Genomic DNA, 103,522 nt, shown 5'->3' on the forward strand with positions numbered 1-103,522 from the left:
AATTGTGTAATTAGCCTACACAATAACAACAGAGGTATGATAAGGGGGAAGAGAGGTTAATGTGTTGGTTGCTGTGGGATCTGTGGGATCCATTTGGTTCCTGATGTTTGCTCTGCAAATTGAACAGACTAAAGAGCAGATTTATCATCTGGTTGACCTTCACTGCTTCGTCAACATTTTCCAGCACATTGAAATTAGTGTCTGTGAAAACTAGGCTTTTATTCCGTAAGGATACTATCTCGATTGCCATATTTTCCTCATGTTAAAAGTATGTTTTGAACTCATGTACAGCTACAGCTGAGAATTATTTTAAAAATTGATGCAATATGCTGATTATTTTCTGTTTTCATCGTATTAAGTGTCTCAGAGGAAAAAACGACACATTCACATTTCTTGTCTTGTCCAAATAAGAGTCCAAAGATACTCAATTTGCCATCATGTGAGACAAATATACAGATATGATTGTCAAAAAGATAGGTACGTTTGAATGCGGAGTTCTTGGATGCAAATATAACTGTATTTGATTTAAATCGTCATTTGAAATTTGTTTAGCTCCAGGGAATCAAGATGAGGTTGTTACATTAGTCACTGCACTTCGAGGATTTTTCCCCATGAGGAGGCATTTAAACTGAACATTATGTACTACAGAAATAGATGAAAAGGTTTTGTTTTTTTAAAAATTATTATTTTGCAGAAAGCAGCGATGCTTGTTAACCAGCTCCTGCAATCCAGAGGTTATACTACCCATCACATAACTGGCATTAGATCAGCTGGGGAAGCTCATATACAAGTATAATTTATTGCTTTTGGCTTAATTATGGAAAGTGAATCATATGAATCGTGCTTTCCATCCATCAAATACCTGCTAATGCTCCATTCATTCATTCATTCATTCATCCATCCACCCATCCATTCATTCATCCATCAATCCATCCACCCATCCATCCATTTATTCATTCATTCATTCATTTATTCATCTATCCATCCATCCATTCATTCATTCTTTCATCCATCCATCCATCCATCCATCTATCCATCCATCCATTAATTCATTCATCCATCCATCCATTCATTAATTCATTCATTCTTTCATCCATCCATCCATCATCCATCTATCCATCCATCCATCCATTAATTCATTCATTCATCCATCCATCCATCCATTCATTCATTCTTTCATCCATCCATCCATCCATCCATCTATCCATCCATCCATTAATTCATTCATCCATCCATCCATCCATTCATTCATTCATTCATTCATCCATCTATCCATCCATCCAGTAATTCATTCATCCATCCATCCATTCATTAATTCATTCATTCTTTCATCCATCCATCCATCCATCTATCCATCCATCCATCCATTAATTCATTCATTCATCCATCCATCCATCCATTCATTCATTCTTTCATCCATCCATCCATCCATCCATCTATCCATCCATCCATTAATTCATTCATCCATCCATCCATCCATTCATCCATCCATCCATCCATCCATCTATCCATCCATCCATTAATTCATTCATCCATCCATTCATCCATCCATTCATTCTTTCATCCATCCATCCATCCATCTATCCATCCATCCATTCATTCATTCATCCATCCATCCATCCATTCATTCATTCATTCATTCATCCATCCATCCATCCATCCATCTATCCATCCATCCATTAATTCATTCATCCATCCATCCATCCATTCATTCATTCGTTCGTCTGTGCCTGTTGTGTCCTCGGTCTACGTCAGCAGAGGGCGTCATCTGTGGAAGCGCTCCCTTGTTGGGAGTGTTTATCCTGACGGAGAAGCGGACACATCGTCAGTGAGTGTCAGGGCGAGGATCGGCGCGATGTGGCCCCTCGTACCGCTGCTGCTGCTGCTCGGTCTGCTGCGACCCTGCACCGCCGGAGCCGCGTTCACACAGGTAGGTTCACCTGTTGATGCCCGCACACACACACACACACACACAGACGGACAGACGGATGTGAGATGACATCACTGTGTTTTTCTATAAATGCTCCGCTCCACACATGCTCGGTTCAGCTTCATTAAATTCATCCATTAAGGAGAATGTGATTCAATAACCTAGTAGTTTTGAGATGTGACGAACCAAAAAAAAACAAAACAGTTTGAGCTGCAACTAACCCGTGAACAGGTTTTTTAATTTTTCCCCCAAATTTGACATAGGCTACAGGTTACAATGAGAGTAGATCAAAAGAAATATGTAAATATTATATATATATATATATATATATATATATATATATATATATATATATATATATATATATATATATATATATATTTATATATTTATATATTTATATATTTATATATTTATATATTTTTATATTTATATTTATATATGTGTACCGTTTTGGGTATCGACCTTACCGAGTTTTTGTTAGGAATCATCACTTGCTTTCATATAGCCATTAATACATGGCAGCACAATTTTGTGGCTAACATTTGTTTCACAGCAATGCATTGTTATTTTGTGGTGCTCCTTTTTTTTTTTTTTTACTATTTCTCAAAAGGAGTGTGTGAAATGTCACGTACAACACCACCCACAAGATAACATTTGTTTAAAGGGACAGAGGCCTAAGCCACGTAGTTCTATTTCTATAATGTAATGTTTCACAACAATCAGTCCTGGAAGAAAGGTATTTGGTCTGTTGCACACATCTCTGTCGAGAAAAGCATATTTTTATGAGCAAAAATACTACACCAGAGAAGTACTGGGTAAATGTTTTGAAGAGTTAAAATCAATATTACCTACTTTGATCTGTGTGTGTGTGTGTGTGTGTGTGTGTGTGTGTGTGTGTGTGTGTGTGTGTGTGTGTGTAAATATGTGTGTGTGTGTGTGTGTGTGTGCCTCCAGCGGTGTGACTCATCCACAGATGGCAACATTTACAGATACCAGGCAAAGACGCTGAACGGGAGCCGCACTGTGAACCTCAGTGAATACCGGGGCAAGAGCGTCCTGTTTGTCAATGTGGCCACATACTGAGGCTTCACCTTCCAGTATGTGGGTAAGAGTCGGCCCCTGATCCACGATCCAGCATTATTTCAAGAGAAAAAATGTTGCCTCGCCACATGAAGACATTCTAACGCCGCTTCTCTCTTCTTTGATCAGAACTGAATGCACTACATGAAGAGATGAAACACCTCGGACTCACTGTTCTCGGCTTCCCCAGCAACCAGTTTGGGAAACAGGAGCCCGGGAAAAAACACGAAATCCTGCCTGGTTTAAAGTGAGAAATTATTTTGAAATGTTTTTGCAAGTTGATCCTGGGTCAGCCCGATTGAAAACACTATAAAACAAAACAACAAGTTCAAGAAATAATGGCAGTATATATATAAATATGAATGTGCGTGTGTATATAAAATTGCTATCATTAAAAAAGAATCTTGTTCCACCATATCAATTATCTATCTTCTGCTGGAAGCCCACACAAGAGGAGAATGCCCAAATTGTCAGTCACAAGCTTCTCGCTACTAGCATATTACTGTGATGTAATATAAGAACATTCATAGGTGAATGTACAGAGGAATGTGCGATACTGGTTAATCCTTTGTCAATCAACAAAGCTTCATTTAATCAGGGAACATATCCTTTGGCAATATGATCAGTTTCTCTTAGCGGCCTTTCGCTCTCTCTCTCACAGACACACACAAACACAGAATTTATGTCTCAGGTTCCGTCACCTTCAACTTAAATTTAAATGAAGGCCTCTGCACAGCTTGTACCGAGTTCGGGACGGCTGCCAAGTCACAGAGTGCCCAGAGGCACGTCCACTGATAAGCTGCTCTCTCCCTGGATTCCAGGCATGTCAGACCAGGCAACGGATTTGTCCCAAACTTCCTGTTGTTTGAAAAGGGGGATGTGAATGGAAAAAACGAGCAAGAGGTCTTCACATTTCTCAAGGTAACTTATGGTCTGTGAGCAGTGAGTGTGTGATTTTAAAAGTGTTCATGTATGATACGTATGTCAAGGAGAGATGATTATAGTAGGTTTGAAAATAACAGTGTTGTAAAAATGGTGTTCTCCAGCTGTGCAAGGTGTTTTCTGCCATCATTTTCTCAGCATCCAGCACCGGAGGCAGAGTGCTGTTGTCGATTTTACAATGAGTGCATACATGGAAGAAACTACTGTGACCTTTGACCTTTTAAGTCCCACTGAATACTGCATAAACATGTTCACACCCTGAACCCACACAGCCAAACCCAGTGTGCATTATTTCCAGTTATTAAAAGCTATAGGTCTATTTCTGAGCCACTGGAAAATTCTCTGCACTGGATGAACAGTATATTTAATGAATATGGTTATTTTGGATTAATTGTAATTTTAAGTCAAATATTTGTCCATACAGCTCTATATACTGTAAGGTTGACTTGACTGTGCCCCGAGGCTTAATCGCTCTCACCAGTCTTGTGCTTCCTGCCTCACAGAATTCCTGCCCCCCGGCTGGAGGCGACTTCGGTGACACTGCCAACAGACTGTTCTGGGAGCCAAAGAAGATCAGCGACATCAAGTGGAACTTTGAGAAGTTTCTGGTGGGGCCGGACGGGAGGCCCGCGATGAGGTGGCACCCGAGCGTCAACGTTTCTGCGGTCCGAGCCGACATTAACAAATACCTCCAGCGCTACACCCAGGGATATTTTAATTAGATCTCCTTCGCTTGTAATGACAACGTATTGTATAAGTAGAGTAAAAATTAGAATGTAATACAGAGTAAGGTTAACAGATTCTGACGCATGAAGATGGCATGTTGAATGAAGAGGAGGCTTGAAAACAGGAAATCTGTGGTGCCTCTTCGGAGTCTGGGGCTCAGGCCAGCTCTTCAGTGCATTCAGGCTGCCCTGCGATCCCTCAGCATCATGTCATCTTCTCACGCCAGGACCTGTCAGCCATTACAGCCTGCATATCAATTACTTTGAATAAATCCTAGAGAACAACACACTGATGTGCAGAAGAATTCCTGTTTTACTGTGTGAGTGAGTGAGTGAGTGAGTGAGTGTGAGTGTGTGTGTGTGTGTGTGTGTGTGTGTGTGTGTGTGTGTGTGGATGTCATGGATAGGAGAACATGATGTCACAAATATGTGGCCCCTTGACATTTTTATCCTGCAATAAAAATGGGCGGAAAATATAGAACATGAGTACACAAGGTAAAATAATAATAGACACATAGAATAGATTTATTAAGCCAGTCAAATACAAAAAGTCTCACATGTGCTTTTGCCAACAGCAATAAAAAGGAGAGGGGGGGACTACAAACCAAGAAAATACAACTGCCAGTAATTTCAGTGTACTGCTAATGTCTCATGTCAGCGCTCACCCATCAGGACTTTGTTCCCTGTAACTTATATTCAAAAATAGCTTGTTTGTTAAAGTGGATCCCCCCCCCCCCCCAAATTCATCCGGATATATTTTGAAGCCCTTCATCTGCCTGCCTGAACTTACGGTCAGTAAAACAGCGGCTGGCTTTGAGATGAATTCTACCCTTTAAAATAGTAACACACGCCATATCTGTGCTATCAGAGCTCTCGACTCTCGACAGTGAGCGAAGCCAGACACCGTGGCAGAGGTTCTCCTCCTCCGAGGAGCAGCTGTACTGCTGTGACACCGGATCTACTTGCCCTCCAGGTGCTCACATTCCTGCGGTTTTTTGAGCAGAATTTGAACATTTCAGCTCTACAACTCGCTTGGTTGATATGAAATATCAGATAACATCAGGAATTTGAGGAAAAGGGCCATCTCTGCTGTCTACAAAGGTTTCAGTGCGTTAACCTGGCGTTGGGGCTAAACTGTGGGCAATAGTACAGTATGCAGCGAGATGAGTATGAATATCGGAATGAGCGATCAAATCAATTGTGGTAAAGTACAAGTGCTGTGTTTAATGAGATTAGGTCCATTGTCATGGGGAAAAAAAGGCTGTGTATGTATTGTGCATTGTGTATTGTGTCTGATACAAACATACAATGTCAATAGCTACAATATATTGGGATTACACTAACAACATAGAAAGAACAGCGTTACCAAAGACAATGATTCACACTTAAGTCAATGCAACTATCAAAACAGAGTTATAAATAAATTATCAATAGTCACAATCATGTTTTTTGGTATGATAAGTTTAAAATTAATTTCCCCCAATTTTTGTATTTCAACAACCACTTTCGAACAGTTACACATATGGGACGGTTCTAGAATAACGATGGTACTGAAGAAATCGCCATAAATCAATCAACATTCACGTTGTAAACTTCCATGTTCAATTTACCTATATAATCATTCGTTGTTGGAATAAGTATATGTCATCTTAGTCATATTGGGGAATGGCTTCCTGTAACCCTACAAGTAACAAGCTAAGTGTCGGGCTGTCACATGTTTGCAGAGAGACAATCACATAGGTATATTTTCTGGAGAGAAAAAACAAAACAATTGAATGGTAAGTATTCAAACCTATTTAACAAATGACTTCAGATCCTGGGAAAAAAATTAAAGAAAGCTCAAAATAATATTTCATTCAGAATAGCGAAGTGTTTCACAAATAGCCTTATAAAACGCAAGTATAAACAACATTACAATAGGATATCTACAGTTCAGTAGGAAAATTATAGATCAAATCACACATTGTCAACTCAAAAACCAACTGATTTCATGCTACTACCCAGACTCCATCAGGAGGGTACGGTGATGCTTTAGTGCTTTCCAGGGTCAATGTTCTGTCGCTCCCTTTTCCCGAATCCTGCTGCGGTGGTGGAGGCTGCTGCTGCTGCTGCCGCTGAGGCTGCTGCTGCTGCTGCGGCCGCTGCTGCTGCTGCAGACGGATCTACAGATGCACAAAGGGCAAAGACAGTTTCATGATTACAGTCACAAAGGAAATGTTGCTGTGCTGCACTTTGTGACTATATCTTGAGTGACCATTGTGTGGTGTCTGGTTTTAGTGGCAACTACTAAAAACACATACTGTAAATTGGACAAATCTTTTCATTGACTGACTAAGGATGTGTACCTTGATATCTAAACTGTTTTTTTAAGAGGAAAAAAAGAAAAGAAATGAATTAACAACAAATCACTTTTATAGACAATCTGGTTACTGAAATGTAAAATAAATAAAAGAAAAATGTAGAAGAAACAGCAATGTTTTGAACAAATCACTATTTCTGACATTTTGGGCAGTTTCAATAAATTCACTCAATCCTCCCATGCTCTGAAACTGGCAATTTCTCAGTGATGGTTCAGATGATGCTCATACAATTCAGATTAAATTCATCAAGGCCCCCGGCAACAATCAGCTGGCTAATGGTTACTTTTAATCATTAACCCCTGTTCATATAACTTAGTTTACTTTGTTTGTGGGCTCCAGCCTGCTGGCGTACATAACATTCCCGTGGTAAAAACAGTTGCAGATGAACAGTAACAAAAGGCTTGGCAGTTAAAACTGTATTTGTGTGTCTGTATGTGATGTTTTGACAGATTGCTTGTGTTTCTGCTTTTACGTGCAAAAGTCTTGAACTTTCCAGCATCGACTCTAGTGAAGCATAGCCAAAGTGTTGAACCTTTAGTTTTCTCTCTCCCATTGTTACTAAGAGTAAGTTCTGTGTGTGTGTGTGTGTGTGTGTGTGTGTGTGTGTGTGTGTGTGTGTGTGTGTGTGTGTGTGTGTGTGTGTGTGTGTGTGTGTGTGTGTGTGTGTGTGTGTGTGTGTGTGTGTGTGTGTTTGTGTGTGTGTGTGTGTGTGTGTGTGTGTGTGTGAGAGAAAGATTATGCTCTTGTTGCTGTACTGTACCTGCATTCTCTGGTGGTGGTCTTGAACTCTCTCCAACTGCTCTGGCCCCTCTGGGCTGTGGGAATGATGACTGCCAAGGAAAACCCTGACCAAAGACAGAAGCATCGCCAAAGTTCAAAACACAGCGTCCTCAAATCAATAAAGCCCTCATCTGTGCCACAACCTAATAATTGTATTGAGCGTAAACGTGGCTAGATTGAGCTGCAGTTAGACCAAATGACATCTGCTCGTTCCTCCAAGGGATAAGGGGAGTAGAGGTAAGAATAAAAAAAAAAGAGCCTTGTTTTTTCTCAGTGAACCAGAGTCACTCCAGAGACGGAGACAGAGGGACCTCAGAGGACCCTTACCGGGGCAACAGGCTGGAAGTCTCGTACAGGGGGCGGTGCTGCGGCGGCTGCGGCTGCGGCGCCGGCTGCATTGGGCATCCGGGGAGGGAAGTGTACGGGCCAGCCCTCAAGGCCCTGCGGTCCCACCTGCACAAAGGGACCACAGTAGGGAGGGCTCAGCACTGAGCCTGACGTGGGGTCTGAGGTACGTCTTTCCTGCTGCTGGCCCTACGAGGGATCACAAGTACACTAGTGATCCCCAATCAGCGCACGGCCACTATCCTCAGCGAGCCCCGTCACGGCATGGGCCACTGCCGACCTTCAACCCTGCTGCCTCTGCCTCCCACCGGGGGGTGAATGTGCCACCTGCTATTCCCGGATGAACTGACAAACACACTAGCTGGAGTGAGGCTTTTGTCCTGGAGTATTGATTTGTCCACTATAAACTGAGTACAGTCCACATCTACGTGACTGTATTCGGTCACAAGGGGGTGGTAGTCTGCAGGGTTTACCACAATTCACATCCTACTGCATGACGCACACACGTGAGGCGTAGGGAGCAACTTTCAGTGACCGCCTTGGCCCTTATTGAATGTACTAGAAAGCCAAATGGAACAGACATAGCACCTATCCACACCGACAGCACAGTTTCATTCACCATTTTCATTTGTCTGCAAATACTACCTGAGCCACAGCCAGTACCTGTTTGTGATGCATCTGCAGCCTCTCCAGCTTACATCTCTCTGTGCGTTCTCTCTGACACTCGTTCTGGGCCTGATGAAGCTGAACCAAAAACACACAATATTAAAAAAAATAATAATATTGATAATCAAATCAATCAAAACACATATTAGGGAGCAGTTAAGTTATACGCCACTTCATACCGTAGACACGCAGTTTACCTGATTGGTCAAATTAGTAATCTGACCCTGGAGTCTCTCAACTTGTCGTCTCAGATCCTCTTTTTCCTCATTCATTCGCTCGCGGTCACTCCTCTCTTTTCTGAAGTCTTCTTCAAAGATCTTCACCTGAAGAACAAAGCGTGATTAAAGAGTAGTCGCGGAAAACGTGGAACAATTGCAGCGTAACCGTGTATGACTTGCACTTCTAACCTGTTCTTTTAGTACAGCAATTTGAGTGAGCAGTTCCTGTTTCTTCAAGTTATTGGCTGCATCTGGAAAGTTACCCTGGCCAGGTGGTTGTTGAGAGGATGAGGTGGAGTGTAGGTTTAAGGCTTCCTCCAAAGCCTGACAGACAGACAGAAGTCATAAGTAAAAGAAAAAAGAAATGTCTCTGTCCGTCATTCCTTTTTTCTTCCATCTCTTCCACACACACCCTGTTGAGGCGTTGGATCTCCTTCTCCTGGTACTCTCTCTGTTTGCTGAGAGGCTGCAGCTGATCCTGCAGGTAGCGGATCTTCTGCTTCAGCTCAGTGGTCTCAGAGTTGAGACACTCCTTTTCCCCCTGAAACACACCCAAGACATTGAAAACACCTTTTTTATATGTTTTTTCTTTTGTTTCCTGACTTTAAATAGTTTTTTAAAAACTATTTCACCTATGCTTTGTGGACTTGTATTCTCACCTGTACATTTTCAATCTTGGACTTGGCCAGCAGCAGCTTCTTGTCGTAGTCGCGCTGCCTCTGCTCGCGCTCTGCCTCCAGCTCAAGCACAGTTTTCTGGGACTCAGCCAGGCGTTGTCTGAGGTCTGTAATCTAAGAAACAATTTAAACTAGTTAGTTCAGGACAGCATTTACCGAATCCTGAACACTGATCACAATCTTAAAAAGGTGCAATTCACATAAACATAAACCAAAGTTACAACTCTCTAGTGAACACAGAAACATCAGCTGCTGCATGTGTTAAGATGCACCCTTAGAAAAGTGTGTTATCGTATTATAAACCACGCCACAGCAACACGGACATATTTGCAAACACACAGAGTTCTGTTGTTGTGTTGAATACAAACCTAGTGACGCAAATGGATATATCTAGGGTTCTGTGGTCTGAACCCAAGGCTGCACGGTGTCCCCACCTCAACAAAGTGTGAATGTAGGTTTTCTCATGATTGTGGGTGTGCACATGCGTAGGTGTGTGAGTATGAGTGTGAGAGTGTGTACATTTGTGTCTCTGCTGCCCTCTGACTGCACCACAGCAGTAAGTCAGCGGGTACAAGAGAGGTGAGGGGAATTCTTACTGAAGTGTGACGGGCCTTGTGGTTAAGAATGCTCAGATAGCGAGCTATTGCAAAATTGCACCTTTTCCCCTGGACAAGCACACAGTGAAGAGAGACATATGCGCATGCACGCATAAAAAATCAGTCCTGTGTTCCTAAAGATATTTACAAATTACAAAATCTTTTCCATCTGTCAGTTCTGTCAACGCAAGCAGCGGAGTAAAATTATCATGAAAATTCCATTGACCACTGGTTTCGTAATGCTACGAAGATTCACTTTAAAGTCTGGCAGCATGATAATATTGTTATATATTTGGTATTTTCTGTGTAGTTTTCTGTAATATTCAAACAACATTACATTACTACAGACCTATTTTATTGTTGTTTGGGTAAGTTGTTAATACTGAAACTTGAAGAAAAAAAATGTTAGTGTTACTATAGATAATGGTAGCAATAGCAGTGACATTTGTATTTAAAGCACTATCTGGCCCTTAAGTTAACAGGACCCATGGTTACGAAAAAGTCAACATCCGCAGAGGCTGAGATGAATTCAGTGGGAGACACACATTCCATTTTGAACCCAGGAAAACGGATACAGTCTATTCTGGGCTCATACATTATTTATATTGAGCAAGGCAACAAGGCAGGGTAAAAGGACCCTGATCTGTGGAAGAAGAAGTGTATATCTTTAAAGATGTAACTAAAATAAAAATGAGACAAGAATACTTGGATTGGACTGAAGAGACACGACTTTACAAAATGGAACAAAGGTGTGAAACGTTTAAACAGTACCGTATCAGTGGAAATAAAAAAAAAGAAAAGTTTCTTTTTTAAAGAATTCGGAGAGTCGGGTATTCGTTCTACTTCAACAGCTCTATATCAGTCAAGGACACATCTGGGTCTTCCCACACCTTTCATAAAAGCTGTAAAGTCATTACTGTACCTTCTGTTCAAACTGTGACTTCATGGAGTTCCACTGAATGTCCCACTGCTTGTTCACCTCCAGTACCTGTAAGCAGCGCCAGAAAGTGAAACAAATGACACTCAACATGTAGGAAACTAAATACACAGAGACTTTCCCATATGGCAAAAGAGGATGAGCAGTAAGTACGAAAAAAGACTCACATCCTTTCTCTGCTTCTCCAAAAGCTTGATCTTCTTTTCATACACCTCGACATCACAAGGTTTAGTTGGAGTTTTCTCTGTAGCTTTTCCACTCTGGGGGCAACAACACAACAATCCTAAATCCAGAACATTCCTCCATTACACACCCAGTTGTTTTAAGTCAGAAACTCATCAAGAAAATCATTACTGAACACATTGTCATGTGTGTTGTTTATGGTCCCAGAAAGTGGAGAGTTGAATTTGGACACAGGTTATGTTCAGTATTGATACATTCTGAATAAACAGCTGATCAGCATTCCGGAGCAGTGGATTCTCCGGTTCAGGGTTCTGTGTACTGAGTCAAGCTTCACTGAACTTTGAATGAACAGGTGAACAGCCCTTTGTGCAGAGCTCTGTGGACTGAGTCCTGCATGTCTTCAGTCCACAGCAGGTCTTTATTTGCAACGGCTCAATTACTGTGGGTCACTTTGGCAATAACAACACGGCTCAGCTCTCTGCCTCCCCCATCCGTTTGTAATTTTTACGTTTGTAATTTGCACAACGTCAGGGAGCAGTGCGGAGCTGGGTGACAGACGGAGAGCTGCTGTGCTGAAGTTACGGGGCAAAACACACAGAGTAATGTAAAAAAACAACCCCAATATAACACATCAGCTATAGACAGGCTTCAAAACACTCGCTAGCATAGCAACATAAAAATGCTACATATAATCCACAAGGCAATGCTCTGCAAAATACAGTAACTAAGCTATCTATCTCCATTAAAAAATGAATGTCTGTTGGTTGTAATGAATGAACGTGCAGTTTTCTGTGGTCTTGAATTAGTCATATGAGTCATTACAGTATCCGCTTTTTCCAGAGCAGTTCTGAACTTTCAGGACAGTTGTTTGACCAGTTTGACCTCAGAAGCCTTACAATGGATGGGAAATTTTTAGTTGATGGATTTCCTTCGTAGTGACGGAAAACTTTTATCCCTGGGAATAAAATGTATAATTTGCCATTTGTAATTTAAACTACCTTCTGCGGTGTGGAAACCTCCATCTTAGGTCGTACAGCTGCGGATTCCTCCTTCACTGGCTCTTCTTTGGCCTCCGGAGCTTCGGTACCAGTTGGTGCAGCAGATGATGCTGCTGCTGCTGCTGCTGCTGCTGCTGCTGCTGCTGCTGCTGCTGCTCCTCCTCCTGTGACAAGCTCTTTGAGTTTCTGGTTCTCCTGTCTGAATCAGCAAGATAATGAAAACGATAGTACATGTGAACAATGACCCTTCCAAGACTTTGTTGAAGTTTTGGTACAGCTACAGGATGTACTGGGAAGAACCTACAATACCCGCTGAGTGCAATGACGCCAACAGAAAGAATTGGAGTAACCCCCCCTCCATCAAAAGTAAAAGCAGGATCATCAACATCCATGACAGAGTAAATAATGAAAGGCTGATTCATACTACATTCAAAAGATCAAGAGAAACATAATTCTGCCATAGTTTAAAAAATGACCAGAAGAATGAGAATGAGATATAAGAGTGTCTGTATTTTTTTTGTGACTTGTAGGGTAAACACAGATCTTAGAGCACCTTATTCTTTTTGATGTTACTATGGGAAAGTTTCTGCTCTAGGAGAAGCAAAACAAAACCCAGTCACATTACGAGAGAAGGCAAAACATTACCTCAGCTGTTCCAAGTCTCGATTCCTGATATGATGGTCCTCTTCCATTTTCTTTCGAAGCTCATTGTTCTCCTGTCTGAGCTGCTCACAGAGAGTCTAGAAATTTTTTTTATCATCAATTTAAGTTATTAAGTAAAATAATTATGACAATGTCTTTCTATATGCCCACACACATAGCTGAAAGCAACTGCTGATAACACAATGGCTAAATACTAATAATTTATGACATATATGTAATCATATTTATTACAAGTATCATTAGATTGCAAACAAAGACCCTTATCCTTCCTTCCCAGTCTTTTTCATCATGACAAAACTTTGTATTTACACAATATTATCTCAATGTATGATGGGAAAACGAAAAAACTAAAAAACACACACGAGCCAACTTGGAAAAATAGCTTAAATCTAAGGTTTTGATGGTGGACAGTGATTGTGTCACATACCTGTAGGAGGGAGGTCCTCTGTTCATTCTTTTGGACCTTGGAGGAAAGATGGTGAAACTCCACAGCCATGCGACCGAGGTGAGCCAACAGCTGGTTGGGGTTGGACTCCTCTGCGAATATGCTGAAGGAGCTCTCTAGTCTCTTCAGCTGGCTCGTTAGCTCGATGTTCTCCTGAGGCAGGGGGGGGATTACACCTGCCACCGACACGGCCTGGAGATACTCACACAGGTAAACAGTCAGTCGTTCCTCTTGCTCTAGCTGACTCAGAGGGCGAGCTAACGATTACACGTGTACTTCAACGAGCACAAGGCTAAAAGAGCAACACGCAGGAACAGTCATCCTGTTACTATTTCTGTGAAGGCAGCCGCTGATTTATCTTAAAAAAGTCAAAGCAGTTTGTCCTGTTGGATTTAAATTTACTCCTCAAACTGCAGACTATTGGTGACCTCAAACCGAGTGGTTGTGGTAAAAGTGTTACCAAACTATATGGAAACTGTGTCAAGTTAAAACTAAACTATTTCAAATTATGTGACAATCTAGTCAGTTAGTTTTGACCACACGTGTGCCTGAAATATTCTGGTATTGTGTCCTATTGAGACATCCTAGGGGATGTAGTGTGTGAATGAATCAGTTGTGTAATTCTATTCAATAATAATCCCGGACTTTCCCATGGCTGACTCAGGTTGGAGCTACCAGTATTGAGTTTGTCAGTGAGTCACTGCAACGAGGATATGTTGTCAGAGGAGTGCTTGAATTTATTCTAAATAAATTACACAATTACAAGCACTGATACTCAATATGCTTAATTGTTTTTGTCGTGTTTAAAAGATTCTCTGGAACTGCAAAAAATGTGAGGTATCTGGAAAATGATTTATCTTCTTTTGTGTCACAACAAGTCTGGTACATACTGTCAAGGCATCTGGATTCTTCTCCTCCATATTCACTGCGTCACACTCTGACACAGCCTCCTGTGAAAACCAAAAGTATGTTCTGACTGTAGCACCGTAGTACAAGCTGTGACAGTAATTGATTCAATAAACTTGTGAGAGTAAAGTAAACATCCAGTTGAGAGCTGCCAAACGTCCAGTACTAATATTTACGGTTGTTTCTGCCTGAAACAAAAGCTCTATCTAACACAGAACAATGCACTTACATTGGGCTTCTCGGGCTGCAAGGTCTTCCCTAAACAGTTGGTTTGCTCCTCCTCCTGCTCTGCGGTCGCGTGTACACAGGGTTTACCTACAATAAGTCACAACACTGCAAAGCTTAATCCAAGTTATAATAGAGTTGAACAGTATTGCCATGTGGTTACAACACTGTACCGATGAAAAATCCACACGTAAAAACTACCATCAAATTACTGTTAAGACTGTGGAACCTACTTTGCGTCTCAGTTTGACCTGGCCCTCCCGCACACAAACTGGCAGCGAAGCTGGAGGACTTGAGGGCTTCGTTATCTCTCACAAGTTCTTCCACTCGCTGCCGAAGCCTCGACGCCTCCGACTGAGACTCTTCCAGCAAATCACCTGCAAGTTCCAGAGAAATGATGACTCTGTCCAGCAGCACCTCACTTGAGTTTCACTCGATCTAACTTTTAACCGTCCTTTCTTTCCTCAGCAGCCAACAAATGGAGTGTGATAAAAGTTTAGTGAGATAATGCATGCAAGTAGCTCTGCCTTGGTGAGTCACAATAAGGAGGTATTAGGGCCATTCACATGACATGGCATTTTAAACAGGCTGCCAATGAAGATCATCAGGTTTCACTAGATTCCTCTTCATTTGCTGCACAAACACATTCCCTTCCGCATTTGTATACTTTACTGGAAATGTTTTTACGTGTAATCTGTCATTTCGTGTTATATGATCTCCTATTCATGATGCCCTTGTGTTTGTATCAAATCATAATTCATTCAATGGTGTTGTTAGGCTAAACACAATTTGACTTCATAGAATTTACAAACTACAAGATAGAAATGAGGAAAATATAATCCTCAGGTATTAGGGGGAAAAAATAAATAGATGTGTAACACCAAAGAACAACAGGCGTTAAAACCACCTGTCCGGAGCCTTTAGGTAACTATGCTGTTTTTAGGAACCCACCTAAGCTCTTAAGTCCCTTCATGCGCTCCCTCAGCATGCTGTTCTCCTCCAGTAGCTGCCGATAGCTGCTTCCCCCTCCGGCCTCCTCTCGGGCCCTGACCTCACTCCCACCTGGATCATAGATGCGGTACGGGCCTTTCCCTTCCATCGCCGTCACTCACTTCCTAGACATGGCCCTCTGAACTGTGGAGAAGAAGAAGAAGAGAGAGACACCAAACTGTTACGCTCAATTTGATCTTTCTGGGGTTTTTTAAGGGAACCGGAGGGCGGTCAGCGGAAGATTTGAAAACACGTGAAAAAAAAATACTAATGACGAGAAGCTGACCTGTAGAGTAATCACAAAAGTGCTGGTGGTCTCCAAACATGGAGGACTGAGGAACTACAATCCTTCGATGAAATTAAGAATACACTGCTCATAGTGGCGAAATGAAAGCACGAGGAACAGTACAAGAGTCACCAGCATCTATTATCAACAAAACAAAAAGTCCTAATTTACTCATTACCTTTTCCTTCTCATAACACTGAACTACAAAGCCCCTCGAACCACAACTGGTACGGGAGCATATTTACGGTACATCCCGATTGCAGATGAAATAAACGTCCTCCACGCAGACATCCCACTGGACGTGACACAGCCACTGTGTCTCGGCTCGACGTGTCGAACGGGACGAGTGGTGGACTGTTGTCGAAGCCACGTGAAGATAATGGACAATTCAAACGAAAAGAAAGAGACATCGCATAACAGTTGAGCGAGGGCGAGAGCCGGGGGGCATCACAACAGTGCTCCCCAGCCGCAGAGAGCCGGGTGGCAACAATGTGCTAACGTAGGTCGAGGCTCAAATGTGACAACTGCAACGCTCCTGTCCGAGAGGCGAGCAAACCAGGGGACAGAAGCAGGGGACGGAAAAGTGACCGCGAGGGGAACAATGCTCGGAGACGTCTGCGCATGGGGACGGGAGTCCCACACGGCGCGGTGGAGCTAACGATAGCTACCTCGATTGGCTGAAGAAGGCTAATATTAGTTTTCGCTGTTGTCATGCAAATCGCTAGCAACATCCTCGTTAGCAGTCGGCTAGCTAACGCTGGATGACAGTGCGGGGACAAGAAGCAGCCTGCTCCTCTTCCCCCCCCCCGCTAAAGACACTCGTACCGACGCAGTAAATCCGCCCTGGAGCGGAGTGGAAACGACAAAGCACAGAACAAAGAGGGCTCCTTCTCTGGCCGGGTACCTTTCAAGCTCGCAGTGGCCTCTCGTCTCGCAGACATCGATTGCGGAAGTGGTCCGCTGGTCTATACTGTAACCTGGGAAATTCCACCTCGCGACGTTTGATGTAAAACAGCGGCGCGAGTGGCGGCGGCGCGGGCCAATCAGGACGCGGCTCTCTGCCAAGCCGGAACCACTGGCTAGTGATGTAAACACTGGAGCGAAACGCTGCACATATTCACGACACACGGTACTGATTTATTTATTTCATTTTATTTACCAAAAAATCTCGCAAGCCTGCTCACACCGTGGACCTTCAGATGTGTGAATGAAGATCACCACACAGCATCAAGGGCTCATATGACGCTGGGCTGAGTAAAACAGACCAATCAAAAACAAATGTCTTAAATTGTAGAGATTTGAATTGAACAATGTATTTCTATCTCTTGAAACCCACCCGGCTCCCTTAGTTCAGGGACAAACCCGGCCATTTTCACTGAATTACTCCTTGCTTCATTGATAAATTTGTAGGAGGGACTGTTGGGGGTTTCTGTGATTGCATCACACATTTCCTCTGAACTGCAGGAGGGCAGTCAGGCCTAGTTCAAGTTACACTATAGGTTCACTGGAAATATTTTGTGTGAGTGCCGAGAGATATGACGTTCATATGGCGATAAGGGCTGCGACAAATTATTATTATCATTATTGATTGATCTGACATCCTTTTCGTGGTTAAGCAAATCTTTTGGTCTTTAAAATATCAGAAAATAGTGGAAGACCATCAGACTGACACATACAAACTACTTGCTTTGACCAACAAACAGTAAGATAACCTAAAGGTGTATCAGTTTAATGCCACAGAAGCCTAAGAAATCCAGTAAATTGTCCTATTTTAGAGGGATTAAACAGTGATTCAGATTAAAATGTATCTTCAAAAAAACCCGTGAGTGATTAAACAAGCAGTAAAATAGTTTCAAGATGAAATAAAATCTGAAAATCCAATATTTGTCGCACATTGTGGAGATTTGCTGTGTTAAAATATAGAAAATGTAAACAGAAGATAAATATGAATATAGCAATAATATAAAAAGTTAAACAGGATTGTACATAAAGAAAAAGCTCAAAAGTGAGTGGGAGCTGCTGCAACAGGCTGCCTTATAATATTATCAGGGTTTTTGTTGTATTACCCCCAAGTTAAACAAATATCTGAACCTGTGTGTTCCACTTAAAACAACTAGGCTTCCTCCAACTGTTTTATGAATCACAAATAAGCACTTAGTGTGCCTTAGATATACCTTGACTGATCCAAAATGTTTTTTTTGTCAGTTTGCATTCATGTTATCTAAACAAAATATCGATGAATATGTCAATGTTATTCCATCCTGTGTGATTTTATTTGTGGTTTTACAGACCTAACATTTCTTGGGTGTTAAAGTTGCTCCGTGTTTGTCAGAAAAAAACACCTTGTTTTTATTTTTGTTTATATACTTCAATCACAGATTAAAAAGTGTTTGTTGAAGAGTACCATGTCACATACAGCACAATAAAGATTACAATATGTTGGGTTAAATTGTCAGAACTTCATTGCAGGCCCGGACTGACCAAACGCGAATACATTTTAGAGCAACAGTGACATCTTGTGGGAATTAACTAACAGGTGATCTGTGACCATATTTCTTCCTCAGTGAATTACAATACAAGGATGATTCCTGAGTCAACTGAAAGAACTAAATGCCTTTGATATAATTCAGTGGTTGTGATCGTGCACCTACCACACAAGAGTACTTGGTAGTTCCAACTGAGTAGCCTTGGAGTTCTTATCAAAAAGCATGCTGTTAACACAGGAAACACCAGTTTACCCATTTTTTTAAACAATACACAACTTGATTCACAATAAACAAAACTACTATGTTTTTATTTATTTATTTATTATATTATGTATTTTTATTCTTGCATGGAGCAACTGTAATGACACCCAGTTTCCGAAGTAGACCATAGTATTTCTCATTGTACAGTCACCAATGTTATTTCCTGTAAGTGCACATTGAGGGTGTACTGTAACAGAACAAGCGTCTTAGTAATACCTTTAAAAAAGGATTTCACCATACTACTCATTTGTCTCTTAAACTTAGCGTCCGATTACTGAATGAATATTATACAGAAAGAGAATGAGTGAGAAAACACGTGAGAGTGGGTTGACTGCCTGTAATATGTGTACTGCCTGTGCTTTAACACCATTAAAGCTTATTTTAAAATCCTTTTTTATACATTGAAATAGATTCGAGTGACGGGTATCAGTCAAATAAAAACCACATACAACAACTGACGGTAATGGTTTTGACCTTGTAGTATTTGGATCAGCAGTGACCAAAACACTAGTGTCGTGTGAATCTGTTCCACAGAATCTGCCAGCACAAAAATCATAAAGCTTAGGATACAGGAAACATCACCTATCATTTAATCCTGCTGGGCAGCAAACTTTGGACTTTGTTCTCTCCTCCCATACTTCCCCCCCAAATAAGAAGAGTTTAAATCATTTGCCTCATGGCAGAAAGACAGGAGAGTGAGCAGACGACATGTGAGGGACAGTAATTGTCAGACTGAAGCACAGTGTTACCAGTGCGCACTTCACCCCGCCGAGACACAAGGACAGTCCAGTCTTGCGTCTCCCACTCGTAGCAGAAATCGGCAGCTGATAGTCATTAGCTCTGCGCTACTGAAATCGAATTGTCCTTTTGTAAGAAAACTACTGACTCCAGCTGTCCTCTCATATCCTTAAACCAGGGACATCCTTGCTGCAAAGTCTCTTTGGGGCATACGAAACATTTGGACAAGATGTGACTGGCACCACGTATCCTTCGGTTTTAACCCCAACAGGCTGTTTGTAGCATTTTCAAACAGCAAATCTAAAATCTAGACCTTTTTTTTTTAACCTGTGTGCTTGAACCTTGTTCTAAACATGGATTTGGACAGGTCTACAGAATGTGACCCTTTTATGCTATAAGGAATTACAAAATTAAACATAGCAATATATACTAAATTAACAATATACAAAAGACATAATATAATAAACAGTGATTTGCCTTTTAGTGCATTTCCTTAGGATTAAATGGTCTCCTGTTGCCAGTAAATACCACACAATCATAGAGTAAGTTGGTGTTTTTTTCTAGCAGATAGAGCAGAAATCAATATTTTTTACTGTGACATTTGCCTTCCAAGTTATTGTCCAAACGGCGAGCAACCCTCATTTCACTGACAAAATGAAACTGTTTTAAACCCCTTTCGATTCAAAGAAGCACAAATAATGGCATAAATAATGATAACACGTCGTCAATGCTCTTCTATGACTACATCTCAAATGTTAAAACAAATAAACAACAACTCACCCACACATTCAGCTTGTGTCGGAGAGAGGCACTTTTTAAGGAAACTGGTTGAATCGAGGGGGAGCAATTTCACTGTGAGACTCGGGGAATTCCCATAACCCAGTAAAATGGCCTGTACTGTTTGTTCAGTCTGAACAGAACCGGGTGTGTGTCCAAGTGTGTGGTGCCTTACCAAGTAAACAACACATGAAAATATAATTGATAACAATTCAATATTCAATTTGTATATTCTAATTTGTACATCAGCTTACTCTTCGTACATCACAGTGCTGCACACATCAGTGCGTGTCAACAAAATGGGCTGAAAAGGAGGCCACAAAAAAAAAGACATATGACCTCTAAAATATCTTGTGCATACAGTAGAGTACATGGCTTCTTTACATGATCAGATCATGCCACCGTGACTGTGAAAGAAGACGTCAAAGGCTGGAACAACACCCATGGTTCTCTCTGAGGACCTAACAGCTCTGGAATATGCAAGCTGCAGCCTCTTTAGTTCACGCTGTAAGAGGTGTTCTGAACAACGCCACAAAGTTCCCCCAGCTATCAAAAGGGAAATTCAAAGAAGTGCATGTTTTGACATCCACGGCGTTATTAACAATGTGCCATTGAAGTAATCTCTTAAATCTTTTATAATCATAAGCAAATGGTGCAATTTCAGGTTGGGTGTGCCAATAAAGCCAGTGTGACTGACTGCTGCAGACTCTATTTGTTGCCTTGGATTTTGGCGTACTGCAGGGGATTTCCTCGCCACATACGTCTCTTTTTTTCTCCTTTCCTCTTTTAACTCAAAGATGGCCTGACAACAGCTGCACTCACACATACTGTATGCAATGAGCTGAGACACTGACAAGAACACACAGCTGTGTTGTTGTACTTCTGCTGCATTAACAAGTGAAAAAGTCCAACTGAGACACATAGAAATAAGTCTAACATTAATACGTAAGAAATGAATGACTTTTTAAAAATTCTTTGCTCATTTAAATGTGAAGCTGTGTGTATGTGTGTTCAGTCAAGGCCGATTTTGGTTGAAAGGGCAAAACAACAGGGCTGATAATTACAGGGTGATTCTACATTAAACACGTGAGAGGAAAGACAAAACAGACGACACATTTTTAGATTTAGTTTATTTATCTGATACCTTAAAATCACAGTATTCATTAGATGGCCAACACTCTAAAGGCACTGCTTGTGTTCCAACTAGTCTCAAATAGGATGGACATGTGAAGCTCCTTTCTGTGCTAAAGTTACATGGGGCTGTGTAAAAAAGAAAGATAGCATCCGGACGGGCGGGACGATCAAACATGGGAGCAGGAAACTTGCAATGGGAGGCTGGGAGGTCATAGGCCACTTGGTTTGGCTGAGGAGTGGCAGCAGTTAGGAACAATAGGTGCTGACGCTTACCACCACAGTTTCACTGAGTGATCACTCTCCGTCTCATGGTTTGTCATCGAAGTCTGTGAACGAGGCTGCAGGGACGTGACGAGTTTAATCTTCCCCTCCACAGAGCATCAACAGCGTTTTACGGTAGTCTCCTGAAGTGTCACCCTGAACAGCGATGACAAAAGCGCACACCGTAGAAGTTTGAGTTCATGGAAAAAGACTGAGCTCATTGTGTTCATGTCCGCTGAGTACATTCGATCGTCAGAGTTTCAACTGGAAAGCAGGGTTTACTTCTCTCACATCACTCGCACAATAGCAAGCAGGACTCTCAAAACCTATTATAATCAATAAGTCACCCATCTTCGTAATCATCTTCACAAATATATTAAAAGTCTTCGTAAAGAGGGAATTACAATTATTTGAGAGTTAGATGACAAGATAGACACTCATGTCTGTATGGTAAATATGAATCTACACACGGCAGCTGGTTAGCTTAGCATAAAACACTAGAAAGAGGTGGACAGCTTGTCTGATGGTAACTCAAGGTGTATTTAAAGGTGTAAACTTTCTTTCTAAATGCGCCTGTTCACTCTGAGATGTCAGCGACACTAACATTTTGTACTGTATTAGAAATTGCCAGTTTATTTTTGGAATACTTTGTATTTGACAAATTGTTTGAAACAAAGTCTCCTCCGCAACTCAACCTGACAGTCCTAAAATTGGCTATTTAATTCAAGCACTGTCCTTTTGTACAGAATGTGCAAAATATTGTAATTTTTTCATTGAACACACACTTCAAATCATCTAATATATGGCAATTTTTGCTGCTGCATTATCTGATAATATTTCTGGTAAAGCCAATCGAGGGCACCCTACTTGTTTGTGTTGTATTTGTGTCACGTTGACTTAATTTGTAAATTATTATAGAACTGTTTCTGGTTACTTCCTGTCTCTACGGCTGTCAACCAATCACGCAGCGGATATAGAGAGGAAGTCAAAAGCATGCAAGGGAAATTCCTAAACAGCTGTGCAGTGGTCACAGACCCATAGTCCACCGCAGGAAGCTATAGATTATTGTCCCCTACCACAGCAGCAGAAGAAGGATGTGCAACACACACACAGTTACAGAGCACGACAAAGGCCACGAGAGAAAAAAAAAGTCCACAGAGACGAGCATGACATGAGAACACAGCAAGCCAGCCAGGAGTGTTAGTAGACAATGTCTGAGACTTACGATCATAGATTCTACCTGGATGAATTCATGGAGGGAGACGTCATGCGTCTCCTTGAACTCCTTGCGAATGTTGAAAAGGTCGATCTCGCTGCGGGACACCATGATGCGAATCAGGGCTCTGTCGTCTGTGCCCAGGCCCTGAGGGAGAGATCAATAGATACTTTGTTTTTTTCTTATTGGGTTACAGTAGCTGCGACCGTCTGAGAGAGAGTGGTACCAGTCATGGTAGAATAAGACACAAAACCTGTATATACGTATATTACATGCACCAACAAATATGACCTTATCACTTGCTGCTGGTATCAAAGGCCCTGGTGATGTATTACAGGCCTGCAGCTAGACATATACAATAGTGTAAACTTCTCATACTTTACAGCACTCGTGAATAAATACCTTCATGGCTTTGTACAAGCGGTCTGCGAAATAAGAGGGCTTGTTCTTGACACTGCGAACTGCAAGGCAAAGGGAAAGCGAGCAGAGACTGAGGTGGAGTCACAGAGTAGAGATTGTCTGCAGAAAAAAATCATGACGCACCAAGGAGGGAAAGTTTAATGTCAAAGTTGGTCATTACCTATTGCATAAAAGGCATTTTTCACATCCCCGGACATATCTTTTTTGATAGTTTGCTCAATGTCCTTATTGGTGTATCTGACAAACTCCTGCATTACTGCGGACAGAGAAGAGAATGATCAGTTATGTATAAATAAATATTAAAAAATTTCCATCGTTGTGATCCATCCGCCTTGCAGTTTACCTTTCCTGAGATGTGGGAAGCTCCTGGTGCACAGAATACTCATGAACTTCACCTCCATGTCATCAGAGTCGGCATTGCATGCTTCGGCCAGTTCCTGAAAAGGTCCAGGAGGAAGCGCTTGAACAAAACATTTAAATCCATTTGTCTATTTCACCTTTTTCAACGCGATAAAATGTCACAGTCTTGCACTAAATCACCTGAGCATCTGCATTGGCTCTTTCCAAATCTTCAGGACACTCCTCTCTTGCGCCCTGAACAGAGTAAAGGAGGTGATATGCAAAAGAATGTAATAATGCACAACTTTAATCTATTAAATATTAACAGCTACGGAAAAGGATAGAATCGTTTGTTATTCTTCTCCAATGAGTTATTGTGAAAGAAAGTGTCAGCTGAGGTTCTCATGAAACATTACCTGTACGAGAGAAACAAGGATGCGGCAGAAGAGGCCTGATGTGTCCGACTCAATGGCTTCCTCCAGAGACTTCTTATAGGCTATGAAGGAGAAAAAAGATGTGTTGCACATAGTAGTGTCAGAGAATTTAGTGACTAACACGTCTTCTTTAACGTCGTGTATGATGTACAATGTGCCGGACCCAAGTTATGACTCGCAGATTGTTGACTTGAGAGGTCTGGAGGCCTCTGCAAGAGGCAAGTTAATTCTTTCATCTTTTATCCACCACCGTGAACACTGATATGAAGTTCGGCCTTCTTTCATCAAAACTATGTGCAGAATTGTTTTTCTCTTTTCTTCATCAAGTAGTTTTCTAAAACAAGAAAGAGACTTTCAAGCCATCTTTGGGGTATAAACTCACCATCCTGATAGGCAGCGTTCATGGCAAGTATTTCCTCGTTGCTCCTGGTGACCAGGATCTCGATGAGAGCGTGTTCATCTGTCCCAGCCCCCTGTTAAAATTAGCTTTCAGAGTGAGTGTTGGCCACAAAAAGGCGGCAAGCAGTTTCACAACAGCAACAGCAAAAAAAAACCAACCACATAAACAAGCACCACCAGACTGCTGAGAGTGAAGCTTATGTCCTCATATATACACTGACAAAATCCATGTTTTGACTCTTTTTCCATTTGTATTTTAATGGCAGACCTTAGTTATACCGTGTTGCACACCTCATGCCCTTAAGTCAATGAGAAAGACTGATTTTCATTAACAGAAGATTGGTGTTGATTTGAATTCTGTATGTTTATTTGTATCTATGCCTTCCAATGAGCAAATTCCTCTCCACTCGATTTTTGTCTGTTAGCGGCAAAGGGTGAGGTTTCAACAAAGGGATATTCAGTCAGTGTTTGATGAGGTATAAATACATAAAATGCTAAGTTATTTGACTTCCAAACACGTTCTGTGTTAGGTGTCTTGTATCAGCTGCACCTCTATTGCTTTCTGCATCATTTTGGCATCAAACTCTGCCGGGGTCAGCATGAGCCCGATGATCAGCCTCTCTAAGTTCTTGGACAGTTCAGACTTCAGGTCCTTCATCAGATCCTGAGAATCAAAGATCAATCAGGAAACAATTTCAAGCAAAAAACGACAAAAAAGTTTTTTTAATCCAACAGATGTAAATGTGCAGCAAAAACTGAATAGGTGGCAGACATGTTCCAAGTTGCATCTTCATTCATGTTTGATTCATTTTCAATTATTCATCTCTCTCACCCTTCCCAGTAGGGATTTGAACGCCTGTCGGATCTCTTGCCTCTGGGCATTGCTTCTCTGTGCAACAATGTCAATGATCGCATCTTCATCTGTACCTGTGGCCGAGAAATAGGAAATAACAGTTGCAAAATGTGTTTTGAAAAATGTTAGTAGCAATCTAAATGTGTAATAGTTTCCGGGGGCTGCGTACCGAATCCCTTCATAGCTTTCCTCAGTGCTTGTGCATCAGCAGCAGGGTCAAAACTGGATGCAGGGCGGACTGTTGGCCTGAGCTGATATAGAGGAAATGACAAAATTAGAAGATTCCCTATTTACACATACACATAAACGTGAAGTGGCAAAGCGAAAAGGTTCCTGTTATCCTTGAACCAAATACACCACGTGTGAGCTTAAAGCCATTAACATGCAAAGGTCTGCAAAGCATGCAAAATGTAAATCTCCATGTAATGTTTAGTGTTGTTGAAAATCTACGAAGACGATCACAACCATAAAAACAGAATGCTAAGCTTTTTGATAATAGTCTCTTGACATTTGCGGGGGATTGTGACCTCCCGAGGTGAGAAGCCATGACACCAGCAACAATGGAAAGGTGGGTAGGCTGAAACAGAACGGAGTCACACAAAGCGTTAGTGAGACGACCTTTTGTCAACAAAAATGCTGAGACCTTTTTCACAATCGTCGGCTCCTCGGACGAGGCAAAGCGAACAAGCACGTTGTGACACAAAACTATTTGTATTTCAGTGAGCGGCATTGTGATCCTGTCCTCTGTTAGACAAAGCCTTCACTGTGCACTCATCGCAGAGTCATCAGCACAAGTTTTTTGGGAGTGCAGGATGCAGATCAACGGGGGCCGGCATGTAATTAAGATGCATGCCCCTGCCAAGCCAAAACATGCAATGACACATCAAAATCGAGAGCAAACGGGGGCCCAAACCTGGACTTTGGTCATGGCACTTAATTCCCACATCTTGTAGGCTATCTGAGCAGCTTCAGGGAAGAACTCTCCAGCTAAGCTGTAATGATCAGTTTGACACAGCACAGCAGATTTAGCAAAGCCAGAGACCACAAGCCTTATAAGGTAAGTGCATTTCTAGAAAGTGGAATCTATTATTTTTTTGGAAAAAGTTTGTTTTTGTAACTTTACTTGGAAGCAGTCTTTCAACTCTGCCAGACAGATCCATTCACCGCAAGCTTCTCCATTTTTTTAAGCAGTTATAATATTTCAGAAACATTAACTCCTGAGAGGTGATGCTCTAGCGCCCCCACCTGGCCGCTGCCGCAGTCTGCAATGTAACTTACTCGTCATCTCCTCCACACAGATTAAGCAGGGTCCTCTTGTAATCCCCAGATGTGTCATCCTGATAGGGTCAAACATCCCCAAAATGATGTAAGTGTCAAATCATATTTACCTCTACATAAGAACACATGAAAAGCTTTTTTTTCTAACCTTAATCATGTTATAAAGCGACTTCTCGTATATGAGGCGGAAACACTCTCGGATGTCCAACATGTCTATTTCAGAGCGACAAATCATGATCCTGATCAGGGTGTCGTCCGCTGTACCGAGACCCTGGAAATGAGGGAGAGGACAAGTGCAGTAGGGCAGGAGAATGTGGCAATGATTAGTAGTCCTCCCCAATTTGAATATACAAGTAAAAATCCATTCTAATGACTGTGTCATTACCTTCATTGACTTGTAAAGGCGCTTGGCAAAGAACATGGGGAGGCTCCTTATGCCCTGCACTGTGATATCAGGAGAGAGGCCATCATTACACCTGACATTTGCCAAAACCAGTAATGAAGTGAGGGCACTGCAAAAATGACAGTGTGCTTCATACCGACGGCGAGCATCAGCCGCTCAAAGTCTCCGGACAGCTCGTTCTTTATGCTGTCCTCGATGGACGTCTCTGCAATCTTCTCGTATGCGTCAAAAACTAAACAAACAGCAGACGGACGGCGAAGCAACATCACTTTGTGTTTGAATCTTAATGTTGCACTGAATGGATTGTTGTGCAGAAGCTGTTGCTTCCGTCTTCATTCTGCTTCAATTTACTTTTGCATGAAGTAAATAAAAGTTCCCATAGCTTGGAACAAACTGAATTCACAAAAAGGTGAGTAGCCTATACTGTAGAGAAAAGAAAAGGCTATCACACAGTTAGAGAAATTGCCTTTTTCCCTGTGATGATCATATTAAAACTTCCTCTCTGAAGAGCAGGCCTCCGTGTTGGAGGAGTGTTGGTGTGTTGAATTTGACTACAACTCATCACTCGACAATTACGCTCTTGCAACAACGTTTGAAGTGCCAGTTACAGTGTGGATGTCTCGGATGCCTCGCTGTTGTGGTCATTTTCCCCGAGGGCCGCACTCACCCATGTGGAGGTGGGTCATACTGCGGTTTCCCAGGATCATGATGAATTTGGCCTCGTCCGTCCCCCACTGCTCTTCTCCTGCTGCAAACAGGTCCTATGTACAGTAGAGGAGAGAGAACACAGGGTGACATAATGCTAAGAAAAACAATGTCCAAAGTCTATCATTGTATGCAGACCATGTTTTCCTTAATTAGTAACCTCATCTTACACTGCCAACAGGGAGTTTTTCGCAGGCATGACAATGTTGGTCACTAGGTCCACCTCTTTTGATTAACACATTTTCGATTAACTTGATTTTTCATAGAGAATTTCTCGTACATTAATACGAGGTCATCAACCTTTCAAAAACATTTCAAAGAGGAACATTACTATCATCTGACTCCATCGGATGATGTTTTATTACCAACAGTTTTCAGTACACTGAAACTAATTAATGGATGCGTTGAGTCAAAAAGCCATTAAATCTTTCTCTTTCTCACTTGCGCATCCTGCTCCACCAAGTCTGCGTCCACCACTCCTGACTCATCTCTGGTCCCCTGAAACCATAGCAACATCAGTCGGTGGTTAAATGTACTGTGGCTAAGACAGTAGCTGCGTGACTGCTGGACACTTCGCTGGTGATCACATCAACTCCTGAGTGAACTGACCTGAAGTAAAACAACCAGCATCTTCTTAAAGTGGCCCGAAGTGTCCATGATTATGTCCTCCTCCATGTCTCTGCCATAGGCTTAATCACAGACAGATATTAATGTGAAATGTCGACAGGTGCTTAACAAATGATTTATTCATTCAAAGCGGACTTCCTGTTAAACATGCCTTACCGTCCTTGTATGCCGCAACCATCTCATGTATCTGTCTGTTGTTTCTAGAGGCCAGAACTTCAATCAGGCACTTCTCATTTGTTCCTGCGCCCTTAAAACAGAGCGTGAACGTCAATACAATGTAGCCTCCGCTACATCTGGATGTGACTGAATAAGAGGTAAATGTCTTACTTTTATTGCATCGTGGATTTCTTTGGCATCGTGGTAGGCCGGAGCTCTCATCAGACAGACGATGAGACGCTCAAACTTGCCTGTCAGCTCGTATTTCAGATCATCAATCAGGTCCTAGAGAAACAACATTATGTTTCTGTCTAAAGGTGTAGGAAATAACAATGCGGCATTGCTATATAAAACAGAAAATGAAGATGAATAATGTGATGATGAGATGTATTACTGTACCTTTCCAAAGTTGCTCTTGTATGCTGCAATAACGTCCTGCCTCTGTGCATTGCTTCTTGAGGTGACCAGGTCCAAGATGGCCTCTTTGTCACTACCTGAGTGACACAAGGACACACGTTTTCAACAAACGGCATCTTAGTCACATGTCATAAACTCATCTCTGATTGTATTGTCGTCAATCAGGTGGGGCAAGTTGAGAGATGATAAGCTGGGCACTCACCAAAGCCTTTCATAGCATTGTAAAGGGCCTCAGCATCCGCGCTGGGATCAAAGTCTGCAGCATCGGTTATTGTGCCTCGGAACACCTGTAAGAGAAATAGTTCAAATGTTTTTTCCAGAGGTGAGACATTTCGAACTGAGATGGTTAGAGGACATAGTGTACAGTGGTGTTCAGGATGTTTGGAGCTCTGACAGAAACATGAACACAGAACTTTCCACGCTATAGGTATAGAAAGTTTCTAAAAGAAATGGTCACATTATTTCTCTATCTGAGCATCTGTGAATATTATAAATACCCCTGTGCACCTGAAACAGGATTTCTAAGGATGTTTAGATTTAAATTGTGGCCATGGGTCATATTAATGTGAACAGCAGCCAACTGGGCTGTGGTTCACTGAGGTGAGGCTACAAGCCACGACTCAGGGAAAGTCATAGCAACAGAATTTGTGGTAGAAAAAAAACCCCTATAAAGGTGCTGCCAGGAGAACAGGCCTGCTTTTTAAAGAAATAAAGTCTGTTTTTGACCAAAGTACCATATCAGCCTCTGCTTTAGTTTGTACTAAGTGCTTTTAAAGTGACAAACTATTTAGATAATCATATGTGCTAATTGTGACCATGGAACCAATGTGAGTGAATCTCTGGTATCAGTATTTGGCTCAAAGCCACACTGGGCCTCAGTGCCTGCAGGTTACGACAGAGTGTAAAGCATGATAGTGTTTGTTCCTTCAACAAATGTAGGGAATTTGCAGAGATGCTGCTCATCCCAGCCACGGCCAACTGCTTTCTTTCTTTTTCAGCAAATGACGTCGAGTGTCTAGCAGTGGGTGAGTGGAGGACTTTAAGTTAAAGTGGCAGTGGCAGGACGATTGGACAAGAGGTGTGGCCGGGTCTGCCATTACAGCAGCTGACTTCTTGCACCTGTCGCACCCCCAGCAGTGTGTGTGTGTGTGTGTGTGTGTGTGTGTGTGTGTGTGTGTTTGTGTGTGTGTGTGTGTCCAGTACGTGGGTTGGGGGGCGGGACAGCGGGTGCGTACGAGTGGCAGGGAGTCAGGTTTCCCTCAGAGCACCTCTCTTTGTATGGGTCTGACACACAATGTCTCAAATCCAATGAAATAAGTCAGTTTATACAGGAACATCCCTGGGCATGTCGAGAAACTTGTAAAGCATAGAGAAATGTATGGCTGACATTTATGATCATGGCTCTGCCTTCTCTCTGGCAAATAGGAAAAGTTGGCCTTCATATTGAGGCTCAAACGGCAGCTGCTGCCGTAGAGATTACCGCTGCATTGAGCCAGACAGCCAAAGTAGCCTCTCCACCCTGCGGAGGGGCCACTGCACACGCTCTGATCCTCTGCTTCACTACAAAGACCATCACTCTTCACGACAGCTGGAAGGCCTCGTCCGCATAGCAACAGCCCTACAAATACATTAGCCCAAGCAACAGACTTTTCAGCCCTAATGTGGATTTAATATTACGAGCCTAATTTCTACTCCTTCCTCCCGCACCGGGTGCTGTTTACGTTGTTTCTTCCGTTGCCAAGGCCACAAGTGTCCAGAGTACAATCAATGGCAAGTGCGTGTTTCACCTCAGGCAGGAGCCGAATGTCAGGGCTCTGACTTACAGCTTGGACAATAACGTTGGATGCCTGCCACAAGGTTTAAATAATTCCACAATGCCATTAACTTTGGAAAGATGCTGCCGGGCCGACACTCTACCCTGCTGCCTTTAGGATGGGGAAGGCTCAAATCATGACAGGTGGAAGGAAAATGGCCTCACTCTCTCCCACGCCTCATTCAACGGTACACAGAACCACCCACGTTCCACGTTCCAGACACGAGATCTGGTCTGCAGTACAATATAATCCACATCATACTTACATAATGCAAGATGAGGAAGGTCCAGTCCACTTACCATCTCTATATTTGGTCTTCTGTGTCAACACTGTGCAGGAATCAATAGTCCGGGGCCTGGAGAGAGAGAGAGAGAAACGCTGATGTAGGACCTGATAGCAACACTGCGAAACATCCATGGCCCAGTGAAGGTGTCATTCCCCTCCGATGTGTGGGGAAAGTGTGTCGCAAAGAGACACGGTACAACAGCAACACCATACACGCAGAACAGGGGGAGCATTTTCTATTCGACTTGACCTCATGTTCACCTATGATGGGATTTGCAATGCACCAACCGGCAGGAAAAGCTATATAGTCACGTTTTCCATTCGGGCACACTGAAACCTATAATGCAGTTAAGCATATGGAGGCACGGAAAGGACTTCAGCTATAACTGTCACATAGCCCTTCTCAGACGTTACAATGAAAATGAATCAAAATCCAGATGATATCAGTTTGAACCACAAATGTTGGACAGATTTAGACTTTGTTCATATTTTTCCTCAGAGAAGAAAAACGGGTTCAAACTCAATGCTGGGTTGAAACGTTGTACTGTTTGTTTAAGATGGAGAGAAGCTCTCTAAAAATAGCATGCTCACTTCGACTTCATGAGGGTCTGGGGGGGGACCAGGCCTCTCTCTCCCTACTGAGCCACACCCTTCTTCTTCTGTACCCCACATTTCTGAATAGACTTCACAGGCTTTATATCTAACTATATCAACTATATTTCTTCCCCCATCAACTTTAACAGTTTTAGATACACTGAACTATCTATTTTACACATTTACTCATTAGCTTTAAGTAAATCCAGGGGGGGGCTACCTCGCTGGCTGCTGCAACTCATTGGCACAGTGGCGTAAAGACGCATCAGCAAACTTCCCCGCTGTATCTCCAGCAGTCTGAGATCGGACCAGAGGAGAAAGCTTACCGTCTGTGTGCAGTGGGTGTCGGTGTTGGGTGAGGGTGGTCCTGCTGCCTCTGTCTGTCCCCGCTAACCCGGTCGGTCTCCTCCGGTCAGACTCAAGAGCGTCCGTCCCGCTACGTGTCCTCGGTGACGCAGCGACTGCAGCGCTCTCTCGCGGCGCTTCTCCAAAGAGAGCCTGTGTGTGTGTGTGTGTGTGTGTGTGTGTGTGTGTGTGTCTGTGTGTGTGTGTGTGTTACAGAAAACCGGGTGACATCCAGTCCTAACGGAAATGTAACGGACGGAGGCAGCGCGCTTGAATTACGCATCATTTTACGCAAACCTATCTGCAACTGCTGCTGTATGCCAAAAACGCAGACACCAGCAGTTTCCTCTCTGGCTTTATTCCCCCCCTACAGACATCTATTTGAAAACATCTACAGACGTGAAGAAGCAGCAACAGATAAAAGAGGTCATGTTACAGTTGGAGAAAAAAACACTATCACTTTAAGCTTTACTTGGATCTTAGTCACAACACAGACGCCAAATGTGATTTGAGCACCACTTCCGGCTGCTCTATTTCTGTCCTGTCAGGCTCCTATTCCAGTTAACGTGGGGGAGACGCCAGCATAGCTGGGGGTGAGGGGGGCAAGGGGTCCCAACATGTGAAAGAAGTGAACTATAGCATTCACAAATTCTGAGGCAACCTGACCCTTGCCCCCCCTGTAGCAGTTGTCCTCATACTACGCAGGTACGGCTCCACCTGCTGTTTTCTAACGCTGACATTCTGATAGTGTGTGAAGAGTAGTGGGAGGGAGGATCAGAGGTGACGTCGTGGAAGAAGGGGCTCCACTCTCACACTTCATCATAGCAGAGCCATGACTCATCGTGACTGGAAGCCACACTATCTTTGTGGTTACTATCAGTGTTTGCATGACATCACCAGACCTCCACTCACATCATGAATGGCCCTATTTCATTCATTCCTCTATTCGGGTCTTTCAAATGAATACGCTTGTTTGGCTTTCTTCTCCGCTTATTCTTGTGTCTTCATATCATACTATCCTAGACGACTTTAATTCCCCCCTCCACTGGTTTTCAGAGTGAGATGGGTGATTACAATTGTTGTATACTGACCTCTTGTGCTTCGAAAATGCATTGCAAACTGATCATGAGAAGCGGCCTGCTCACCCCCTCATATCATCAATATCCTGCACAACCTCCTTTCCAACAGTCCCACCCAGAGCAGTTTCCTCCATCTGTCTGCCCTCCAGATAATAATACAATGCCCGGCTTGATGGAGACAGCGATCGCTTCATCATTTGGCATGCCCAAGCCTAAATTAACAATACTGAGCTCAGGAAGAAAAAGTGACTTTTATTAATATGCTGAAAACATGGGCCTGGACCGTGTGTTTGGACCTGACAAACATCTAACTGAGGACTAGTAGTATCAGATCCTCCGTGACCACCTCAGTTTCCCACTTCAAGTGGCCAAACGGTATGTCAAGAGAAATCAAGGTCATTTTGAATGCTCCGGCTGTGAAGGCTGGAGATTATCAAGGGTTCGAGGATTTCGCAGCATCAATTGGGACTCTGGTGCATGTGGATGCCAACAACAATGGATGGCCGAGCCTCATCAGAGCCGAGGTGTGGGTCTCATGTTGACACATTACTCACCAAGCTACTTGCTAACGTCAGAGATGCGTTCGCTGAACACTGCGTTTAGCAAGGAGCACGAGTGGCAGTGCCAGGACATATGCTCCTCCAGATCTCTAGCCGAGTGGCTTGAGAGGAAAGTCCAGACCGCGCAGGTGTCTCTTGCGTGTGATGCGATGGGGAGAGATCTTTCACATTTTTTATCATATATTTAAACCAGTTTAAAATAAATTTATGGGATTGGATAAAGGATTTCACAGAATAGATATATGCAGATTTACCAAAACTCAAAAGTTTAAAAAATCCATAAAATCAATTTGTTTTTTTATGTGATTAAAACTGATGTATCACGCAAAATACAGGTTATATCCCCTAAAATCTACTTATTCATTCTACAACCTCACACATGTGAAAGTACAAAGTGAATAAAAACCCATGCAAACAAAACATGATAACAAATGAAGTGAGCACAAAAGCATTTTTGACATTCTGAATAGGATTTGCTGTTCACAGTTCTCACCCTGTGCCCTGCATGCAATAATGAGCACATTATGAGCCAAACTGGTCGGCAGTGAGAAAGGCTACTTTGTAAGTAATTCCATTGAGTGGGAGGGTCACACAGGCCAGTGTTGTATATATCGCAGTAAAACAAAATCATGTTTCTTTCATCCAAGTCAACAGCACGGATATTTTTTTGCTTCAGTGCGCTGTTTTCAACTCGCCAGTCACTCCTCGTGGGACCGAGGACAAGGTAAAGAACTATCTACTGCTTAAGATTACCCTCAGCAAGGCAGGCTCAAATCCATGTCCTAAGATGTTCTTTTCTTTTCTTACTTTTAATGTTTGACAACAATATTTTATCAGTAGCAGTGCTTCCAACATGCCTCTGTACAAGCAAAACAGATAACGCATCAATGCACGTTTATTGAGCTTCACTCTGACCCTCTGACCCTCCATAAAGCTGCACTGCACGTGCATAGTAGCTGGTTTGACGTTGAGTCGTTGGAGTCACCTGTGTCCTGACGGGTGTTGTGGTCACAAGAAGTTAAGTTGTCATTAAGTCTCCTGGGAAGAGAGGAAAGGACATGCATCGTTGTAAGTGGGAGAAAGATGATGTCTCAGGTCTCCTCCGCTGATAGGATAGGAAGCCCGAGCTTTAAGTCTGGTCAGAGGTACTTAGGCCCTCGACACAGGCTGCGTTCCCACTCACCTCCTGCCTGCTGAAGTAGATGCCAGTAGGGATTATGGGGGTCCGAAATCCCCTGATGGGAGATGAGAAGGCGAAAACTACCTCTCAAAGAGTAAGTGTGCAACCGGCTGCATGCATAAGCCATGAAAGCTTCTTTGTCCTCCACCGTTTCAGTAACTCACAGGGCCATCGGTGTGGCAGGGTCACACTTCCAGGTAAGAGATAGGGACATGGCAGACAAACGCCAACATAGCTACAGTGATAAGTTCACAGGCTTGTATATGTAAACACACAGTGTTGGAGAAGCACAAAGCTTCATTTCCCTTTTTGTACAACAAACTACATATAGATATGTCAGTTAATTTCCTTTGTGTCATTACTCTCACCCCCACGTCCTTTTATACAACACAGTATTTCTCTCATTAGTTTTTTTTAGCTGTGATTGATTTCAAAAAGCCCCAGGAGGAGGGCTTTTTCTGACATGATACTGCTCAAAAGAGGTAAGAACACCTGTTTTTTTAATTTATTACTGGGGTAAAATTCATAAAAAATGTTCAAGGAAGTAATTGTGTAATTAATTGAAGGTCGAGTAAAGTGCAACCCTCGAGCAGGGTGTTTTTCCCTATGTTGTGGGCGGTAGCGAAAAAACTCAAGGTATCAGCACTATCATATCAGAGGGGTGATAAAGAAGGACACGTATAAAAGAATAATGTGATTTATGCGAGTCACGTATGCTATTATTTTTCTCTTTTTAAGCCTGTGAGAGAGGGGATTGCACAGAGGAGGTGAGTGAAGCCCTTCTCCTTTTGTTTTTCATTTAAAATCATTATTACAGTAATAATAGCGCATGTCAGATGAGTTACATTTTTTATCATTTTTAACTTTAACCTAAATTAAGATTCCAAGTTTCCCTTTTGGCATTTGGGCAAACTAAAAAAATATTATATTTGAATTTGGATAATGTTTAAATTTGACGTTTCTACAAAGAGGAAATATTCTACCAAGAGGTTGACCTGACAATTATTCACTAATATGTTCACTGATTTGCCCGTCCTTCCCAACTCCTCTCCTCTCCCCCAGCTCTTCCTTTCACCCACTCCCACTCTCTCAATAACAGCAACCTGCTCTCCCACCTGTCTCTTGCTGTACACTGGGATTCCCACATCTTTCTAACCAGATCTAAAAAGCCCTGGAAGCATGCCGTGCGGCGTCGTGAAGTCCTTTCTGGGGAGCCTGTCTCGGAGGAAGCCCCTGGAGCCCGAGGGGGAGCAGTCCACATTTAACCGATGCCTGACCACCCTGGACCTAGTGGCCCTCGGTGTGGGCAGCACCCTGGGAGCCGGGGTCTACGTCCTGTCCGGAGAGGTGGCCAGAGACACTGCTGGACCCAGCATCATCATCTCGTTCTTCATCGCCGCTCTGGCCTCTATATTCGCCGGGCTGTGCTACGCAGAGTTTGGGTCCCGGGTTCCCAAAACAGGCTCAGCGTACCTTTACAGCTATGTTACAGTGGGAGAACTGCTGGCTTTTATCACTGGGTGGAATCTGTTACTATCCTACGTCATAGGTAAGTGTGATACACGAGAATTGTTCATCAATGACAACAAATTATTAAGTCTATTGTTGATTCAAGGGTCTTTTTTTTTGCCTTTTTATGTCAACTATGAACATAATTTACTATTGGTCTCAAAATTCATACCTGACTAAACCTTATGATTTCTATCGTGTGAAAAACACATATTTTCCTCTTGTCCAGCGTGTTTGGTTCGCTGGGAATCCATAAATGATCAACCATCAACAGACTCTTAAATGCCCCGTGACCTTTCACCAGCTGTACAAGCAGATTCTTAATGGATTTTCTTTGAACAGTGAAAGCTGAAGTTTAAAAGGTTGAAGTTTGAAAATGTAGCTCTCTTTAACTCATAATCCTGTTTTCTTTTTTTCACACATCTTGTTAAATTCATTGTTTGCATGTTAAAAATCCGCCACAAAAAAAGGGAGTGTAGTTTAAAATTACGTGAGTAATAAAGTGTGAAAGATGCATGAAAGGAAATATTACCATCAGTGTTTTCTGTTTATGACTGCAGTTACACAATGACTCAGGCTGATTACTTTATTGCATCTGTCTCTCACCATCTGCGCAGGGACATCAAGCGTTGCACTGGCATGGAGTGGCACATTTGATGACCTCATAGGGGGGGTCATATCAAAATACTTAGAAGAGAATGCAGCCATAGGCCTTCCTGGCCTGGCACCTTACCCAGATGTCTTTGCTGCAGTACTCATCCTGCTACTCTCAGGTAAAAAAGGAGGCACTGGTGTCTTCGTGGCCAGGACAGTATATACATAGAAAAAAATCATTCACCTCATTGGTTATTTCTTTCCGCGAAGGTGTGCTGGCCTTTGGAGTGAAAGAGTCGACGACCATCAACAAGATCTTCACAGCAATCAACATCCTGGTGCTGCTGTTCGTGACCATCTCTGGATTCATCAAGGGAGACCTCTCCAACTGGCAAATCAGCGAAGAGGCTCTGATAAACGCCACAGCAGAACTCAAGTACTATGAGAGCAATATAAGCCTGTCTGTGTTTGGTAGCATGCTGGCTCACATGAGTGCAGACGAATTGCCGTCCTGGGCGTTTCGCTGTACGTAACCACCAGGTAACACTGTCTCCCTCTGTGCAGGAACCTGAGCTCCACTGCCAATCTGACAAGTGTGTATGGAGTAGGCGGGTTTTTCCCTTATGGCATTTCTGGAACCTTGGCTGGAGCCGCAACGTGTTTCTATGCCTTTGTCGGATTTGACTGCATCGCCACAACAGGTGAGAGGGCAAGTCGCCTCCTTACCATTGTCAGGCGGTTGATACCGTCAGCAGGCTTTTAGCCAGTTCAGTGAGAGACAGTTTACCAGAAAAGTACGACAGAAAAGTTCCAATGAAAACACTAAAGTTCCATATGATTTTCATTTAATTTAAAGTGCGTATGTATGTAGTATGTTCAGCATTGTATCACAGAAATAACGTTGAAGTTCAAGTATTTTGTATGTTACAATGAATTCAATATTTTTTTCAAACTGCTGTGGTGGTCTCAAGATTAGTAGTACAGTCAAGTCAAGTTTACTGTTCCTATATTGCACATTTAAAACAACCATATTGAGCGCCGTAAAATAAAATAACAGAAAAAGGCAACAAAAACAAAAGAGAAAACTTAGAGATCACTTCCCAAAAGAATCCCATAGATGCACTTACACAATTACCAGAGGTTCCTGTGACAAACAGTTGAAGGAGGATTCACATGAAAAGAGTCACTAACCTCTTTGTATCCCTCTCCACAGGTGAGGAGGTGAAGAACCCTCAGAAGTCCGTCCCTGTGGGCATCGTGGCCTCACTGCTCATCTGTTTCCTGGCCTACTTTGCTGTGTCTGCTGCGCTCACCCTGATGATGCCCTACTACATGCTCAGTGAGAAAAGCCCACTACCAGTGGCATTTGAGTACGTCGGCTGGGGTCCTGCCAAGTACGCCGTGGCCGTGGGATCGCTTTGTGCCCTGTCCACCAGGTAAACTACTGCAGCTCACCCACTGCTTCGTGTCATTATGAGGCCTCAAGTTTAGCATTTTGACCAGCGTCATCTTGATTTTTTTGGGAACCAGAAGTAGCCATATTTGGAGGATTGGGGGGGGGGGTGGGCCTACACCTGCAACCATGCATCGATTGGACAGTACTAGCCGTCAATCACGCTATAGGCACGAATGTATACGATGCTTTGTCGTCTATTTTACTCTAAATGAGACCACCATTTAGAAAATGAACGTCATGCTGTATTGAAGACTTGAAACTAGAGATCGAGATCATAAACTAAAAGCACAATAACATTCAGATTAGCTATGTTTTCCTACAAACACAAAGTGACAGGTGAATATATATAAAAAGGAGTCAGTTCAGTGAAAGCTATTGTAAAGCATAAAGTTGATACTGATGGCCCTGCACTTTCAAAAATGAAATCTGTCATTAGGTTTCACTGTTTCCTCAGACTAGATTGATACAGATAGTTCCTCTGTTAAAGTCGTGCAACGAGCATTGTGCGTACTGCCATTATGACTGCCAGAAATATTTGTAAAACAAGATGAAACATGATCAGATATGTAGGATTTAAAAAAAGGCAACATGCATCAGTGTGTTCTTGTCTGTCCAGCCTGCTGGGTTCCATGTTCCCGATGCCCAGGGTGCTGTTTGCCATGGCGAGAGATGGCTTGCTCTTCCATCCCCTGGCCAAAGTCACTGCCAAAGGCAGTCCGGCTATAGCTACAATATCGTCCGGAATTGTGGCAGGTACAGGTGTTCCAACTGTTTATCAGTTTTCTGTGCACATGTGGCGAGGTTCATGAACTCAGTGTAACTCTGTATTTTCTGTTTCTTATCTTCAGCCATCATGGCTCTGCTGTTCGATTTGGAAGCCCTGGTGGAAATGATGTCCATCGGCACTCTGTTTGCTTACACTCTCGTGGCCATATGCATTCTAATACTGAGGTACATTCATTTGGTTATTTCTCCTGCAGTCTATACAGATCATGTTGCGCAAAACTGTTTTTTGGAATGTTTTTACCTTTACTTTACTTTTCAAACAAGGTACCAGCCCAGCCCTTCGGAAGAATCAGACCTGCAGATCATAGAATCGAACACCAGATTCGGCTTCCTGAAGCCACCACCATCGCCCAACTCATCGACGTCCCGAACAGTCACAATCATGACCGTCATCGCCGGTAAAACAAAGATTATAGAAGCACTTGTTGCTTCCTCTTGTACATTTTCCTGTCAGCTTCATGAAATCCTTCAGTCTTTCGGGGGCCACACACTCTCAGTCATCTTTTCTTTTTCTGAAGTTGCATGTGTGGCCGCACTGTGCATCATCCTCACTCAAGCCATAGATGCCGTGTTCCGTGCGGAACCGTGGAGCCTGGTGCTTATTTGCGCCCTCGCGGCCAGCGTGGTGATCATCACTTTCCTCATCTGGAGGCACCCACAAAATCCCACCAAGGCAACTTTTATGGTAAGCATTTCTGAACGTGGAGCTGAGAAGATCCCCTGTTTATTTTCTACTTCTACTTCCATCAACTAGAACTTGTTTTTTCCCCAGGTGCCACTGCTCCCTGCTCTGCCTGTAGTGAGTACACTCATCAACGTCTACCTGATGGTGCAGCTGGGCGGAGACACTTGGTTAAGATATGGTCTCTGGATGTTAGTGGGTAAGATCATGTCTCTGCTCGAAAGGTTCAGAGGGGTTTTAATGTGTAAGTCACTGAAGAGTAATGATGCCCCTCCTCTCTGCGCAGGGTTACTCATCTATTTTGGCTACGGGATCCGCAACAGTGTTCAGAAGAAGCGCCTCATGGGCAGGCGGACGGAGGTCGACACTGTCAGCGGTAAAGAAGTCAATTCCATCAAAACGGACGTCATTAAAGAAGAGAAATTCTGAGCTTGTTCGGGCCTGAGAGAGTCCGACTCAGATGTTACAGCGAGTATCTGCTTTAAGTGTGTGACCATGTGCTGGTGCTGATCTGTCGCTGCAGCGTCTCAGTCTGAGAGTGTCAGGGCGACAGGTGAACAGTGTTGTCCACACAACACAAGACATTCTTCACATCCATTCACAAGACAAGTCTTTACTGTCGACGGAGTTTGTAATTTATCAAAAATGTTGCTGTTGCCATCAATGAAACGCCGCCTGACATAGGTTTGGACCTTCAAGATATTCAAGGTGTTAAAAAATAGGGAATGTGGACATTTCATAAAACCACGTGTGTATGATTCATCACAGATCTAAGAGCTCACATTTAAATTATTATTATTTTTTTTACTACACTCAGTGTCAGAGCAATGTCTGCGGGCCTCAACATTCTCAATCCATTTTAAAAAAAGAAGGAAAAAAGAATTTCTTTACGCCAAAATAACACGTTTACACTTTTGATGTGAATTGTACATTTTAAAAAGAATATGTAAATTTCATACAATTGTAATAATGATTATAAATAACAGAATAGTTGTTGTTTCTATGTATAAATTGATGGTGTTGGACTGTAGACCATTTCGTGAAATGTGTTTTTTTTGTTTGAATATTCACTTTATTAATTGTGCATTGTGTAAGTGTAAATGTGAAAACTGAACATGTTTGCTAATGATTTGTTGTAAATGTTTTCCTTCATTTAAAAGTCCTGTTCCACTTGTAATCTTGGATAAAGTGCCATGCAGAGACGGCTCACTACCCAGAGTTCACTGAGAACAGAATGACCTTTCAGCGCAGCTTACCTGGGTCACGTTCAAAACTGAGGCTTAGCCACTGACTCAAAAGGAAAGGTCCACATTGTTCTCACTGGCTGCTGCATCTTACACTCAAACATCCACAACTCTTATTTCTTCCCCTGTGTAGAAACATGTAATTCAGTGGGGGGTGATTAGGACATGATGATGTGCCATTGGATGTGTGTGTTATTTATTGTCAAGTCATACTCTTTTAGCCTGAAGGCTTTGCAATGTGTACAGTAGATGATTATGTTTTAGAAAGAAGTTGGTTTAATCTGCTGACTTCTTCACCATCCAGCTCTGTGAAATCCACCTGTAGGCTATTTAATGTATCAAACACCATAACATTTGAGAAAATAAAGTGTTTTTTTGTTGTATTTATGTCTGATTGTGTGTATTCTATGTAGACTTAAGCCATAGAAGCGTGTGTTTCGTTTTTTTACCATTAGCAGGACAGGCAGCAGTAAGTGTATGTAGCACACAAAGTTTATTGGGCACCAAATGTCTTTAATAACCGGCCCACTGCCCCCGTCTGGGCGGTGTGGTGTGTTTCGGAGGCCAAGACTCATGCTGCTCGCACACTTCCAGCAGCTAAGCAAACAGGCTGTGCAATTCTGCACGGAGGGGCCTCTGTCTCTGGACCCTCATTGGTCCGGTGAGGCTTGAAAGCCTCCATTGAGCCAGTCAGGAGGAATTTGGGGGACTAATGCCACTCTCAGGAGGAGGAATTTTGTGTGATTCTGGTAAACAGCTGACCGCTCACTTTGCGAGCTCGGCCCTCCTCCTCTTCCCTCTCCTCTCTTTCCTTCCCTCCTTTTGGTTTGTGCCGTTTGTCTCCGCATTGAACTAACAATCCACACGCCGCTCTGATAATCCACCGGTCGACCATGCCTTTGGTGAACGTGTTTGGGTCGAAGGGGAGGCTGGTGCTGAGCGCTCTCCTTGTTTGTGCTGTAATCTTCGAGTTAGGTAAGTGACTTTATTCCCCATGCGGAGCAGTTATGTAAACATGTCTTCCTAGAAATACCAAGGAGGGGAGACTTCTGATATCTTACCGTATCTGCAAAATTTTGATGCATCACCTGCTCTCTACCTTGAGTAGCTTATTGTCAAAAGGATGCCCCAAAACAGAGGCCCACAGCGGGGAGGAAGACCAAGCCGAGCAAACCCAAACCGGAGAAGTCAACAAATGAAGGGTCCAAAGCTGGAACAGCCAAACCCAAGATCAAATCTACGGCTGCAGCCCACGCTCAGGCCTCCCTCACACAGGTATTGTTTTTCATCCAGTACACAAAACCTTTGACATGTTAAAGGAACATTTGTTAAACATAAAAAAAATAGAATGGATGTGTGAATAACTGCACAATTTACTATCTGACACATGAAGGTGCTGAACAGGGGGAAGTTTAAGAAAGTGGGAGAAACCATAAGCGTGCAGACAGGAGACACCCTGGAGCTGAGGTGCAGGGGCAAACCTGTGAAGTGGAGCGTCCCCTCATACCTGGAGGAGGACGACGATGGAAGGCTCAGGTAAGCTACCCGGTGGATGCATTTTTATTTTGCACGACACCCACTTTATTCATGAGGGGGCAGAAGGGATTGAATCTGTTCCCTAGAGAGAGATGTTCTTCATTGTATCTGCAGGACTGTCCAGCATGAGCGATACGGCGTTCTGACGTTAGTCAACAGCACTGGAGCAGACACAGGCGAGTACGCCTGTTACCCAATGTACTGCGAAGACACAGACTGCAGGAAGGAGTACGACAAAGCTGTAAAGGTCTTCGTCTTCTTTCCCGGTACAATGAATAAACTTTATTGATGCTTACACATGCACTTCTCAGAGCCGCAGACTTCACCAGTCTTTCTACATCCACATAGTATCTTATCGTCAATCTGTCGTATCTTTACGCTCTATCAACCAGACCCACAAGAACTTTTTGTTCCATCGGCTGACTACTATGAGGTGATTCAGCTGAGAACCAACTGGCCGACGGTCCTCCCCTGCCAGGTGACGTCACCTGGGGCCAAAGTAACCCTGCACCGCGAGTTTCCACCGGTGGAGGTGGCGGTGGACGGAACGGAGATCTCCTTCAATGTCAAGAAGGGCTTCACCATCCACCGACCCCGGCCTCATCACGCCGGAGCCTTGTACTGTGTAGCCAGTCTGGGCAACCTGAGGCAGAGCTCCACCAAGTACATGCTCATCTACGTCAACTGTGAGTCATCCATTTCCCAACTGTGCTTTTATTTGTTGCCCTTTACCTGCTGATACCTGTTCAAGGACATGGGAGTGTGCATATAAGACAGAGAGCAGGCAAAAGCAATCGACAGCCAAAAATAGATTTGTATTTGTATAGCACTTTTCATTAAAAAAGAAAGCAGTATAAAAGTAATAAAAAACCCATTACCGTTCCACCCACACAGAGGAAAACAATATTGAGCAAGCAGAGGGAATGCTATCGCTAATCTCATGAATCTGAAATAAGGAAAGACAGAAGGCAAGTGAATAAAGAAAGATAAAATGATGAAATAAATAAGAAAAACAAACAAAATGCTAGAAAAGACACTTTCAGGATTTCCAGAGGTATTTTTTTGGGTTGTACATTGTTTTTTAACATGTTATGGAACACTGAAACCAGTGCGGATTCTTGAAGGTATTGCAGTACTCCATAAATACCTCTGTGCATTTTTAAGATTGCCGGAAAAACACAGAGAATTCCACCCAGTTTTTATTATGTTGTCTAAAGTCACCGTCGATTTATCTCTTTAGAACTTCACTCACACGACTCGCCGATATTTCGCATTTGCCTTCAGACCCCATGGCTCCCCCTGCCCCAGTGATCCAGGCCTCGTCGGGTTCGGTGGTTGTCGGGGAGAACCTGCGTGTCGGCTGCACTGTGATGGGAGAACAGGACGTGGCGGTGGAGTTTACCTGGGAATACCCAGGACAGCAGGTCAGGCACTCACTGTGACAATTATCTTATCGCTTTGATAATTTATAATATTTTACAACTCAATATTCCTGCAGTGGGTTTATCTTATGTCAATATTGTTAATAAGTCATATAACAAAATCCCTAAAGATCAGTAATGGGCCATTTAGAATCATAAAAAAGTCACATACATTTCAGGTTTGAAAGACAAATCAAGTGAAGGATCTTTCATTACAGCTTACTTTGTGCTTTTAGCTGGTTCATTATTAATAAAGAGGCATCCAACCTATGGACTGCAGAGCATCCAGGCTTACCATATAAGGACTTGATAATATAAAAGCTGCTGACTGAATGACTTAATGGTAAACAGGTGACTTCCTGCTGTAAAGTATGTGTTTATTTCCTGAATGGGTGGCCCGCGGCTGCAGATCGGGAGGCCTCTGTACACGCAGGAGAGCGTCAGTCCAGTCGGCGGAGGAGCGGCTCGACAGCAGTCTCAGTCCGTCCTGCTGGTGGACGAAGTGAGGAGCGTGGACCAGGGGACGTACACCTGCACCGCCCAGAACCTGCAAGGGGCCAAATCGGTGTCCGCCACAGTAAAAGTGGTCCCCAAGGCAAAACCTAAGAAACCCTGACCCACCACGGCTGCAGGACAACACTGAGAGAGAGTTTGAGACAGAGGGAGGAACAGCAGATATAACGATTAAACATACTGCGACATTACAGAGATTTATTTTTTGTTTAGATGAATTGATGTGGTTCTCCAAGCTAGCAAAAATGCTATTATTAAAATCATTTTCGAGTATTAAATATTTTATATACACACGCTGTTGTCCGTATGTTTTGTTTATTTCTTATTGTGCATGTTCCTGCCAAAGAAGGCATTAAATAGTAAAAACTGATCATGATGATGATGATGATGATGATGATGATGAGCTATTTTTCCTCAAGTCATATTTTGTTCCACACATGAGTCAAAGCATCTGATATATCATCATGTAGTTGCATTATGTGATACAAGTCTCAATATTATCTTATATGGAGCTCGATGATATGAAATAACAACTTGTGATTGTTGTAATTTTACTCAATTCTTTACATTTCATAATTTCGTAATTTTGACATAACTCATTGTTAAATTTTGCAATGCCAAAAAAATAGGTTAAAGGGATGGATTAAACAAACCTCACTTGATGTTGGCTAACGACGGCAACATGTAAATTATGATCATGATGTTTTTTCAATATCGTGTATTAAGTCCTGTTAAATTAACCAGTCAGGAGACACCATGACAAACCTCTGATGGTAGGCCCTCATTGACACAACCACCTGACTGAATAAACATGTGACCATGGATTGTTGTGTTGCCATTAGTTTAGTCATTAGACGCCATATGAGCAACGTTTATGATCTGATATATTGAAGGTCTCATTACAATATTTTAACACAGGGTCCATCCACAAGCTGGGCCTGCTCCAGTTGATGGTGTTCCCTCACAAAGTTGAACATTTCCAAAAGTGAACTGCCCACCCAGGGGTGAGGGGGCCCACTTGACCCCTGCTGCTGACCCCAGCCCTGGTATTAAATCCGAAGTGGGCGTTTCTATCCGCTGCTTGTGAATTACTCTAGATGGCGCTGTCGCGCTTTACAAACGTGAACATCGTGTCAATCCAGTTACCGGGGGGGGTGAACCCGTTCTCCCCCTGCCTCGCATGTTTCCTCTCACTCTGCTGTCTCCGCCGTTCAAACCTCCGAGAGGGAAAACAGAGAGTCCCAGTCTGCGCTCCACGCCGCCAGTCGGGCCGATCTCCGTCTGCGTCCTGGGACATGTCCCGCGGAGTTTCATTATATAACCGGCGAGAGACACAGACAACTGCAGTTGAGCACCGGCGTTGACCAAGACATGTCCTTGATGCTGAATATGGTGAGTGCCAGTTCTTTTTTTCCCCTTCTGTAATGTGTTCGTGTTCCGCTCCCTCTGCTGCACATGCAGCGCTGCAGCCGGACTCGGAGTGTGTGTCGGGACGGGACGGGACGGGACGGGGCGGTGCGTGGTGTGTCCTGGACGATGGCGCGTTCAAAAAACTTTCTGCAGACTAGAACTGAGTGAAGTAAACTTGAGGATGAGCTCGACTGTGCAGATTAAAAAGCCTGTGAACTACTGACACGGTGTTTCTGTGTGTGTGTGTGTGTGTGTGTGTGTGACTGACTGACTGATGGACGAACAGTGATTTTTATGTGTGTGTGTGTGTGTGTGTGTGTGTGTGTGTTTGACTGATGGACGAACAGTGTTTTTGTGTGTGTGTGTGTGTGTGTTTGTGTGTGTGTGTGTGTGTGTGTGTGTGTGTGTGTGTGTGACTGATGGACGAACAGTGATTTTTATGTGTGTGTGTGTGTGTGTGTGTGACTGATGGACGAACAGTGATTTTTATCTGGCCATCTATCTGCCGTCACTGTGCAGCTATGGTGGTCCCCTGCTCACTTGCACTGCAGTGAATTGAAAAGTGTTTGGCCCGGCGCGGCTGTAAATGTTTGGGCTCGAGCTCACACTCCTCCACTCTCTCCTTTGATGCACAGGAGCTTGGGGACAAAAGCTGTGTCTGTGTGTGAGAGTGTGTGTGTGTGTGTGTGGGTGTGTGTGTGGGTGGAGGGTGAGAGTCTCAGGGACTGGCTGGCTGTTGTCGTGGAGACCAGAGGCCACAGGTGACCTCTGACCTGAGGACTCAGGGAGCGTTGCAAGAAGAGTTCCTTTCAGCGTGGCGGCTATGGGTGCGTGCTGACGCAGGCGAGGGAGCAGCTCGGACAACGGGGGGACAATAGATGTGCGAGCTGTTGTTGGAGACGGTGTGGTGACCATTCCTGTAATTTTAGGAAGGGATTATAGGAGAATTGAAAGACGCAGTGGTGGTGGTGGTGGCGGGGTGATGTACTGCTGTCTCTGCTGGTGTGAGTGCGTATGACTGAACACCGAGTGGCGATCACTTTGACAGCTTAAGTGTTGTTTAGGGTTGAAGTCATCACCAAAAAATGCATTTCTCCATCGCATCCAGCTCACCTCTCGATGACACAGAGGTGACTGATGTCGAAGCTGAGAGATCAGATTTTGCAAATGAGAACTCCAGCATCCACAAACCTACTTTCTCATTTACCTCAGCAGTGTTGATGTTATAGTGTCTGGAAATCCTGCATCCACACTCAGTGAGATGGAGACGAGTCTCATTTTCCTGCTAAAAAAAAAAAATCAATTATTTCATGATCATAAACTACAGGCATGGCTAGTTACCACTAGTGTTATCTCATAAAATGTGGTTGTTAGGTGACCCGACCCTTCAAGAGTTAATTAAAGTAAAGTGACACACGAGGTGCATCTTTTTTTAATGAAACTGTTTTTAATTACTGATTAGTTAATAATTAATCAAGTAAAAATACTTAATATAGTAGCAACATAAAATTCCTTGTGATCACTTGTAACATTTCATAGATTGATTATTAATACTTTAATATTTCAAGTTTGTATTTGTTGGTTTCCGGGGCCACTGATTTGTGATTTATCCTCTCAAAACTGTCAAAGGTGTTGCAATGTTTTCCGTTTGTCAATATTGCAAAGTCCGTTGTTTGGCTAAAAGCTTGTGGAGACATTCTCCGCTGCTCTGCAGAATGAGCCTGACAGGTGATGTCTTCTTTCAGCTGTTTGACTTCCCAGGGGGCTGACACTCCCCTATGTGTGTGTGTGTGTGTGTGTGTGTGTGTGTGTGTGTGCGTGCGCGCGTACATGCGTCTCCTTAAAGCACAAGCAGCTGATGAAACACTGATTCTGCTGACCATCCGATGTCTGCTGACCATTTGCTCAGTGTTGCCTAATTAAACGGATGCACGAAGTACAGTGGGTCTGAATGGACGTTGCACCTCCGTGCTCCCACTGTGTGTTTGTTCTCATTTAAAATGCTCACAAAAAGGTTCAGGAGTCCAATAAATCAAACATCCCCGTCACCACTTCAATCCGCCGCGCACACCGTATACTGTCGGCCTTTTTCTCTCGTCTGGCAGCATGTGAGTGGATGGCAGGTCAGTCATGCATACTACAGTCTGGCAGATGGTGCAGAGGGGAGAGAGTGTGGTCATAATGGCTCTGTGTTGGGCCACAGTTTCCCCCTCAGGCCGTCCAGCTAATCAAACACTAATCAGCCCTTCTTCCACTCAGTGGGTTTGCTCTTTCTCCTCTCCTGAACTCTGCTTCTTTCTTTCCCTCAGATGTTCCTCCCCCTCTCTCCCCCTTTTTTTCCACACCGTTTTTGTTCCTAATCTTGGTTTTCATCCTTCTTCTCCTGCCCGCACTCATCTCTTAGACTCTTCATGGACGAGGCCACGCCTGGTCACCGTTGAGGAGAAAGTGACGTGCTCTTACACTTTGTGCTTTTAAATCCTCAGTCATCCCTCAGCCTTGTGGCTGGTCTGATCCGCTGTCTGGGCCCGACTGTCGCTGCGATTAAAGTCTGGCCGGGTTCGGAAAATCACTGCGGGCCCCGGCCAAGCGCGCAGGGTTGTCTGCCTTAATTCTGCCACTGTGGGATAGATGAGGCTGTTTATATTCCACAGCTCAAAGCCATCACAGACGTGTGCACGAATGTCGCTGGAATCCAAACCAAGTGTTCATCTCTGATAGTATCTGCCAGGTCACATATTTCTTATGTAATTCTGCACCAGACGTTCAGCTGCATAACGCCACGGACTAACCAGTCCACATTAACGCGTGGTTAACCTCACCGTTTGACAGCAGCTCACACTGAATGAGCCTCGGTACAACATCACTTTACTTCACCCAGTTTCATCTGGGTTACGTTGTCGGGCTTACAAGCTTGAACTAAGTTATTTTTTTCCAAGTGCCCGGACAGAGAACACACCCCAGTTAATCATTATCGCCCAAGTGACAGGTGTTTCCTTATAGATCAAGATTGATCTTTGAAAAGTATGTTGACATAGTAAAAAAATAACCACTTTGTGTGTTGAAGCTAGTAATATACGTATATTTTAGAAAAAATAATCTTTAACTCATCAATATTTCTATGCATCAAAGAGAACTGAGATGAGTGGGGCATTGTTTTCCATCTCAGCAGGCCCTGTCAGCTCTCTGGAATGTCTTTGCATCTTTCCACTCATCGCTTGGTTGGGGGTTTTTTTCAGCCCACAACTTTTATTGTTTTGGTTCAGTTTCACTGTTCTCATGAACCTTTTTCAAACCCTCTGTATAAGTCGGGTCAAGGCAGGAAAAACCCCGGAATGCATTCCAATGTTTTATACTGACATTGTACACCGTGTGCAGGTTCCTAAGCCTGGATGGCATTTTGTTTCCTGGAATATTTGGCAACAAACTGGAATGTCATCCAATCCTCGGAGGTCGGAGCTCTCTCCCTTTTAAGTTCACCTGCAACACAGGTCACACATGTTGTCAGCCGCGGTCATTAAATTAACTTAGCCACTTAGCCATCTGCCAGAAAACAGAACAATTTCAATAAAATAAATCATGTCATTGATCATTTATAACAGTTGAAGTGTGAGTATTTGGCATAAAGAAGAGCTAGCTTTGTGCTCACACACATATTTCCATCCGATTCCAGATTAACCAGATCTGGTCGATATAATAGTTAATCATGGTTAAGTCTATCACTGCCCAGTATTTCCACCGATTGCACGGTTGTCCGACCTGCCCACCGACTGCGGAACAATGGTTCTATCCTCATGAGACGGGCGGGACCCCCTGACCTTCAGAGGGGTAAGGTCCGAGAGTGTCGGAGGCTGGACAGACCCCATACGGGGCCCTTTGTCTCTAAATGTCACAAACCCGGGGCCAGACGGAAATAGTCGATCTTTGCCATTAACTGCGGCAGAATCTCACCCTGGGACTATTGTCTCGTTAGTCCTGTGAGTCAGCCGCGGCGTGTTCACCTCTGCTCTGCCTTATCGTTTCAGAATGTTTATTGTATCAACACAATATGTCGGCTTATCTGCACATGAGGAGCTCTGGCAATCTCTTGCCCTCTGTAGATATCAGCAGCAGTGGATGCCCTTTGTGTTGTGTTTGTGTTTGTGTTGTGTGTGTGAGTGTGTGTGTGTGTGTGTGTGTGTGTGTGTGTGTGTGTGTGGTGTTGGGATGAATTATGTGTGTGCAAAGTACTCAGCCCTTCTCTCTTTTATTTAGTCTGAAGAGTTGTAGCGTAATAGAACAAAAGGCCTCGAGTGGAAGCTCTCCTCTGCGACCGTCGAGGCAGCTCCGGTTCTGTTCTCTCCCGACAGCATTTCAGTTCGCTGTCACATCCTGCTCTCTTATGTGAAGTCATTACAGTGACTTTAAAGGTTAGAGTCAGTTACCGTGACCTGCTCATGTCTCTCTTTGGTCACACAGGAGGTAAAGTGAAGCAATGGTTCAGACTCACTGGCACTGTAATTCTCATCTTTATACATATACATACATATATATGTATATGTTCAAACTCTATATTTACCTTACATACACAAGGGTGGTATCATGTCATGCTGTCTAGGGCTGCAACTAACGATTATTTTCATTACAGATTAATGTATTGATTATTTTCTGGATTAATCGATTAGTCGTTTGGTCCATAAAAATGTCGATCTTGTTTCCCAAAACCCTAAAGATGATGTTTTGTTTTGTCCACACACAAAATATAAATTAGTTTACTGTCATAGAGGAGCAAAGAAACCGGAACAAATATTCACATTTAAGAAGAAAATCTACTTGAACCGATTCATCGATTATCAAAATAGTTAATTTAGTATTCGATTACTAATCGATGAACTGTTGCATCTCTAATGCTGCCCAGAACAACTCATTAAAAAACTGACAGACACACCGAGCTAAGGTAGCCGTGTGACCCGGGATAATCTTATTTCTCTGGGTCCAGACAGCCAGCGTTGCTCCCGTGGCGGATTCCTGCAATGTTATTGTCCAAAAAGAGCTTAGGCAGAGGAAATGAGTCTAGACCAGGTCACACAGGTACAGTATCTGTAGGCAGGCCCCGACTCGTCCCTCTCTGTTGTTCCTGCCTCCATCTGCTGTCATTTCCCCGTCAATTCACACACACACACACACACACACACACACACACACACACACACACACACACACACACACACAAGTGCAGCACCATCAAAACTCCTGCAGGTTGCCAGAGCTTTCTCGTTGGAGCCGGGAAACGTACAGCTGAGAATCTGTGGAATCTGGGACTGGACGTGCCCCTGGGCCGCGGAGGTAATGACAGGGGCACAGCAGCACCTGCTCAGGTGTCAGACTGGCCGTCCCAGCTTCGACGGGGTTGTCCCCGCTTTTCTCTTTTTTTTTCCCAGCCGACTTTCTTCAAATTGCACTCAGCGAGCCAAAGGGCTCCGTAAGACATCCCATTCTTGCTCTGGAATGTCTTTCATAGCTCGCCAATCTCTGCGCAGTGCATCTCTGGCTGGCAAGGTGCTTTATAGGCTGAGATTCTTATGTGCCCACCTATTGGTACCAGCTTTCACGAAGTCCAGATACCTCCTCCGCTGCCCTCGGACAGAAGAAAGGAGTCGCTCTCTTCTGGTTAAGGAGCAGAGAACAATGTCCTCTCTTTTCTCCTTCCTCCGATGCGTTTGAATTATGTAACTTGATACGATGCCCGGCCTGTCCAGAAACCCAGCCTCTGGAAGGGAGACTTACACTCAGGCTATTGTTCAGATGCTCTACACTGAGACAACCCCTGCGTGCTCTCATTTTCCACTCCTGCCTCATTTACACTCTCTTCATTTTATCCCCCATCCCTCATCCTTCTTTCTCTGTGTACCTGCGGCCTGTTAGTCAACAAAGGCTGGTCCACACATTATGGTCCCATTATCCGTGGGCAAACAGGACACATTGAGCTGTTGGTGTTTGTCTGGTGAGGCCGGCTCTCCTGCGTCAGTCAATGCAGGGTTTGGGTTGACCGCCTCAAAGCTGGTTGACATGCGGGGCTTTTGTTCCTGGAACCGGGGGAACAAGTCCGACCACGCTGGCCCCCTGGGAGATCTCAAAGTGCACAAAAAGATGCACAGGTGAGGAGGGGAGGAAGAGGAAAAACATGAGGGTGTAGTGAGTGAACAGGAAAGTACCAGGCTCTCTGGGGAGTGACTATAAAGAACAACTCCCAGTTTCCTTTATCAAACAAACAGGAAAAGTCCCAGCGGTGCTGCTGTGTCTGAAAGAAATCGACTCGCTCTCATCTTAAAATCAGCCTGGTCCTCAATTTAGACCAGTGCAGGGTCATCTTGTCATGACCTCTGGCCGGATCTGTGGCCAGGCAGCTCCCCCCCATCCACACACCTCCCTACTGCCATCAGCGACTGAGAAACAGTCCCGTGACGTGATAATCAGCAGCGCCAGTAGGAGAAAGCAAGAGAGAGAGAGAAACGGAGCGGGCATGGGATCAGGTCCAGAGGAGTGAAGTTGCAGGTGGGCAAACAGACAGGTAAACAAATTGATGGGGGGGGGTTTTCCTACTTGCAGCATATTGAAACGTATCCTTAGATTCTGTGAAAACGTGTCTTTGCATCTCTCTTGATCATGTCCACTGTTCACTGTGTGATACTGGGCTTCATGTGTATATTTCATACATTCCTGAGATTGGCTTCTGGGAACGTTTGACCTATTTACATGGCAGCATGGCTCACCGTGGTCCAGGAGTCATACTGCGATTTTAAGGAAGCTCTGTCACAGAACAGCTTGAGCTGCAGAGAGAAGAGGAGAAGCGGCGCGATTTGTTAATTACTCTGCCCTCCAGGCGCGTTTGTTTGCAGAGGAGCTGAATGGGAATTAGCCAACTTTTTAACCAAATCTTCTCGCCGGGACGGATGACGCCACGCTGAGCGGCGGGCCTGAGCCTCCCCATTCACTTCCAACAACAGAACAAATATGCTGATTACCCATTGACTGTGTCAAAATGGAGCCACGTTGTGCTAATGGAATTTACTGACTGGCGGAGTGGTGTATCATGTTTTCCTTCATAAACCCTCTTTCCATTGTATGTGTTTCTTTTCTGTTGTTTCTTTTTTTAATGACCTGATCTGATGGTCTATTTGTGTTCCTGGAATCCCCTCTGAGGCCTGCTCACGTTTTCTCTGTTGCAGCCGAGTAACAAGGCTTTCCTTCAGCTGACTTTGTTCTTCCACTGTTGCCGACGTCTTCGGAGAATTTGCAGTATCCAGTTTCTCTGTGCGGCTGGAGGTCGTGTGAAGTACCCTCCCCGTGTGTTTTCATGTTTCACTTCCGCTTCGTGTTGCGGTGTGTTGTCACTGTAAACTGCGCGCGGCAATGTTGCGACCCAGAGTTGGCTGAGCAAGGCGATTCTCAGAAGGTTCCCAGTGCGCGCTGCCTCTCGGCACCGACAAACAACAAACAATCGACCTTATTTACAGGGAAACTCCACAGGACAAAAAAAAGTGCTGACCGTCTGTCTCTGCATCAGCGCGCGTCAGCATTCGTGTTAACCGCCTGACGAGCCGGCTGCCCAGCTTTTCCTCTGGTGTTGCAGAGCAAGAGCGGATCCGAGAAAAAACCTTTGCTGGGAGGTGATCAGCGAAGCCTTGCAGTGGTGCATTTTTAGGCCTAAACTTGAAAGTGGGTCAGGTCCGGGTCGACGTGGGAACCACTCGACTTCTATCGCTGTGATCACAGAACAGTGACTCCTACATGAACCGCTCCAGGAAACAAAGGAGCCTCTGAGAGAAAGAGAAAAAGAGAGCGACCCCCCCCCCGGCTGTAATTCATTTAATAAGAAGCCAATTCCCCTATGCTTCAGTCTTCATCAGCTTAACGTTACACGGCATGGCTCTCCTGCTCTGATTAGACGGTGAAATGATCGGTTATTAAATGTCTGATAGGACCAACATAGTTCTCATGGGAACTAAGGTGCTTTGGATAATAGACATGACCCACAACGCCTGAGGACCTGCAGCGGACCAGGGCCGTCCACTTCAGCCGTGTCAGTGTGGTCTATGGGTTATGTTATAGCACATTAATAATTAACCGGTGAGAAATGTAAGGAATGTGAGTTTGTTTCCTCACATCGCTCTCTCCCTTTACATTCCTCCCCCTGAGCGTCTGCTCTGCGGTGAACATGGCTCTGCTGATAGCAGCAGTTGGCAAACACTGCACAGACTCTCTGCTTGCTAACAAGGTGAACAGAAACCAAATAGGGTACTTGAACTTGATTAGGGATTAGGTGAAATAAATAGCATGTCCTCCTGTTGTTTGCTTCTAAATTCCAATCAAGTTACGCTATGGGAAATGTTTTTTGGCATGATGCTGTTTTTCCAGTCGTTGACTTCCTGGGTGACTAGAAATGTGTGTGTGTGTGTGTGTGTGTGTGTGTTTATCTTGTGGGATGTCTCAGTCACTGCAGATGGAATCAAGTGAATACATGATCTGGGAGTCTGGAGGAATAACAACACCATCACTGTAATAATCTCAAAAGAAGTTAACGTGTTGGTTTTTAATTCTCTCATCATGAAAAGGACTGCACATATATGAACACCTAAACTCAGTGCCAATACCTGGCTAGGTGTATTGGAATAAGAGACGGTGCCATGCCTCTAAGATTGCTCAATATTGCGCCGGCAGTGTAAAGATGCATCATCCCTACTAGTTTGCAAGGTAGTATGCGAATACTGGTCCTCAGACTTTGTCCGTTGTATTTTGAGGCTATGCAGACATCCATATATATTGACAACATCACTCTGGTCCCAGAAGACCCTCAGCCTTACTTAAGACTCATCTACTAAATCTTATTAAAAGTTCCTATTTCCTTCAGTTCAACCCAAACTCCTGTCTTTTGTTAGTTTGCAGCAGATGCATAGTGGGAGACAGATCCTAGATACATCTAAAATTAGAACAACAATTTTAGTGAAGGAAAGGCTTTTGTATATTCTTCATTTTAGGGGGGGGAAAAAAATCGTTTTTTATTGTATTGACCAGATATCGATGTTCGATGTATTTGCTTGGCGTCTTGTTTTTACCCTCTCAGCGTGGTTGGTAGATTAGTAGTGTGCATGTCTGTGTGTGTTCATGTGAGTGTGTGTGCGCGTGTGTGTGTGTGTGTGTGTGCATGTGTGTGGGATAAGTGAAGGGCAAGTGGATGTCACTTAAAACAACACTGAGGTCATCTAATTATCCTTATGCCAACACTAATCTCTTTATCACACACACAAACACACACACACACACACACACACACACACAGAGGTTGAACTTGTACACACATGGAGGCATCCAAATAGACGTTCATCTAAACACAGTTAGGGATTATGCAGTCAAGCCTTTTTCACGCCACAAATCAAAGACTCGTTGATACTTAAACAAAACAGACTCATTTTACTGTTTGAAGAGAACGGGAACAGGGCTGCGGTTGAATGAATTCGCCCCTAGATAAATACATTTTAAAGAAACAAGGGAACACACTTTGGTGTCGTCTTCTCACACCGAAGCATCCTTATGTAACAGCAATCAGGTCCCGATCAATAAGGTTCAGTGAGGCAACCAGTCACCCCAGATAACCCCAGCAGGGCTACTGTAGTTGGAGCCGGTTATTGAATTCTCTGTAGAAATACAATACTGTGAAGTCAGCAGAAAAAGGCCATGGCACGCGGACATCAATGGGCCAACAGATGCAAAGTGAGGAACCCCACCACAGCTGGTCCGCCCCAGAGGAAGTCTTCACAGCTGATTTAGTGGAGTGAGTCCGGGGCAAAGCCAGTTGTCGTGGTCGGGAACGTGAGACTAATAAAGTAGTGCTCATAGATGTCCGAGCTGCTGTAACTTCAGCTCCTCTGAGGTAGACGTTTGTGTTTGTTTTGTTTTTTCAGTTTGTTGAAAGTTTCAAGGTTTTCTCTTCTGGGTCAGTAATAATGGAGGCTGCTTTGGAAATTATTAATGAGAGATAGAAATTGTAGTGGAAATTGTATTTGTGTGAGTGTGTGTGTGTGTGTGTGTGTGTGTGTGTGTGTGTGTTTACAGTCCCGTGCTTAGTGTCTCTTTTTTGTTCCATCTCACAGCAAATTGGGCAAAAGGCATAAGATGGCATACGATGATGAATAAGCCTCGCCCACATGCACCAATCATCATGTCACTTCAGATTTTTAGAAATCAGACACAAAAGACACAAAAGGGCTCTACTCCTTCGAGGTTAGAGCCCCAACTAAGCTGTCAAAAGATAACGAGATGGATGACACATGCGCGGCAGCATTTTGTATTTTGTGGCAATCATCATTACTGTCCGAAGCAGGAAACGACCGTAAAAAATCCCAATTAGAACAAAAAACATTTGAGCTAAACCTGGTAGTATTAATAAGTAGACTGGTTGTGTTACTGACTGATCTAGAGGAGACAAACTGTATGTCATTTTTGAATCCTGTCAAGTCCTGGAGTTCCACCTTCTGCCATTTCCATCACTGGGGATGGATACCAGCGCAATGCTGTTCTCTTCATAGTTTTAGTTGCGCAATGGGCAATGCACTTCCTTTGTGCTGTAAGTCGAGTCTCCACACAACATGGAGAAAGCATATAGGGGACCAATATAATGACAACTTTAAGCCAAAAAGTTGTCTGTTTCCACTTTAAATAATTTATTTATTAAATGGATGGAAACGTTTTAACAAAACACACAGAAACACTTCACTTCAACTGAAAAATTCAAAAGACCCAAATTTGGAGAGACGTAGTTTTCACATTTTCCATATGTGCCACATCAGTTCTCACTTGTCAGGACTCAGAATAAAATGTCTGCATGTTCTCAATAGTGCCCTGTATCTGCGGCTATGACCAAATAAGCCCTTTGACCCCTATAAAGGCCGAAGTGTTCGTCGTCAATGGAGACAGTGTGAGGCTGAAAACTGAGCCTTCAGCTTTAGCACCGCCACATCCAAATCGCCTGTGAATTATGAGCCTTGTCTCAGGGAGAGGGCTGCTCGTCACCGTGAGTGTTCGTGCAAAGAAAGTTGACCTTTCGTTCGAACTTCTCTCCGCCCTGCCGTTCGGAGAAGTCCGACCAAACTTCCATGTCGGCGCGCGTCGATTCGTCGTCCTGTCAGATTTCAAAAGTGCGCGATGCATGACACAGAAAAGTGCCTTCAGATGAAAGAGAAGAAGGAACGTTTCATGGCCGTGCTTTCCGACATCCCGGCTCCCCTGAGTGGCCTCAGGGCGGAGAGGAACGAGCTCTGTCTGCCCGATTGTCTCCCGTCCATAAGGAATAACCTGCTGACAATTAGAGGCTGCTGCCGAGCACTCCTCCGCTGCCGTGCCCCACAGCCAGAGACACTCTCACACTCATCTCACACAGCCAATCAGAGAGCGAGGCGCGTTTGCTTCACATATGGGCTCCTTTCCAAAGTCGGCCCTCCGGCACAGCTCATCCTGCCACTGCTGACAGACCGTTGAAACGCCGTCATGTCGGACAAGTCACTCTTTGTCTTACACGACTGTCAATTTGCGCTCTCTGCAAGTTGAACCAGTTCATTATCTGTATTAACTTTAAAATGTCTTAAGTGGCACCTTCGTCCCTGGGGGGGGGGGTGTTTTTAAGTCTTTTATTTAGCCAACTTGCTTGAGTGAGAAGAAGTCATTGTTGCGGTTTCTGTTTGGCCACAGTGATCACGGGGCCGGTAAACAGTACCAACAGAATCTCTGGCGGTGCCACCAACCATCACAGTGTGCCGTCATGGCCTTGTTTGTTGATAGAAGCTGTCCTATAAGGAAGGCTGTCAGGCTGTCAGTGTGGGAGGTAAATATAAAAAACTATAGGCCTCTGTAGAATAGATTAAGTAAGGCTCGTGGCTGATTCGGTAATCGCTCCGTAGTGTTTTCACACAACTAACAGCTGTGAGAAAACCAGCGGGGCACGGCTTTGACGGGGCTTACATAATGGAACTGAGTGTGCGCTGTGTGGGAGTTTCAGATGTGACCTGCGAAGTTACCCCACGAACGTAAACACCCTGTGATCGCGGAGCAGGGGAAGAGAGAGCGGCGAGGGAAGAGGGCAGAGGATCCGGCGCCGCGAGCCGCGCGCGTACCTTTTTTCCGGGGGCCGCGCCGAGTGACACACCGGTGGGAGTGAGCCTCCGTGGGAGTGAGCGCTCGCTGCATGGAAAAAAAACGAGCGAGCCAGCCCGAGCTTGCGCTCTGCGAAAGCATCTTTGGAATTTGGCCTCCTCGTCCTTCTCCCCCTGTGTCCCGGTCCCGGTGCTGACCTGGCCTGTGTGTCTCCGAGGGCTTGAGATGGTCCCTCTTCACGCTCAGGCATTTCAGTGAAGGCTTTGTTTCCCCCACAGGGGACCTCATTACAATGCTTTTGGAGAGAGCGTCCTTGAAACCCCTTCACTCGAAGGCTGCGATGCTTTGTCTTCTTTGTGATTGTTAGTAGTGCGGTATGTGTATGGTTTTCTAGCCGAGTTAGGATATCATCCTGCGAAGACTCATATCAGAGGTTTACTGAAAGCCTTTTAGAGCAGACTCACACCTCTCAGCAACGTGTTCACGTCTTTCCTCTCCAGTATGCACTCCTGCAGACCACCGGTACCAGGGTTTTATATCATGACCTATCCTTTGTTGTGACAAAAGAAGTTGTACTTTTTATTGTATCGTTACCATATTTCCCTCAGACAGAGAGAGAATAGAATTATTTCATATCAACAGCACTCAACATGAACTGTGGAAGCCTCTTCTGGAATCTACAACCAGGTCCATTTGCTCCAGATTCATCCCCCTTTTGGATAACTACGACCTGGACGAATGAGAATCGCCACACACTTTACATCTTCTTCATTTTCCAATCTCCACATATATTATAGTGTCCCACGAGGTAATTAGTCTGAAAGCGCTGACTAAATATATTCAATACATCTGTGAAAAGATCTAATTCACAGATTCATTACAGACGGATGTGGATTTTTTGGGGGCGGCCGATGACGATCCCGATATAAGGGTTCAAGTATTTTTTACGATACCGATATATTGGCCGATATATAGCCCCGCTTTACATGTGAACTTCTGTAAAGCGATTGGAATTGTCCTCTTGGAAGGCGTACCAAACTGCGACTGCTAAAGAAAAACTGTTTTTGGAATCATTATGCTATTACTAGTCAGGGCATTCCACAACTGAGCAGCAAGCCTGTGGGGAAAAGTAGACAGTAAAGGGGGGTCCAGCAGCATGCGCCCCGAAAAAACTGGCTGCAAAGGCCATTACATTCTAAAACGTTCAAATTTAATTTACAATGTGAAAGGAAACGTGGATACATCTCCAGGTGCGGTATGTTAATAACCCAGCAGATGAATGTGCAGGTGTATTAGAGGGTTGAGTTCCATGTTTTCATCTGTACCTTTGCAGTGGAGCACTTTGATACCCTGATCAAACATTTGAACGTTTTCATCAAAGTTAGCAGGTTTTGAAAATGCTCACTGCTTTGTGAGGAGCATAAATCAAGAGCAGAGCAGTTTTCAATTAGTCTGTAGCTGTTCCAGGCTGCGAGGACGCATGGCTTTGATCCATGTGTATGTGGTGTGTGTGTGTGTGTGTGTGTGTGCACGCGCGTGTGATTTAAGGAGGTGTGTTGCGTTTCAGGGCCCCTTGGCGAGTCGGGGCTGGTGCTGTAAATCTCGCTGTGTCTCCTGGTTTACTCAGGCCCATAAACTAGGAGGCAATTATGGAAAACAACTGGATGCAAGATTTCTTCAGTCCTGCAAGATTTGTGGTTGCAGCCTTAAAGGATTTTTGCCCTCCCATCTACCCAAAATGAATTACTTTGCCCCACGCGCCCTCACCCCAATCCCAGCTTTCCGTCAAACAGTGGATTGACCTCTCATGACTCTGGCAGATAACAAGACAAAAAAAACGGAGGAAAATAGCGGACATAGACATTCTGTGTCAGACCTTGGCTTGTGGCCATTAGGTTTGGCTCACTCATGATTTATTCATATGGTATCAGACATGTACACACTCAACATGACCTGCACTGACTCATATCCGTCATGTCTCACCCTAACCCAGGACACATTAACACATTAAGACTTGCTGGTGGGACGGCACCAGAGCCGATGCACTTGATCAAAGTGCTTTATATTTGATTATGTTCATCATCTTTGATTACCAGGTTTCTTTCTCCAGCCTGACTTCAACCTGTATTTTATTGGCTTGTTAGGGATCCGGATGCTTTGGTGGAAAGTTTTACATTTGGGGGAAATAGTACCTCATGAATATAAACATGAACAGCTTGGGCTGCTTTGATCTGGGCCTGCCTGAGAGCCCCGAGTGGAGTGGGCTGGAGCCGGCGTTGCACAGCTCTCTCTGCCAATTTTAACCATTTGCATAATTGTTATAACTGTCGAGGCCAGCGGTGCAAAGCTCTTGATGAATGTGGATTGTATTAGAAGCAAGAGGAGATGTCACCGCAGGAGTCAGTTCTCTTACATGGGATATTTGTGTGTGACAGCGAGAGAGAGAGACATTGCCTTCAGGAAGTGTGTGTCTCGTGAGTGTGCGCTGACGGGCAGGCCCGCAGGGTGGCCCCGTTGAATGATGAGGTTTGATCCCTCATGGAGCCATGTACTGTATCTGCCAAAGCATTCTTAAGCAACCTACTGGGTTTTCGCATGTTTCTGCCCACAAATCATGTACATTTTCTTTTCCAAATCTTTTCTTTTACCCGAAACTTGCGTGGAATATATGTCGTCAATCCACCCCAATTACATTTTATTTATTTACTTTTCCATTGAGTTGTTCATTGTTGTTTCATAGTGACGTGCCAGCATCCTGCTGGTGCACTTAAGTTCTCCCGGACAGCAGTCATTCTAATGCAAGTTAGAGTCCAAAACACATAATCATTCTCAGCAATCCAGATCACTTTAGCTTGACCCTTGTTACAACATACCCGTACAGTGAAGTGGTTTTTAATAGCCATATCTCAGATGTCTGATGTCTGATGTCTTTGAATGCACCAAGGAGGAAAATGCTTTACTAATAAAAATAGCTCAACTTTGACGCTGAAATGTTCCCTGCGAGGAGGTAAATAGACAGCATTTTGTCTTAAACGTGCCATTGAGATGTTAAAAGTGATTGCACAGTGTAATGGTGATGGAAAAACTTTTATTGGACCCCTATAAGCCTTTCTTTCACCGTGTAATTCATTTGACATCTTTCAAATGACGATTCGGGCAGAAAGGAACTACGTCACCAATTTTTACAGTTGTAAACCGGAAGTAGGAGCTTCAACGTACAGACTTTGTCTTCTCCTCTGTTATCTCCAAAGTGGTGTTGATAACTTCCTCAGGAGCCCTGAGGAAGAGTACTTGTGTCCTTTGCGACGTCTCGCTACTTCAGCGTCTTCTTCGACAGTGACCAAACAATTATACCACCTGAAACCAAAAAATCTGGTTTATTTTCATAATATAATGAAACCAATGTACAAACCAATAGTCGTCTACATCAATCATTAATGAGATATCTTGGTATGGTGGTGGCTTTCAAAATTGGTTGTTAATGGGCTAAAACGAGGCCAGCGCCTGGTGCGGCCCTTCAAAGCCTTTTAACTTAGCCCGGCTGAGCACAATAGGTGAGTTTGCCTCCCGCGGGTCCTGTTTATAGTCTGAGAGGTTGCAGCGAGTTTGTGTGTTTTATGGTCTCGAGAATGTTTTATGGCCAACCGGGGGTGTTTATGCACGGGAAGAGCGAGGGTCATAGGGGTGAAATCAATAGCGATGCTTGATGAGGTTGTCTGAGTAGAAGGAAGAGAGAAGGGGATATGTGGGTGATTTGGCGGTGTGGAGGTTTGCAGAGAGACAATTTCGCTGCGTGGAGCTGAACAGGCTCAAACTAAAGCTGACAAAACAGTAGTGCCTCTTAGGTAGGTGTTGGGGTAACTTGGCAACCGGTTTAGTTTTGTGTTGCTTTGCTCCATAGGATGTTTCCTGCTGCGGCTGAAGCTCGATGTAACAGCCATCATATCCGATGTACAGGTGTACTGTAACACAAATTGTCCATAATGTGTATTGTGTACCGGAGCACTTCTGTGTGTGTTTTTCTTCTTCTTTTAAGGAAGCCCAGCTGTAGTAACATAGTTGGATCAGCGTTATGTAACAGAATTATGATGTCACATATGCTGAAAAGGACTATGTAACCCTCACATGTGATCCTGGGGTCCTTTGATTTGACATGGGGATAAGCAGCGATGACATTCCAAGAGGCAAAACTGATTCAGTCGCAGGTGCATTATGAAATAAATAGTCTGTAAATGCATCAACTGCTCTCCTATAACCAGGTCTGCATACAAAAGTTTCAGTCTGTGTGTGTGTTTATTTTGTGGTGAGTTGCTATGCTGTGGTGGGAGTTGTTGTAGCTGTGCTTGGAGACAGCTGTCTGTGCAGAGAAGCACAGCTGATGAAACGTCTGTCAGCCCACACTGTGTCCCTCCCTCCAGAGATCAACATCCACAGGGTAGTCAAAGGGGCAAGAGGTGGAGTTCGTTTCAGTGAAGGAGGAAACACACGCAGATCCTCAGGTGTTGCCCGAATAGCAGCATGGCTTCATGGATGGCACACTAAAATAAGTTCTTTAAACACACCGCTACGTCCATGGTCCCAAGATGATGGAGTGACTTTGACTGACTTTGGTAATCCCCAGACTTTTCATCTAAAATCAAAATGCTTTTATTCATTTTTTTAACCATTCTCTGACATTTTTTAGATACAACTAATATATTAAGTCCAATTAATAATGAAGCACACTTGTTGATGCCCCAAAAAGGTCACACACAGAGGGGATGTAGCTCAGTGGTAAAGCGCATGCTTCGCATGTATGAGGTCCTGGGTTCAATCCCCATCATCTCCACTCCTTTTAAACAGTGTCATTGGGATTGTTTATCTAATGATTCATTATCATAGTTCTGCTACACATGAATGGTTGGTGAACATGGTTCCCCATGGTGTATTTTGCTTTGGTTAAACGCTTATTCCATGAATTATTGAATTTAACTAATTTACCGGCATAACCTTCCTCAACTCATTTTCTACTTTCCTTTTTTTCCTGCAGAGCACCTTACAGCCCCACAGAGCCCTGTAACCAATGGCAGCTTCAGTCCAGACTCTTCCTCTGACCCGTGGCCCCAACAAAAGCTTCCGTAACCCCTTCCCAGCCCCGCCCCTCGCGTCCCGTTGCGGCATGGGAAGCGTGGGCAGTCTGGTGGAGAGGCCAGATGTGTCTCCGACTAAAGGCAGCCGCGCTGTCCCCCAGGTGAGACCCAAACAGACCAATGGCCTCCTGAAGAAAGGCTTCACCCAGAGGGAGCTACTCAACTACCTAAACATCAGCAGGTCAGTGCTGTTCATAGGTGCTTTTGTACAACATTTCACAGACTGCGATTGTAAAAGAAAGGGAAGTCTGTAAGGTAGTGCAAAATGTGAAAGGAGGCGACCTCTGTTGACCCTCTGCTCTCCCAAACAGAAAAGAGCCTAAAGCGAACCCGGGCAGTGACGGCAAGAAGGACATTATCTCCGGCCTCAGTGGCCGCGAGGAGGACAGCATCCACGCCAAGGTCTACCACAAAGACGGCACCGAAGTAGATCTGACAAAGAACTCACTGCCGAGTGGTGGCAAGTATGAAAAGGTGAATATTTGTTGTTTAAAATATTATTATATATGACTTTTTACTAATTACGGCATCTCTGTCACTTGAGATGGTTTTACACTATGACTCCTGTAGCTCTCAACCGTGTGTATCTATGTTCTATATAGCTCAGTTTTATTTGATTCCATTTGATATTATTCTTATTTGATTTGGTTTGATTCTATTCTTCTTCAAACCTGTACTCACTCTGTCTTTGGGATGCTGTAATACCCACATCACCCAAATTGAGGATCATTAAAGGATTATCTTATTTTATCTCATCTTATCTAAGATATTATATTATATCAATGTTGTTGTTTTTTTGAAAGAATCATTTGCATCTCTTCCATTGTCAAGGTCTTGAATTAGTTTGGAAGCTATTCTGTAGTTTTTTAAGCAACAAGCGACAACATTACATTTACATTTATCCAAAGCGTCTTACAATCATCGAGGCAGGAAACATTAAGCACACACACTGGGATGATCTGGACTTTTTAACCCCTAAGTCAGCGGTGTAACCCACTAAGCCAAACCAGCTGCGCTAGAAACAAGTCTGTGTATTACATTAACACCAAACATCTATTAGTACAAGATGTACAAGTTTCATCAATGTATTAAATATTACATATACTTTAAGTGAGGGTACTTTGAAGTGTCCTTTACCGCATCTGAGTTTCATTCACAGATCCGGATGACTGACTTCCCATTGTGTTCTTTTTATAAATGATATACAGGCAGCGACTGGCTGTGTGAAAAATTGATCAGCATCACATTCATACATCTCTGGTGGCGCGATGCAACAACCACCCCCATAGTTTTACCTGCATAAATCAACCCTAAATATATGGCAGCTCAGCAGCTCAGATTGAGAATCTGCCACTTGCTGTGTTCTGAATTTATTGCTGCAATCAAATCACACATGTTTAGTTTTTTTTTTTTAGCTTGAATTGATCAACGCTCAGAGCATAGAGGGTGGGACATATTGATTTAATCGGAACATTGTGATTGATGTTACATAGCTCAGCCTCCTTTTGCTTTGAGTGGGATATGTCTCGCCCCCCTTCACCACCACTTTCTAATACTTGGTCTGCTCTCGCTTCTCCTTCTCCAGGCTCGTTTCAGATCGTCCGCCTTCAAGCCCGTCACCCCCAAAAATTTCAGCTCCATGCAAAACCTCTACCCGTCTTCCAAGTCAGAGGATGTGGAATATGGCCTCTCCAACGGGCTGCACAGAGCTTACGCCCATGTTCCTAAAGCTGTCTCCACCTCCTCCTCTTCTTCCTCACCCTCCCGCCCTGGACCGACATCCAGTGGAAACAAGGTATCTTCACATATGGTCATAAATTTAGCCCCTTGTTATCGATGCCCAGTTATTTCCACAGCTGCCACAGGTATTTTAGACTTAAGTCAAACTTGGTGGAAAGTTGAGCTATGGGCCAGGGACTTTGTACATCAACTACTCGTGATTCGGGATGTTATTTGTCACTAAAATCAATATATTCTCCACTGAGTTTGTGTGAAAGTGATGAATAACTGTATAAATACGAATGTGTAGGCCGTCTCTTGTGTGCGTGGGACGAGCCACGAGGATGATAACCTGTCAGATTCGGGCCATAACTCCATGAGCAGCCTGCCGCCGTACCGGCCTCCCTTCCGCCCACACCTGGCTCACATCAGGTCTGCTGCAGCATTCTCTTCTTTGCAATGCTTTATATTCAAATGAGGTGTCCCTACAATTGATTTTTCTCTTATACGTGATGACTGTGTGGGAAGTGATGATCGAGATTTTAATGGCTTTCGTGGTTTATTTTTTTACTCCAGTGCGTCTATGGGCCACATCAACACCATCGGCTCCCTGGACCGCACCTCTCTGGGCCCGAAGGCTATCGGGTGCGAGGGTGTGGCTATAGGAGAGGTGGCGTGTCGGAGCATGGCAACCCTGAGCCGCCTGGCTACATATGGAGGGGAGGCTCCACCTCCTTATGAATGGACACTCTCTCTGTCTGTGGAGGAAGTGGTGAGTGCCGGGGGAAATGGCCGAGCGAGTCAGTGCGATTTACAGATCGCTGAGTCATTCATCCTGTGGTGCTTTGCAGGTGCGGGATCTGGAGGAGCGTCTGGTGGAGAAAGAGCATGAGCTCAAGCAGATGAAAAGAAACCTGGACGAGAGCGAGGGCGCCATTGCTCAGGTGAATCTCATTGTATTTTGTCTGTTCTTCACCATCAATCTTGCTATCCATCTGCCTCTCTTTTGAAGTCTGACGCCCATCTGCTCGCCTCATGCAGGTGTTTGAAGGGAAGCAGCGTCTGTGGGAGAAGGAGGTGGAGGAGCTGAAGCACTTGTACGCTGCAAAGCTGCGTCAGGTCTCCCAGCATGCCCAGCGCTCCCAGCGCAGCCTGCAGCTGCAGTTGTTCAAGGCCCAGCAGGAGAAGAACCGACTGCAAGAGGAGCTCGACGGCCTGAAAACGGAAAGGAGCCAGGATGCTGGAGCCGTAGCAAATCGAACCAGCCCAACCCTGGAGGAGACGCAGTGGGAGGTGCGAGATAGCTGAACTCCTTCCTTGTTTGTCCTGTTGAAGTGATCCCAGTACAACAGGGCCTCGTAAAGTCAGTAAAAACTGACGTTTCTCCTGCCCCCGTCCCTCCGTCTCCCCCTATTCTGTCTCTCAGGTTTGCCAAAAGTCAGGGGAGATCTCCCTGCTGAAGCAGCAGCTGAGGGACTCCCAGGCGGAGGTGACCCAGAAGCTGAGCGAACTCTTCCAGCTGAAGACACAGCTCAGGGAGAGCCGCATGGAGCTGCGCAGCAGGGAGGGCCAGATAGATGCGCTGAAGCTCGTCCTGCAGGGGACGCAGCGGCGCAGATGCTCCTCTCAGAACGCACGCGAAGATGGAAAAGGGGCTGACGAGACTACTTCAGGTAGTTTTATGCGCCTGTCTCTGACTTGTGTGTATGAATCTGGCGCTGTCAGTTCATGCTGGGGAGAGTTTAAGTTGAAACGCCAATTCAAGTCTCACAGGACTTTCTGACTGACTGATCGACAGTAAATCAGACATAGTTCTTTAAAATCTTGTTACTAAGTCATTCCAAAATACTTAAACCTGCACACGCCAAAGTAGTAAGCATGAAAATGTAAAACAAAAAAAAGGGAAGATATTTATATAGATGTCTGTCTAATGACTGGGTTTCTTATCAACACAGCAGGAGCCTGTCTGGGTTTACATGCTTGCTCCTAAAATCAGGTTATTTGAGTAACCTGGTCAGGAGCAGAGTTCAGTGTGTGTGTGTGTGTGTGTGTGTGTGTGTGTGTGTGTGTGTGTGTGTGTGTGTGTGTGTGTGTGTGTGTGTGTGTACATGTGCGTGTGTTTTGAAAGCAGCCCAGAGTCTTTCATTATATTTCCCCTATGGCACTGCCGGGCTGTAGTTGAAGCCATGTGAACCTCTGTGTTGCAGGGGGGTGCGGGGGGCCCACGGAGGAGCGTCTGCGGGCGGAACTCCTGCTGGAGCGACGCCAGAGCGAGGCCCAGGCCATGGCTTTCGAGGACGAGAGGCACACATGGCAGACGGAGAAGGAAAAGGTCATCCGCTACCAGAAGGAGCTGCAGGCCAGCTACTTAGAGATGTACCACCGCAATGAAGCGCTGGAGAGGGAACTGCACCAGCTGAGGGCAGGCAGAGAGCAGGGGGCCGGAGGAGGAGGAGGAGGAGGAGGAGGAGGAGGAGGAGGAGCAGGAGGAGGAGGGAGCAGAAGTGGGACATTGGAAAGAGAAGTGCCAGAGCTGAGGGGCGAGAGAATCGGGGAAAACCCAGAGGACAGACCTTCCTCCGGTTTGCCGTGGATAGAGAGGATTGAATCATCCGAAATTTGAATGTGATTTGAATTTGTTTGCAATGCAAACTGCTTTCTCCCCGAAGTCCGGCATCTATGGAAGACCAGGTCTGCCAGGATGAGAAAGGAAAAGACGAATAAGTGAAATAAGTACAAGTTTTGATTAAGACAAAATTATCCTTGTACACTTGGTGAAAAATTGGCATTGAAATTGAAATTATGATGTTGTAAGTCAAAATCTATACTTCCTGAGACAAAAGTATGAAAATTTTAAAAGAGAATAAAATGTAACATTATTTATAGTCATAATTATAAATAATCATAAAGTAATGTGTCTAAAGTTGGACTCATAGCCAAAATTATGAGTGAATAAAAATAATGAGAGGAAATATTTGACCTCAAACAGAAATATTTCAGTCAACATTTTGACTTACTATGTCAGCATTTGAGTAATTATCACTTCTTCTTTTTTAAATCTTTACTTATCTTTTAATGCAGATAGTCAAATTTAGAGTATTTTTTTGTAAACTGTCCATCTGTTCTTCTTCTTCTCTTGGTGGGAATGGGCTTCCATGGACGCTGCCAGTCTCTGCCCGTGCACCCTTGTTTATTGTTGAATGCCGTTATCCTGCAAAGACGGGACCCATGAGCTTGTACAGAAACACAGAAAAACTGTCTGTGCCTCGTCTCCACTTGGCTGTAGAGTCGTGTCGGGTGTTTATGTACAATACAGACAAACTCCAGCCAAGCAACTAAGACTGTCCTGCTTCAGACTTCTGTCCGATCACAACGCTGTAAATGAACAAAATTGATATGCTGATTGTGAGAGCTTTGCGTTCATGTGGCTGTTACTTTTCGGTCTGGACTGCTGTGTGGTCTGTGGCGGTTGTCAAAGGGAAGCGCAGGAACATCTCAGCACCTGTGTGCGAGCTGCCGGCTCGGTGGATTCAGTATGGAGGATAAAAACTACCTGGTGCCAAGGTACTGATGCTAATTCTTTGCCATCGAGAAAACGTTACTGTTCTGAAGAAACTGGAAATGTGCTACTTTTTTTCCTCTCTCATTTCTCCTGTCAGGTGATGCCAATATATTTTGTACATAACTGTAACTCTCCATTTGACTGGACTTCTTTCATTGTAATCCCAAGCACACTGTTGTCTTAAACGGGCATTCTTCCGTATCTTTTGACTGCAATGAAAACCGTCAACAGATGGCCTGACGTGACCGCCCTGCTTCGCCAAAACCAACAACATTAAATGCATGACATAGGTGGAGTTGTTCTATTGCATTGTTTATTATTAAATATATGAACGTTCAAAAGCCAGCTCTCAATTGACCTCTCAATGTACTGTGACTCTTGTCCGTTTACTGGAATCAAAACTGTGCAGTAGAAAAATATGTATATATATGTATGTTTGTTTTGGATAATAAACATTTATGAAGTGGTGTGAGGGCAGTGGAAGTTGGGTGCTTGCCCCAGTGGCACTTGGTGTAAATCAAGGCTGCAGAATGTTTTACATTCGGCTTTTCTGTCTGAATGGAACTGATAGAAATCACTTGTCAGAATGTGAGAGGCGTAACTGATGGCGTTCACCCTCTGAGTCGCCTGTCTGCTCCGAAGGGGCTTAAATCTCCACGCAGCGTGCCAATAAAACCCAAGGACAGGGGCTTTATGGCGGAATGGACAACAGAGCGACGGAGGCTTTGGGGACTAATGTGGCTTTTAGAGGTTTAGCCTCGGATCCTTATCTCGGCCTCTCCCTAAGGCCCTCCCTGCTCTGCCCCGGCCGGCCCTTACATACCATCTCCTGCAGTACAGACAGCAGAGGGGTGGAAGGTCAGCCGAGACGGAAACATAGGAGGATCCCCTGTTTGCTCAGGAAAATAAGCACCTCTATGGCAAACATTAGATGTACAAACCACAGCTCAGAGTCCAGCATAACTTTGTGGACAGCTTGGGTTTAGATTGTCTTAATAAAGGTGTTAAATGTGTTGTTTATGCATAAGTGAGAACATAAATATAAAATTGTGTGAAAAGTGAGAAACAGCACAAGCAATTTTTTTTCTTTTTTTAAGGGACTGTTTATCTGAATAGTTATGAGCTGCTGCTGACTCACAAAGCCTTTTACCTTGGCATTTAAAACATTATATAAACTGGAGCTTAATATAACTGCACAGCTCAGGAGAGGTTGAGTGACTTACTGTAGTGGGATGAGAAGAGATTCTTTCCAGACACGTTACCGCTCCGGAGGAGGATTGCAGCGCTTGAACGCCATCAGCCAGGGTGCTTTGTTTCTCTGATGAAGTGACATTTTTAAATACTAACTTATGAATAATAATTTTTTAAAAATGGAACTCAGTCAAATTAAAACCTCTAACTTGAGATTTAATAGACTTCAAGGCAGGTTAGTTTAAGTATTAACAATGTGGCACTAGCGCCACCAAGTGGTGATAAAGAGGGGAAAAAAGGGCAGGCTGAGCAGCTGTAGTCTGAGTTATGGTCGGAGCAGTCCACCACCAAATGTCAGTACAAGCCTCCAAAACTGACTTGGAGTATAAATTTTTTTTATTTTCCATTTTCAGATGCAAGTATATGAAACAGGTTAGAGGGTAGATATTTACAATAAAGGCTGCATAACACACATAAGAGCAGGAAATGCAAACATTCAACAAAACGGACACAACAGAAGTACGGAGCGCTAGCGGTCTATCCGGAGGACCACTCAAAGAGAAGCGATGAATGATTGTCAACCAAAGAAAGAACATTTTTAACAAAAATTAAAAAACAGGAGGAAATTCTGTGAAATTTGACACAAAAACATGTACTTTAACCCATTTTAACTGAAACTTTAAAGAGACACGTTCGTCTTGAACCTCGACTTAAAAAAACAAGCGTTGTGTTGCAATAGCTGTGCTGGTGCAGTGCTGAACAAATTAGCCTCACGAGCCTGTGAGGTGACATCACCATCTTCAACTTGCACTAAGCATACTGTATTGTACATCCAAGTGCCTCGCCCGTGACACGTTTCCCCCTACAGTGTACGCTTCACACGTCACCAGTTGAATAATATATACAAAGCCCATTAACCTCCGAACCCTCAGCCCCACTAGTGAACGCCTGTGAACTCAAACTCCTTATTCTCTTTGATAGCAACTTTGAGATGTGGTATGAATTGTTTACAACGAGCCCTGAGGAAATGTTTTTTTTTTTTTATGTTTCTGTTCTGACTCCCATCTCAAATAAAATATAAAAAAAGGACAAACCTAAGCAGCGGAGGCGTTTTTTTAAGTAGATATTAAACAGCAGCCACAAAGATCCGAGGACGGCCCCCCACCCACCACCACGAGTAAAGCTGAATCACAAGCCTACAGTCACTGCAAGTCAGACCATACAGCTACCGTCACACCACTTCACATCTCCAAACAGCATAGCGTGCAAGCTTAGGGAGCCCAACGCGGGGCCGAGCGAGGCGATGGGCAACAGACGTGGCGCGAGCCGTTAGTTCTGAAAGTTACACAGCAGAGTTGATTATGCATGTTGCTCTTCAGTTTTAATTTACTATTTTACATGAGCTGTCCTGGCGGGTTGCAATGAAAAATAGAAACAAAAGCACATTTCACAGTAGTATATATATTTTTTTGTTTCCTTTTTGTGTCATTGTTTGTTAAATACATACATAGAACAAGACAAATGGCTTCTATAATGAGAGAAATTTTGCTGGTGCAGTCAGTCACAGAAAAAAAGAAAAGAAAAAAGCTGTTCCACCATTGACGAGTTAGTTAATTGTTCTACTGATCAAATGGATACATCAGCCAGCAGTGACTTTCAAGCTAGGTGAGGCCTTTATTACATTATAAAGGAGTAGTTGGTCACAATCAAGAGATGGATTCAAGATGGACCTCCGCAGTTCCCCCTCGCCAGCAAATAATAAACCTACTACAAAGTTTGTTGCTGTGGGTTTTCTGACGTTTATTACCACCCTGAAGTCAAAATCGGCTCATCTATGCCATTTACCCACACGCCGCCATCCTTAATCATTTCACCGCTTCTATCAAAACAAGAAAAAGAAGAATGGAAGAAAAAAAGAAGCAGTCATCCAACTCAATCAAACAAACACTATTAAAGTATTACATATTTAAAAAGATAAGCCTATAACTCTGCAGGCATTCGCAAATGAGTTTCAATGAATTATCCTTTTTCAGAGGTGCTTCTTCGTGAAGAGGTTCTCATTACTGACGAGACTCCTCACTCTACTACAGGTCGTAGTCGTCCGCTGGACTCGGGTGTACTACGCAAACTCAGAGGGTCCGTGGTGGATTTCGGGGGGTGGCCAAGGCCGTCCAGTGGAGCACTGGGATAAAACCTTAATGCTTACAATAACAGGCCGAAAGGCCAGGGACAGAGCAAATGGTCCTGGAAATGTGACAAGCTCCAGGGAACTTCATCCTCACTCGTGAGTGCGAGTGTGCGGTATCAAAAGTAGATCTGCTTGGCATGTGACGGATTCTGCTCCATGGGGCAGTACGGGCATTTCAACCTGAGGACGAGGAGATTGGGAACAGGATGATTAGAATATACTTTACATCCCTGTTGTTCCTTTCATTAAGTATATTCAGTTTTAAGATATTTTTTTTATGTTCTAGAGAATATTGTGCAATGTCTTTCTTGTTGGTGCAGTCCAAGAGATTTTAACATCCATATTTTGGCAGTTAATCCTAATAATTAATAATTTACAAACATAATAACTCCTAGATGCAATTTTAGCGCAATAACTAACACCCAAATCTGGAATATTGTTAGTTTCCTTTATTTAAATTTGGTTAACTAGGTGAGGATGTTTCACCATTAATGAACATACGGGAACCAAAAGATTCAATCCACAACAATATAAAAAGGGTCATTAAAACCTCAAATATGAATCTAACTGCACTTCAGACTTACTTTCCAGCGTTAGTCAGTTTGTTGAGGGCGTCTCTGGAGATGACGTGGCCACAGATGAGCTTCATGGGAGGGTTGCTCTCCGAGGTCTGCTGTCGGAGAATCGGACAGGCGAACACGGAGTGGTACCAGCACTTCTTCCCCAGGTCAATTTCAATCTAGACGAACAGACGGGATTGAGTGAATGAAAAAAATAAAAAAAGAAAGTAAACAGTTTTTGGAAGTTTAAAAAAAGAGACTCACAGGCAGCTCATCTTTGTGTGTCCAGACTCCGCTGCACTGTCTCTGCTCGATCACCTGCTTGATGTTCATCAGCACTGGCAAAGCCATACAGCCTGATGCAAAACTGCAGAGAAGGGTAGGGGTAAGGTAAAGATATTAATGGAGATCAGGGATGAGCTCATGTGTGTTGTTTGTTGTTTTTTTGTTCTAACCTAACACTAAGCGGAGACTCTACGGAGAGGCCCAGTAAAGCGCAGGCATCTCTGGTGAAGATGTTACAGATCTCTGCCCACTGGTTCGTCTCCAGCAGACTGCGGTATGGAGAGTTATCGATGCCGTGACGCAGATACACCAGACTGCCCATCAGGATCTGGATATCTGAAAAGTACGAGGGTGGGAAATAAGAAAAACACAATATTCCATGAGTGATGTGTTTGAGCCAGGAATGTCACGGTGATTGTGTCTCTGTTTGGTGCCGGTACCTCTCTGGTGCTGAGAGGCGAAGGGTTGAAAGTGTCTGGCATACTGCAGGGCCTCCAACTGGTTGCCGATTCCACCGCTGAGCAGGCTGATGAAGTACAAGCGGTGCAACTTGAACTCTAAAGTGCTGTTCAGGTCCAGAAGACGCTGTCGATTCGTCACGGCCCACCTGGGGGGGAGGCACAGACGTGAACAAGTGCAAGTGTCAACTTTAATGATAGTTATTTGTTATAATCATCATCATCATCATCATCATTATTATTATACATTAAAGATATCAACTCAAGAAAGTTCTCCATTACTTGAGTAGACACTCGGACAGGAACTGTCATTGTATTTTTGCAACAATACAACCCTTATTTTTCTTGTATGGCTTTTTTTTTTTTTAAGTTTTTCTGTTATGAGAAAGTTTCTTTTACTTTTCTAAAACAGTACATTTTAAGTTAAAACAGCTCTTTCCTATGTGAGCCAGCGTACGAATAACAGTGACATCAGCTAATTTTGTTTTTTCGAAGTTGGTGAATGAGTAAACACAGATGGACACGGATGGGAAAAAAAAAAACTTACTCAAGTGCCGGCCTGAGGTCCTGCATCCTCAGCGCTTCAAGGATCCTGTTTAGCTCCAGGAATGGCTGCTTCATACTCATATCTATAACTACACCAGATTCCTGGAAAATAGACACAAATATTTCAACAAAGAGTTATTCCAATAATTATCTTCACGAGGATTACAATAGATTTAAGGTTAGATTAATGATATTTATGCAGAGGGTTGTCACACAAATTTACACCACGAGAACATTAGATTGATGGTTTGAGTAATTTACTTGACACAGATCTTCTGCGACGCTGAGCATCCCTTGTCTGTACAGGTGCTCCACGATGGTCTCACTCAGGTACTTCTGTCTCTCTGGGGTGTCCCACACCGTCTCTGCCACCACGGCACTGATTTCTGCATCAAAATTCTGTAGACAACCACACCGGAGATGATCCTTTGTGTATGGCAAATGTTGAATGTTCAAATTCAATTTCAAAGTTGCTGCCTGTCCTTACTCTGTCAATGGCTTTGCCAACTTTTGAGACGCTGCCGTGGATGTCCTTATGTCGGGAGGCGAGCATCTGCACTGTTTCTTTGATATTCTTACAACACTGGGCCATCGTCTGAGACAAGACCGATAAGTCTGCATCTTGTACTCCTGCAAGAGAGATTCAAAGGATAAGTTTTCACTGTGCACGACTACAATAGCATGTGTCTGATGAGTTATGATGAACAAGGCAAAATCGATTTTAATCGATTTTTGAACAAAGAAATTGAAAAATGCTTACTATTCCTTGAAAATAAGATTGCCTTAACTAATATTGTATCCTAATAGGGCCCAGTCACTGTATGCGTTTTTCTTACCAAAAGCAACTAGCTGTCCTCGTATCTCGCAGACACTGCGCAGAAGCTCGTCTAGCCGCTCCTCGGACTGGTGGCCGTACATCACGAAGCGATGGAGCACTTTCTCCAGCTCCCGCTCCACACATGCACACTGTTCCATGATTCAGGCTGGAACGCTCTCACACACACACAACACTGACACCTGGATTTAAGAGAGAAAAATGTTGTTTGAGGAGTTTAACAGGATTTCTGGTATTTTTCCAACATTTGAGAGTTTGACAACAATATATCTGCTGATACTCCTTATTTAAGGGGGGCTGCATTTTTTTGTTTTTCATCAGACATCTTTTATGAGGATTCAGAATGTTGGGCACAATTTGAAGGTGATGTCTTCCAATCACTTGTTTTGTCTGGTGAGCATCGCAAAGGCATATATATATATATATATGCCATACATATATGTGTGTGTGTGTGTATATATATATATATATATATATATATATATATATATATATGTATATATATATACACACACACTCATATATGTATACAAGATAATGAAAAGCAATCGTCTTCACATTTTAGCAGCTTTAAAACGATTATTTAGCTTGGGAGGGAGGGAACTGACTGAAAACAGTTAAACATAGTGTTTTTCAAAATACATATATAATCATCTTTGACAGGCATTCTAAAAAATGATGACCAACATATGTTAATCAAGATACACTCAACTACCCCAAACATATCGTTGGATTTAGATCTGACCAGCAATCCCCTCTCACAAATCAGACAGGGGACAGACGTGTCCGTATCAGCTGATTGGCCCAGCTTGTGTTTTGTTCTGCAGATGTCTGCAGGACAAAAGGAAATCTTCCACATTCGGACTGTAGAGCGATCAAAAGGACGGAAGTGTGGGAACCCTCTCCCTGTGTTCCAGTGAACCGATAAGACACTGACGGTCTCCTGACCACAAGCCCTGGGGTGCACCGATGCGCCACAGACCTTCGACAGTGGGTGGACAGCTGTTTGCTTTTTTTCCCAAATGGAGAAAAGGAAACAGACGAACCACCCAGTACTGCCCACGGTGCAAAGTTTGGCCCGATGTGGCTCAACTGAGGAGCAGCGAGGCCTCGCCGCGATGAGGAGCAGGCACACGGTGTCCTCTGCGGCCTGGTGTTTACGGACGACAGTCGCCCGCTAGCGTCGCTCGCACACACACACAAGTCTCATGTAACCAGAAGGGGACGATCGAAAATGTGGACCGACGACTTTGTCTCGACAGCTGGTCTGCGTCCCGCTGTTATTGTTACTTGCTCATGTTATGTTTTAAACATTAAGTGGTTTTGGGCCACAGCTTCGCCGTAAACTCATCGTCTGTGCGCTGAACACACACACACACACACACACACACAAACACACACACAAAAAAAAAAAATGTCAACCCACCGTAGCAGAGGTAACAAACATCAACGCGCCCCGCATCGGCGTTTCAACCACCAGACACCGCGTCTGGTAATTCTGTTATTCACTACTGATGAGACACGCGAAGCGCCGCCGGCTGCTGGCCATGTATTTAGATTCGACGCGGTTAACTGTTGGCGTTAAGCTGTCGCGGAGCTAACATAAACAAACGCTATCCCAGTCGCTGGCTAGCCACAAAAGCTCGCCATTGCTAGCAGCTAGCTAGCTAGTCGGCGTAGCCAGCCGCTCGCTGACACGGTCCAGATAATTCCAGGAGGGGATGACAACCCGCTTATTTCGTATGACTCCGACACTTCAAGCATCTAGAACCGTTTAACCGAATTTCAACATTATGGTCAAATACACAACACTCACCTATCGTGCTAATTAGTTAGCAAACATTAGCGTTAGCCACTTGCCTGTTATGGCAACACTTCACCAGCAGTCGTAATGCGGAACTTCCGGTGTCGCATTCTGGTTTAAGTGGACATTTTCACAATAAAAGTATTTTTTTTTTCTGTGACAGCCTTTTAGTGTGGCGTATTGTCACTTGAACCAGATTTATCTCTCGCACAATGGAGCATTGAAGCTATAACAATCCATCCCTTGCAGGTTGGCACCAGTGTGTAAACACCATTTCAAAATGGTCAAATTGGAGACATTTGTTTTATATGTAAGACCGACATCTGGGTAGTTTCTCCTGCAGCACATGCTGAATAACTACTTTACTACTACTACTACTACTACTACTATTTACTACTACTACTCAAGTTTTAATCTGCAAAGTGGCTTGCAAGTTGCTGCAGTAAAACCTTTGAAGTGGAAAACTTTGCAGAGTGCACTATTTCCACTGTTAATATTCCATGTAAATTCCTTAAATGTATTATTCTTATTCTCTATATTTTTTGCAATTCGTATATTTTACATTTATTTGTGTAGATATTGTATATATTTTTAAAGTGTGCTGTGTGAAATGTGCTGCTGTTACACCGGAATTTCCCAGCTTGGGATAAATAAAGTATCTATCTATCTATCTAATAAGTTTATTAGTTCCTTCTGAAATGTAGTGAAGCATACAAAAAGAAATATTCTCACGAAGTACAAGTATCTCACAATTTTCCACCTCTAATAAGAAACACATTTCTATATAGACAAAATTCTAGATGTTGCTTGCATAGAACTTGATGATGCAGAACATCACAACATAAAAAAGCAACTAGGTCAGCCCTTGCAGAAATAGCACTTTGTTCACTGATCTTCACACATTAGGAAGGGCTGTGCAATACACCATTTACTCAACATGTGGATACTGAACATCAGCTTCCCTGCCAATCCCCTTGATTTAGAAGGTTTATATGTTGGCCCACTAATAGATGCCCATGCAGTGTATTGTTTTGTGCAGCTTGTCGGTGCATGTTGCATTGCTAAGGGTGGGAGTGGGTGAGGTCTTTGGACTTGAGCAGGCTGGTGTGACTAATCTATCAGTGATGTAGACTAAAGCTCCCCATTGCTGAGGTGCTCATCATTCTTTCCCCGTGATGTCCTCCTCCAGTCTGACATGCTGCCATAACCGCAGAGGCTCAAATTTATCAGCACCTCTGTACATTTTATTTTGCACTCTCTCATAGCTAGTACACATATAAATCACCTATGTATGCGTTCCATGCTCTCCAACCATTCGAAACAGTGTTCTTCTTGAAGGTCATTGTTTTACTCTATATTTCCCAAGTGATATCAGTGTGTATTTACAAATCCATCTTCTCTGTGGAACCTGATAGGAGTTCAGAGGGATGATGATCCATACTTGTCATGCTTTTGGAGCCCTCAGTGAAATCTGAAATCACTAGATATCTAAAGTGAATGTAGAGTATATAAACACTTATTAGTTTGTACAGAATGAATGGTGGGGACAGAAAGCTATAGCTGTTGCTTAGGTCTGCAAGTAGACCCATATAGCACTAACTGCACCAAGGTCAGACACTTGATTCCCATTTTGGATAGTAACACTAAAAATGAGAAGAGTAGAAGAGTAAGACAGATTACATATGCATCATGACATACAGGGAATAGCTTGTTGATTTTCCTTAGCAGTCTCTCATCTTGAAACAGATGTACTATACCCACAGTCACAACCTTATGCAACACTCAGTCAGGGCTGCCATCAAAGATTTTCCATCGGCTTGTCCTGAATGACTTAATGACTGAGAATGAAAGCTAATCTCACGATTAATGTAGAGACAGAGGCCTGTCTATACTCACAACCATCAAACGTGTCCAGGCAGTCTCAGTGTAGCTCAGAGAGTAGCTTATAGTACTCTTATAGTAAAATATATCATAAATGACATGATCCCATTTGTTTTGACAGTTTTGATTGTACACTTGTCAAGTGTTGTCTTGTGACAGCCAAGCTTCAGTGTGAATTGAAAAAGGAACTCTTTCATTGGCTACAGTTTTCCTGGAAAATAAGATATTCAGACTTGAACAGGACAAACGTGATTGGAGACATGTGAGAGCGTTATTCAAGAGTTGCTACCCTTACATGCAGCGCACAGGAGTTTTGCATGTGAGCTGTAAGTCGGTTGGTCTGTTAACCTTTGACCTCTTGTACCTCAGCTACAACATAGTATTCACAAACACACACACACATATACACAAATATACATACATGTGTACATTAACTACCTTCTTGATGTTAAATATAACCTCTTTGTAGCAGCCAAGTGGACAATGTGTGGCCGTACTTTGAGTTTGGTATTTCCCCTTTCTTTCCCCACCAGTGTGCCCAGGCAAACAGCTAAAGCTATGGCTATCTGGCTCTGATAGTATGGGTCTATATATAGAGGAGCCCTGTGACTGAGCTGGCTTTAAGTGTCAAATTCCATCCACACTCATCCGTCCTGGCTGGATCAGCACCTGCTGCTAACTATAAACCCTCCCACCCCCTGTGCCGCACCCCAGGCTAACTCACACTGGAAAGCCAATGTCCAACCAAACCCCAGTCTGGAGAAAAAAAAGATCCAGGTTAGACTCAGTAAGTGCTTATCCTGAGGCCTGCTCAGAAGGGAGGGGCAGAAATACAGATGGGAGCATTGGAGGATGTAATGTGTCTGAGCGAGATGCCCCTGTTTGCTTTTTGTATTCAAGTCTGATGCATGGCAGTGTGGCACTGCCAGACTGAGCTGTGTGGAGCTGCTCAGTCCTGGACTCGGCATATGGACTGATGTTCTGTAAGCTTTGAGTGTGCTGAAGATTTTGAGAGGCAGTTCACTGGATGACGGACAGATATTGCAACACAGAGCAACTCAATGCACTTGGGAAAGCCTCATCATTGGCCAAAGGTACAGTACCCGTCATTCTGTCTCTCTCTACTTGTACACTGAGCAGACTTTCTCTTCTAGTAAGTCCCACACCAAGGCAACGTGGAGAGCTTAGATAAATGGGTATGTATTGGCCAGAGCAAATGCAAATATTGAATATTGTCAGTTTTCGTACTTTATATCTAAGATGAATAAATCTCAGCACTTATAATAAAGTTAAACATGATGAGGAATCTTGTGAGCTTTTAAGCACATGGAGATACACAAAACATCAGGCAACTAAATTATTTGCCAACTTAGCGTGAATAAGTGTATATTATCTGATATTGATTTCAAGTTGCTTGCTGCTTTTTAAGTTATAGTGACATAATGAGTTATATTTATATACTGAACCCCATTGGAGGTTGAAAATATTCTCAGAATATCTGAGGGTTAAAAATTAATTTGCTGTTGGTATGCAAAAAAACAAAAACAATTGTCTAAAGCTTTGCCATTCATATATTTGATGACTGTCAAATGTTACTTTTGGTTTAAATGAATGAGATAGACACCCTCCAGGTGACCATATCTTATTTCCAGTCCAGGAACAGAGCCCAGAGCAGACCAGAAGTGTGTGGACTGGACTGGCCACAGTGAGAATTTGGTGCTTGTGGACTAGCTATGGACAGCTGGACTCTCCAAGGGGACAGCTACTCCTTCCTGCGCAGTGCACCCCGCACCTTTTCCCTGTGCCATCGTGACGGCACCCCCAACCACGTGGAAATCTTTGACATCATCAACGTCCCTACTCAGCGCAGTGTCATCTCCGAGACCACTTGCCTGTGTGACATTTTTGGAGACGACTGTGAGTCGCCCTCCCTCTCAAGCAGCCCTGCTGTGGGGGCCTTTGTCCATTCCCAGAGGGAGGTGGACGGGACAGCTGCTGCATCACCTCTGGTGGATGATCTCAACGACTCCTCAGGCTCTTATCACACTGCACCGGGCTCCAGTGAAGGAGAGGAGGGCTTTGAAGATTCAAGAGAAAGGCTTCACAGCCCCCCGCTGCAGAACCCATCTTCAGAGAGGTGGCAGTCAGAGGGCGAGGGACTGAGTTCAGGAAATCCAGACATTTTTGAGGACAGTAGCCCAAATTTAGAAAGAAAAAGCAAATCACCAGTCCCTCAGCTTAGTACAGCTAGCCCGCTATCTGAAGTCATCAATACTAGTGATAGGACCTCCTCTCCTGGACATAATAGTTCCTACACCATCAGTCCAAAGGGAAGCGCATCACCCTTGACTTCTTCCGCAGTTGAAATAAGAAGTTCACCATCATCACCTAGACCAAGACAGGCTCTTTCGGAAGCTGAATCAGGGAGAAATACTCCTATTTTGAAAGACGAACATAACAGCCCCTCAGATCAATTGTTAAATTCAAGTCCCTACTCTGAGCCCAGAAACTGTGTCAGCTCATCCTCCTCTGAATCAGTGAACATCCAATCATCACCTGACTTCAGGGTAGTACAAAACTCGCCTGAGCAAAGGAGCAGCTACTTTAACCAACACAGCAGTCCCTCCCCTGAGCCCAGACACAAAGATATTTCTCTAGATTTTACAAAATCAGCCTTTGAGTCTAGAGACACTCTTTCATCTCCTCTACCTTCCTCCAGTAGTACAGAGTCATCTTCCCATTCAAGAGAAACATTGGTCACGCCTGAGCTGAAGAAAAGGCCCTATTCCCCTGATACACAAGCATCATCTCCTTTTCATGAGCTAAGAGGGAGGATTTCCTTGCCAGATCTTTTCAGTAGAGACTTCACACCTGATTTAGAAGAGCCTCCCTGCTCACCTGAGTGGATTTCAAATCCTTCTACTGAAGGAAGATTGACCGCAACTACCCCTGAGAACCAAAACACATGGTTATCAGTTGAAGCAGGCAGTGCTGATTCTACACCTGCCCCATCCTTCACACCTCCCTCACCAGTCATTTCAACAGCAACATCTCCTGAGCTTGCTGAGAGTGTCTCACCTGAATTAGGAGGCACAACTCCCTCACCTGGCTTGCTCAGGGCTGCCTCTCCGGCTAATATAGTTGCAAGAACTCCCTCTCCTGGTCTCTCACCTCAAATCAGACGGATTTCAACACCTTCTGAAAACCGAATCCAGGTCTTGTCACCTGTGGTAAGTTATAGTTTATCTCCATCACCCACAGCTAGGAGCAACTGCTCTCCCACAGAGATTCATACAGCTCCATCACCTGAAATCAGGATTACAGCATCCTCACCTGAGCTTCATACTTACTCTGCCTCATCAAGAAGCCCTACTTCATCCCCTCATATCACAGGGATTTCTTATACCATTGTTCAGCCTGAGGACCGGGACACTCCCCCATTTCCTGAGCTCTCTCTTCACTCCACCCCTGAGCCCGATAGGACACTTGTGTCCCCTGAAGCAAGGAGCCTTACCCAAAGCAGAGACAGTACACATAGCAGTAGAGCAGAGTCCACTGGTACACCCCGAGACTCGCCTCATATATCAGGGTTCACAAGCCGTGCACTGCAGCCTGAAATAACTTTGTCACCTCAACCCAGGTATCAAACACCTTCACCCCAGCCACAGTATCAGACTCCCTCCCCTGAGCCAAGATATCAAACCCCTTCACCTCAAAAGCATCAAAGTCCCTCACCTCAGCGCCTTACAAGTAGAGATCTGTCACCCGTATCCCCATCTCCTGAGCAGAATTCCACCCTCTACACAAAGTACAACCCTCAGTATATACATACTCCTCCTCTGAGAAATACACCCGAAGTTGAGAGAGATTCCTCTTCAGTTGATATTACAGAAACACAGAGCCCCACACTTTTGGCAAAAGACAACGTGTCACCTTCATTTGAATTAGACCGGGCAGACAAGTCAGTTCTTGCAGAAATCAAAAGCACTTCCCCAGTGGTTGCAGTACGTTCACCTGTAGTTACTTCTCCTTTCTTAGCACAGGAAAAGTTAGCGAGTTCACCTGAACAACAAAGCATAGAGAAAGAAGAACAGCCAAAGGAAGCGAACTTTCAGGTTAACTCAAGTTTAGCCTCCTTCTCTAAGGAAAAACAGGACTTTGGCCAAAATAAAATTCAGAAAGAAGACAGTTGTAAAAATCCCCCCATTGAAATCAATTCTCTTTCCCCCAAGGTTCTAGTCTCTGAGGACAGGAGTCCAACCATTTCACCTGTCCACAGGGCTACATCCGTCTCACCTGTGCAAAGACTGGGAAAACCACAGCCTCAGTTCACTTCTTACCCTCTAACTTCTGAAAGCAGCAGCTCTTTAAAATCAGCTTGTACACCTGAGCCCTCAAGAAGACATCTGTCAACCAAAGTTAGAAGTGAAAACAGTGACAGCTTCACCGAGAACATGGCCCACCATGCAAACAGAAGGCGGACTCCCTCTCCACCACTCACCAGGTTTACACCTGTTCACATCATAGCCCCTGAGAAACCATACAGACAGTGGCAGAACAGAAGCCGTAGCCCCTCTAAGGTTGTAGCACCCTCATCAAGTAGTTATTTAAATAAAGCAGTGACAAACAGGGAAAGCCCCAATGTCGCCTCTGTTGACAATAATAGCCAGGCCCACTGTGTCAGACGAGTAGGGCAATTGGAGATGGATAGGGAAATGCAGCTGGAGGAGAGAGAGCTTGTTAGTGAGAGGAAAAGGCATAGTGAGATGGAGAGAGAGAGAAAGGGGGAGGAGCGGGTTCCTGAGAAGGGGGAGGGTTGGCAGGGGGACGCCAGTTACAGAGGGGAACAGGTTGAGCTGTCATTCAATGCCAGGAATAGAAAAGGGCCTGCGAGTCGCGGTGCAGCTCCCACAAGCAGAGAGACCCGTCAGGGACTGCCAACAGTGCATTCCTATTCAGAGAGCTCGCTTGCCACCAGACAGCTACAGCAACAACAGAGTCTCCTGAGACTTGCTTCCCAACAGGACACCAGGGGTGGTGGTCCTGGCAGACGGCTTCGACCTCCTGCACACCACAACAAGAACAGTGCTCTTGGACGCGTGGCTGCAAGCAGGCCCTGCCGAAGTTCCAGCTCCAGCATGGGAAGTGAGCTTGATGAGGCAGATGATGAGGTGAAGTGGTTTACAGACTTGGCTTTCCGCAGCCTGTCAAGCCCTGAGGTTGATTACCTCGACATGTACAACTCCAGCCACCGTTCCTCTACCAACATTTCTCAACCATCTACGCAGGAGAGCCCCGGTGGGGTGAATCCCGCCTGGCAGGCTTATGCTGACTTCAGGGGTTCTGCTCCAAAGCTGGACAATGATGATCTGTCCTTCCAGCAACCATCAGCCTACTACTCAGAAGGACTAGATCCATCAAAGCGCTATGAAATGGGCAGCTTTGAGTGTGTAGATGTGGCTGTGGAAAGAGAGGACGCCAGGAAGGTGAGAAGAGGAGTTCCAAAGAGACAGATTCAGCTGAAGAGGAGGAATAATGTTGATGGGAAACAGGATGAGAGTAGTGAAAATAGTAGTCCTGGGGTACCAGTGTTGGAGGAAAGCCCCTCTCTAGAGAGTCACATTAGAGAGACATTCATGAGACAACACAGTACACCAGCAGCAACACAGGATTACTACCCGTCTGAGTGCAGCCCTGAGCCCAATCAAAAAAATGAAAGAAAATGCAGACTCCAGAAATCTGCCTCCCTGGATGAAACATGCTCTAAAAACAAGATTGCCACTTGTCTCATTAAGAGTGTGTTGTCCAAGAAGATGCAAAGTGTTGATAAACAACCTGATGAGCAGACAGAAGATGTGAGCCCTGCTTTTGATGAAAACACCCAACCAACAGAGAGTGCAGTGACGACACTGAAAGTATCTCCAAAACCTGACACACATAATCTGAGTTCCACTCCATCAGATTATGTTATTTCATCTGAGGGTCTTCCTATGAGAGGAGAAACAAGCGCACAATATGAAGTCAAATCACCAAAAAGCTTTGGAGTGAGATCCAGTAACAGGCCAAGTTCATCCAGCAGCAGCAGAAGTGTAAGTTTCTCTCAGACTGACAGTGAAGATATTGAGTCTCAGACCACGAATGCCACCTTTATAAGATCTGAAATGAGATCAGAATTGAAAGTGCCATTTGATAGTAAACAGTCCAGAACTGGAGTACGACGAGCAGATGGCATTAAAATCTGGTACGAAGGGGATGCTGGTGACTCAGCAAATGCCGCTGCCGGGAACACAGGAGCCCTTCCTGCCACTGGAACCAGCAGCAGGCAGGCCAGGATGACAAACAGAGACCAGGAATGTGAAAACACAGAGGATCATAAACAACTGCAACGGGGTGACATGGATGCCTGCTTGTCAAAACCACAGGAGATTACACTCAAAGCCGTGGAGAAAAAGAAAGCCTCTCTAAATGTCTGTCTCACACCTGAGGCAGAAAACAAGCCTGAGGTGCTTTCGCCAGATATATCTTTCAGGGAAAAGGAGGAAAGGGTTGAACCCAGTCTGGATGAAAAAACGGAGGAAGCTGAACGAAATGGCAATAATAAATCTAAAAACCCCATTCACAAAGTAAGAGATGTGAGGCAGCTTGTAAAAAACACATATAATCTGTCTTTCAAGGCACCTAGTGCTGTGATGCCCTCAGATGTAAATTACCTAAAGATGGTAAGTTTTAATGAGGAAAGGAGGGAAGAAGTAAAAGAGGATAGGGGGATAGAGGTCATAGCAGGGAAGGAGCAGGAAGCAAGCCAAGAAATGAGGACGGAAATGAGGAGGGAGGAAAGGGGAGAGGAGTACAGGGCGGAGAGGGAAGAGCAACAGAAAGAGAAGGTAAACGATTCAAAGCTGCTGACTTTTCCTCCATCTCTTCAAAGCAAATGCAAGCCTCTGCCTCGTCCACAGCCAATGCATATAGAGTACAAGGCTGTTTGCTGGAAAGAAGACAAAAATAAAATGTCACGCAGCAAGAAAGAAAACTCAGGTGAGAAACCCCAGGCTTCTCCAGAACTTGTTACGGAGGTAAGCAGAGAATCACAAAAGTCCTCTAACACAAACACACAGAATAACACAACAGCAGACACAGCTATTGTTGACCCATGTCAACATGATCTAAAAAAGGCAGTGGAGACACAAGAGACTGTGACAGAAATGCATAAAATGGCAGAAAAAGTGAGCAGACATGTTGCTGTTGCCACAGACAGAAAGCCTCCAATGCTCGGAAACCTCCCCAAATTGCCCAGTAAGGAAAGAGAGGTGTCCACTGCTGTAGTGTTGATAAGGGATGGATCCAGCAAAACCAAGACATCTGCATCTCCAGCCCAGGAAGATATCCCCACCCCAATCCAAGTCCCAGCTTCTTCACCATCACCTGGGGCCGCTACCCCTGGCAGTATCCCTGGCAGCAGTGGCCATTCAGTTTCCATGTTATTGAAGGAGAAAGGCTACCAAGCTGATATTGGACCAGTGGTGGGCAATGGTCTGAATGGAGCTGGAGGGAAAGAGCCTCCCTGTAAGCATGTGAACTGCTTGGAGATTCCCCTTCACACCACTATGCCTTCAGATGGTGGGCAAATCGAGTCTCATAGAGAGAGGACATTCTCGTCATCATCCACCATGTCTGGCCCCTCATCAGTATCTGAAAGCACGGATATGCTTACAAAGACCACAGAAGCCGAAGGAGTTCACATTGAACCTACAATAAAAGACAGAGAAAAACAAATAAGCGTTTCTCCACTAAGGAATACACAGGAGCAAACACCACCTCTCGCTAAACAGAAGGATCTAGGAGATTTTGAAAAAGTGAAAAGACAAGATCCAACTTTCCCCCCAAGGTCCCCTGCAATAAGGAGATTCAGACCACAGCCAATTGAGGTTAAGTCACTGTCTAAAGACACACAGAAACAAGAGATGCCAGCAAACTCCACAGGAAACAATAGACCTCAAACCATTGAAGTTAAATCTATCGCTAAAAATTCCCAAAAGCCAGTTGTGCCTCCCAAACCAAGCTGCAAATTTAAACCTGCAGATTTGGAAGCAATGCCAACTGAAGCACAGAGGCCGTCAGTTACAACAACTGCAAAGTCACAAGGTGAGGAGAGGCATCAAACAATTGTGGTTTCCTCGCCGACTATTTATAGAAAGATCTCCAATGAGTCCACATCAACATCAAACTATACAAGAAAACTAGCTGTGTCTGCAGTGTCCAGCCTCAAACCTCCACCTAGCAAAACAACAGCAACCACAATCTCCAATCTATCAAGCCAGTCAACAGCTCCACCAGAGACTGAGGCATATAATGACAGAGGACAACAGCAACAACCAACTGCCTCGCCCCAAAGCTCCAGATACACACATAGACCTACAACCTTAGCTCCAGCATTAGCCACCCACCCTGGTTCAACCTCAGCGCCAGGTCCAATCTCTGACCCAATAGCAAGCCAGGTCCCTGGACCTACCTCAGCTGGAGCCAGCCAGCCCAGCCAGCCAGCTGTTACAGATCCAGACAGCCAACCAGTGCTTCCGAGGATGGCATGCCCGCGTGAACAAGCCATGCCAGTGACTTCAAACAACATAAAACAACCCGCTTCTGTTCCCACAAGACATGTGCCAGGATACGCACACCAACCATACCGCAGGTCACTGTCCAGTGAGCGTGCCCACAGGACAGACGACCTGCGTTTTTATGCATCAGATGACCCTCCAAGCTATGATGAAAGAGAGAGCTTCAGTCCCCTTGTGCTCCCAGATCTGACCCACAGGAGGTCAAATCGCTATGAGCCCTCCTCCCGCCCTCCTCCCTGCTCCTGCACAGCTAGCTGCTCATCCCACCCTGGTCTCACACCTCCTCACCATCACCGCAGCCCCCAAAACCTCACCCCTCCTGCCCCTTCACACTCTCCAGGCCAAGTGCTACCTTACCCAGCTGCTCAGCCCCATTTTCGTCCACACCAGTGCAGACCTGACCCTCAACCAATGAGCTACCAACCAAGCTCTCCCAAATCAAGTCCTCTTGGTCCAAGCCAGCCACCAGCCCTGTACCAATCTCTCCATCAGCCTCCTCCCTGCCCTCCTCACCCTTCACTCATGCAGGCCTGCACTGCTGACCGGCCATTGCAGCCACCCCAGCATATTGACACTCGACGACCCCCTGTTCACAGATCTCCCCAACAGCAGCCACTAGGCTTGGCTGGAGCTCCTTACAGCGATCCTAGCCACAATCACTCTCCTGGCCTTCCTCCTATGGATCCCCAGTACTTGTGTGGCACTCAAAGCCTGGGGCCTTCCTATGGGTCTGAATATGGGGGTGACAGCTCCAGTTTGTACTCAGAGAGCAGTTATGGACAAGCACCGCGCAGAGTACTCCTAGATCCTGAGACTGGAAAGTATTTTTATATAGAGGTGCCTGTACAGCCACTGAGGAAAATGTTGTTTGACCCAGAGACTGGCCAATATGTGGAAGTTCTCATTCCACAGCAGGCAATGTCACATTCAGGTCTGTATCCTCCATCAGCAGCTCCTTACCCATCTCTCCACAACCCCAACATGTACGCCACTGCTCCCCAGTACATGCCCTATGCTCCTCCTCCCCCAGCCCACACCCAGGCTCAGCCCCAGCCACCTCGCTATCCTGAGGCATCTGCTGAAGCAACAATGCACCCAAGCGGGCCTGGGGTCAGCTACAGGAATCACTCTGGTCAGGGTTCCAAGCCAGAGTCCCATAACCATCCACCACTGGACCAGAGCTACCTGGAGAGTATGTATTATGTCCCTACAGGGATGAATGCAAGCCCCAATCCCACCCCACCAGACTATTACCACAAGCATCCCCCCAACCTACCCCCAACAGGGGGGAAAAGGTCCTGAAATAGAAGATAGAGGCCGTCTTCCTGGAGCCTGTTGGGTTTTAAATACACAGTATATATAAAGGGGGTGTCTAATGTTAGCCTGTTTTCACATTTCAAATGAAGACAGTGATTCTTTGGTTGTTGTTTATTTGCTGCTGCTTGTTATGAGCTAGGCTGCTTTAACAGAAAAAATGGTTTTGAAAACATAACAGAGAAAGCCTTTTCCAAGACATTTCTTGAGTTGAATGCCTAATTTCAAAATGATCTAGAATTTTTTTGTCATTTTTGATTCAGGGTAAGAACACTATACTTCACCAGTAATGCACAGCCACTATTAATCAATAGGTTTACTAATTTACTGATGTGTGTACTTAAATAACAAATATCCGTTAAAATAACGTAATATTTATTTTATTATTGTTTTTCTCTAATATTGGATGAGTGAGTTTGTGAAAACGATTTCTGCAACAACAATGCCAATAAAATGTGTCACATACTCCTTTTTCTTGCCTTAATTAATTTTTGTAGTTTTCTATGTCAGCATTTATTTACTGGCCAGATCATGTACGTAAGTATAATGTAGGTGTTGAATGAAATGTTATCACTGTGGTTGTGTTGTATTAAAATATGTATTGGTGGACTTGGTAGCATCTATTGAGATTGCATTTTGCATTTGCAAATTCTAAACCAAACAGTGAACGATCTGGAATGGACACATTTTGGAGGTGAGTACAAAGACAAATTTTATCAGTAATTTCCTTCTACTTTACAGTGTCAAGTGTCACGGTTCATCATCTTAGTGATGGCCTCAATGCACCAAATTAACAAAAAGAGGTGCAATGTGGGTAGTGGTAAACCAAGTATTAGTTATAACAGTCCATTAAACATGGCTTCTGACTGAAACAAGAGACTTTGGTGATGCATGTAAGAATGATTAATTATCAATTATCTCTGGATATTATAATTGTTTTGACCAGTTGCAGCTTTGAAACTGGCACTTTATTTAGCTACATCCATCAGCTCTTCATCTCTCTACCTTTAGAGGGCACTGAAAGTCCTAAAACTGTGCAACAGCTATTAGCTCTAATTTATATAAAATAAAATAAAACATATTTTGTTGATGGGGGGTTGCGGGGTAATATTGATTTGGAGTCACATGACGGGAACGTAAATGACAATAAATGATTAACTTGCCATGACTTTGGTTAGACAGAGACAGCACTATTATTCAGAATAAAGAAATGTACCTGAAATACATTGGCTAGTGTCATTTGTAGCAGCACATTGTCCCGCCATGACCACTGGAGGGTGCCACAGACCACTACAACAGTCCCACCCTGAGGGCATCTGCTAACCTTTTCGTGACAAGACCCAGTAAAACACACAATGATGGTTTCCTAATCAGAACCTGACCCAGTAAATAGAAACCAGAACCTAATTTTTCTGTCCAGAGAAGCAACATTGACCTCCCCTTTTCTTTGATGTGGCTAGTCGTAAAATTAATTAGAGGTCTGACCAGTAACTGCAAGGGCCTCGAGTGTGTGTGTGCTTGTTTGTCCATGTGTGTTTGTGGATGTATGTGTGTTTGTGTGCCTTACTGAACAAATCACTGTTTCATCTGTAAGAGGGAATTCAAATGCTTACAGTAACACAAGAGCGCATTCATTCACATCTGAAGTGTGTTGTGTTTCTTTGCAGGTCACTCCACACCACTTCTATATTACCTGTGCGCTTTAAAGCAAACTCCTACACCCACGCCTCTTTATCAGTAATGTCTAATACTGAACGTGATGCTGGGATGTCCCACTCTTTTCATTCATGAAAGAGACTGGTCTCAATGAATGTCACAAGTTAGAATTCAGATTAAATTTGATCTCATGTTCAAAATGACTGTTTTGTGTTTTGGTTCACTCAAAATAAACTTTGACCCAAATCATCTCTTGACAACTCCCTTAATTTTAAAATAGTCAATGGAATGCAAAGCTTAAGTTTACTGCCATGACCCTGTATTGTCACAACCTGGCTAATGATTCGAGACGCACCTTAGGAACATACAGTAATCTGTATAAACTTCCTGGTACGCCTACTGCAAAATTACTTCCAGACACACGCGCGTGCGCGCACACACACACACACACACCTTGGGCCTGTCCCAAGATGCAGCTTTACTGAGGTATATCTAACCTTTCTGAATATAACCCAACTTGTATACTTAAATCTGACGTAAAAAGACCAGTTCTGTGGTGTGGTTTGAGATAATCCAGCAAAAGAGCCCTGTGAAAAAAAATCCCATCCCATTGTGACTTTATTGTTCAGTGTGCCAATGGTGACATGGAAAACCATGTCAGACAGTGAGAGAGTCAAACTCCAACAGCCTCTGTTTGCAGAGAGTTTGCTTGACAAGATATTCAATTCATCAATGTAGCTTCTTCTTAATAATCATCTAAAAGTAATCGCCTTCGTCCACACACATCCTCCCCATCTTGTGTGACTGTTGTGAAATCAAATCGTACGCACACACAAAACAGATACCATGACATCAGAGAGCTCTGGTCCTTTCCAGTGCGTCTGTTATTGTTATGCTTCTGTGACCACTTTTCGAACCCACAATGTAACACACAAACACACACACACACACGCGCACACACACACACACACACACACACGCACGCACGCACGCACGCACGCACGCACGCACACACACTGTAGCAGTAGGAGTCCCATCATCCCTGCCACACCCAGGAGTGAGTGGGTGAGTTTGGACCCACTGGACGGCCGATTGGTCAGTGGAAATGTTCCCTCTACATTGTCTTTCTGGTATCTGGAATGAACAGAAGAGTGGGTGGCATGGGCAAGGCGGCTTGATAACAAGCAGAGTTTTTAGTGATGATAAGGGATCAAATGTGCAGCGTGCTTCCTGACATGTTCCACGAGCACCCTCTGCTTGTGATCAGATGTCAATAGTTTACAAACGTAAAATTCTAACTTCTGACAGTGACCGCATCGCCGACTCAGAGAGAAAGAGGGGGAACATTTGTGTCAGTCACGTCTGTCCTCGACTGTCTTGTGTGTGTGTGTGTGTGTGTGTGTGTGTGTGTATGTGTAATGTATCGACGAAAGGGAGGAAACCGTGATCATGAGCTGAATGTGTGGTCCCTGTCAGACACTGATATTAGTAACCTCTGTCTGGCTGGAAATCATCCAATTCATCCTGGACTTATTGTCGCGTGAGAGTCCCATCTTACGGGACAAGGATACATTGATAAGTCCACCTTTCATGTTTGTGAAAATGAAGTAGTGTGTCACAAGGTTATGAGAATATATCATATCCTGAGAAAAGTTTCCCCTGATCTCACAATGTTTGATCATTTCATTTTAAAAACTATTGGGAACGAGAAAAGTTAGAATTACACTGGTGAAAGGTCAGACAGAATGAATACGAATTATGCACCATAACATTTTTCATCAGCCATCGATTATGTTTAACCCCTGAGATTGATGCTGTGATCCCCTGGAGGAGACTTGACGTCCAGGTTGGGAACCATCGCTACAACACATACTCTATACAACCAAATGATCACTCATCCGTGCAACTGAGTTATGAGCGCAACGCTTTTCTTCCTGTGATGTCTTCCTGCATCACCAGTTTTCCCTCACTTCTACAGGCGTTTTGTGAAACCTTTATTACCTGATGCTGCCAAGCCAAGTTTGTCTTGACTCCCAGGACAAACCTTGGTTACATTGATTATGACGACCCATAAAAACGTGAATCTTCTCCCCTTGTCATAGAATGAGTGAAGAAGACTCACTTCATCTCAACTGTTGCATTGCCTGTGATGCTTCAGCTTCATGCCCATAAAAGGCTTCCTTCCAGGAGGAAGTGGGCGGGGTTTCGGGGCAGCGTGACTGTGCATGCGTGTACGAGCGTGTGCTGATTGAGACAGCCGCTGAGTGAAGCAACATGAGATAAGAGAAAGGGCTGTGTGAACACCTGAACGCTTTCCTTCTGGCATTCACCTCGTTGCCCTTAGCAACCGCAGGGCATAATAATGACTCTGTGTTGCCTGTCCTCCAATTGCGTGCGTGCACCTGTGTGTCACCCAGGCCTCTGTCTATCCACCAGGTGGTGTTCCTACCTGTCACATTTCACGTCATCTCCTGTGATTGCTTTGAAACTCCTGTAAAAATGTTTATCAGCGAGAAACGATCGAGGTGTATACCTGGCTCACCTGCACACCTGTAACCACAACATTTGTTTGTAGTTATTGATTTTGGCTTAATCACACAGAGAAGATCTACGCTCAGATTACTGTTATATGACCTGCGAATATGGGGCATTATTATGAGCTAAAATGAAGAGAGATGTTTTCATTTAAAGTGGAAATCATTAGTCTAGACTTGTCTAGTCCCTTTAGCGGCCCCAGGACCCCTCATGTCTAGGAAGGAAATTGTTACTTATATGAGTCTATCCATGTCTCAAGCACACACACACACACACACACACACACACACACACACACACACACACACACACACACACCATACACATAAACACACTCGCATTATCCAGTGTTGAGGATGAAGTGGCCAAGAGATGATGTCATGGCCTGATCACTTTACCCGTCCACCTCCTCCTCCCATGACCTGGATTGCAGATCAATGAGGAATGGAGGGAATGAGAGGAGAGAGTAACTGAGTGCCATGTGCGGCTGGTGAAAGAGAGAGAAAGAGCGGCATCTATCCCGAATCACTGAGAGCTGATGACATGTCTAAATTCTTATTGATATCGTGCCATGTCACATAGTCACCACTCTGCTCCTCCTCGAAGCTGTACACATTGAGTTGGACAGTGATGTAAGCCAGCTGCAGAGAGCTCTGGCAAATTTTTACTATGTGGGGGAATCTCCTGGGAAGCAGCCTTTGGTCCCGTTAAGTGATCAGGTTTGTTACGGACTGGTGTGTGTGTGTGTGTGTGCGGTGTGTGTGTGTGTGTGTGTGCGTGTGTGTGTGTGTGTGTGTGTGTGTGGGGGTCACTGGATTCCTCCAGCGTGAGGTAAAAGTAATGAGTCATGCAAAGGGTGACCACACAGACTGTGGACATGTAATAATACAACTCTTAGACATTATGGCAAAAGCCATTAACAGTAATGCATCAGTCTGCCAGTTTCCCTCCCCTCACTTCAGAATCTACATCATCATATATCAATGCAGCCATACCACAGGTCAACACCAGGTCGATGCGTGCCAGCAGCGTGGATCGTTGTATGCTTGCACTTTGTCCCGATCATTGAGTTTATTATACACAAATGGGACAAGGACAACAAACACATAACTGAAGAAGTCGGCGTTCATTTCTGATCATGATCCCATAGATGGGCAAAATGGATTGTTTTAGCGTCTTGCAGACATTTTGGGAAGAATGAACCCTTTGAATTTGTTGGCATCTTACTGAGAGTGTTGCCCTGCTACCGCTTAATGATGATGGGACTAAGGACTGTTACAGTGGGAGGCGTCTGGCTCTTTAGTTGCTAAATGCTCCACTATGTTTACCAGCTAATCCCTAACTATGTCTGCCAAGTCATTTGGTGTCGGGCAGGTAGTGTAAGGTTGGTTTACTGGAGTATTTTTGGTGATTGCGTCTGCCAGGCAGTGGCTGGGAGTCAGACTGAACCAAAACAGTTTTGCATAAAGGCGAAACGATGACCTGAAAATCCATCTGATTCATTACCATCCATGACAGCAGCTTTAAGAGAGGAGAAATTCTATTTGTGTTGAAATGTGTGATATATCATTACCTTTATCCCCCCCCCACACACACACACATCAACCAAGACACGGTTTTCTACATTGCATTTTAAAGTGACTACCCCGCATAAATTACGGGGGTGAGCCCTTTAGATTAGATCTAATAACCTGTCTGATCCCGGTGGTCACATTAACTGTCATTAACAAGACAAGACAAGCTGGAAGAGACACAAACAAACCATATGAGTAGGAAACTTGACTTAATAGTTTTGTTGACTGGATAATTTGTCATGCAGGCCTTTGCCCCTGGATTGTTTGTGCTATGTACCAGATAGGTGTTACTGCATGTGTGATTTTCCAAGTGTTGTTCTTTTTTTTCCATCCCTGGGCCAGGCTTCATACCACACATTAGTCAAGTGTTAAGACAAAAAAACAGTTTGTTAATGTTTTTACTGACAAGAAATCACCCACAATTGCATCCGAATGGGATTTAAAGTAATATCCCCCAGAAATGGGAGAAGGCAGAATGGCAAACGTCTCATATCAGGGTTTGTAGTCAGACTCCTCAGTTTGTTATTGTGTTGATGGGTGGAGGTCCAAGGTGATAACAGATACATGTGCTCTCTGTCATACCTTCCCTTCAGAAGAAGCACTGTCAAGGCTTCGCAGTTTTTGATACGACAGAGACGGGATAACCAGTGCCAGCCAAGGAAAAATAAACACCAGCAGCAGTCCAAAAGGTCTGTTTTGGAAAATGTCATGCAGGCTGGTATGAACTAGGTGTGGGACAAAATACAGCATGGTGTCTCGTTTATGGACAATAGACCTTTATCACAGAAGACATGTTGCCCTGTAACAGTGGAAAAAAGTGTGACTAATAACATTATGATTGGCTGAATAAGCTCATTTGTGACTTACTGGGACACTTGGACACAACAGAGCAACCATTGAAAAATACATGTGTTGTCTATTTGTGGAGGTTGTATTTTTGCTAGAGAATCTCCTATATATGTTCCAGACATACATGCGCTGAATATGTTTTTCACTTCTCAATCTTGGCAGCAGTAAATGAAACTTGTGTTTTGACCCGGCAGGAAGAATGCAAACTGTGCGCTCGGTTTATCTCCAAGTGCAGAACGTCTCCATCTTCATTTCACAGCTTTGAAAGGCTGCTGCTTCTGATGAACATTGCACCCGAGAGAGCGTCAAAGCCACACCGAAACATTAGGTGGCAGTAATGTGCATTTTGAACATTTGGAGAAGTTACCCTACGGAGTTTGTGACCACACTGGTGACACTGTGGGTCAATGCTTTTAAAAGTGGATCCCTCATTTCGTACCACGTGTGCATACAAGCGTGCACGTGCATACGTGGGAGATTGTGTTGACACTATACATATTCTTCCTGCCAGTTTCGTTCTATTCCGCTGATCGACAGCTGACGGTGGTTACACACAAAGAAAAGGCAAGTGAATGCTGAAGTAAACATGTCGGATTTAAGATATATATTTTTTTGTTGAATCCCAAGGATCCATGCAGTGGCTTCTGGGGTTGCGTTCAAACAGGGAAAACTTTAGCATGCAAAATGTGTGCCATGCTTTAAGAAGAGACAGAATTACTCTGGCTTACTCGGACACATGGTGCGATTGCAGCCAGGTGAGGTGCATGCAGCGATGAATCAGTTGTCAAAGACAACCTGATATGAGTTAAGTAAAATGTTTGAACGTCAACACGCTCTCATGCGTCTGTCTTCTTAGGTGGTACGTCACGACAGCAGCAGAAGGGAAGAACCCGAGACATGTTTGGGTGATCGCAGCGCTGCGAGTCAGCAGGGTGGAAGCAGGCGGAGAAGGCCTTCCATTGTTGTGGAGAGAATGGAAACTCTCACACAGTCAGATTCCATCCTACCAGTGCGGTCATGGAGGCAGCACTCTGATAAGCTTCCTCTGAAACCAATTTCAAAGAGTCTGTTGTCCTTTTTCTGTCAGATCAACCCCGCCGCCGCCACCCCCCCACCCCCCCATGGAAAACCTATTTTCAGACAACAGCTCACAGGTTCGATGGAAGTGAATGTTTACACTGATGGCTGTCGGACTTGATAAGGCATCTGCGTTGACAGGTCACCTGAGGTAAGTGCCATTGTTCCTCGGCCTGTGCCTGCTGCACGAGGCAGGTGCGGTTCTTGAACGCTGCGTCGCACAGTCACACCTGAATGAACTCTCAAGTGCCGCTCTAACATCACAGCCGCTCTACTTGCGTCACTTGCTGTGGTCACCGCTGGCCCGCTGTCTCCGTTTCTCCACCCACAGCATCCATTCGGCAGTATCAGTGCATGTGAATCAGAATCAGAGTTTGGATGGAAACCATGGCGATGACTTGTTACCACAGCAGTGACTCTCCGCCACAGCCGCCACAGCACCGGGCAAAGTTTCTGTAGACAGTGGCAGAACCGCAGTGTTTTCCTCCACTGCTCCCTTAAAACGGTATCACTCTGTAGTTCCTAAGCGGTTTGGTTCTGCAAACGCTTTACACCGTGGTCTTTGCTACACTACAACAACTCCTTTTCTAAGTTCAATTTATGCTACGGGCTGTGTCTAAACAACAGTCGAGAATTGAATCTGGAAGTATTTATTTTGGACACATATTTAGCCTATGACCACCAGCCCGGGATCATGCCAACCATGCTAACTAGCTGGGGCAGGGCTATATTTACAAAGGGCTGGGCATCCATCATCGCAGGGCAAAATCACAGACGGCCAGAGAGCAAGGAAGGGAAAGTGTGGCCCATCAGTCAGCACAGTGCAATCTCTGGGCTCGCCTTTTTCAAACGCCACACGCTTTCACCACAACAGTGCCGCAGGTCGTGCTGTAGCTGCTACTGGGCCTATGGCACGGCGTTGAACATACGCGTCCTGACACTTTGCCACCTAATTTGCGCATGTACATACCTGTATATGCACACACTGCATGTGTTTTAGCATACATGCAGTGTCTGCATGCATCACCAGAAAGCCCAGCCTCTTAGGTGTCCAGTGACAGAAGAAAGGGCGAGGAATTTCTTTTTACAAAAGAAGCTGGTGTTGACACCTGGGCTTTCTGCCCTGGCACAGCACACCTGAATGACATCACTCAGACACATAAACAAAATAACACATCAACTGTCAAATGCAAGCGGGATAGACTGTCTGATACTGCAAATAGACGGTCAGACGGATGAGCGGGCACGCGGCCTGCAATGACAGATAGTGTTAAAGCAGACAGACAGATGGACAAGGTCAGAGACTGGCTGACACACAGACATGCTGTGTCACTGCAAGAGACAGAGCAGGACTGGGACTCGCTTTTCTGGCATTATGTCGTTGTTTTTGACCTGTACTGTGGCACAAGACTAGACTTTTGAACCCCTCTGTATGTGGGGATACATTACTATATCATACCTTGCCGAAAACATGCTCTCTCAGATTATTATTTGAATTCAATTTGCAACAAGTATAGAGCGTGAAACTCGGACAAGGAAAATATAAGTGCCCAGTAATTAAAAACCCACGACACTAAAGTCACAAAGAATATGAAGAAACGGTAAAGAAGTATCAAGACAAAACAGAGGACAGCTGTTCAACACGTGTAGTTTTTTGTGCCTATAGTTTTCCTTATCCAAGTTTATCTGTGGGAGATGCCCAGTGCGACCACAGTTTTCTGCTGCCGACCACCGAACCGTCCCCGCGGGCCCGTAGGGGCTTGAGGACTGTTCTTACCAACAATAACCATTGTTGAGGTAGATGACAGTGCTTGTCATCATCCCACACAGATTTTCCCAGGCTCTTGTTGGGGTTTCAATCATGTTCGATACAAACTTGTTTGCTTCATGTCAATGATTGAATCCAACTTCTGTTCTGAGCAACCCCTGCCCTGTATGAGGACGTGCATGCGTGTTTGCTCAGGATTGTATAGATTGCACCAAAATGCTGCAGGAAAGAGTCCAAAAACTGGTTCTCTTATCCCAATGCCGAACTCAAAAAGTGATCTATACTCTCTACTCTCCCTTTATAGCCTTGTTGTGCCTATACTCTTATTACTTACTGTCTAATTGGAAAAGCTTTTGCGAAATAAAATTACAAGTCATAAGATGCTAAAAACATACAACACCACTGTCATGTGACAGTAAAAATGAGTTTGTCCAAGAACTTACTTTATGTAATAATTCAATAGCTAATTAAAATATTTGACATTTGTTTTTTGTTGGTTGTACCAGGGTGATGCCTAAAATATGCAACCCCCAACGACCTGCAGCCTGGGATCTCATGGGTTGTGATCTTCGATGTGGGGTCCAAGACGTTGGCACTTTGAAATGGAGAAGAATCCTTCCATAAAGGGACATTTGCCTGTGAGCTCAGAAACACTGAAACCCAATAAGCCCCTCAAATCCCCCCAACTTAGTTCGCCTGGTGTATTAATAACGCACATACACACTCCTAACTTATTAACAAAAACTCCAAATTAAGTTTCTTTTCAGACAAGTGATGAGTAAATAATGTTTCACACAAATTACTGGATGGTGAAAATAAATTTAAAAAAGACCTTTTCACCCTCTCCATGCTGCAGACACACTTCGAAAAAGACGCTTCGGATGCAGAGCGTTGGGTTCGTGTCAATGTTGGGGTCAAGTCTGGGCTGTGTGTGTGTGTGTGTGTGTGTGTGACCAGTTTAATGACATCATGTTAACTTGTAAATTAACACCCTTGGCTACCCACTGTCCCCTGACCATGTGAATCCACAAGCCTCCTGGATGGTGAGGTCATGAAGGTCTGTAGATCCTTGTCATAAAGAGGGGGGGGAGCAGCAGCTAAATACAGAGTTAGGGTGGGGGGAATGCTGGCTATGCAGACTCAGTATACTCTATATTAAGTATGGTTCCCCCAACTTCATCTTTTTACCCAATGCACCCACTCACAGCACCTACTCTGCGGGCAACTATGCGTAAGCTGCTGCTGAGCCTGCACTGCGTGTTGTGTATTTTTATTAGATGTACAGAGAATGTGACATTAAAGGCCAAGATTGGCTCGACAATAAACTTAGGCCACAGCTGCTCCAGCTGGTGATTGCTGTTTTACGGCCTCTGGGCTATGAACGGGGTCGACAGTCACAGCGGCTCAGATAGAGCAGTGCTATAAATCCTGCGTGTGTTGACATCTGTAATCTGTGCGCGTTTGTTTGGAAGTGGTGGGGGGGGGGGGGGGGGGGGGGGGGGGGGAATGGACCACAAGAGGTGAAAAGTAAAAGTGTATTTATATGGAGCAAAGTGTTACATTAAAAAACAACAACAACATTTTTTATTGCTTTTATTCCTCTTGTGTTGTTTGGAAAAGTACTCCAGTCGTGTTTTGGAAAAGTACCGCAGACAGGCTCCTGGAAGAAGGGGAAGCCCGCATTCTTGAGTCGTGAGAGGGGCGATCACTCAGTGTGATGTCATGACAGGTTCACAGGTTGTGTGCATGTACATGTCCAGACAGAGCACCGATGTCAACACCTCACCACACACCTTCGCCGGGCGGGAACATTTTATTTCCCCTGCATCCGTTGTCTCAAGGAACATGACAGCAGTAGATGTGAAGATGAATTGAATAAGATCATTGTGAGGGCGGAGGTGTCTCAGGAGAACACCTCCAGCCGCACCAGGCGAGTGACTAGCATTCTCAGCGGCACAATATTAGAAGGCTTCCGTCACACCGCTCGTCTTTGGGTACGGTCGAAATTGTCAAATCGGAGCGGAAGTTTCCTAAATCTTAACAGGCCCGCAAGTATTTGATCGGCAGCCATGATAGGAGCTGTTCGGATTCTCTAAACGCTATCAGGAAAGGTGCTCCAATGCTTCCTATCCTTTCTCCTCCAGGGTTAGGGTTAGGGTTTAGAAATAGACGCCCCACAATTCATTGTGGCAGGGATATTTAACATGACGCGATTCAATCCCAAGTAGAGGTAGAAGAAGTAGAAGAGTATGACTATGACCCCAAAGGGGCGCAGGTCATCATGTAAATTACCGTTACATGCGAAGCATTTACATCTGATGTCCCACAGTGGTAAAACACACTGAAGAATGATGGATGGAGCCACTGCGTTTTTTGTAGTCCCATCTTCGGAAATTTGTAGTTTGACCACGGTATGACGCACGTCAATACCATCCGCCGTCTCATGATGACGTACTTTAATGAAAGTCGAGTCGGATTCTCTGAGCAGTGCTGTCGGCTTTTCCTATGTCCTATCAGTTCTCCATTACACCATTCCTTGACCTCACAACGTTTTCCACGGAGGTCAAGGAATTATATATAGGAGTGTCTTTCTTTTCCTTGGAAGCTTCTTCACAGGCTTTTTAACCTGGGGACAGATTAGACAATTGAAGTCTGGGTGTGCTAATCACTCCCCTGGTGCACCAGGATGTGCTCTCCTGAGCCACCCCCGCCCTCACAATCATCTACTACATTACTACTGGATTGTTGCTGTACGTCAGGGACAATTTGAACCAAGGACTGTATATATAAAGATGGACAGCATGACAGTGTCACATCCAGTTCCCGCTTGTAGTTCATGTTTTGTTTGTTTTCCTGGTTTCCTGTTTTATTTTAAACTCCCTGTTTCCCTGTCTGGTGTCTTGTTTTTCCTGTGTCTCCTGCCACTGTGACTGTCTGCACCTGTGTGTCTCACCTGTGTTCTGTTTGCCCCGCCCTCCTTGTGAGTGTTTAGTCTCTGTGCTTCCCTTTGTCAGGGTTGGATCGTCTGCTGTTTTCCTGGTCATCTTCCCCGGTATGTTCCTGTTGTTTTTCCCCAGTCGTTTCCTGATCTTGTTTCTGTTCCCGCTCTCGTGGGATTGACCCCTAAAAAAATGTCCCAAAACATCTGGATCGCCTCCCCTGGTGGCTGGCTGCAGTATAAATCACAAACTCTGCCTCCTCCATGTTAGCAGACGGGACTTGGGCCAAACTAAAAAGTCAAAGTTAGCATTAAATACGTTTTTTTCCCCAAATAATGGTTTTCCTGACATCTTATGTACTTAGGTAATTTGATGCTTTAAAAACGGTGTGATATGTCAAGATTGACAGCTGAGAGAGGCTCGCGATTGGTCGAGCACCTGTACAGGCAGGTTCTCGATACCGCGGCTCCGCACCTCCGTCTCTACTGTGCAGACTCTGGCTCCAAATGATATCACCAGCACAAAACGGCAAACACTCATATCTGGGATATTTTGTCTTCAAGTTCAGTGGGAGGAAGTGGAGATTCGTCACCCATCTTTATATACAGTCTGTGATTTTGACCACATTAGTTTCTTCGCCATATTCGCTGTGTGGCTGAATGGCAGCGCTATCCACCACTCCAGTTCCAGAATGAAATATCTCTGCAACTACTGGCCGGATGGCAGTGAAATTTTGTACAGACATTCATGGTCCCCAAAAGATACACTCTACTGATTCTGAAGATCCCTTCACTTTTCCTGTATCACCACAATGACGTTGGCTTTGAGTTGAATATTTTGACAGCCATTAGATGGATCTGGTTCAGATGTTCATGTTCCCTTCAGGGTGGATAGTAATAATTTTGGTAATATCTTCATTTTGCTGCTTGCGACATCATTAGGTTAAACCTTTAATGTGTCAAATACTATGGGTTTTCAGGATATGATTTCCAGATACTTGTTTTTATGTATATTTTCAAATTGCACATGAAAAAAAACCTTAGTATAAATATTTGGTAATATAATTTTGGTTCCGCATGCTGAACTACAGTGATGCTATATTTTCAACCTGCTACGGATCATAATGTTCTCATTGCAATCATATTAGCTTGTTGGGATTAGCATTTTGCTCAGACACAACACAGATCAGCCTCACAGAGCTGACAGATTAGGTGTAGTCGCTCTGGTTGGAGAGCTGATGGTCGGTAGAGAGCTGCTGCAGGTGTTGTCAAATATGTCAAATTAGCTGTGATGGATGTCAACTTGAAATTAAATAGGGCACAGTGATACGTTCCTTGTATATTATTCAAATCAATACATTGTTCCAATATCTAAAATGTCAGACTCAACCAGTTCCCACTCAGGTCTGGGGTGACAAATGCAAGTCATCAGACTGTCTGTCTGCTAGGATTGGTTTTATTTCCAGTAACATTCATGTCAAACAGAATACGTCTGTCTCCCACATATCCACTGCATATTTCACATAATCCATGAGGCGCAGCTGAGACTGTCGGCGTACTCCCTCCTTGCAGGATGTGAGTGTGGTCCATGGTAGAAAAATAAACAGGGCTTTACATCATGGGAGGCGTCGCTCAGTCAAGGAAACCCCGGCAGACAGACTTGTCTTACTCATGACAAATGGTTTTTCTCTCCCTTTTTTTTTCGTCCGAATCAACACAATTCTGCTCCATGCTGGTTTGTGAAAGAGTGAAAGAAACCACACTGTCTAGAAAAGAAGAGTCTGCGGACCCTGGGAAGCTTGCTTTCCTTGGCAAAATGCACCATTTAATTTCTGGGCTTGTAAAGAACACTATTTATCCCAGGGATTCCCCCTCTCCTACTACGTACAGTACACATACGGACACACACACACACACACACACATACACACACACACACACACACACACGCACACAGTAACTGTCTGGCCTGTGTGCAGAGACATTTAGTCTTTCAAAAGCAGCATTGTGTGAAGGTCAGGAGCGTCTGTGGAATGGAGATCTATCGTTGTGACATTTTCCATTCTGTGAGAAAGGCTGGACCGCCAGCTCCTGTTACATAGGCACCAGAGTAGAGCTGGATAAAAAAAAGTGTGCGTGTGTGTGTGTGTGTGTGTGTGTGTGTGTGTGATAGACCAGTTAATTTGTGATTGCCTAGCTGATTTGTGGATGCTTGGTTCAAGTTGGGGTTAGGTCAGCTGCTGGTTATCCTGCTCCAACACCTGCATCATCAAATCACAGGAAGCAATTTGCCATTTCATCATAATACTAGACAGGTTTATAAGGACTTAAAGCACTTGGAATTTATTTTCATAGTGGATGTATAATCGCTTTAGGCAACTTCAAAACTATATACAAACTTACTATAGAATAACATAATTTCTAAAGAAGAACTTTTCCACTTCCAGCGTCAACTGACACTCCCTGTGTGTGTGTGTGTGTGTGTGTGTGTGTGTGTGTGTGTGTATGTGTGTGCGTGTGTGTGTGTGTGTGTGTATGTGTGTGCGTATGTGTGTGTGTGTGTGTGTGTGTGTGTGTGTGTGTCAGAGAGCATGGGTAGACAGTGACTCCTGAGATACTGATCTTATTGTGACTTTCGGCCTTTCAGACACAAGAGATCAGTGAGAGGAGTGAAGAACTCACAGGTAGATCAGTGATTTCACATTGTCCATAAACACAAACTGCTTGTTACCCTCTCACCTTTCAGGCACAGAAACTATGCTGTGAGCTAATCCTGATGATGCCATCAGTTCTGTCACTGTAGACAACACAATATCAGATTGTGGCAAAGTCCAGCAGGACCGCTGCCAACACTCACTGTTACATAGGGCAGCGTTTGAGATGCGTGAGTGGATCTATTTCATAATGAGTTGACTTTGAGCACACATTTAAAAAAAAATAAAAATATATCGCAATATCCAGGAAAATAGCACCTGACCTATCTGCATCTCCAATGATTCTATTCAGGATGAGGAGGAACATTTGTGGTTTGGGTAACTTTTAACC

The 103,522-nt window shown here is 44.3% G+C and overlaps 8 protein-coding genes and 1 non-coding gene across 24 annotated transcripts; 6 read left to right on the top strand and 3 right to left on the bottom strand.

The window, feature by feature from the left end:
* The first annotated feature begins 1,776 nt into the window (after nt 1–1,776).
* Nucleotides 1,777–4,967, top strand: gpx3 (glutathione peroxidase 3). The gene is made up of 5 exons (XM_035650791.2): nt 1,777–1,930; nt 2,888–3,038; nt 3,143–3,260; nt 3,835–3,934; nt 4,459–4,967. Exons 1-5 carry the CDS (start codon nt 1,856–1,858, stop codon nt 4,675–4,677), a joined length of 663 nt encoding a protein of 220 aa, XP_035506684.2. The 5' UTR covers nt 1,777–1,855; the 3' UTR covers nt 4,678–4,967.
* Nucleotides 4,968–5,176: 209 nt separating this feature from the next.
* Nucleotides 5,177–20,350, bottom strand: tnip1 (TNFAIP3 interacting protein 1). 7 transcript variants are annotated; one of them, XM_035649236.2, is made up of 18 exons: nt 20,221–20,350; nt 15,631–15,813; nt 14,913–15,056; nt 14,684–14,769; nt 14,439–14,498; nt 13,531–13,749; nt 13,086–13,180; nt 12,441–12,639; nt 11,427–11,519; nt 11,245–11,310; nt 9,709–9,840; nt 9,462–9,590; nt 9,239–9,373; nt 9,029–9,154; nt 8,829–8,909; nt 8,148–8,354; nt 7,801–7,885; nt 5,177–6,842 (listed from the first exon to the last, which is right to left on the bottom strand). In XM_035649236.2, the coding sequence occupies exons 2-18, from the start codon at nt 15,776–15,778 to the stop codon at nt 6,712–6,714; spliced, it is 2,136 nt and encodes a 711-aa protein (XP_035505129.2). In that variant the 5' UTR covers nt 15,779–15,813; nt 20,221–20,350; the 3' UTR covers nt 5,177–6,711. The 7 variants fall into 7 exon arrangements, with proteins under 7 accessions (XP_035505129.2, XP_035505132.2, XP_035505133.2 ...); XM_035649239.2 differs by lacking the exon at nt 20,221–20,350 and adding an exon at nt 16,860–17,011 and having other exon boundaries at nt 13,531–13,740; XM_035649240.2 differs by lacking the exon at nt 20,221–20,350 and adding an exon at nt 16,860–17,011 and having other exon boundaries at nt 8,148–8,273.
* A 980-nt stretch (nt 20,351–21,330) lies between these two features.
* On the bottom strand, nt 21,331–32,080 carry anxa6 (annexin A6). 2 transcript variants are annotated; one of them, XM_035649242.2, is made up of 25 exons: nt 31,879–32,080; nt 30,973–31,028; nt 29,062–29,146; nt 28,842–28,936; nt 28,614–28,727; nt 28,443–28,533; nt 28,269–28,348; nt 28,101–28,157; nt 27,622–27,715; nt 27,091–27,186; nt 26,937–26,995; nt 26,700–26,822; nt 26,552–26,610; nt 26,187–26,265; nt 25,443–25,524; nt 25,253–25,347; nt 24,971–25,084; nt 24,404–24,494; nt 24,004–24,083; nt 23,789–23,842; nt 23,592–23,685; nt 23,409–23,504; nt 23,231–23,289; nt 22,838–22,975; nt 21,331–21,768 (listed from the first exon to the last, which is right to left on the bottom strand). In XM_035649242.2, the coding sequence occupies exons 2-25, from the start codon at nt 30,973–30,975 to the stop codon at nt 21,709–21,711; spliced, it is 1,998 nt and encodes a 665-aa protein (XP_035505135.1). In that variant the 5' UTR covers nt 30,976–31,028; nt 31,879–32,080; the 3' UTR covers nt 21,331–21,708. The 2 variants fall into 2 exon arrangements, with proteins under 2 accessions (XP_035505135.1, XP_035505137.1); XM_035649244.2 differs by having other exon boundaries at nt 22,853–22,975; nt 31,879–32,079.
* A 3,260-nt stretch (nt 32,081–35,340) lies between these two features.
* On the top strand, nt 35,341–41,370 carry LOC118319819 (cationic amino acid transporter 2). Its single transcript, XM_035650481.2, has 12 exons — nt 35,341–35,483; nt 35,779–36,265; nt 36,843–36,998; nt 37,090–37,255; nt 37,384–37,520; nt 38,033–38,255; nt 38,892–39,028; nt 39,124–39,226; nt 39,326–39,459; nt 39,580–39,746; nt 39,834–39,942; nt 40,030–41,370. The coding sequence occupies exons 2-12, from the start codon at nt 35,896–35,898 to the stop codon at nt 40,170–40,172; spliced, it is 1,845 nt and encodes a 614-aa protein (XP_035506374.1). The 5' UTR covers nt 35,341–35,483; nt 35,779–35,895; the 3' UTR covers nt 40,173–41,370.
* A 304-nt stretch (nt 41,371–41,674) lies between these two features.
* Nucleotides 41,675–44,750, top strand: LOC118320000 (platelet-derived growth factor receptor-like protein). Its single transcript, XM_035650781.2, has 7 exons — nt 41,675–41,962; nt 42,096–42,262; nt 42,381–42,523; nt 42,638–42,789; nt 42,916–43,209; nt 43,808–43,947; nt 44,354–44,750. Exons 1-7 carry the CDS (start codon nt 41,881–41,883, stop codon nt 44,558–44,560), a joined length of 1,185 nt encoding a protein of 394 aa, XP_035506674.1. The 5' UTR covers nt 41,675–41,880; the 3' UTR covers nt 44,561–44,750.
* Nucleotides 44,751–45,650: 900 nt separating this feature from the next.
* Nucleotides 45,651–68,870, top strand: n4bp3 (NEDD4 binding protein 3). 6 transcript variants are annotated; one of them, XM_035650354.2, is made up of 11 exons: nt 59,538–59,888; nt 62,412–62,603; nt 63,023–63,303; nt 63,434–63,596; nt 64,708–64,917; nt 65,152–65,273; nt 65,418–65,613; nt 65,693–65,785; nt 65,883–66,134; nt 66,268–66,514; nt 67,049–68,870. In XM_035650354.2, the coding sequence occupies exons 3-11, from the start codon at nt 63,056–63,058 to the stop codon at nt 67,462–67,464; spliced, it is 1,947 nt and encodes a 648-aa protein (XP_035506247.2). In that variant the 5' UTR covers nt 59,538–59,888; nt 62,412–62,603; nt 63,023–63,055; the 3' UTR covers nt 67,465–68,870. The 6 variants fall into 6 exon arrangements, with proteins under 6 accessions (XP_035506246.2, XP_035506248.2, XP_035506249.2 ...); XM_035650353.2 differs by lacking the exons at nt 59,538–59,888; nt 62,412–62,603 and adding an exon at nt 45,651–45,849; XM_035650355.2 differs by lacking the exons at nt 59,538–59,888; nt 62,412–62,603 and adding an exon at nt 52,119–52,417.
* trnaa-cgc lies at nt 62,750–62,821 on the top strand. The gene has a single exon. It is a non-coding gene; the product is annotated as a tRNA-Ala (tRNA).
* Nucleotides 68,871–71,035: 2,165 nt separating the features above from the next.
* Nucleotides 71,036–76,426, bottom strand: rmnd5b (required for meiotic nuclear division 5 homolog B). 3 transcript variants are annotated; one of them, XM_035650276.2, is made up of 10 exons: nt 76,327–76,426; nt 74,468–74,648; nt 74,119–74,261; nt 73,893–74,030; nt 73,633–73,733; nt 73,068–73,234; nt 72,798–72,963; nt 72,607–72,709; nt 72,367–72,521; nt 71,036–71,962 (listed from the first exon to the last, which is right to left on the bottom strand). In XM_035650276.2, exons 2-10 carry the CDS (start codon nt 74,604–74,606, stop codon nt 71,899–71,901), a joined length of 1,176 nt encoding a protein of 391 aa, XP_035506169.1. In that variant the 5' UTR covers nt 74,607–74,648; nt 76,327–76,426; the 3' UTR covers nt 71,036–71,898. The 3 variants fall into 3 exon arrangements, with proteins under 3 accessions (XP_035506169.1, XP_035506167.1, XP_035506168.1); XM_035650274.2 differs by having other exon boundaries at nt 76,283–76,377; XM_035650275.2 differs by lacking the exon at nt 76,327–76,426 and adding an exon at nt 75,893–76,189.
* A 2,429-nt stretch (nt 76,427–78,855) lies between these two features.
* si:ch73-43g23.1 (serine/arginine repetitive matrix protein 2) lies at nt 78,856–88,552 on the top strand. Of its 2 annotated transcripts, none has more exons than XM_035650568.2 (2): nt 78,856–79,245; nt 79,804–88,552. In XM_035650568.2, exon 2 carries the CDS (start codon nt 79,885–79,887, stop codon nt 88,066–88,068), a length of 8,184 nt encoding a protein of 2,727 aa, XP_035506461.1. In that variant the 5' UTR covers nt 78,856–79,245; nt 79,804–79,884; the 3' UTR covers nt 88,069–88,552. The 2 variants fall into 2 exon arrangements, with proteins under 2 accessions (XP_035506461.1, XP_035506462.1); XM_035650569.2 differs by having other exon boundaries at nt 79,231–79,347.
* Nucleotides 88,553–103,522: the final 14,970 nt, after the last annotated feature.

This window comes from Scophthalmus maximus, chromosome 9, assembly GCF_022379125.1.
Source record: "Scophthalmus maximus strain ysfricsl-2021 chromosome 9, ASM2237912v1, whole genome shotgun sequence".
Classification (NCBI taxonomy): Eukaryota; Metazoa; Chordata; class Actinopteri; order Pleuronectiformes; family Scophthalmidae; genus Scophthalmus; species Scophthalmus maximus.

Bases quoted from the DNA above. Each gene is read 5' to 3' on its own strand.
- n4bp3 (XM_035650353.2), top strand. From the start codon at position 63,056: ATGGCAGCTTCAGTCCAGACTCTTCCTCTGACCCGTGGCCCCAACAAA. The intron at 63,597-64,707 runs GTGAATATTTGT...CTCCTTCTCCAG, and splicing joins GTGGTGGCAAGTATGAAAAG to GCTCGTTTCAGATCGTCCGC. The intron at 66,515-67,048 runs GTAGTTTTATGC...TCTGTGTTGCAG, and splicing joins GGCTGACGAGACTACTTCAG to GGGGGTGCGGGGGGCCCACG.
- anxa6 (XM_035649242.2), bottom strand. The intron at 27,716-28,100 runs GTGAGAAAGAGA...TACTGTACATAG, and splicing joins TGGTGGAGCAGGATGCGCAA to GACCTGTTTGCAGCAGGAGA. The intron at 24,084-24,403 runs GTGAGTTTATAC...TCTCCTTCATAG, and splicing joins GAACGCTGCCTATCAGGATG to CCTATAAGAAGTCTCTGGAG.
- LOC118319819 (XM_035650481.2), top strand. From the start codon at position 35,896: ATGCCGTGCGGCGTCGTGAAGTCCTTTCTGGGGAGCCTGTCTCGGAGG. The intron at 37,256-37,383 runs GTACTATGAGAG...CCCTCTGTGCAG, and splicing joins AACGCCACAGCAGAACTCAA to GAACCTGAGCTCCACTGCCA. The intron at 38,256-38,891 runs GTAAACTACTGC...TTGTCTGTCCAG, and splicing joins CTTTGTGCCCTGTCCACCAG to CCTGCTGGGTTCCATGTTCC.
- tnip1 (XM_035649236.2), bottom strand. From the start codon at position 15,778: ATGGAAGGGAAAGGCCCGTACCGCATCTATGATCCAGGTGGGAGTGAG. The intron at 9,841-11,244 runs GTACAGTAATGA...ATTGTTTCTTAG, and splicing joins AGTCACAGTTTGAACAGAAG to ATTACAGACCTCAGACAACG. The intron at 9,155-9,238 runs GTTAGAAGTGCA...TTTGTTCTTCAG, and splicing joins TTGCTGTACTAAAAGAACAG to GTGAAGATCTTTGAAGAAGA.
- si:ch73-43g23.1 (XM_035650568.2), top strand. From the start codon at position 79,885: ATGGACAGCTGGACTCTCCAAGGGGACAGCTACTCCTTCCTGCGCAGT.
- LOC118320000 (XM_035650781.2), top strand. From the start codon at position 41,881: ATGCCTTTGGTGAACGTGTTTGGGTCGAAGGGGAGGCTGGTGCTGAGC. The intron at 42,524-42,637 runs GTAAGCTACCCG...TTGTATCTGCAG, and splicing joins GACGACGATGGAAGGCTCAG to GACTGTCCAGCATGAGCGAT. The intron at 43,948-44,353 runs GTCAGGCACTCA...CCGCGGCTGCAG, and splicing joins GGGAATACCCAGGACAGCAG to ATCGGGAGGCCTCTGTACAC.
- rmnd5b (XM_035650276.2), bottom strand. From the start codon at position 74,606: ATGGAACAGTGTGCATGTGTGGAGCGGGAGCTGGAGAAAGTGCTCCAT. The intron at 73,235-73,632 runs GTAAGTTTTTTT...CCTCCCCCCCAG, and splicing joins GACCTCAGGCCGGCACTTGA to GTGGGCCGTGACGAATCGAC. The intron at 72,964-73,067 runs GTACCGGCACCA...CGTACTTTTCAG, and splicing joins CGCCTCTCAGCACCAGAGAG to ATATCCAGATCCTGATGGGC.